The sequence below is a fragment of the Zootoca vivipara genome, chromosome 7 (genome assembly GCF_963506605.1).
Source record: "Zootoca vivipara chromosome 7, rZooViv1.1, whole genome shotgun sequence".
Taxonomy (NCBI): domain Eukaryota; kingdom Metazoa; phylum Chordata; class Lepidosauria; order Squamata; family Lacertidae; genus Zootoca; species Zootoca vivipara.
In genome coordinates this window covers 66,856,617-67,000,795 of record NC_083282.1, presented here as the reverse complement: position 1 = coordinate 67,000,795, position 144,179 = coordinate 66,856,617, and the positions used below count along the sequence as shown (strand labels likewise).

At 43.0% G+C, this 144,179-nt stretch overlaps 3 protein-coding genes across 3 annotated transcripts; 2 read left to right on the top strand and 1 right to left on the bottom strand.

Moving 5' to 3' along the window:
* Positions 1–30,080: 30,080 nt before the first annotated feature.
* On the top strand, positions 30,081–46,480 carry EDEM2 (ER degradation enhancing alpha-mannosidase like protein 2). Its single transcript, XM_035123449.2, has 11 exons — positions 30,081–30,276; positions 31,971–32,081; positions 32,979–33,018; positions 33,861–33,966; positions 37,196–37,321; positions 38,920–39,131; positions 40,382–40,523; positions 41,337–41,461; positions 42,228–42,372; positions 45,489–45,610; positions 45,927–46,480. The coding sequence occupies exons 1-11, from the start codon at positions 30,161–30,163 to the stop codon at positions 46,425–46,427; spliced, it is 1,746 nt and encodes a 581-aa protein (XP_034979340.1). The 5' UTR covers positions 30,081–30,160; the 3' UTR covers positions 46,428–46,480.
* A 2,267-nt stretch (positions 46,481–48,747) lies between these two features.
* Positions 48,748–77,169, top strand: TRPC4AP (transient receptor potential cation channel subfamily C member 4 associated protein). Its single transcript, XM_035124251.2, has 19 exons — positions 48,748–48,950; positions 53,778–53,906; positions 54,394–54,510; positions 58,689–58,746; positions 60,597–60,652; positions 61,487–61,615; positions 64,285–64,486; positions 64,648–64,836; positions 65,140–65,282; positions 66,016–66,147; positions 66,430–66,488; positions 67,383–67,484; positions 69,166–69,249; positions 70,114–70,204; positions 70,545–70,685; positions 70,775–70,883; positions 71,414–71,526; positions 71,705–71,911; positions 73,174–77,169. Exons 1-19 carry the CDS (start codon positions 48,786–48,788, stop codon positions 73,309–73,311), a joined length of 2,364 nt encoding a protein of 787 aa, XP_034980142.1. The 5' UTR covers positions 48,748–48,785; the 3' UTR covers positions 73,312–77,169.
* A 53-nt stretch (positions 77,170–77,222) lies between these two features.
* On the bottom strand, positions 77,223–131,407 carry MYH7B (myosin heavy chain 7B). Its single transcript, XM_035124249.1, has 43 exons — positions 131,281–131,407; positions 129,767–129,918; positions 127,300–127,403; positions 121,776–121,919; positions 121,072–121,228; positions 118,976–119,003; positions 115,781–115,877; positions 114,980–115,003; positions 112,379–112,471; positions 111,211–111,274; positions 111,000–111,098; positions 108,996–109,099; positions 108,032–108,170; positions 106,678–106,796; positions 106,043–106,192; positions 103,423–103,593; positions 102,203–102,382; positions 101,977–102,109; positions 101,619–101,695; positions 100,181–100,268; positions 98,411–98,528; positions 97,824–97,947; positions 96,120–96,256; positions 95,041–95,296; positions 93,999–94,241; positions 93,402–93,578; positions 92,123–92,268; positions 91,064–91,154; positions 90,327–90,716; positions 89,512–89,638; positions 88,230–88,348; positions 87,170–87,366; positions 86,158–86,507; positions 85,074–85,198; positions 83,394–83,509; positions 82,989–83,181; positions 82,063–82,266; positions 81,244–81,369; positions 79,931–80,101; positions 79,483–79,587; positions 78,713–78,808; positions 77,963–78,100; positions 77,223–77,339 (listed from the first exon to the last, which is right to left on the bottom strand). Exons 2-43 carry the CDS (start codon positions 129,861–129,863, stop codon positions 77,328–77,330), a joined length of 5,829 nt encoding a protein of 1,942 aa, XP_034980140.1. The 5' UTR covers positions 129,864–129,918; positions 131,281–131,407; the 3' UTR covers positions 77,223–77,327.
* Positions 131,408–144,179: the final 12,772 nt, after the last annotated feature.

The following is a 144,179-nucleotide window of genomic DNA, read 5'->3' as shown; positions in this document are numbered from 1 at the left end:
ACAGACAGCAAAACGAGCCCTGCTCAGAGTGAATTCCAAACATAATGAACTAGGAGAGCTAATAAAAACAACAAGAAGGGACAAACAGATAGTGAAATGGCAACCGGCAGATATAAATGAGATGAGATTTTAATATAGATAGGCTTGACAAAGACAGACCAGGGGAGCTTGCATCCTGATCAGAGAAGATCACCGAGGGTGCTTCCAGACAAGAGCTTAATATTGCAAACAGGTCATTGGCAACAAAAATTTTAATGTCAGATTTTCCATGGGAAGGGAAATTCCAGATTAAATGGGGTGGGGGGTTGGCATTTTGCGTCATGTGATGTCGTGTGGATGCCACGAAAAACCTGCATGGCTCCAGAGCACTTTTCACATAATAAACACCCACCTGGAAGCATTACTAGTCACATGGGAGAAGAAAATTCTATCAGGGAATTCACAGTTTGTTACAGAAAGGGGAAAAACAGAGTAGCGGTTTCTAGAACAACGTGGTTTGTTTTGCAGAAGCAACAATCTCCCCCATGTTGTCTTTGGGTGTACTGTATCTTGACTAGAAAGCATAAACAAGCCACTATACAGGGCATTTTCCTCCTTCAAATACGCAATTGATTTTCTGATTTATGCATTGTACAATTGTTCATTCATTTACTTCAGAAAGGAAAAGCAGGTAAGTGGCCAAATTCATTTGCGTGTGTAGACCCTTTAACCACCCCCAAATAAATTCAGAGAAGATTCCAATTTTGGTTTGGTTTTTGGCACAATTTAGGCCACAACTTTATTGATTACAATCAAGTGAGTGGTTGTATAGACTCTGGTTCGACTAGCTCCCTGCACCGTTGCAGGTAGCGCTGACCCAGGTCACACCATAGGTCAGCCTTGGGTGAAACACCTGCCACAGTGGAAAGTGGGGTTAAGCCAGTCCACCAGCCAGGAGTCTCCCTCTCCCTCTCAGGGTTGACCAACCATGAGTCCTTGGATTCCTTTTACAGGAATATCCATGCATCCAGTGAGTCTCTGGATTCCACCTTTTTGCCTGCTGTGCACATATATTTCCCGCCCACGTGCCTGCCACCGACAGTGGGGTCTTAATAGGACTGAGGATGTGGGTAGGAGAGAGTGAGGCCTCTGAGTCTGAAGTTCCCTACCCCTGCCATAGGCAGGCAGTGGAAACCACAGGCCCAAAGCCATCTGATATGCAGCATCCACAATAAAGATATAAGGAACTGTATGATTAGTAATAAGTGGGCAATCACAGTGGGTTATCCCAGAGCATCTTATTTATATACTTACTTTTTTAATAAAAAAAATCATTCACACATATGACTGGCAATTGCTCCACAATTAGCAGCTTCCCCAGGTCACAAATTGAGCAGGAGAAAAGTATTTCTGTGGAGCTGCTTTTGTGAGGTATCGAAGTATCCATAATGTATGTGTGGCCTGCAGCTAAGTTTCCATCCACGGTGAAGGATTTACTTTGGCATCAATTTCTTGTTGAAAATAAAACTGTACTAAGGGCAGGATGTTGCTTTTAACTAGCCTGAGATGACTAATTATTAAACTCATTTTCTAAAGGTTAGCATATACAGAAAAGCAATTATATGGAGATTAAAACAAGTTCAGAAACTTGATTCATTCTGAAAGTATGGTAAACCTAAGTCTTGTACTATTTCTGAGTTTTAATGACCTCGGGAACATTTTATTTAACTTAGATGTCAAATGCAATTTCGAAATGAGAGATGAAATATATTTCATGGGTTTTCTTTCTTTTTCTTTTTTTACATAGTACAGAGCACAAATTTCACAGGCTGGGTTTTTTTTCCTGAATTTCTGCAGCTTGGCACAGATGCCATGCATGAAGTTTAACCCTTTAGATTGGTACTCTCAGAAGTATGAAACTGGAACTTGGAACCTAGATAACACAGGATTTTCTTGCTTTTGACTATACCTCAGTTAAAATAAATCAAAGCTTAAGCCCCATCAGGTTAACCTAGTAAAGAGATTTATAATCTTAGCTGGGTTGGTAAGTTAACATTCCACAGACTGAGTCTTCCCCCGCACCCAACAATAGATTTCCAATCACTTTTCAAAATATTGATCAATATGTAATAAACACATTCACTCACAGTTTCAGTTGCAAGACAAAGGAAGACAAACCATGCTTTAATGTTGTATCTCTTTGCAGGGTTGGGGGAGGTTGTATGTAATATCTCAAGCATGTCTGATTGTGTGTTCGGTTACTATGAAAGCCTTTATTGCTAGGTGGCTCCAACTTCATGACAGAACCAGATCACGTGACTATAGGAAGTTCCATTTGTATGACAAAATAAAAAAATTCTTCATATCTGAAGAAGTGTGCATGCACACGAAAGCTGATACCAAAATAAAAACTTAGTTGGTCTTTAAGGTGCTACTGAATGATTTTTTTTATTTTGTTTCGACTCAGACCAACACGGCTACCTACCTGTAACTAGAACATTTGTATGACAGTTAGACTACAGTTCACCGTATCCCCAAATCGTTGACTGGAGAAACAGTGTCCACAGAAAAGGCGGGACACAAAGGAGCGTGCTATTAATAGTGTGCTATTAAGCCACAATATAGACTCCATTTAAGTTCATCTCTTGGTCTGTCACACTGAAGAAGAAGAAGAAGAAGAAGAAGAAGAAGAAGAAGAAGAAGAAGAAGAAGAAGAAGAAGAAGAAGAAGAAGAAGAAGAAGAAGAAGAAGAAGAGGAGGAGGAGGAGGAGGAGGAGGAGGAGGAGGAGGAGGAGGAGGAGGAGGAGAAGAAGAAGAAGAAGAAGAAGAAGAAGAAGAAGAAGAAGAAGAAGAAGAAGAAGAAGAAGAAGAGGAGGAGGAGGAGTAGTTTGGATTTGATATCCCGCTTTATCACTACCCGAAGGAGTCTCAAAGCGGCTAACATTCTCCTTTCCCTTCCTCCCCCACAACAAACACTCTGTGAGGTGAGTGGGGCTGAGAGACTTCAGAGAAGTGTGACTAGCCCAAGGTGACTAGCAGTGGAGTAGCGGAGACACGAACCCGGTTCCCCAGATTAAGAGTCTACTGCTCTTAACCACTACACCACACTGATGAAGACCTATAGCCCTCCAGATGTTGTTAGAATGCAGTTCCCACCATCCCTGACCATGCTGGCTGGGGCTGATGGAAGTTCAAGAACATCTGAAAGGCCACAGGCTCCCCATTCTTGATCTATTCAGTGCCCACTTACATCTCAGCATACTCAAAAGAGACATCAAATAGTTAAGTGTCTAAGCCCTACAGTGGCTGAACATGTCTTCCGAAAACACTGAGAAGCCACAGCATTTTCTGTGCGACAGACAAATCTGCTATTCCTGTTCTCATTTAACACAGTGCAAATTTCACTGAAACACCAATTTCAAAGGGGCTTACCTGCCCCCGCCCCCGGTAAGTGTGCGTGGATTGCAACCCAAGCCTTCAAGATTGCTTTCAGTATCAAAATATTTATTGCTCCTCAAACAGTTGTTGCTTACAGAAGGTGGCGCTGTCTGTGTATCCAAGACACTTCAGATTCCACTAAAATAATGCCAAAAATGCCCATACCTTAAAGAGAAAGAATCCATTACTGGGAAGTCTTCACAGATGATGTTCATCTGCCAGGGTGGGGTTGGAGCCTATGTGTTGTTGTCAAGTACTGTACAGGGGAATCTAAGCCCTCCCCACAGTGAAGCAATGGATGTAGGATTTATTAGATCTGGCCAATAAGGAAATAATTATTTATAGTAGAAGAGGCACTCCAGGGAAGCTTGATTCCATTTGGCAGCTGATCCTAGAGATGCTTAGCAATTAGAATAACTCACTACTCTTTTTTAGCGTCCATCACCCCCGAGTGTTTTTAATATTATGGGCTGGAGGACTGAGGAACTGAGATGGACGTGCTTGAAGAGGGCATTGTTGATATTATTCTCTGCCTTGCATACTTCCAGCTTCTGAAATTTCCATATAACTTTAAACACAAACACAAGAAAACCTTTAATATTATTAAATTACAGATTTACAAGTTATGTATTTCCCTTGTGGAAAGTAACAAAGGGTGAGCTGAGGGGGAGGCAAAATTACAAGTAATGAATTTAAATTCTTTCAGCTGAATTAATTATTTCAGTTAAGATCATCAATATAAATGTCTACATATTGAGGAACCAAATTTTAAAATCCTTTTAGAATCTCATGGCACTTAAAATACCATTAAATCTTTGTGGCAGAGGTTTTCTCCCACTAGAATCTCTTAATCGAAAACATGAAGCCCAAGGCACAATAACAACATAAAAGACTTAACCACAAATGTACTTTCTGTTGCCTTTTGTAGAGGGCCACCAAGTCACCCCAGAGTTGTTGTTGTTGTTTAGTCGTTTAGTCGTGTCCGACTGTTCGTGACCCCATGGACCAGAGCACAGCAGGCACTCCTGTCTTGCACTGCCTCCCGCAGTTTGGTCAAACTCAGGTTCGTAGCTTTGAGAACACTGTCCAACCATCTCGTCCTCTGTCGTCCCCTTCTCCTAGTGCCCTCAATCTTTCCCAACATCAGGGTCTTTTCCAAGGATTCTTCTCTTCTCATGAGGTGGCCAAAGTATTGGAGCCTCAGCTTCACGATCTGTCCTTCCAGTGAGCACTCAGGGCTGATTTCCTTAAGAATGGATAGGTTTGATCTTCTTGCAGTCCATGGGACTCTCAAGAGTCTCCTCCAGCACCATAATTCACCCAGAGACTGTGCCTAAACCCATTGTGCCTCCAGTCTCATTTCTCCAATCAGGCCCAGCACCAAGGAGGGTCAGGTGGGGCACTGGCTGAGGGTTTGGACCCTCTGAGAAGCCCACCAACCCAGTGGTCACCTTCCCCTTCAGGACCCCAAATGTATGAGACATTTTAGTAGACTGTTGTTGCTTTTATTCCATGGCTTTTTATCCTCTCAAATCACATATCTTGTTGTTGTTCTTTAGTCGTTTAGTCGTGTCCGACTCTTCGTGACCCCATGGACCATAGCACGCCAGGCACGCCTTTCTGTGACATATCTTAGAAGCAGTCTATTCTATAAACATGTGAAGCTGCCTTATATCTAACCAGCCCACACAGAATCCCTTTTAAAAAGACCTGGAGATGCAAGGGATTGAAGCTCAGATCCTCCACCTGCAAAGCATGTGCCCTGCAGCTACTTTACGGCCTCTCTCAAAGGCTTCCGAATCATTCTGGAAACTGAGTTTTATTTTGCTCTGGATGCCTTTGTCATATATGTTCTCATTTGCTCTATATGAGCCAAGGAGACAGAAGAAGAGACAGAAGAAATGTACCAACTCCTTCCCTTTGGGCTGCCAGATTGCAGCTAAGGTTGTCCATTCCACAGCAGTGAAAGAGGAGGCAGGTGCATCTTCTCCAACGACACTCTTCCCGTGGTCCCTTTCCACAACCTCAGCTCTCACCTTTGCTTGGACTAGGCTTGCTTTTACATCCAACACTACCCTGGAAGCCAAGCTGTATCAACATTACTTAGGCTGTACTGGGGAGAAAGACCCACTGAGGATAGTAGGACTTCCTTCTGCAGAAACACGCAGAAGATTTTGCTGTTAGCAGCTGTTTGGCGAAGGTTTAATTTACCTTTACCTTATTTATTCATCACTGATATAAAATATTTAAATAAAGGGGAGAGGCCATTATAGAGGACAAATTAGTGAAATAAAGGACAGTGATTCACCCTACCGAAGACAAAGTACATACTATTGATGTTTGAGTGTACATCCTTAATTAGTGTATTTATTAAGATCTCTTTATTTAGGGTATGCTATGACCTCTAGTGGTTAGATAAAAGTCATTGTCGGCTTTAGTACAGGAAACTCTGTTTTGTGCGCAATTTACAAACAAACCTAAGGATACACACCCTTTCTGTCTCTGTTTGGCCCCACAAATTCATGCTGTCGCCACTGCTCTCAGATACCTTCATGCATTTAGTGATGCTGCACCATTCCAACACACATTTCAACTGGGGCACCAGTTCTGTGCCTTTTTTATACAGTGGCAGATTTTTGTAAGTGGGGAAGCCAGGAAAACCCCAGAACAGCACAAGGGGTAAGGAGAAGAATTGCTCCATCTGGTGAGCTACAATGTTTGCAGACAGAACGTCTGTCATAGCATGATGTTGAATTCCACCTGCTATCTTGAATAGGGCTCGCTCCTTTGTAAGTGAGACACAGAGACCCCAAAGAGCAAAATAAAATATCTATAATTTAAATAGCTCTTGACTACATTGGGAAATTTCTACAGGAGGGAACCTAAATGTCCAGTCCAGCCCCTGGAGGCAGCTTTCCCCAACCTAGTATCCTCCAGATGTTTTGGACCGCAACTCTCATCATCCCACACCACGGATGATGCAGGCTGGTGAAGGTTGGGGTGCAGAAAATAGCTGGAGGATACCTGTCTTGGTCAGCTGCTCTGAGGCAATAAGATAGGAAGGAGGGGAAAATGTGTCCCCTTGTCTTTGTTCAGCAGGTGGGGACCGCAATGGGGGGAAATGCTGAGGGAGGAAGACAGCTGCCTCTGCCATCCTCCTGATCCCTGCATACTAAAAGGTGTTGAGGCAGCAAAATAATGTCAGGAAACCTTGATCAAGCCCCAGCCACTAGACCACATTGTATTACCATCAAATAGCCTTGGCTCATCTAAACATGAGATTAAATGTGGGTCTGCAATAGGGAGAACTGTGGTCTGAGCTTAAAATGGTGGGGTGTTATAAGCAGTGTGCTCTTAGCTCATTGGATTCTGGGAACTGACAATGATTCTGCTTAGGGAACAGTGTGTTGTACACAGGCTGATTGCTGCTTCCCTGTAATTCTTTCAGAATACATCAATGTGCAGTAAGAAACAGATTCTCGGATAAACTAAAGCACATTGCTCTCTCCTCTGAAGAAAATCCTGGAATGTCTGCCCTGTACTTGCCACCTTGCAGGAAAGGGCGAGCTAAGCAAAGCATTCATCTTTTTATTGTTCACTGGTTCATGAACAAAACTAGGTTATTCTGCTGTTAGCTTCTGTGTATGACAGTTCACTGGAAACACTTGAATCAGATAATTGGAATCCAACTCTCCTGTTGACAACAGTAGTATGAAAAAACGGAATTGAATATGTAGAAGGAAATGATCTGATGGCTTTCATCTGCTCTTCATCGCTAGGGAGAGAGCTTTTCCATTTGTCTCCGTCGGAGGCAGCCCCATTCCTCATCATGGAGAGGCTCTTGCCATCATGGAGGAACCACAGAAAAATAATGACCATGCAGAAAAGGAAATAATATTACAAGCCATTCTGTTGTCAGAGTCAATCATGTGACTGCGCCAAGACAGGTTAGGATCACATCTCACTATATCTTTGAAATCTATGAAAAGCAGTTTTTGGACTTGTTTTATGGCTATAGGAAGTGATGTGTGATTCCTGCACCAAAATAGTTAGAAACACCAAGTATACTATGTCAGTTGAGTATATTTGCTGGGCTTTGTAAGTCATTCCAGATCTAGGATTTAGAGGGTGAAGTGAAAATTTCTTCAGGGAACTTAGGCACTGTCTCATTCTTGGAATCCTAACCAGGAGTGTTTGGGTGTCCTAGAGCCACAGGGCCACATGTGTTGTGCCCTGAGTCTCATAATAACTTAAGAAAAGCCCTCCTGGATTAGGCCAGACACCCATCTAGTCCAGCTTCCTGTTTTCACAGTGGCCAAATGGATCCCTATGGGAAGCCTGCAAGCATCTATCAATTTTGTGAAAGTTGTTCAGACTGGAGAGGCACAACTGTTTTTCGGATTTTTAAGATTAATCTCAAGAGCATCTTGGCTCTTCAGCAGTGGTGAAGAACCTGGAGGTGAAGCTGCCCAGATGTTGTTGGACCACAAGTCCCATCATCCCTGACCATTCACCATGCAAGCTGGGGCTGATGGAAGTTGGAGTCAAACAACTTGTTGATGTTGTTATATTTATAGATTTATAAAGTTCAAAGTATGCCCATAACAGCTTATTCTTGAGCAAACTGTCATGAAAATAGCATAAAAGTATAAGTGAAGACAGGTATAGTATTTTAAGAGCAATGTTTGCATTCAAAAAAATGTACCTTTTTCTCTTCCCAGGGTAAGATCTGACACTTGGTTTAACAAGTTTTTTAACAGTTATTTATGAGCCAGAAAAAATGAGCTGGGGAAGGAACCTATTGGTTTGTGTCTATGCCATCTACAACATACCTCTCACCCAACTATCCCAACTATTGGCAACTATTTCTAAATATTTGAAATTAAAAATAAATGAGGTGAAGGACAAAGTAGATACATATAAACATGTAGGTCACTTTAAGGATTTTTTTGGGGGGGGGTTAAAAAAAGATTTATGCAGACATGGGAGGGAGGAAGTCTGACATCCAAATCAAAATTTAACTTGCTGAAATGTGTTTGTGTAAGGCATGTTGCAAAGCTGGGATCAAACCATGGATGAAGAATCTTCTGTGTCCTCTGTTAAAATGTTATCTCTCTGTGTGTCCCCTAAGACAAGAAGCAAAGCTGCAGACACCCTCTTGATTCTGTAAGGTTCTAAGCACTGTGATTCAGTCAATTTAAGCTCATGGTTGTCCCAGAAATTGCTGAAATACTACTCATTTTTCTAAACTAAGCTCACTAAATTGTTACAATTTCCTTTCGCAGCCCAAGAGGATAAATGAATGCACACTGATAATCATTTAATTGCCTTATAAACAACAAGCAATTAGCACTACTTAAATGCTCCAGTGGCACAAATGGCCTTCTAGGAAGACACAATAACAGGTCATTAGATTGTGGGGTTATATACTAGGGATTGTATATAATACAATTGAGTCTGAATACGCTTCTTTTCCTCCCTGTGCTACCATGCGCCATGCAAATAGAAGCCACTAGTGTCATAGGCTCTATAACCAAATTATGCTGGACTGAATATCACTAGTGGTGTTATAGCTCACATATTTCCAGATGGAATGCTAGGAAAGAATGGGAGCCTGTAGTGGAAGATCCATCTATGTGCCCGCCCCCAAATTTGTATAGTAGGCAAAAGTGCACAAAGACATGTATATCAGAAGAAATCTGCACTAAATTGCTCATGAATTTTCAAGAGTATTTTCCCCAAAAAAATGGCAAACTGATGTGGAAATGTGTAGAACTGAGCTTATGACTGGAAAAATAAGTACAGTAACGGATATTGACAGATATACCCATGTGACCTCGTTGCCTCAGTTTTCTGTCTGTGTTGGTCATTGCAGACAGAGGGGGAAATTGTGCCTAAATAGCTGCGCTGATTCAACCATTAGCCTTGTTTTGTGAGGCTATTATTGAATTCAGGCTACCAGTACAACCCTCAATAATCAAAACTAAGTGTACTTCTAACTGTCTTTGCATTGTAAGGAGCTCTCGTGTCTTCTGAATCTACAGCCAGCTGAAAGCACAGTGCTTTTAGCTAAAATAAGCATGCAATTCAAATTCCCCTCATCAAATATAGATGAGACACTTCAAAACCGAAAAAGCCACCCTTCCCATTGATCCACAAGAAAGACAGAGGTCCATTTTCTTCCAAAGAGTGGCTCTGCTTTTATTTTGCTGTTATCACACAAGTATGTTTCTGAAAGCATTGAGCTGATCTCAAATGGGATGGTTACAAGGCATTTTTGAAAAATGAATCGGGTAGCCCAGCCTTTCTGGGCAGCTACCGTGTTTCTCCTAAAATAAGACACGTCTTATATTTATTTTTCCTATAAAAAACAACACATCACGGCTTATTTTCAGGGGATGTCTTATTTTTTTATTAAGTATGGTACAGCATTATTAAGTATGGTACGGTGCTTTCTTACACCACCCGCTGAGCCTGCTGCCAGGTCCCAGGGCTTCACGCGGCGCGGCTGAGGCTGCTGCCGGCTCCTGCCAGGTCCTGCAGCTTCGCGCGCCGCCCACTGAGCCCGCTGCTGGGTCCTGGGGCTTCACGCAGCGCGGCGCGGCTGAGGCTGCTGCCAGCTCCTGCCGGGTCCTGTGACTTCGCGCGCTGCCCGCTCAGCCCACTGCTGGGTCCTGGGGCTTCACACGGTGCGGCTGAGGCTGCTGCCGGCTCCTGCGGCTTCACGCGGTGCGGCTGAGGCTGCTGTGGCTTCGCGCGCCGCCCGCTGCCGGCTCCTGCGGCTTCACGCGACACAACGCGGCGCGGCTGAGGCTGCTGCCGGCTCCTGCGGCTTCGCGTGCCGCCCACTGAGCCTGCTGCCGGGTCCTTCCAGGTCCTGCGGCTTCGCACAGCGCGTGCCAAAGCTCCTGCTGGGGCTTCGCGTGGCGCGCGTTGAGGCTCCTGCCGGGTCCCAGGGCTTCACCTCTCTCTGGGTCCTGCTGGGTCGGGGCTTCGTGCTGCACCGACAGGCATCTTCCTTTTCCTCTTACTAATGGAAGCGTCATCCAGACCTGCTCCCACCACTACCCGGTACGGCTTATTTTCGGGGTATGTCTTATATTTTTTAAACTCAAAAAAATCCTGCCATGACTTATTTTGTAGGCACGTCTTATTTTAGGAGAAACACGGTATATAGCCAATAAACGGGTCCACACAGCAGAGTTGCTATACACTTAATTACAATCCCTATAATCTACAATCCCTGTGGTAACTTTTCTGGTGCCTCTTTTTGATCCTTTCACGTTTAGTTGTCCTATCACTGTGAAATGGAAGCTGTAAAGCACCGTTTTTGGATGCTACGCAAGAATGCCTTTTGAACTTTTGATGTCTTCTCTTTCTATCACGGTAAAGCAGAAGCAGGGCTGATCCAAGACAATTTGCTGCTTGAGGCAAAGGACATGATGACACTTCCCCTAATCCAGATACAAAAGCTGACCAGTCTGGCAGTTAAAGTTAACTTCAGCACTGGCGAAAGGGCAGCAAGCTAGCTTAGTGCCTGCATGGCACACAAAACTCCCTGCCCCTTAGCATCTGTCGCCTGAGGCACCTACCTCATTCTCCCTATTGGTAGGGACAGCCCTAAGCAGAAGTATACAATCCAACCGTGAGCATAATTCAGACAGCATTAAACACCTTGAAATCTCATTGATTTCAGTGGGAGTGGGATACACTGATGTTTAGCTTCCCCACTGAAATAATTACAACTTATTGCACAATCCTGTATATGTCTGCTCAGAAGCAAGCTCCATTGAATTCAATGGGCCTTATTTTCAAGTACATAAGAATATGAGAAGAGCTTGCTGGATCAGGCCAATTGCCCATCTAGCCCAGCATCCTCTTCTCACACTGATCACCTGGATCTCTGTGGGAAATTAGCAAGTAGGACCCGGGCACAAGAGCTCTGGCACACTGTGGTTTCCAACAACTGGAATTCTGAAGCATGACTGCCTCTGAGTAGCACCTCTGTATTGTTTTTCCCACATGTATCTACTCACAGAGGTGGCAAAATGTTTGGTGATAATATCAAAAGTCACACATGTCTGAAGAGTACAAGGTTTGTTTAAGCTCTATAAGCAAGAGTCTGATCCAACCAATGTTAATAGCATTTAAGGTTTCAATGTTACATTAACTTATCATATTATAGGAACTGAAATAAATGCTTTTTCAGACTGGGCATAGTTGGCCCTTGGGTTCCATGATCACTGCAGATGGTGACAGCAGTCACGAAATTAAAAGACGCCTGCTTATTGGGAGAAAAGCAATGACAAACCTAGACAGCATCTTAAAAAGCAGAGACATCACCTTGCCAACAAAGGTCCATATAGTTAAAGCTATGGTTTTCCCAGTAGTGATGTATGGAAGTGAGAGCTGGACCATAAAGAAGGCTGATCGCCGAAGAATTGATGCTTTTGAATTATGGTGCTGGAGGAGACTCTTGAGAGTCCCATGGACTGCAAGAAGATCAAACCTATCCATTCTTAAGGAAATCAGCCCTGAGTGCTCCCTGGAAGGACAGATCGTGAAGCTGAGGCTCCAATACTTTGGTCACCTCATGAGAAGAGAAGAATCCTTGGAAAAGACCCTGTTGTTGGGAAAGATGGAGGGCACAAGGAGAAGGGAACGACAGAGGACTAGATGGTTGGACAACATTCTCGAAGGCACCAACATGAGTCTGACCAAACTGCGGGAGGCAGTGGAAGACAGGAGTGCTTGGCGTGCTCTGGTCCATGGGGTCATAAAGAGTCGGACACGACTAAACGACTTAACAACAACAACAATCTACTCACATGTGCTACTACTTGGATAAATGATTTAGCTGTAGATATTTGGATCCAGAAACCCAGGATTTAAACTCAAGCCCTAGATCTTGTCGGGGTGAAGAGGCAGGAACATTGTCCACAACCCAATAGATAAAGCATGGCATGAAAATTTCCAGTGGTTTGTGTGCAGCCCATAGCCAAACTTGTGTGTGTTTGTGTGTGTTCAAATGTGTATGTTTCTCTTGAAACAGAACTTTGTGAATTCTAATAAGAAATTATATTAGCACTGAAACAAAATTTGTTCCTCATCTTTAAAGAAAGATCTAAAGATAAAGCTTTCATTTCCTTTACTACTGCAAATCCAACCAACCTTTTCTGTAAATAATGAAATCACCATTAGACTATGAATGCATGTCAACTATTAGTGTCAGCAGCTCTGATTTCCTTGATCTAAACAGCTGCCACATGAACATAGAGACTTTGCTGTCTCCACTGCTTTCTGAATAGGTGCACCCAAGGTTTCCAGAGGTTCAGAGTCTGCTCCACTGCAACTACCACCATCCCAGAAGCAGCTGAGTAAAGAGCAATTGGCAACTCCCCAAAATTGCTAAAAGCTTTTCTCCCTCTCTCATAATACTAGAACTCAGTTCAGCTGCATGTTGGAAGATACAGGAAAGACAGAATGCAGTATACAAGTGCATACTGTACTTAAATTATGGAGTTCACTCTCACAGGATGTATTGATGGCCACCAGTTTCAATGGCTATAAAGGAGGTGAAGATTGCTTCAAGAAGGATGAGGGTATCAATGACTACTAGTATGATGGCTATGCTCTGCCTTCACTAACAGAGGCAGTATGATTCTGAATACCAGTTGCTGGAAACCACAAGGAGAGAGTGCTATTGTGCTCAGGTCCTGCTTATGAGCAAATGGTTGGCCACTGTGAGAACAGGATGGTGGACTAGATGGGCCACTGCACTGATCCTGAAGGGCTCTTCTTCTGTTCTTAACCCTGGCTCTGATCCCTACTCCAACTGCAGTGGAGTGGTCCAAATAGCACAGAGCCCCTGGCTGTGAAAGAGTTAGGAAAAATACAAAAGGGACAGGTTCAGAAAATTCCCTTTAAACTGTGCACTGATTAAGAACGAACAGTTATTATTGTAGTTCATCATTAGTATCTTAGTGCTTAATTACAATGCAGTGTTCTATTCCAGATGATGCGATTTAATTAAGCTCTAAGCTGAGCAAACTAAATAAAATTTAATTAATGTGACTCCTAAAGGTCCCTTGTTGTGTCTCCTAAATGTACAACATATTGCAGGTGCAAGTGCCATTTCCCTCGGGAGACCTCATTGAGCTATTTTGCTTCTTCGGTATCTCGCAGGCTCAAACACAAATGCACAAGCACCCCTGTTACTGGAGGGAAGAGTGTTTTCAGTATGCACATCATGGAAAAACAACAGCACTGGCTCTGTATGTACAAACTGTGTCAAAGCAGTCAAACTGACAGCTTTGTTTAGTAGCAATCCATTAATTGACAACTGGATTTACGTGGCTTCGGAAACCACTGAGGGCTCATTTGCCTTATCACTAACAAAGCAAATGTCTCCAGTCTGAACAAAATGCTCAGATGAGCCACTTTAAGCTAAACAACCTCAAATGAGCTGTGACATATTTAGGAAGAACTCATTGAACACAATTTTATAATAAGGGGGATGGCTTTCATGCGCTGCTAGATTTGTTATGCAAGCAGCCGAAAAATCAAACAGGAAGAAGGCTGCATTTGCCAGAACACTCCTTATGCTGTTCTTCCTATGCTACATTCATTGATGGCAATATTCATTGATGTTGTTTTGAAAAGAACAACACCTTCTTCTTACTCTATTCCTATGGTTATAACCATTCAGTGGTTAAAAACAAAAACATCAGCCCTTTGCAATACAGTATGAGCAATTTGATGCATGGTTAAAGTCGGGGAAGGTATATAGCTCAGTGGCAGAGCATCCACCTTGCTGCAGAAGGTCATAGAATTATAGAATTGTACAGCTGGAGGGACACCAAGGGCCATCTAGTCCAACCCCCTGTAATGCAAGAACCACAGCTCAAGAATCCCTGGTGGATAGCCATGCAAACTTTGTTTAAAAACTTCCAATGAAGGAGCAACCACCACCTTCCAAGGTCCCAGGTTCATTTCCCAGCATCTCCAGGTAGGGCTAGGAAGGGCTCCTGTTTGAAACCCTGGCCAATTGCTACCAGTCAGTTTAGACACTACTGACCTAGATGGATCAATGGTCTGACTCTGGGTGTCGGGGACTGGACCTCAGAAGAGGAATGGTGGAGACCGCCACCCCCTCCTCCTGAACCTTCCAGAGAAGGGGAAGACAATATAGATGTGCAACAGTGATTTGTGGGAGGTCATAGCCCAGAGGCTGAAGAGGGGAAACGCTGGGAAATAATGGGAGAGGAGCAGGAAGAAGCAGCAGCAGGAGAGAGACAGCTGACAGACTGTGTCTTTAGAAAGTATGCCAGACACCCCCCCCAATAACCCAGCAGGCATTGAAAGTAGGAGAGCAGAAAGCTCAGAGGCAGAAAGCACAGATCAGCCACCATAGGGATGACGTATAACGGAAGAGATGGAGGGTGTGGGGTTTCACTCGGAGCAAAGCCATTACTACAAGAGGCAGCTTTTCTAAGCCTCTCTTTGTGAATATTGAATAAAAGACTTCAGTAAGAACTCTACTTGTTTATCTACAGTATTCCTGACAGCCTACCATTGGGGAGGGGGGCAGATTGGATTTCCTGGCACCTGACACTGGGCTTACCCACACTTATCTTTTGCCCCACTCTTTCCAGGTACAGGTTAATTGGGGGGGGAGGGATGGAACCAAAAGCTTCTGATCTCATTCTTGCAGCCATGGCAAAAATGGAAAGAAGAGCAGGGAGTATGTATGTGAGCCTCAGGCTCACCTAGGCTCATTCCCATGATGATAAACCCTTTTATTTATAGTACAGTGGTACCTTGCAAGAAAAATGCCCTGCAAGACGAATTTTTCGCAAGACGAATGCGTCTTGAGATCTGATGGTGACTCGCAAGATGAATCCGTTTTGCGAAAAATTTGTCTTGTGAATTGCGGTTTCTCATAGGAATGCATTGAAATTTAATTAATGTGTTCCTATGGGCAAAAAAGAAAAAAGAAATTTCAATGCATTCCTATGGGAAACCGCGATTCGCAAGATGAATTTTTCGCAAAACGAATTGAATCACGGATCGAATCAAATTCATCTTGCGAGGCATCACTGTATTGCAATTGTACTATTTTACTGTTTTAGCATTTTAACATGTACGCTGCCTTGAGACAGATCATAATAGGCAGTATATAAATAAGTAAATAACTTATATTCCACAATCAGGGTGCAGCCCCAGAAAAAGTCCTATCCAAATCCCATCAGCCCCAGCCATGCTCCAGATTGTAATCCACAACATCTGGAGGAAATCACATTGGGGAAGCCTGGAGGCTTGTTTGTTTTTGTTGAGTACCAGCTGCTTTTTGCTACTCCCTCCCTCTCTCCTATATGAAAGGAGTGGCATGTATTCTGCTGGATGAGCATTGCGTGGGGCCAGATACAGCAACGCCATGGCATTTAACTTGTTTTTTAAGAAAATAACAAACTATTGACCTAATACAAATCTCATCTTAGAAACTGTGGGTTGGACACACACCCCTGTATTGCAACGAGCTACTGATGTATCGGCTCAGACAGGCATTTAAGAAAACCCACTTGTACTGTTTTCACAGCAATCTTCATGTCAGAAAATCAACAATTATTTAGTAGCCCAGTGATTTTCCTAGAAGATAACATTTATTTGCTTTGGGCAGATTATTATTCTGAGCAAAACCTGTGAAACAACAGCATCCCAGGAAAACGTACTATTTACAACTGTCAAAAATAAGTATAAAGGACATACCAAAACAAACAAGGTGTGTTCTGATTGCCTTTAATATGACAGTCTTCCTCTATAGTCAATCAAGTAATACTAGGTATTAGTAGAGTTACTGAGAGAAAAATGGAGGGTATGCTGACCTAGTGAATAAAAATCCAGAGCATATTTTATCCCTACCAATTTTAATATTTGCTTACTAGTCTAGTGTGTGCTGGACAAGTGGATCAGCAAGGCAGCTATGGCAATGGCTCTCCACTCCAAAAGGGTGTGGGAGAATGTTATATTAATAACCAATACCAAGATGAAGGTATACCAGGCTTGTGTGTTGAGCTTGTTATGGAAGTGAGTTGTGGGCAACTTACAACCACCAGGAGTGACGCATCAACACTTTCCACATGCGCTGTGTCAGGAAGATTTTGGGCAGCATGTGGCAGGACAGTCTCAAACAAAGATGTGCTCTCCCAAGCCCACATTCCCAGCATGTTCACCACTCCTGTCTCAGCAACATCTCTGCTGGCTTGGTCATGTCCACAGAATGGAAGATGGTAGGATCCCCAAGGACAAGCTGGCTTCAGGCACCAGGCCTGTGGGCAGACCAACTTTGCATTACAAAGATGTCTGCAAACATGACATGAAGGTTGGCAACATCAAGCCTGCCATGTGGGATGTGGGAATCCCTTGCTGACAACCTCAGCGCTTGGAGAAAGGAATGACCACTGAGAGGAGCACAGAGAGAAGAAACACTAGGGTGCATCTGCTGCAGCAGCCAGCCCCTTCACATCTGGGCTTCTAGAGCAGGCTTCCTCAACCTCGGCCCTCCAGATGTTTTGAGACTACAGTTCCCATCATCCCTGATCACTGGTCCCGCTGGGAGTTGTAGGTCAAAAACATTTGGAGGGCCGAGGTTGAGGAAGCCTGTTCTAGAGGATGTACAGATCTTGCCTTTGGGTATTGTGCCAAAGAAGACCCCTGGTGAGTTCTGTTTAATTTGGGGGGCTGTTAATAGTGCCATCCTACAGGAGCTTTGCTTGGTGCACTATGCATCCTTTGACCATACAGTAAGGCTGCTCAGAGACTGTGGCTTTCTTGGCAAAGTGCAACATTGAATCGGCTTCCCACCCAGTGCACCCAGATGATCTCAACCTTCTCGGCTTCAAATTTAATGACTGCTAGTACAGTGGTACCTCGACATCCAAATGCCTCGACTTCCGAAGGTTTCGACTTACGAAGTTGGCAAACCTGGAAGTATTTTCGCCGCACGTGTGGTCTGTGCCTGCGCAGAAGCGGCACACGCAGTCTGCGCATGCACAAAGCGCAAAATCGCGCTTCGCGCATGTGCAAAATAGACTCTTCGACATCTGAAGATTTCAACTTACGAAGAGCACCGCGGAACGGATCGCCTTCGTAAGTCGAGGTACCACTGTATATAGAACATGGATAGGCAAACTAAGGCCCGGGGGCCGGATTCCGCCCAATCACCATCTCAATCCGGCCCGCAGACGGTCCGGGAATCAGCGTGTTTTTACATGAGTAGAATGTGTGCTTTTATTTAAAATGCATCTCTGGGTTATTTGTGGGGCACAGGAATTCGTTCATTTCCCCCCAAAAAATATAGTCCGGCCCCCCACAAGGTCTGAGGGACAGTGGACCGCCCCCCTGCTGAAAACGTTTGCTGACCCCTGGAATAGATACATGGGAATTATAGCTCTGGAAGGGGAATAGGGGTCTCCTAACAACTCTCAGCACCCTTAGCAAACTACAACTCCCAGAATACTTAGCAAACTACAACTCCCAGAATACTTAGCAAACTACAACTCCCAGAATACTTGTGATATCATAGTGTTTTTAATATATGGTATGAATGTGGCCTATGTTTAGCTAGTGTGCACCTGCAGCAGTAAAGTTGTTACAAACACAGGCCTTTCATAGTGCATTATTACTTAATTTAAACAGTGTGCCAGTGTGGTGTAGTGGCGAAGAGATGGACTCGTAAACTGAGGAACCGGGTTCGCGTCTCCGCTCCTCCACATGCAGCTGCTGGGTGACCTTGGGCTAGTCACACTTCTTTGAAGTCTCTCAGCCCCACTCACCTCACAGAGTGTTTGTTGTGGGGGAGGAAGGGAAAGGAGAATGTTAGCTGCTTTGAGACTCCTTCGGGTAGTGATAAAGTGGGATATCAAATCCAAACTACTACTCCTCCTCCTCCTCCTCTTCTTCTTCCTCTTCTTCTTCTTCTTCTTCCTCTTCTTCTTCTTCTTCTTCTTCTTCTTCTTCTTCTTCTTCTTCTTCTTCTTCTTCTTCTTCTTCTTCTTGTTGTTTTCAGACAAGCCCAAAAGTTTTGTATGCTTTACATATAGCTTTTTGTATCTGTCTGAATTAGGAGCAGGGAACTTCTGGCCCTTCAGTGGTTGTAGGACTACACCTCCCATCTTTCCTGAGCATTGGCCATGCAGGATAGAGATGATGGGAGCTGGAGCCCAACAATATCTGGAGGGCCACAGGTTCCCCATCCCTAATCTAAATTATGTGGAATCTCTACACAAAGAAAATGAAGCGTGTTGTCCCTTCTTTTCATCTTGGTATTTAACAAGGTCTCATCTTCACAGGCTCTGAAGACCTTAAGCCCTGCTTGGATACAGAAGATTACAGCTGCAACACCTATAAGAAGAAAGACTGAACATAAAGGCTAAAGAGAATGAAATCTCATTTCCATAAGTTTCACAGCTCAGGGAATTACAGCCAACATTCATGCCATGAAACAATCATAAATGCCTACACTAAAAATAATAATTAAAAAATCATGCCCTGGTTTCTTTTCTTTCCTTTTCTTTTTCTTTTTTTGCCTAAAACCTACTACAGTAATACCTCGGGTTACGAACGCGATCCGTTCCGGATCGCAGTTCGTAACCCGAATAGTTCGCAAACCGAGCGCGATGGGCGCCGCCATTTTGCGCATGTTGTTGTTATTAGTTACTTTTATAGCTGACCCAGAAGGTGCTAAGGTGGAATAGGGGGTTCCCCCTCCTTTTATCCCCACAACAATCCTGTGAGGTAGGCGAGGTTGAGGCTATGTAACCCATGACCAGCCTAAAACACAACTAGGTTCTTCTTTTACCCCCATTTGGATCATAGCAGGTAGGGGCAGGGGTGTATCAGAAACGGCTCAGGACCGCAGTATCTCAAGGACCGCCTCTTTCCATATGATCCTACCCGGACCATGAGATCATCTCCTGGGGCCCTTCTTCATGTGCCTCCTCCTCGAGAGGTCCGGAGGGTGAACACATGAGAATGGGCCTTCTCTATAGTGGCTCCCTGTCTGTGGAATGCTCTCCCCAGGGAAGTTCGCCTGGTGCCTTCATTATACACCTTTAGGCACCAGGCAAAAATGTTCCTTTTTAACCAGGCCTTTGGTTGATCTGATAGACATCCTATACCCTTTTAAAATGTGTTTTTTTGGGGGGGGCTATTGGGTTGTTTTTTTGTGGTTTTATATCTTGATTTAATTCTGTGAACTGCCCTGGGACCCCCAGATATAGGGTGGTATATAAATTCTAACAAAACAACAACAAACAACAACACAGTATTTCATAGGCAACAACAGGCTAGGTATGGATTATGGCTCACATGTCTGTACACTTCTCTAGTACACTGGGAGTGTACTAGATGCGGAGTAAACACAAGCGTGTACAAGTCCAAGAGTGATTGACCTAAGATCACCCAGTGAGCTTCACGGCTGAGCAAGGTCTTCCCACTTAGTCTGATCCTCTAACCACTATACCTCTCTTCATTTTAATTCAGGGGTCGGCAAACTTTTTCAGCAGAGGGCTGGTCCACTGTCCCTCAGACCTTGTGGGGGGCCGGACTATATTGGGGGGGGTGAATGAATTCCTATGCCCCACAAATAACCCAGAGATGCATTTTAAATAAAAGCACACATTCTACTCATGTAAAAACATGCTGATTCCCGGACCATCCGCGAGCTGGATTGAGAAGGCGATTGGGCTAGATCCGGCCCCCGGGCCTTAGTTTACCTACCCATGTTTTAAATACTCTAATTTGTTTGCAGTATGCCTGCTTTTTCTCTGTGTTGAGACTAACACTGCCTGATTTAACAGGAAACTGTAGGGTGCTCTGTCATTTGTTTACAAATAGCTGTGTAATGTTCTGCGCCCCACCCCCCTAATCTACATTGACATAATTTCCAAAACTGCATTTTTTTTTAAAAAAAAAAACTGTCTACCTTGGCATTTGGCTGTATTTGTTTCTCTTTCGTTACGATAGTCAGGTGCTAAGCAAATAAAATCAATTCTGAAGTTATAAAAAGCAATTGAAAATGTCTAGTCTTTTATAGCAAAGACTCTGTTGTGGCAGCCCACAATGCTTCGGAAAAAATCAATCATCATTTCATCCTGCTACGTGTGCTACTAAAATTAAGGATTTATGTTAGGCTACTAGGGGAAATTATTTTTAGAGAACTACCTTTGCAAGATTTTTTTTTCTCTGCTCATAAAACTCCTGTTTATGGTTTCCTCCCATAACAAGCGATCGCCTCCGTTCCAGCATGAATTATAGATATTAATGGATGATCCCGATTTACATAAAGTTTCCATCTTAATGGGCACCAAAATTGCAACCAGGGCAACAAAACCACTTACGATCAATGGCACATAGTAAACAAGTCATCACCGCCTTAAAAAATATCATGAAGCGAAAGGCTGATAATATAATAATTACATATTATCCTCACCACAATTCTCACTGCTCAGAGAAATTTGCACTACTTTACAGTGGTGCATTCGTAAGAGAAGAAAGCCTGAGCTGGATAGCAAGATGGCTGGAAAAGCACTTAAATTCAATATAGCCTAAATATTTTAGTGAAGTATCATGCCCGCTGGAAAGGAGCAGATTCAGCATCCATGTTTGCATATGCTGCGTTAAGGCCTTTGTCATGTATCATATATTTCCAGCAGGAAGCCATAGGTCGTATGGCTTCTTGCTGGTAATATAGGATGCACAATAACAGGCATGATTCAGCAGAAATTACTGGTATGCATTTTTAAAGCTGAACACTGACCGGGAAGTAAGACCTCAGTGAAGTCAATGGTGCTTCTTGATATATATATATATATGCACAGACTCTGGCTGCACATCCAATTGATTTTGATGGCAGGGTTAAGCAAGTATAATAAATTGCTTCCAATAGAATCAGTGGGACTTTAAAAAGTTTGCAACTTTGGCCACTTCCAGACAGTATGTTTATGAAGCATTCACCCCGTTTTGTTTGTAGAAAGTTTGCAGCTATTCCTTGAGCATTGTTCTGGATTGTTTGTGGGGAGGTTAGAATTAGATCATATTGCATCAAGCAAGCATTATCCCACACTTTCCAGCACGTTTCGCTATCACTTTCCTTATCCCAAAAAGTCTGATTTTGGGTGGGGGTTGGGGGAACAAGGGGGTGGGCCATTTGTGCAAGAGCACCAAATCCACTTTTATTGTGCAACCTAAATTTTCTGGCATGTGATTTAAATCCACCCAAAGATAGGAACAGTCTGGAAGCGTCATCTGACTTTCAATGACTCATGCCTAGTGATCCTGTTCTATAAAGGATGCTACCATGTCACAACATCAGAAGTGCTCCCTTATTCAAACTCTGCATTCAATGTCAGTGTTGAGGTGCTGGCTGTTCAGCTACCAGAACTGTCCTGTTACTTCAAAAGAGAATCATTATGTAAAGAGCAGAAATTTAATTTGCTATAACTTTCAGTTATACTCTTATCTGGATTAGATCTAGCTCTGAGAGTAAGCGCTATGCCATGCCACGTTCATCCCCCAACAACAAGCCCACCAGCCCATTCCAGACAATTTGTAGTGAAGAATATGATTGCGACACAAGTGCAGTGTTGCCAACTGACAAGAAAAAACACCCTAGCCTAGCCTGCTCCTGGGTCCTTTCACAGAGGTTTAGACAAAGCTTTGAAGACATAATAAACAGGAATGTATGGATATTTGGAAGTAAACTAACCCTTTGCTGCTTACTTTTCTGTTTTTTGAACGTTTTAGTACTGTGGTGCCTCGCTTAACGAACGCCCTGTAAGGCGAAATTTTCGCTTAACGAAAGGATTTTTCGAGCGGAGGTTGCCTCGCTAGACGAAATTCGTTTTACGAAAAATTCGTCTAGCGAATCGCGGTTTCCCATAGGAATGCATTGAAATTCAATTAATGCGTTCCTATAGGTAATTTTTTTAAAAAAAAATTCAATGCATTCCTATGGGATTCGCTAGACGAATTTTTCGTTATAAGAATTGACCCGTGGAACGAATTAAATTCGTCTAGGGAGGCACCACTGTATAATAATGTTACTTTCTAATTTTGTGTTTATATTCTTATTCTCCACTGTCCAGAAAGGCATCCTATAAATATTTAAAATAATTAGATATAAATTTATTTTTGCAGATGGGAATGCTGTTAAAGACTCCAGCCAACAGTTCAAAAGTGGGCCATTCTCCCCTTGTGGCCAATATAGATGTAACTTAGCACAGTACAGTATCTAAGTATCCAACATGAATGAAACACAGGAGTTCAAATGCAAAGGAGTCCTAAACAGCCTTCAGGAAATGCATAAAGGTTGAGTGTCAGGAATAAGTTACGGTACTTCAGCTCACTCAAAGCATATTTGAACACAACATAATAAGAGGCCTGCTGAGTCTGATGGAAGGCCCTTCTAGTCTAGCATATACTCCTCAGAATGGCCAACCAGGAGCCTATGGGAAGCCCGCTTAATTCCTTTAAGCCTCCATCATGATCCCTCACTTACTCACCATTAAACAAAACCCTCAAACGCAATAAATTTTTATCCTTCCTTTTTCAGAAATGCATCACCATTTTGTGAATCTTAAAAATAAAATAAAAAATCCAGTTCTTAGGAAGCTGTGTGTTTTTCTTCTCCAGTGCTGGAGTACATAGCTTTGATCCCAGTTTGCGAGAAGCAGTACCTTAGTAAAACGTTCGTGTGTCACTGATCCCAGCCCAAATTTGTGTCCCTCATGCTCCTACAAACAGGACCCAGAGGATCACTGTACCTTTCAGAGTGGCTTTCTGAGGATGCAAGTACTTGCAGGTGTGAGGGAAGAAGTGATACATACAGGGCTTGGCAGGGGGTTGGACTGGATGGCCCTTATGGTCTCTTCCAACTCTATGATTCTATGATTCTACATGCATGCATCTATATCACACAAACAGCAGGATATGCAGATCAAATGATGTTTTCTTCTGGTTACATGAAAGAGCAAATGTAGACATGACTCTCTTCAAGAGCCCAGCTATTCCAGTGATTGGGATGAACTAGTTTGGTTTAATGAAGTTCCCTAAATTAGTTTTTGATAATCTATTTAGTTCCCATAAATCCTGAGTGAACAGAACACGAATTAAGTTTGTTTTGGGCAATTTCTAGTTCATTATCTTACGTGTGTGTGTGTGTGTGGTGTGTTTTATAACTCTTGACTCTTCGGGCCTTTAAGTTTAAAGGTAATAGTTGTTGGGAATAAGCTGTTTACATTCTCCTGTGTCTGCGTTTTGATGTTTAAGTATTTTATGTACTTCAGCACAGCAGCTTATAACATTGTGAATACTTGTTTTTGATTTTTGATTTTGCTCTGAATGATTTGGGTAATTCCCATCTCCCTAAACCCATTTAATGAGAGCATACAGCTGCCCAAGTAAGGGAGAAATCCAATTTTGATTACCAGGACAAGCCCTAAGTCTCCTAGTAAAATAAAATGAGCATGCTCTATTGGTGTGCAATGTATGGGTTGTAGCCACCATCGCCATGATTTTCTGCTCTCACATGTGCTTGGTTCTCTTTGCTAGGAGACTTATGCCTTTGAGCCATTGCCCTGCTTGCTTCAACATCCAGAGCTCCCCAGTAAACCAGAATGCCTTTTGGACTCCACGGTGCCAGAAAGGCTTCTGGGGAGTGATCATATTGATAGCCATCTCACCATTCCATAATGAGGCCAAGAGTGCCAACTTTACCAGCCATAAAGTCCCTCAAAGTATTCAGGTACAGGGGGAGGTTATCTTAAGAAGTCCTCACCCCTGCAGGAGAACTGCCACCAACAGCTTACACCTAACCAGGAAGTGGTTTGCTTATGAAAACAAGGTTTTATAGACATTCAACCCAGTTCAGTACCAGACCAATCGCAGCCAGCATAGCTAGTGGTCAGGAATGATGGGAGTTGTAGTCCATTAACATTTGGAGGGCTACAAGTTATCTACTGTATTCCTGACAAAAATACCATGGTCTTCGCCTCCTGAACCTTCTCTAGTCAACAGAGCAGTACTTTCTGCTTGCTTGTTGACATTAGGCAGGCTCCATCACTGTATTCTTTTAGACATCTGCTAAAAAGGCTTTCTGCTTGGGCAAGCCTATTCAGACACATGTGGTTATATGTTTTGTTGTGTTTCATTGCTTTTAGATGTTTTTCACAGTTTTGTATCGTTTAAAATATGTTATTATTTTATTTTTAATTGTATTTTTATTGCAGAGATGTTTGCAACCTGGACTCTGTTGAGAGAAGGAGAGAATATACATTTGATAAATCAATACAAACTTCAGGGCCCAGCCCAAACCGGGGTTCTAGTACATATGCTCCAGTCTGAATTAGAATATGGCCACTGACAATCCCAGATTGGCGCTGAGAGATTATTGATACCAAACTTATTTTCCATATTACCAGAGACATTTCTCTCTCTCATGCAGTTCTGTACATGACTATTCAGAAATAACCCTGTTTGAGTTCAGTGGGATTTACTCCCAGGTAAGTATAAACGGCGTTTCCGTGTGCTGCTCTGGTTTGCCAGAAGCGGCCTTGTCATGCTGGCCACATGACCTGGAAGCTGTACGCCGGCTCCCTCGGCCAATAATGTGAGATGAGCGTGCAACCCCAGAGTCGGTCACGACTGGACCTAATGGTCAGGGGTCCCTTTACCTTTACCTTTAAGTATAAGATTGCAGCTTAAAATACCGGTATGTAATATGCCATATCTAATTCATTCATGGCTTGATGAAATGTTTGCGTATATTTCCTCTTTTAAGTATCTGCTTCTTTTCTGCATCTCCTGCTCAATATATTCCCGGCTTGAAAGAAATAAGAGTCCTTTGCTTTCAAAGGTATCTGGTCTTGCTATTTAGCTTTCTAGTCACATACCTCATGTGTTTCAAAAATACTTTAGTCAACTTTTAGAATTCAATAACTGACTTTGATAGAGAAATTACTGTTCCAGTGTATGGCAAATGACAATGGTCTAGAACACTGTTAAATTTAAGTCTTGAAAATGAACTTTAATAAAATGTGCTCCAATAATGTACTGTGACAGCTTTTAGAGAAATCAGCTTCAATACTCTGATTCTCCCAGGAATGCAGTGAGATATACTCAAGCAGCCTTGAGCCATGGAATAAGCAAGCAGACAGCTTTATGATAAATGGTCCTAGAAACCTAAATTACAACTGCACCAAATGAACAATATGTCCAAATTATTTGGTGGCTTTTTTTGTTGCAGAGACAGCTGGCATGAATACAGTGCGCTACCACCGTTGTCTACAAACCTACAGTGTCACCTAGTGGGCAAACATCCCATCAGGATACCAGATCCTGGCTTGAAGGCCGCTGCAGGCTAAATGTCTCCCGTCTAAACAACAGAGTGGGTACATGAAAGAACGGCAAAATGTCAGGTTACCTACCAGAAAGGGAACACTAGACTGAGCCAGTATTTGGAAGGTATATTGCATGACACACAGCAAATGGAGCTGCAGAAGATGGCAATGAGTGGCAGGTTTAATCCTGGACTAATTTACACTCATAGGTGTAAACCTTGTTTAATTCTGATGCCAGTTGCAAGAAGCTCCACAGGGGTAAATTGCTGGATTATTATTTTTTTTAACCTGGCTTGCATCACATTAACAGTGAGCATTTCTGACTATCTAGCCAGCCATCAGTTTCTGGCCTTTCTATCATTTACTATATTTGCAAATAATAATTGATGTTAAATTGACTCTAAAATGTTATTTCTCCCTCTCCTTGAAATCCATGAAAAAAATATTATAAAAAAATTAAATTATAATCAGTGCAATAAATTGAGTAGCTCAGCATCATTAAAATGTAGAATTCATAGTTTGTAGTGCTGAAGGTACCATGAAGCAAAATATTAGCAGTCAGTTGTTACTAGATCTGCCTATGTGCCTGTCTATACTTACACAAGCCTGTATATTACATGCTTCATGGAAGCGTCACTTTGGGAATCTTCTCTGGAGGCCAGTGCATGCCAGAGATTATAGTGTTTGACAGAATTACATTAGAAATACCCAGTGCTTCTTTTCTGGGGTTACGCAGGGGTACGCTAAACATTTTAAGTGTGGCCTCATTGAGGGGCACGCTTCAATATGAGTAGGAAAATGAGTGTTTCCCTAAACATTTTTTTAGAAAGAAAAGCACTGGAAATACTAATGCAGCCCTGCTTATTTTGGGGACTAGAACAAGAGCCCAAAGTGCCAAAACAAAACATACAAGTATTTCTGTACACACAAAATGGCAGACAATATTTAAATAGAATTGTGGATTGAAGCTCCAGAAGAGAAAAACAAAATGGCAAGTTGGTTAGTTGTTATAAATTACACAGGCTACCCAAATGTATACAGTAAATCCCCTTAAAAAACTGTATGTATAGTATTTATGTGGCGATTGGTTTACTTGATTCCTTACCTGCCCTTTACCATAAGGTCCCAATGCAGGTTACAACAATTCAATATACAATTATAAAACAAACAATTCATCTGCAACCATCAAGCAAACCATTAAAAAAACACTTTAAAACATTTCTCCGTATAAAAACAGTTGAAAGTAATTCGGGTACAGACACAGGCTGGGATGAAGATTTCCACTTATAAGGCTTGTTGAAAGAGAAATGTATGGTGCTGAAAAGACAACAGAGATTATGCCTAAATGTAAGGGGAGGGAATTCCAAAGGGTACCGGTAGGTGCCACAATGCTAAAGGCCCAGTTTCTGTATTGTGCAGAATGGGCTTCTTGATAAGATAGTATCTGCAGGAGGCCTCTTCTGCAGAGCACAGTGATCAATTAGGTATTTAAGGTGGGAAACAATCTCTTAGATATCCTGGCCCCTGCTGTATAGGCCTTTGTACAGCAGTACAAGTAAGCCCAAGAGCTGCAGGCAAAAACTGGGGGCAGGCAAGTTTTTTCTGCACAATTCCCCCATACAAATCCTATTAAAGCAATGGGACATTAACAAGTCACCGCACACTTTGAATGCTGCAGCAAGGAGCTCTAGCCACGGCTGGCTGAATTATATATTTTTCAAAAAAATAATAAGGCAAGAAATACGTTTTATAGGAATAGAAGCAGTGGTGCACCCCCTGACCACCTGATAAAGGGATCCACCTCACAATGGCAAGGTTGGGTTTTTTTCACTGTCCAGGAAGACTGACCACCTCAGGTGCGAGGCCTTTAGGACAGTGTTTCCCAACCTTGTGCCTCCAGCTGTTTTCGGACTACAATTCCCATCATTCCTGACCACTGGTCTTGCTAGCTAGGGATGATGGGAGTTGTAGTCCCAAAACATCTGGAGGCACAAGGTTGGGAAACACTACTTTAGGAAGCCTTGCTGTTCAGCTTTCAGGCAAAGATGTTCAGCCAGACAGGCCAAACTGGGATCCAGAAGAGTACACTGAGTCAGCCTGTCTAGATGCACTGGATACGTTTTATATGCACTGTCTAGATGCACTTGCCGACAAAGGTCCGTATAGTTAAAGCTATGGTTTTCCCAGTAGTGATGTATGGAAGTGAGAGCTGGACCATAAAGAAGGCTGATCGCCGAAGAATTGATGCTTTTGAATTATGGTGCTGGAGGAGACTCTTGAGAGTCCCATGGACTGCTAGAAGATCAAACCTATCCATTCTTAAGGAAATCAGCCCTGAGTGCTCCCTGGAAGGACAGATCGTGAAGCTGAGGCTCCAATACTTTGGCCACCTCATGAGAAGAGAAGAATCCTTGGAAAAGACCCTGATGTTGGGAAAGATTGAGGGTACTAGGAGAAGGGGACGACAGAGGACGAGATGGTTGGACAGTGTTCTCGAAACTACGAACATGAGTTTGACCAAACTGCGGGAGGCAGTGCAAGACAGGAGTGCCTGGCGTGCTATGGTCCATGGGGTCACGAAGAGTCGGACACGACTAAACGACTAAACAACAAAAGATGCACTGGAAGATGCCTCAGTGGAATAATTGCCAAGCTGTATTCGTCCAACAACCATGGCCAGCTTGGCCAAAGTAAGGCGACAGCACCACTACAGTGTGTTCTTCCCATATCTTCTTCACGATCTACCTATGATAGTAGCGGTATTGATGGAAAGGCAAACAGGAAAGCTGAAAGCTATGGTGAGTGTAGAGCAGTGGTGCCTGTTTAGAGAATTTATGGAATTTGTGGTGCTGTTTGTTTTTCTTTATAAATTATTGGATTTTATGTAATGCTCACATGTTTATAGTTCCCATTTACACTTTTCCTTAATTGTTTTAATTTTTATGAATACTTTTTAATCCTGCACTTTGAAGGAAACTAAACTGAGCTTTCCTTTTCTTTCTTTGAAACCAATTAAAAATGCTTTAAAAAGCAAATGCCGACATTCATACACACAGAAAAAATCTATTCAAAACGCAAATCACAAGCCTGAGAAGCAGGCAGTTGGGGACCGTGCACACACACATATATACACACATATGTGTACTCTGCTTGTGACCAAGACAGGAAGCCAACTACTGTAGTCAAGAGGAGGAGGGGAGAAAATAATGGACAGAAAATTGTGCTTCCTATTTTGGGGCACAAGACGGCAGCATGACCTACTCTCTCTGCTGCTCTGACTTGATTTAAAAAATTGTAAGCTTTTCTGGTAAGAGACCTGTCCTGTTATACTTTGTAAAACACCATGAATAAACAAACACACATAAAGAAAATAGCTAATAAAACACAATTGAAATACACAGTGAAAATAATTAATGTCAATCACTATATTTAGAGAGGGTATGTTTAGCCTGGAAAAGAAGTGACAGAGATCTGATAGCCATCTTCAAATATCTAGACCAGGGGTTGTCAACCTGGTCCCTACCGCCCACTAGTGGGCGTTTCAGCATTCTAGGGGGGGTAGGGGGGTTCTATGGCACAACAAGCGGAATCCTCCTTCCATCGAGCACTGGTGGGCAGTAAAGAAATTTTACCATCAAGAAAGATGCATTAGTGGGCGGTAGGTATAAATCTTAGACGACTGTCACAGGAAGATGGAGCAAGCTTCTGCTCTGGAGGCTAGCACCCAACCAATGCCTTCAAGTTGCAAGAAAGGAGATTCCCGCTAAACATCAGGAAGAACTTTCGGACAGTCACAGCTGTTTGACAGTGGAAGGAAGGAGAGGCAGTGGACTCTCCTTCCTTGGAAGTTTTGAAGCAGAGGTTGGATGGCCATCTGTCAATGGATGCTTTAGCAGAGATTCCTCCATTGCAGGGGGGTAGGACTAGATGAGTCTTTGGGGTCTCTTCTAACTATAATTCTGATTTCAATGATTCAACACAGGGCTATTCGGAAAGCCAGACGTATTTTCTCCTCTCCCCTTTCTCCCTCCCTTCTGCGATAGCAAGAGCATCAACCAATAGCCAGAACCGGCGCACCGCAGCGGCCTCTACCGGCCACGCCGTTTAGAACACGTCGATACTCCCCTCCGCGCAGGCGCCCTCTGAGCTCACCAACCCTTTCATCTCGCGTCATCCCTACTGCAGGGGCGGGAGGGGCAGGCGGTTCTAATTGGCGCTTGGAGGAGACGGGGTGGGCGGGGCTACAGGAGGGGGCGTGTCCCGGAAGGGAGGCTGCCGGATGGCCGCGGAAGCGGGGAGAGGGAGGCAAGGGCGCCCGGGTTGCCCTCGCTGCGCGCGGCTGATAGATGCTGCTGTCGCCGCCGCCCCTGCACCGGCTGGGCTGGCTCTGGCTGTGGGTGCTGCACTCGCTGGGGCAGCCCCCTCCGGCCGCCGGGAAGGAGGTCGACATCGCCCGCTACAGGTGAGCCCGGACCAGGATGCTCACAGCTCCCTCGTCACCTGGGCTCCTTTGCCTTCCCTTTTTAAAAGGCTTTGTGGTGCGAGGCGGGTTTTCAACAGGTTACGCCTCCCCTTTCAATGGCGTGCCTCTCTGGCTGGCCACGTTGAATTTCACCTGCCATCCAGTCTCGCGCAGGGACAACGGGAGAAAAAAGGGTGGTGTCAGCCCTGCTATCAGATCGAAAAACCGAGGGTGGGAGAGGGCGGAAATCCTAGTCTAATACTTACTTGCAGCTATATTTATCAGTTTGCTTTGAAAACAAAGTGCTTGTTGTCTAATGGTGAGGATGGCACAGAAATTAAAAAGTCAGGGGATGAGGATTAGACTTTAGATGGCAAGTTCTACCCTTGTAGAAGGCGGTAAGAAAGGACAATCGTTTTATTCATGTGTTTGTTTAAATATCTTAGGGATGTGGCTTCGTGGAAAAGTAAACAAGATATCATAGCCATGTGTGTGGGGGAAATCATAAAAATAACTGAGGGCATGCTGCTCTTGACATATGCAGGTCTTTGTGGTCATGGTTAAAAGCAGCTGTGAAGAACCTTGAAGCAACACCCCCCCCCCAAAAAAAGTAGATCCTACAAACCTGAAATGCTTCCTTTGAGAGAGATGGGAAAGTGCAGTGGATTCTTGAAAATTATTTATAAGGGAATCTTGAAGACATTGGTTTGGTGTGAAGACATGATCAGAGGCCTTTTTCTCTCCCCCCCCCCCTCTCCTGCCTTCCACTGCATTCTGTGTATATCAAGCAGTCAGCAAGAAAGTTGGAAGGAAGAGAATTGCTGAGGTGCCCATCACAGCCCTGGTATAGGAACTGCCAAAGATGCATATTTATTCTGCATGGTGGCATTCCATGTGGAGGCTGTAATATTTATAAGGATTTCATTGTGTAAATCCTAGATGAAGAAAGTTTATTTTGCTTTTCGGACCAAAATTGTTTCCCAGAGTGGCTCATTGTGATCAAAAAGTCCATTCAGTCCTGGTGTCAGGAATTGTACATAAAGGAAATTGACACAGAAGCCTTGTCCTCAGGTTTACAGACTAAAAAGACCAAAAGGAATGGGAGCAGAGAGAGATCCTCTCAAATGGAGATCAGTTTGACAGTGTCAGAATTACGTGATTAATTCTGAGTTGGCATTTAACCAGTTGTGGTCCTACTGACCTTCCCTTGCTATTGGTCTTGCTGGCCCTAGAAGTGATACAACTACCCATTATTACTCCAATTAGTGCTTTCCCCTTCACTCTTGCAGTTTCAGGGCAACTGGAACAGAGCTCTTTCTGACTGGAAGGTGGAAAGCAAACTTATTGCAGCTGCTCCATTTCTGGAAGAAGGCTGCTGTCATCCTTGCTGTGGTCTTCATGCGGGTGGGGTTTCAGCCTCCTGGCCACTCTCAAAACTTCTAATTTTGAAGAGAACATACTTTGTTTTTAGATGATATTGCACATGTATTGCTTCATACCCCTTTTTAGAAGAAGCATTCTCTGCTCTGTGAGAGAAAGGAGAATGCTTCTTCTGTGATGGCAAGCGTGATCCACTGCTTTCAAAATTATGGCAGTGCTATGCTCACCTTTGTAGAGTTCACCTTTTTTGCTGTTGTCCACTTTTCTGTAACACTGTAAGTTTCTGAAACGTCTTTTTTTTTCCCTCCCTTTAGAGAGAGAGTCAAGTCCATGTTTTATCATGCTTACGATAATTACCTGGAAAACGCCTTCCCGTATGATGAACTGCGCCCTCTGACATGTGATGGGCAGGACACTTGGGGAAGGTACTGGGGAAACTGAATGTTCTTTCTTTGGTTGCTTGTGGAATTTTGAAATAACACCTTCTTAGAGGATGTCCCTATTTACTAGAGCAGGTGTCGTCGTCCCCCCACCTGCCATGCTGAGTGAAGCTGATGGGAATTGCAGTCCAACTTCTGGAGGGCCCCATGTGGGGAAGGCCATGTTAGAGGACATGTCACACTAAATTTGTCTGATTCTTGCTCAGATATCCCAGAGAATCTAGACCGGGCATCCCCAAACTCGGCCCTCCAGATGTTTTGGGACCACAACTCCCATCCTCCCTAGCTAACAGGAACAGTGGTCAGGGATAATGGGAATTGTAGTCCCAAAACATCTGGAGGGCCGAGTTTGAGGATGCCTGATCTAGTCCCAAGAAACAGGTTAAACAATAAAAAACCAGATGTCCATTTTATAACTTCAGTTGTTGAATGCAAAAGCAGCATGGGAAGCTTACAGCACATACTAGTGGTCCTGGAACAGCATAGTTTTAACCTTTTCACCGCCTTTGGAAAGACTGAGGTGCACATGATGAAACTGTTCTGATATCTGAAGTGCTGTCACATAGAAGAGGCCAAGTTCTCTGCAGAACTTGATGTAATGGGCTCAAGTTACAGGAGGATGGATTTCAGTAGAACAGTGGGAGAAACCTCTTAATGGTAGGAGCAGTTTAGCTATGGAACTAATTACCTACAGTGGAGTTGGGCTCTCCCTCACTAGATATTTTCCAACAGAGACTGGACAGCCATCTCTTGTAGCTGCTCCAGCTCTGGTTTTTCAGAGGACAAAGCCCACTGGCTAAATGCCAACATGTGCATCTTTCTATGTATTTTGTGGTTGATGCCACATTTGCCTCACCAGCATTGCCTTCCTTTCTTTTTCAGTTTTTCTCTCACACTGATTGATGCACTGGACACTCTGCTAGTAAGTACCGTTTGTCAGTAATATCATCTTCCCTAGTTTTCTCAGGTCCTGCTTATTCTCAGGCATATTGCATATTGGTAGAAAACAATTTCTGTTCCTCAGACTTTCAGTTTTTCACTACTTTCAACTTCTTTACAAACAAGAAAAATGACAACATTACTAAAACTAAGCACAAAATGGATTCACAAATTTGAAAACAATGGGTTATATCTAACACTATTGTTTCACTTACACAACACGTTTCCATAAGCAATGGACCATGCTCCCCTTTCTTGCCTGCAGCTTCCCCAAATCTTCTCCAGAGGGTTGAGGGACCTTTCAGAACAGATTTGGGGGTGCACAGAGAGAGAAGAGGACAGTGTGAGACTGGATCTCCATGTGTGCAGTGCAGGATACAACCAAAATGTAGAACTAAAATTGTCCATTGTCTCCCAAGACAGATAGATGCCAGCTAGTTCCAGACTTCATCCATAGGAACATAGAAAGCTGCTTTATACCGAATCAGACTCACTGGTCCATCTACCTCAGTATTGTCTACACTGACTGGCAGCAGCTCTCCAGGGTTTCAGGCAGCGAGTGTCTCCCAGACCTATCTGGAAATGCTAAGGATGGGACCTGGGACCTCCTGTACACAAGGCCAACTTCTGTTGTTGATGCAATGCCAACATTCCAAGTTCTTGCACATTTTCTTCATTAGAACAACTTCAAGGGCAAAGCTATATTGCGCCAGTGTAAAATTCTGTAATATATCTTTCCTACTGATTTCTACCCTGCCTGCCCCCATATTTAGATGTTTGCAGTCTCATGAATTGTGTGCTTTCAGTTAAATTTATTTCTTCTAGATTTTGGGGAACGTCTCTGAATTCCAGAGAGTTGTCAGCGTGTTGCAGGAGGGTGTGAATTTTGATATTGATGTAAATGCTTCTGTCTTTGAAACCAACATCAGAGGTGAGCGGAACTCAAAAAGGTCACTGTCTTGGAAGTATTTTGCATAACAAATTAGTCTAGGGTTGCAGCACAGAGGAAAGATGAGTGTGTAATATAGTAACAGGATTTGGAAGGGTAGCCATGTATAGCCAGTTGTAGCAAAAACAACAAAGAGTCAGTTGTAGCAGCCTTTTAAGGACTGACAATTTATTATAGCATAATCTTTCACGGAGCAGAGTCCGTAATCCTAAATTGGCAGGCATTACATTAAAAGCACTTGGGGTTGGAAGAATGGAAAATTGGCAGGCATTATATTAAAAGCACTTGGGGTTGGAAGAATGGAACATGGAGAGAGAAATAAAAGTTATAGAAATACCTTGTTCAGAGGCAATATAGTTGAATACCAGATTAGAGCAAGGGTGGATTAACTAGATATTGCTGAACGCCAGTTCTCATTATTCCTGACCTTTGGCCTTGCTCTCTGGGGCTAATGAGAGTTGGCAGCTTCTAGAGCAGGCATGTCAAACCTGCGGCCCTCCAGATGTTTGGGCCTACAACTCCCATGATCCCTAGCTAGCAGGACCAGTGGTTGGGGAAGATGGAAATTGTAGTCCAAAACATCTGGAGGGCCGCAGGTTTGACATGCCTGTTCTAGAGGGTCCCCACATCCCCACCCCTGTACCAAAGAGAGAAAGCAGGCAGAGAACTATGGCCATATATCCCCTGCCTGTAGGGGTCCTGGAAGCAGTCAGCTGGCAACTGTTAGAAACAGAGAGCTGAGCTACATGGGCTGTTTGTCTTATCCAGCTGAGCTGCTGTTAACATTCTTGTGATGATTCTAATGCAAGTTTTTGCTCTGATGCTTTTCTGTATTCATTACTAAGGCGAAAAGTTGAATATTTCATGACTTACGTAGTATATTCTTTGCAATAATCATGGAAAAGATGTTGCTGGGATAAGAACAATTAATGTGTCCCCCCCTGAGAAGCTTAACCAAATGGCTGGCTCCTCTGTAGCCACTGAAAAGGAAGTCGGTTCTGCCCAGGAATTTGGTATACAACATGTTCTGGAAGGAGTTGCACTCCCCTCTTAAGGAAAAGGCTTGTAGTCTAGGAGTATTCCCGGATCCCAACTTGCCACTGGAGTCTCAAATTGCTTCTGTGGCTAGGAGTGCTTAAATCTAGCATAGGCTGATTCACCAGCTGCAGCTGTTCCGAGGTCAGAGTAGCCTGGCCTCAGTTGTCGGTTCTTGGTGGCCTCCCTTCTGGACTACTGTAGTATGTTGTATGTGGGGCTGCCCTTGAAGACAGTCCGGAGACTGATGATAGTGCAGAATGTGGCTGTTAGGCTGGTAAGTGGAGCAACCAGATAGGGCCATGTGTCCTGAAAGCACTGCACTGGCTGCCAGTGAAATACCGGGCCAAAACAATCAGTACTAGCACTTAAAGTCCTAAATATCAGCTATGGGTTACTTCCGGGTTTGCCACTCGTGCAGAACGGATCCCGGACTCAAAACAAGGTACCACTGTACAGTTGTACCTCGGAAGTTGAACGGAAACTGTTCCAGAAGTCCGTTTGACTTCCAGAATGTTCGGAAACCAAAGCAGAGCTTCTGGTTGGCTGCAAGAAGCTCCTGCAACCAATCAGGAGCCGCAGAAGCCCAGTCAGACATTCGGCTTCCAAAAATAGTTTGCAAACTGGAACACCCAGGTTTGCAGCATTCAGGAGCCAAAACATTCAAGAACTAAGCTGTTTGAAAACCAAGGTACAGCTGAACTGACTTCTTAATCCAGGAATTGATTGTCTAATTAGTCTGTTTGCTCCTCCTTTTAAACATACTGTGATTGCAAGTAAAGGAGCTGGGCGTGGTCATCAAGAGGATGGTGGCTAGTCGGCTGTAGATATGCCTGGAGGAAGTGGATTTTCTAGATCAGTTCCAGTCTGGTTTCCGGCTTGCTTTTGGCTCTGAAACACCCTTGGTCGCCCTGATTGACAGCCTCCATTGGGAAAGAGATGGAGGAATGCAACTCTGCTGGTTCTCCTTGATCCTCTCAGTGACTTTTGACACCATTGACCATGGTGCTCTGATGGAATGACTCAGGAAGGTTGGAGTTAGAAGTACTGTATTACAGTGGTTCCACTCCTGCCTGCAGGATCACTACCATAAAGTATTACTAGGAGATTACTGCTTAGCTTTTGGGCTATTGGGTCCCACAAGGGTTCATTCTGTCTCCTAAGCTATTTAAAATATATGTGAAACTGTTGGGAGCTGTTATCTGGGGATTTGGAGCATGGTACTCAGCTCTCTCTCCATTCCATAGAAATCGGAGTCCGTGAAGGTGTTAAGACAGATGTTTTGGAGGCACCAGTGGACTAGATGGGGGCCAATAAATTGAGGCTGTATCCTGATAAGACAGAAGTACTGTGGATGGGTACTTCCCGTGCCCAGGAATTTGGTATACAACATGTTCTGGAAGGAGTTGCACTCCCCTCTTAAGGAAAAGGCTTGTAGTCTAGGAGTATTCCCGGATCCCAACTTGCCACTGGAGTCTCAAATTGCTTCTGTGGCTAGGAGTGCTTAAATCTAGCATAGGCTGATTCACCAGCTGCAGCTGTTCCGAGGTCAGAGTAGCCTGGCCTCAGTTGTCGGTTCTTGGTGGCCTCCCTTCTGGACTACTGTAGTATGTTGTATGTGGGGCTGCCCTTGAAGACAGTCCGGAGACTGATGATAGTGCAGAATGTGGCTGTTAGGCTGGTAAGTGGAGCAACCAGATAGGGCCATGTGTCCTGAAAGCACTGCACTGGCTGCCAGTGAAGTACCGGGCCAAAACAATCAGTACTAGCACTTAAAGTCCTAAATATCAGCTATCTCTGATCCTGTGATTGGCAGGTGAGGCCTTGTTGGGGTGAATCTGGATGGTGTTGCCCGCTTGTGGAGAGTGCCTTGTCCCCACTTGTGGAACGCTCTCCTCACTTGTGGAATGCCTTCCCTAGTGAGGTACATTCCTGTTTTTGTGATTGCAAGGCATTTGATGGCTGAAAGAGACTCTGAGATCACTAGCTGAGATAATGTTCTTACCTGTTTTTAGATTTTTGTTTTGTTTTGTTTTGTCGTTGCTATGTCTGCTGCCGTGGGCTCCTTTGGGAGGAAGCGCAAGATACAAATCAAATGAATAATAACATATTCACCCTTTGCCATTGAGACAGCACTACTTTGCTTTTTAAATAAGCTGTGCATTCCCATTTTCAGTGGTTGGTGGACTCCTGTCTGCTCACTTGTTGTCAAAGAAGGCCGGTGTTGAAGTGGAAGCGGGATGGCCCTGCTCTGGGCCCCTCTTGAGGATGGCAGAGGATGCAGCTCGAAAACTTTTGCCAGGTGAGCACTGTTGCAAAATCTTGAGAACTCATTTCCTCCCTTTCTGTGTTGCTGCCTTATAGGCTAAACTAGATTATAAGTAATACGTAGGTACCAGGAACTGCAGGGGGACAAATTCTTGCAAATTGCTAGAAGCAGAAGAGATGTAGTTGGATATCTCAAGTGCGTTGAAAATAAATATTTATGCTCCTAATGCAGCCTTCCCCAACCTTGGGTTCCCAGATGTTGTTGGATCCCAGTTCCCATCATCCTTGACCACTGGACCTGCTAGCTAGGAATGATGGGAGTTGTAGTCCAACAACATCTGGGGACCACATGGTTGGGAAAGGCTGCCCTAATGTATACTGGGCTGAATGTTGCTAAAATCTGAAGTAATGAAAATGGACTCAAGTGTCTGCTTTTTTTTTATCAATGAGTATACCACAACAGCAAAAATAGTAATATGGCTAAGTAGTGGATAATGTGGGACACAGGTGGCGCTGTGGTCTAAACCACAGAGCCTAGGGCTTGCCGATCAGAAGGTCGCTGGTTCAATTCCCAGCGACGGGGTGAGCTCCCGTTGCTCGGTCCATGCTCCTGCCAACCTAGCAGTTTGAAAGCACGTCAAAGTGCAAGTAGATACAGCTCTGGTAGTGCAAATAGATATAGCTCTGGCGGGAAGATAAATAGCGTTTCCGTGTGCTGCTCTGGTTCTCCAGAAGTGGCTTTGTCATGCTGACCACAAGACCCGGAAGCTGTACGCCGGCTCCCTCAGCCAGTAAAGTGAGATGAGCGCCGCAACCCCAGAGTCATCCAAGACTGGACCTAACAGTCAGGGGTCCCTTTACCTTTACCTAGTGGGTAATGTAATGGCTCTGATAAATATCTAAGATGTGAAATAATGCAGCTAATGCAGTGTTTACTTTGTGGAAGTACGGTAGAAAGGCACTTACAGTGCTGTATATGACATATATTTGTCACTAAGCATTCATTGCACACTTGAGCTAAAGCAGAACATACAGTCTTTGCTGTCTATTTGAATAGCGATGATCATTTTAACTTGTGGTTACTCGGATTCGCATTTTGTTCCCCTGTGAATGGGCTATTGTTAAACTGGAATATAAATCCCAATCTATACAACAGAAACCTCTTTGAGCAAAGTAGTTCTTCAGTATACAGCTGTGTTCTTATGTTTGTGTGTTTTGGAAAATCTTTAAATTATTGTCATAAACTTAGGAAATCTATTGGTTGCCAAGCCCGTTGAGCTTGATTGGACAGTGTATCAGGGTTGCTCACCAGAAGCAGGTAACAATTCCTTATGGGTAAATACCTTGCTTACCAGACCTGCTGTTCAAATTGAGCTGTGCGCTATAGGATGACGAGGCAGACAGACCTACATTTCCCAATGCATTGAATTAGGCAATCTTCCCAGTAGTTGTCCTGACTTGTTTGCCCACTGTTTAGATTGTGCTGGGTTGTCACATGACTTGCTGTTAAAACTAGAAACCCGCCTGATAGGAGACTTGCAGGAGTATTTGTGGAACCAACCTTGGGAGAATCTACAGTTTGAACTGTATTACCTACACTGGGCCCCCAGTTATGATAGTTTTGTTTTGAAGCCTTTCAGACTCCAACTGGAATGCCATATGGGACGGTGAACTTACTACACGGAGTAAACCCTGGAGAGACACCAATTACTTGTACTGCTGGAATTGGTACATTTATAGTGGAATTTGCTACATTAAGTCATCTTACAGGTGACCCAGTATTTGAGGATGTTGCCAGAAAGGCTCTTAAGACCCTCTGGAAAAATCGTTCTGATATTGGCTTGGTGAGTGGAAAAACCATGTGTCACACTTTCCAACTACATAGTTCATAGTTCGATTTCTGTTGAAAGTATGGTCGAATTCTTTTAAAACGCTGCCACTGAAACACATTGATTGCAAGAATATAGCTGTACTGGGTCCACCATGTACCATAAACGTACACAGGCTGGAATAAGCTGACTCCTATTCCCAAACCTCCATTGTTTGTCTACATCAAGGATGACCATGATGAGCATCGCCATTGTTCAATAGCTTGTGGTCCAGATACCTTGAGCTTTTTTCAAGAATACAATGGGTTCTAATACAATATTAGAAGACGGCTTGTTGAAGTTCCAATACTTGTAGAAACCTGCATTGCTTGCTACCAGTCACTTCCTACCTCCACATTCTTACAAATCTTTTTTTAAAAAAAGATTTGCTCTTACATTTTCTCAGTTATACAAATCAGTTCAGGAATATCCTCATTGGTCATTTCACATCATCATCATCATCTTAAATTAATCTCTTCTGTCATGGAACCCAATAGAGCATACATGACCCATCCAGACAATGACCAGACTTAGACCTGCTTAGGTCCAGCAAGGTGGTGGCCTCATGTGCCTTCAGACCCTCCCACTCCCATCCACCACCCATTAGCCATTGGTCCTTGTTTTCACTGAAAAATGGTATGATCCACAAAGTGACTGCCACAGGATTTAATGTGGAAGTGAAATTCACTCTGGGGGAAATCCAGTGTACTGTATTCAGTTGCGTTCTAGGCTTCTAGTATGTTCTTGGGCAAATCCAAGAAATTGGAACCGAAAAACAGCTGGGATTTTAAATAAAGGTCAGAACAGTTGATGCCATGATGAGCATTCTGGTTTAAAAGGCTGTGTTAATGAATCATTAATGTCGCATGTTAGAGATGCCTGGTCCTGTGTTAGTTCTCCTAATCAGAGTAGACTCATTGAAGTTAATGAACATGGATAACTTAATGTCCATTAATTTCAATGGGCCTATTCTGAGTAAAAATTAGTTGACTACCACCTTTAGTGTTGTTTTTAAAAGAATTGGTACAGTAACACACATTGTTGATACTAATTGCATGTTAGAGGTGCTGCAGAAATTAAGATTTTTTTGTTACATCTTTGTGCTTTTTGGAAGCTTGTACCGATAACAAACCAAGGATCTATTGTTCGCTGAAATGTATAGAATGTAAACCTATGCTAATCTCAATCCATAGCTTTTAATAAATGAAGGTTGCTTTTTTCTTCAGGTGGGTAATCATGTTGATGTGGTAACCGCCAAATGGGTAGCCCAGGATGCTGGCATTGGAGCCGGAGTAGATTCCTATTTTGAGTATCTTGTTAAAGGAGCCATCCTGTTGCAGGACGAGGAGCTGATGTCAATGTTTCTAGGTGAGTTCAGAAAGGGCCATAGCTCAGTTGCAGGGCATCTTCTTTGCATGTCAAAGGCCCCTGGTTCCATCCCTGGCATCTCCAGGTAGGGTCAGGAAATACCTCCACCTGACATCTCGGAGAGTCGTTGCCAGCCATGGTGGACAATGCTCATTGGCTTCCTTCCTTCATCACATTAGAGAAGGACTGTAGCTCAGGGATATAACATCTGCTTTGCATGCAAGAGGTCCCAGGGTTTGGGGATCTCTCTTCTCTGCAGCCCTAGAGAGCTGCTTATAGTCAGTGTGGACAAAACTGAGCTAGATGGGCCAAGGATCTGACTCAGTCTAAGGCAGTGACATGTGATGGTCTTGTTCAATGGTGGTGAGCACAGTCGGGAGAATCACACTTTAAAGCTTCTGATTATGCATTGGCAGCCCTGTCTCTGCCTGCCCCTGTCAAGTGTGGGACAGGTGCACATGGTTTGGGGAAACTGTCTTGCAGCCAAATTGGAACAGGTGCCGGGCCAAATTAGGACACATGTCCAGGCCATGGCCCCGGAGGCTCCTTGCCCCTGCTTTAATGATACCTTATGTCCCGTTTTCCCTCTTTCCCTCCTTAACAGCAACTGCTCTGTACAAGCTCATGTGCTGTGAGCAGAGTTCCTTTTTAAAATATTTTTGTATTGTCATCCCTTTAAGCATAAAAGGAAAGTCTGATGATAAATGCGTTCTTTGAAACAGATGCAAACAGAATATATGAAAGCCGGTTTGTTTTCAGGTGCTCTGAAATTCTTCTTCCAGTGTTTATCGTTCATTTTGACTTTTTCTGTAGACTACAACAAAGCTATAAGCAACTACACAAAATTTGATGATTGGTACCTCTGGGTTCAGATGTATAAAGGAACAGTCTCGATGCCTGTTTTTCAGTCCCTTGAGGCCTACTGGCCTGGCTTGCAGGTAAGGGCTGGTGAAGAACAGCTGTGTTTTAACTAAGGGATAGCTAAAGAACTTGTGGCTCTTCATGTGTTGTTGGAAGCTGTGGTCAAGCAATACTTGGTGGCCACAGGTTCCATCCCTGTTTTAATTGCTTGTGTTCTTTGTAATTCCATTTGTACAGTAAAACTGATAGCCTGCATCTGACTAGGCTTCCAATGCAGTATAACATGAATCCAGACTTTTTGCCTGTGATGGATAGTCCTGTACTTAAATCAGAAGTGTAAAAGCAGATGAGGACAAATATCTGCACGGGGGAAACCAGCTGTGGCTTTTTCTTGCCAAGAAAACAGTTAGCAATAATCCACTTTTCGTTGTCTCTCTGATCCCGTGTGAACTGTAATTCCGCTGAGAATCTGACAAAGGCTGTTTTAGTATCTAGGAATGAAAATGAATGATTTCCTAAAACAGAGTAGCCCTATTAAACTTGAACATGTTATTTCTAGTAGATTTCTTTCCAGACTTAAAAAACAAAACAAAAAAACCTGGTTGCCACTGAGGTGTCTGTCCTATGGTTATTTTATAACCCAAGCCTTCTTACAGACATCCTTTCAGTACATAATTGATCATGCTATTACGGTTCTCCCCCCCCCCTTTTCCTTTTTTAAAAACAGATTAAGTACTATTTGAGGGTTCTAGTTGTACACTGTGCTTGGGTTGATTATGTCTGCTATGCTCTATTCTTTCTGTTACCTCACTGGGTTTTTTCTGGTTTTGTTCTTCCTCCCAGAGCCTCATTGGAGACATAGATAGTGCAATGCGAACATTCCTCAATTATTACACTGTTTGGAAGCAGTTTGGTGGGTTGCCCGAGTTCTACAATATTCCCCAGGGCTATACAGTGGAAAAGCGTGAAGGGTATCCACTTAGACCTGGTAAATGAGAAATAAGTATTTTGTATGTGGCATCTTTCATTTGCTGTTTACAAGGCATATAAATACTGCAGAAGTATGTTTAAATAAAATAATTTACATACCGCTTAACTACAGTGATCTCCAAGCAGTTTTCAGGGATGAAATACTGAAAGTAAATATTGGTTAGAACTATAAAATCAAACTCCAGTTAAAATGCCTGCTGGAACAACAACAACAAATGTCTTCAGTAAGCGCTGGAAGTTCAGAAGGGAGGGAGGGAGTCTTCATGACATTCCTCCTAGGGGTGCAACAATAAATCTGCTAGCACATTTGCAAAACTAAGCATGGTTTCAAAGCAGATGAGGAGAATGTGTGTTAAGATTCCTGCCTTGCAGGTGGTTGGAGATGACCATCAAGACCCCTTCCAATTCTATGATTCTATTATGTCATCTGGAAGCAAGTGCCATAAAATTGGGCCCACAATACTAAACACAACGGCTCCTGGTGAATATGAGCCATGCATGCAAGCCACGGGAGACTACTAACAGTAACTCCCCCCCAAAGACCTCAGTGATTAAGAAGAGATGCAAGGGATTAAGCAGATATCCTGGACCCAAATTGTTAAGGGCATGACTTGAGCATGGCTTAGTATCAATATCAATATCAATATACTTTATTCGACCGATAGTCAGAACAAAAACATTTCTCAATACAAAGATAAACATATAAAACTGAAGGCATCAGGGGGATACATAAAAATATCAAAATATAAAACTGAAGACATCAGCGGGATACATAAAAATATAAAAATATAAAACTGAGGGCATCAGCGGGATACATAAATGGGGTATGACCGCACTACTAAACCTCCTACAGGTAACCCACATCAAGACATTCGATTATACGTTTCCGACACTTGAGCGCCAGGAAGAGGAATTTAGCCACAGGGAAGGTTATTTTCCCAGTGGGCTTGTTTAGCAAATATGCTGCCTGCTGTTCTCTTAGTCGGGAACTAAACTGAGATAAATACGGGGCTATAAGACATTGCCTTAAATCATTATAAAAGGGACAACTCAGTAGAATGTGTTCTGTGGACTCTACCTCACCCAAGGCACAATGGCACATTCTCTGACCGTATGGGACTCCTCCAAATCTACCCCTCAAAACCGCCGAATCAAGGACATTCAGTCTAGCCGCAGTAAGTAGTCTGCGGTATTCCACATAGTGGATATCCGCCAGGTAACGGGCTGGTGCAGACCGATACACCTGCTCCCCTAAAAACATCCCAGATTTCACACGGGCTATGTCCTCCTGTCTGGCGATATCCCCCAATCTCTGAGCGATCATCGCTTTAGCGCGACTGTACGTCATGGACTCAATATAAAGGGAGGACAGACCGCACTTTTGCACTTCCTCTACCACTTCCCTTTCCCATGGAGACTTAAAATTATCCCTCAGAATCAGGGGGGCCAAACCCATTGGTCTGAAACATAGTTTGAGCCATAGCCATAATTTCGCTTTCAGGGCCACATACGTAAAGGCTTGGCAACCGGTCTCCAATCTCATGATCGCACCCGCAACAGAAGGGGGATCCTGAGAATGGCCCTGAGGAATTGTGATTGGATAGATTCCAATCTTACAAAGTCCCTACGCGTACCCAAGGCAATGCCCACCAAAAGTAGTGGGAGAACTTTCATTTTGAAGAGTCGCAGGGCAACATCCACTGTTTGTGCCTGTTTCTTGGAGTACAGGGATCTAATCAACAGAGCTGCTTTAGAAGCATTTGCGGCTATATATTCTCTGTGTGCCAAGAAGGACCTGTTTGATTGAACTATCTGACCCAGGTATTTGAAGCAACTAACCTGCTCTATGGGAATACCATTAATTGACCACAAATTAGGTTTTGGTCGAGCAGCAAAGACCATTATTTTGGTCTTGGCATAATTAAGATGGAGCTCGTGTTGGGTCACGTATTCATGAAGAGCTTGAAGCATCCTCCTTAACCCAATGGGGGAGGTAGCTAAAAGGGCGGCGTCATCCGCATACAGGAGGACATTCAAGGCTCTACCTGCTAATTTTGGCGGGTGGAAAACAGCATTGGTCATATGGGCCACTAGTGAGTTAATATAGAAATTAAATAGGGCAGGGGCAAGCAAGCAGCCCTGTCTTACCCCTCTAGTGGTGGCAACCGGATTAGAGACTAGCCCCTTGCCATCTAGCCTAATTCTCAGGAAGGTATTTGTATGCAGATTCATAATCAGCAAAAGGAGGCGGCGGTCAATAGACGTCGCTGCCAGTTTTGTCCATAGCTGGTTCCTGGGGATTAGATCAAAGGCCTGCTTAAAGTCAATAAAGGCGACATGGAGGGCTTTTAGGCCTTTGCCAGCATATTTGTCGGCCAGATGGTTCAGGATTAGAATTTGGTCTGTTGTCGATCTTCCAGGGCGGAAACCCGCCTGTTCCTCTACATGGCTTAGTAGCGTATGGGCAGTCAGTGAAAACTTTTGAACACTGCAGTTGTGTGCTGGTGGTAATCTGCCTCCACCGACAGTCTAGCCCACAGCATTTTGCATCAGCTGGAACCTCTGGACCAGGCCCAAATGCAACCCCACATAGAGCAGACTGCAATAGTAGTCTTGAGGTTACTAATGCATGGATCACCGTCCAGTAATGGCCATAGTCAGCTGTAGCTAGTAAAAGGCACTCTTCATCACCAAGGCCTCCTTAGCCTCCAGCAACAAAGATAGATACAGGAGACACCCTCCCCCCCCCCCAAAAAAAGGTCCAAGCCTCTTCTTTCAGAGGGAGCACAACTCCACCCAGAACAGGCAACTGTCCAATCTCCCAAACACATGAACCAGCATCCCAAAGGGCTTACGTCCTCCCACGGTTCATGCTTAGTTTACTGGTCCTCATCCAGATCACCCCTCCACCTAGGCAAGTGTTCAGATCATGCATAGCAGCCCCTGACTCAATGTTATGGAGAAGTAGAGCTGTGTGTTGACAGCCTATTGAGTACAGGACGGGGGAGGGGAGATAATTCCGTCTGGAAAGCAGATAATCTTGTGCGTACAGAAAATTTGTAATAGCGCAGCATTGATTTCCACCCAAGCTTTTTCTTTTTTGTATTTTTGCAGAACTGATAGAGAGTGCAATGTACCTATATCGTGCTACCCAAGATCCCACCCTTTTGGAACTGGGCAGAGATGTTGTAGAGGCCATAGAAAAAATCAGCAAGGTTGATTGTGGCTTTGCAACAGTTAAGTATTTCTCCTGAACTCTCTTCCCCTGCCCTTTCCTTTTTAGTAATGGGCTAGTGTGTTCCTCTCAAGCATCCTTTTCTCACTAGCAAAAGTTAACCTAACAGAATGTGTCATCTTGGTTGGTGTGTGTGTTTGTTTTATTCTATGACACAAATATGGCACTGATTCTAAGTTCTGCTTATTTCAACAGTAGACTTGAACAGATCTCCTGATTTGTGCCACTGTATATTTCTCCAGGATGTTGCTGAAACAATTGTACGACAGATTCTGGTATCTGCACTGTAACCACTTTTCACTCCCTTTATTTTAAAGATCAAAGACCTGCGAGATCACAAACTAGATAACCGCATGGAGTCCTTCTTCCTGGCTGAAACAGTGAAATATTTGTATCTACTGTTTGATCCTGACAACTTCATTCATAACAATGGGTCATCCTTTGACGTCGTACTGACACCCTATGGAGAATGTGTTCTTGGTGCTGGTGGATACATCTTCAATACTGAAGCTCATCCTATAGACCCTGCTGCACTGCACTGTTGCAGGAAACAAAAGGAAGAGCAGTGGGAGGTAGAAGATCTAGTGAGAGAGTTCTATTCTCTGAAAAGAAGCAAGAAGTTCACTTTGACAAGAACTTCTGTTGGAAGAGAAGCAGAGAGGCACAAAGACTCTGCAGATACTTCTTCAGAAGGCCGCAAAGAGCAAATGAACACTAAACAGAAAGAGAAAAGGAAAATCCCACTCCTGAGCTGCCCTAGTCAACCCTTTAACTCCAAACTGGCTGTTCTAGGGCAGGTCTTCTTAGATAATACTTGATTCCTTTGCTCTGATTCAGAGTTGTTGAATTCAATAAATATGTATTTTATTTGCACTTTTCTGTTGCTGTTTCCTTAGTGGGATATCTATCTACATCTTCAAACGGGAGTAAATTCTGTTTTGGCATACATCCACTTTGGAAAGCAGAAGTATTTTGAGAGCAATAAAAAGCAATTGTATGACACTTAGTATAGCTTTAGTTCCCAGATTGTGCCAGCCCCCTGCATGCCTTATTTGTTAACTTTTCTCTATCTATCTCTCTTTCAGAGAGTGTTCATACTCTTTAACCACAGGCAGCAAGGCAAGTTTGATCTGATATTAAATAGTCATGTTGGCCTCATGCAATAAGAAATATTGCAAGCAAGTTTTTGAACTGCATAATCTTTAGGCATATGTGTTTAGAAGACAGAAATAGGTTACATGCCCAGGTTGTGGGGACCTTGATGCAACACCATTACCTGGGTGAGACTCGTTCAAGTAATGTACAACTTAAGCAGCTGCACCTAAATAAGGTGTAGTTTGAAAACTTGCCACACACTGTTCCAATAAAATGTTGTCTTGGTCTGTAGTCAACAAGATGTTTGTTTACAGCATGGTGACAGGGAGGATATTGCAGATACGCTGTACTGTGGTAGCTCTGTCCTGCAAAGTACCTGATTCAGATTTCACTCTTACCAAGAGTTTGCTACATGGCCCTTAGTCAAACAGCTGTGCAATCCACTTTGCCTGCTATCTGCAAGATGGAGATAACATACAACACTAACCTACAGAGTTGCCATAAAGATCGCTGAGATAATTATGCTGAGTGCTTTGAATTCTGACATCCTGTATACATGTTAAGTTGATGGCTGTAAGAATAGATGGATCCACACATTTCTATCATGGACATTAAAGAGAAGGATGATTATTTGTAGTCTTGGGGCTTTCCAACTGGGACACGATGGTGGCTTCTGATTCATATGTGATTGTTCTGGAAAGACATCTCCATCTATCTTACTCTATAGTTGGGAGTACTTTTTGTCTAAAGCAGGGTTTTTTAAAAGGGGATTTAAAGGTATATAATGCAGCTTCCATTTTAAGATGCATTGCTTTTCTTTGTTTTTAGAGAGAAGCAAACCATGAGTGCTGGCTTGCAAGTAACACGAAGCCAACCTTTGTTCCCCAGTGTGGCAACAGCAAGTGAAAAATAAATGAAGCAAGCAAAAAGAAAAGGGGAAGAAACCTCTTGCAGGCAGACACTTGCATTTCTATTTTTATAATGCAATGCCTATTTACATACATCTTATAAATAATAAATGGTGATAAGTGAGCTAGTAGGAAGGCTGTAAATCCTGGAACACGTAGAGATGGGACTGGTATAAATTCCATGTTGGCTATTTCTAGGATTTCTGCCAGATTCTAAACAGACACTGTGTCTGGAAAAGCTATTTTGTGATTATAGGTCAGCATAATTGCATAGAAGCGACTTGCATTTACTTTTTCTTTCCACTTATATATTATCATGTCCCATTTAAGGACAAAACCTTGTGATTTCACCTGAGCCAACCTCCCAGCTTCGTTTTACTATCTACCCTGTTGAACTTATGGAGAGGAACTTGAAAGCTTGTATGCTACTTTGTTCCAAGTTAGTTGGCCTAATTAAGGTATTGTGCTACTATGGATTATGGAATCTACTGGAAGGATTTTTTTATTTTGTAGAATCTTTCTTGTGGGCCAATATAGCGTCCCTAAACTTTTGTGTTCACAGGGTTGCTTAGAAAATGCACATGAAGTGCTTCAAACATTCTAACATGCAGTAGTAATATAATTATTACTAATTATTATTAGTAATAATTATTACCTTATATATGCAAATAATATGCTCATGCCGATTATAAAAAAATAATTGTTGGTGCTTTGGTTGTTAGTAATATTTCGTACACAACTGAATTGAAGAAAGGCTTTACATGTAGCTATCTAACGAAGCAAAATGTGGGGGGAGGGGCGTTTAAAAAGAACCTCACGTGCCTTTGTGCCTGAGGAAGGCGTCGCACAAAATACCGGAAGTCCTGGCTTTGACTGAAGGGAGGAGATGACAGCTTCGCCTCTCCGCTCCTTTCGTGCTTCCCTCACCCACATCCCTTTCTGTGAGTAAAGCTGCTCGCAGTTTACGCCCAAAGACTACGTTTCCCATCAGCCCCTGGGGAGTGGGGGAAACGGGAAGAGACGGGCGCGTAGTCCTCTCTCCACCAATCAGGAGGCGGCCGCTGAGCGCGCGGTCGGGCCTGCTGGGGTCGCTGCGGCGCAGCCCGGGAGACGTTCCGTTCAAAGCGCCTGAGAGGAGGGGCGCTTCCTGTTTAGCCAGAAGCAGGAGCGGCTATGGCGGCGGCGGCGAAAGGAGCAGGAGCGGCTCCCCCGCTCGCGGCATCGGGCCCGGATCCCGGAGCGCCGGGTCGGACGGGAGCCTGCAGAAGGCCGGCCAACATCCTGGCCCAGCTCCGGCATGCGCAACTCAGTGGCCGGGGCCTGTCGCGGGGGCCGCAGGTACCGCGGGGCTAAGGCGGGCTTTGTGGGAAGGCCGAGTCTGAGGCGACGCCGACACGCCACCTCCCTCAGAAGAGGTTGCGCTCGGCTCCGCTCGCCACGTCCCATTCCAGCCTTGCCTTTTGCAGCTCGCTCTGGGGTGGGAAGTGGGGGGCGGTTTTCGCCACTGGCGAAGTGGGAACTGTCCCTCCCTCGCGTGTGATGACGCCCCTTTGTCTCTCCCCACCCCCATACCCGCATCCAGGAGGCGGCCCTTCTTGGCACCCGTTAAGGCGAGCTCGGGCAATTTTATCCCATCTCCCCCACCCTCGGAAATAGGGGAGTCAGAGGCTTTTGGGGCTCCCAGGGAATCCTGGAGTTGCTGCTACTGCGAGGCCTGCTTGGCTTCTTGGTTTGCAACTCTCAAAGGCTTCTCTGTTAATAAGGCCGTTGCCTCTTTGGCGTTTGCTGAAGTCCGGTACCTTCCCCAGTAGCATGCAGTCCAGTTTACTTCGTTGGAAAGGTGTCGTCTTGCCTTGCTCGCCAGAGTTTTTTTGCGCGGGTCTTGCACAACCCCATGACAAGGTATGACTCCTAAGCAGGAGTCAGTTGGCAGAATATAAGAGGACCGTGTTCTCCATCGCTGAGTCAACGTGTGGCAATTTTGTTGTGTTCCGAGAGGCAATCTTAAAAGTGTGATCTTTATGTAGCAGACACAAAGTCTGGCTGTTGAATATTTCACCCTTTCCTGCCACGTTTAGGAGCATTAGAAAATAATAGAGTCCAAGGACACGTATCAAATACATTTTCTTTACTAAGTAGAACTTAAGCATTGCAGATAAAAAGACATATGAAGTTAATAGCATAAAAACCTGAAGTACCAGCATTGCAAATCTACAATGTTGATTATTGATACTGAGGTGTGAAACCCTAATTAAATCATAATTACCTGAATAAGCAAGGCTAAAATTGGGCATCAGGCAAAAGGTGATATTGGCCTCAGAAATAGAAGAATGGGAGATGTTCAAAGGAATGGATATTTATACCCATTTTTTCCTTTGAAAGAGATAATTTTTTCTAACCTTTTTCAATTATTTGAAGACTACAGTCCACAAAATACCCAACTTCAATAGAGGGCTATATTTTTGCTTTTATAAGTGTCTTTGTTGTTGATGATGAAGTTCTCCCTCCTTTTTTTTCTGTATCCCTTTATTTCTTTTAACTGAAATCACCTTAATAAAACATAAGTATTAAATTAAAAAATGGAAAGGATTAAATAAATCATGTCCTCAAAATACATTCATTTCAGCTTTGGCAATGGTTTTGATCAAACGTAATTTACTGTCATCAAAGCATAATAATTTTAGTAGCATCTAATAAAACTACATTAAATACAAACAATTGCTATTTTTAAAAAGTATCTGGATAAGAATTACATGCATATTAAAACCTAAATTTTAGGTTTGACTCATATTGGAGCATACTAAAATTATCAATGTTAAAAATAGCATTTGCTGTGAACACAGCTTGCTTAACCAATACATAAAGGTGGATTAATTAAACCAGGCCAATCAAGGTTGTTGTTTTTTTTAATAATGGGAGACATAATGGTATTGGTTCAAGATAGGGAATGGGAAATAGTGATCTAACATTCTGGTATGCAAGTCTGCCCTGTCTCTGAAGGGTGTTACAAAAATAGAAATATGCCTTTTATTCCCATTTCTGTAAGTTTAGTTGGATTGCATCGGAATAAGGAAAATCAACCATAGGGCCTATTGCAGTGTCCTGGAACCAGCCAAAATGAAAATATTTGCCACAAATATATGTGAAGTTTTTTGAAGAAATATTCCTTTGTATGTGATACCTCACAATGCACAATATAATTTAATGCTGCAATCCAGCACTGAGCTGGGTTACCGAAGCCTGCTGTTTTCAGTGATTTAAAGGAGTTTTAACACTGTTGGATTATGATCAAAATGCACAATGTAAATGTTAAAAAATATATTCCTTCCTTTGAGGCAAGTTTCTAGCTGCCTAAAGTGGTTCTTTTCTAACTTGAAAATAGAATTTACTTACTAGGATAACCTAACTTGCTCAGTTCTTTTTTTGTCCTTCGGTGAAATATGTTGTGCCTATCCTACTTAAGTCATTTCCTTTAGTCATTTCCCCCGAATACTATAAGAGTTCTGGTTTGATGACTAGTGGAAAAGGTGACATTGATCTTGTAAATTCCTAGTTGGGTTTCTTCAATGAGTTTTGAACCTTTGAAACTGTGCTGTTTTGCTTGTATATATTTCATGCTTGATCAGCATTCCTTTCTCTTTTAGCACAATAAACTAAATTATATGGAAATTTACATCCAGAATTTTTAAAAACTCTTCTCTGAAAATAGTGGAGCCAGAAGCTTTGTTAAGTGTGAATGCTGAGATGTAAAATACTGTTTTGTTCCGCTCACAGGGACTTCTTAAAATAGAAGTCCCTGTGAGTTGGGGGAGGGGGGAGCTGCAATGGCCCAAAGTTACCTATCTCTGCTACAACACTTTAGCATGGAGTTGCTAGTCAAAACTTTTTGTGCAGAAGGTTCTTGTCACTGCTTTGTTGCAAGATTGGGAATGAAAAGAGAACTTGAAGCATTGATTCTTTTCCACAGTAATGGAATCTGAATTTCAATAGCATTTTCACGGGGAGGGGAGAATTCATCACTGTGTCATGCACAATGCATTTTCTACATGGGCATCAGCACTACTGCACATTACAACCACACACATCTTTTCTGGTGCAAGTGTTCACAGAACAGAAACTGGTTTTCCAGCTCAGGTATGCATAACAAAATATACTTGTAAATCTAGTTTGTGTGTTTTTCTTATAGTGAAAGCTGATTTCAAAAATCATGTTTTAGCGGCTGTACATTGGCTTGACATGTTCATCAAACTATCCACCACAAACTCAAGTCCTCATTCCTATTCAGTCACCACCACCACCAATTCAGATTCCTTATGTGAAATTTAGAGAAAAAAGTGGCCCAGTTTGCATCAGTTTATAGGGATGCAGGTGGCGGTGTGGGTTAAACCACAGAGCCTAGGGCTTGCTGATCAGAAGGTCGGCAGTTTGAATCCCTGCGACGGGGTGAGCTCCCGTTGCTTGGTCCCAGCTCCTGCCAACCTAGCAGTTCGAAAGCACGTCAAAATGCAAGTAGATCAGTAGGAAACGCTACATCGGGAAGGTAAACGGCATTTCCGTGTGCTGCTCTGGTTCGCCAGAAGTGGCTTTGTCATGCTGGCCACATGACCTGGAAGCTGTACGCCGGCTCCCTCGGCCAATAATGCGAGATGAGCGCTGCAACCCCAGAGTCGGTCACGACTGGACCTAATAGTCAGGGGTCCCTTTACCCTTTACCTTTACCTTACTTGACTACATAGTGTTACATTTGCCATTTTACTGCTCGTTCACCCAGTTTAGATAGATCCTTTCAAAGCTCTTCCTCATTTTTGTTTTAACTATCCAGATCAATTTGGTATCATCAACTCTAAATCATTTATGAACAAGTTAAAAAGGACAGGTCCCAATATCAGTCGTTGGGGAATTTGCAGAAATCTGCTTTGGCAGGTGTTAGGACAATTGGAACACCCAGCTCCCAGTACATTTCCGAGCACAATTCAAAGTGTTGGTGCTGACCTTTAAAGCCCTAAACGGCCTTGGTTCAGTATACCTGAAGGAGCGTCTTCACCCCCATCGTTCTGCCCGGACATTGAGGTCCAGGCAGAGGGCCTTCTCGGTAGTGGCACCCGCCCTGTGGAACACCCACCAGATGTCAAAGAGAAAAACAGCTACCAGATTTTTAGAAGACATCTGAAGGCAGCGCTGTTTAGGGAAGCTTTTAATGTTTAATAGATTATTGCATTTTAATGTTCTGTTGGAAGCCGCCCAGAGTGGCTGGGGAAACTCAGCCAGATGGGCGGGGTATAAGTAATAAATTATTATTAGTAGTAGTAGTATAAGTTTTTCTTACACATGTGGATTTAATACATTAACAAAAGTACAATTTTCAGTGAGTAAACCATACTAGTCCTGTTATGAGTATCAGAGTATTTGACTAAACATCACTGGCCCCATTCTTCAAAATGTTACAGTCTGCTTGGCACTAAAGATCTGTTGTAATTAAGGTCACACAGTGTTGCCTGTATCAGAATACAGAACCCTCTTTGTATCCAGATTTTCACGTGAATGACAACTGAATTTCCAAATCTCACTTACAATGAAAGAACTTAAATTCTTGTGGAAGCATTGTTAACACCCATACCTGATATTTAGAATGCTTGCTGGGGAGATGAGGACAGTGTTTAATTTCTAAAGAAAGACATCCAGGGACTCATACTTATACCATGAGTTTAATAAGCCCTTCTCAACAGTGTGTGGGAAGGGTGAGGAAACTTGCTTAGTGGAAAGGAAAGGACACTGTAAGCTCAGGGGTACTTTTAATGTATTCTAGTGGGTCAGTAGAATTAACTGTTGGCTTCTATGTTTGAAGGCAATTTGTTGTCCCTTCTATATCAAGAAAAAGAAGTTTCTGCATGATTGGGGATGCCTGATCATACCTAGTGTAATACATAGCTGCCAAGTTCTCCCTTTTTTTAAGGGAACTTCCCTTATGCTGAATAGGCTTCCTCGCGAGAAAAGGGAAAACTTGGCAGCTATGGTGTAATAGTGAATATCAGATACAATGAGCTCACAATTTGGGTATAGTGACCAATTTCCAAGATACCAAGTAGCATGATCCATGCTCTGGGGCAGCATAAAATACCTTATATCTAAGAAATGTGTCAGTCTCATCTTTATCTTGTCTTGTAGCTCACAGAAGCTTTGTTGAAGGAAAGAGATAAACAAGCAAAGTGGAATGGAATTCCCTTGCTCTTACAGAAGCTGTATGAGAACAGTCATCCCAACAGTGATTTATCCCAGTGCCAAGGCATCTTAAAGGTAATGTTTCTTACTGGCAGACTGATGCATGGAGCAGAATCCATTCTCAGTTTCCTCTGATATTTTAAGTCAATTCATAAGTTATGAGTTAGTCACAGATTCTCTCAGTGGCCCAGAAGAGTAAAAAGGAATTGAGAATTGGTTCAGGTTCTGCTTATATAAAGTGAATTTCAACAAATGTGTTTCACATATTTACTTAGAAATCATTTTCTTTCCTAATCTTGCACATTTGGAAGCTTGGCATTTCAGACTACATTGATAGAATAATTATGTTTGTTCTGTTTTCTGATATCACATTTAGCTGTTGATGCAGTAAATTAATTTGTATTTTTATATTTTTGGGTGAAATCGGCTACCTGGTGCTGCAAATTGATGTTTTGAAAATCTCATAAGTACCCTCAGTAACCTTCTGCAACGACTTTGAATAATATGCTTTGATATGAAGTATCTCTCAGTACTTGCAACTTTAACTTTTGTTCCCTGCCAGGAGATTTCCCCCCTTCTTTCAATGGAAGCTATGGCATTTGTCACAGAAGAGAGAAAGTCTGCTCAAGAATCCACTTTTCCAAATACATACACATTTGACTTATTTGGAGGAGTTGATGTAAGTGGTTTCTACTTTAAAAATAATAATGCTGTAGCATATTGTCAAATACAGTAACTAACGCATCGAGTGAGGCATTGGTAGTAGGAAAAAATAAATACTAATACTCTTGTTCAAGACAATAGTACAGCCATAGGAAGGTTTGGTTACCCAAGAAAGCAAAATTTAAAATGTAAGGAAGGGATTTTTCATTAGAATAGGAATATTGTGTTTTTGGAGACTAAAGTAACTTGGCCTTTTGGCTTAGAAAATGGTGGCTTAAGAGAAAACACAATTTCACTCTACAAGTTGAATAAACAGTCACAGGGTGCAACTTTAAGCAAGGTTAAAGTTATATGATCTTGGTGTATTTCTTCCATTCTTTTGGGTTAGTGGGGTGTAAAGCAGCATGAATTTGCATCACTTTATTGGATGCTAGGAAGGAATCTTCCTCAATCAGATTGAGTATCACGAGGAAGGGGAATGTTTTCTCTCTAGCAGGAATGACTGGCTGGCAGTCCATGGGGTACTTGTAGCATCAAGAGAGGTAAGGATGGAGGGCACCAATACAGAAAATCAGAAGAAACTTCTAGGGTGCAGAACCTTGGCCTCTGGGGTTTTTCAGACTACAACTCCACAGTGTTAGAAACTGAGATATGAAAGCTAAATGACACCTTAAACCTAGATTTTGGGTGCAACAATGGAATGTCTAGGTGTGTTTTTTAATAACAAGAATTCTGAAGCTGAAAATGAATGAACTGCAGCTAAAATATTATGTTCATTTTTTACATGGTCTCCTGCTCTCCCCCATATATTCTTAAGAGGGTCTTTTCTCCAGTCTTCAGTGAGTAGCTGGAAGTGGGGAGGCAGAAAAATGTCCTCCTTTCCTTCCACTGCAGTTTTAATCTGAAATCTTAAGTTTCTTCTGCGCCCAGAGCTCAGAAACTGCTCACACTAATGAAATTCCCTATCACAAAATGCGCCTAGAACAATGGGAGTTTCGAACACTGCAGCTCCAACAATTCTTGATCATGCTTATAATCTGGAGTGGCACTAGAAGTGTGCTGTAAGTGGCACTAGAAGTGTGTGGCTTATTTCACCCAGTATGTTTTGAAGTAAGACTCTTCATCAGAGGCACTGCGCATTTTTTGTGTTGGAAGGTAAAAGCATTCTATATTAGGCCTCTCATAACCTGACTGGCCAACTGTCCTTCAGCATTTGAAAACATTTATGGGACACCCATAATTTCAGTGCTAAGAAAGTTGAGGGTTGTCATGGCTCAGAAGTGATATTCAATCTTCTTGAGAGTCATAGGATCCTGACGTATATAATTAATACTTAGCCTCTTGAATCCAGTATATTAAGTACAAAGTGTCTAGTTTCCTTTTGCATATTTCATAACCAAATCTTTAATCTTAATAAAGCTTCAATTTAGTGGGAGGCTGGCTCTGGCAATGGAACCCCTTGTCAATATATGAGTGGCCGTAATGAATAGGTCTGTGAGAGAGCTAAGTAAAAGTTGTCTATAAATTAAACACAAGGTCATAGTTAAAAGCTTGGAGAGCAACATGTCTGTATCTTAAAGATAAATTTAGAAAAGCACGTTCTTTTATTACTACAGAATCTTAATAGCTAGCTTGAACTAATATTGAAACTAGTCTATTTCACACTAAAATATGGACCTGCCTACTACATCAAAATCTTTTAAATCCTCTTCATAGTTCAATGGGAAGTTACAAAAACCTTTTGTCTGTATAAGCTACAATTTTACAACTAATATGCACAAAGACTGAGTAGTGATGCAGGTTGATATAACGTCTTGATCAGATAAGCTACAGGCAGCGTAGATTTTGCTTTTAATTAGCCTAAAGCTTTTAAAAGTGGCAATGTATTTGACTTCTATGCAGCCTTTACAAGGAGAGGACACAGGCATATATTATAGAGTCCTGTCCTCCTTAGTGATTAGCGACTAATCATTGTCCAGTACTGTATGTTGGGCTATACGATTGCATCCTGGGCCACTACTGAAATAATAGGCTGGATGCCAGCCCTGCTTCTTGCTCTGGGAAAGCACCAGCTATTGGTGCTACTGTGTCAACTGATAAGGGAGGACAGGGTGACTTCCATAAGGTGCAGGAATGTGCAAAGGCCATTTTCAAGGGCAGGAGGTGTCCCATAGTCCCATAGATAACTTTGTTACAATTGTCTGGAATGTTTTCTGGGTGACATTGTTTCCTTTTACAATAGTTGCTTCCGTCATTTTTAACCCCTTATCAGTCTTATCCCAAGTCTTTCTTTGAAATGGAAAAGAAGGGTCATATAAAAGGGTGTGTGGGGTGAATAAGGGTATCCATTCTTTTTAACTCACTTCACTTATATTTATGTAAGTGTGTACAGTATTGAGTTTTCCCAGTGTGTATATTCAGTAAATATTAGTAAGTATATGTGTATATTTAAAATATTAATACATGGCGGGGGAAAGCTTGCCCTGCAAATGTAAAGATCAGTAGACTCCATGTCCTCTGCAAATGGCATTGCCTCAGTAAAGTTTGGAATATCTGTTTCCCCAGTGATTTTGTTTTGAATATAAATATAAATTTAAACTGTAGCCTGATTTTCATACAACACTGAAGTATAGTTACAGTGGTACCTCGACAACCGAACGACTCGACTTCCGAAGGTTTCGACTTCCGAAGTCGACAACCCTGGAAGTCTATCCGCCGCACGCGCGTTCTGCACAGAAGCGGTGCACGCAGTTGGCGCATGCGCAGAACGGGCGCTTTAAGAACCGAAGACTTCGACTTACGAAGACGGCCGCGGAACGGATCATCTTCGTAAGTCGAGGTACCACTGTAAGTCTTTTGCTTATGTGCTTTCCCCCGGAATAGCTGCATCATAGAGGCCAGAAGTTTACACCCCTAATTTCAATATAACATCTTTTCATTATGGTTGAAGCACAGCAAACCTATGTTAATGTTTACTGTAGTGCAGGCATCCACAAACTTCGGCCCTCCAGATGTTTTGAACTACAATTCCCATCATCCCTGACCACTGGTCCAGTTAGCTAGGGATCATGGGAGTTGTAGGCAAAACATCTGGAGGGCCGCAGTTTGGGGGTGCCTGCTGCAGTGCATTGAAGGAAGCTAGGGCAATCAATCATGATTTAAAGGTGGTTTGTTTCACTAGGCGCTAACCGTAGTTTGTCTGTGCTTGGAGATAACAGGTAACAGCACTTCATTGGAAGTGGAAGCAGATGCTTCCAAGCTCTTCTTCAGCCACACAAGAGAGGGGATCACATGGACCCAAAGCTTATACACAATACTAAATTATGGTTTAGTTGCCTAAACTGAATTCAACCATTGGCCCAGTTCACCTGTATCCCATTAAACCATATTATTGTCTAAACTCAACAAGCAGTGTGCACATTGTTCAATAGTTCCTGCAGTGTTCTTCCTCCAGTCTTGTTGCTGCCACACCACAGATTAAATAAATTAAAGTCTGGGTTGTTGTATCATCTGAATCCAGGTTCATGATTCATTTCTTTCCAAACCATGAGATGTAAGCAATCTCTTTTTTTTGCTTGCCTCTTACAGTAGTACCTTGAGTTACAAACGCTTCAGGTTACAAACTCCGCTAACCAGAAGAGTTACCTTGAGTTGAGAACTTTGCCCCAGGATGAGAACGGAAATCCGTGTGCCAGCGGCAGCAAGAGGCCCCATTAGCGAAAGCACGCCTCTAGTTAAGAACAGTTTCAGGTTAAGAACGGACTTCCAGAACAAATTAAGTTCGTAACTAGAGTTATCACTGTATTTAGGAGAAACCACAAGTCTGTGTTCAGATCACACAAACAGCCAGATTCAGACTAATTTTTGTTTGCAGCATGGCAGCAGAAGGGGAGAAATGTTGTGGGAACTTTGCACCAACTTTGCAGCATGCACAAGTGTACTTCTCATTCACATTAAAACTATAGTTTCTTTTAAAATGCAAACAATGTCATTGCATTGCTCTTGAAATATAAGTATTGTTTTGAAGAGAAGCATAGTAAAGGAGCACACTGGGTGTTCTGTGCAGTACAATAGAGGGGAATTGTTTTTTAAAGTAGTTTGCTTTAAATTTCAATATAGCCCAACAATGAGATGCATTTTAATAATAATAAAAACAGCATCTATATAAAGTTATTATGTATCTAATTTTCACAGCTTCTAGTAGAAATACTTATGAGACCAACTCTTATTACACAAAAGAAGAAGCAGAAAAGTAAGTAAATAATATATTTCCTTCACCAAACCTTGTTTTGTTTCCTTCTCTTCTCCTTGTATCCTGATAGAATAATCAGTCACTAAACCAAGTACTGGTAGCGATACAGTTTGCTAACATCGTGTGTGTGTTTTAATGATATATGAAAATGAAGTTTTATCACAGTTTCTTAACTTTTATGGTTCCAGAGGTGATAAATGCTGGTAAACCATGTTTGTTTATAGGATTAAATACTGCACAATAAACAAAGTATATGGGCAGTGAACATAGCACATCTATAAAACAGCATTAGACTACTTAGTAACATCTGGATAGTGATGCACAATAACCAGTGTGTTAGAGGACCTGTTCTCCAAACCCTGGAGGCAAGCCCAAGTATTGTTGGGTAGCAGAAGCCAAATGACCAGAGTTAAACACCAACCACTGCCCTCACTCCTATGAGTCCACCAGTTTCGGCTAGGAGAATAGCAGAGCCTTACAGAACGTCACCTAAGATTTGAGAAACAAAATACAAAGAACCAGACTTTCTGTTCCAACAATACATAAGCCTCCAGGAGGTTATTCAGTAGCAGTTTGTCTGAGCAGCCAAGTCCATGGATTTGCTTCTAGAAATCTTACTCAGAAGAACGAACAGGAAATAGGTGAAGTAGATTTCTTAAAAATTAAATTGAAAATAGTTTTTTTTTAATAAAAAAATATACTTTCACTGGGATATTGGAGTCTAAGAAAAAAGCATTGTTAAGACTAGTTGTGAATTATAAGACAGGATACAAAGCAACAAAAGCTAGCTTTCTTAGGCTAATACAAACAATATCAGCAAATGGACCAGTGCTGCTTACTTATAATAATAGGCACCGAGTTTCACAATCCAGACAAGCTAAATGCCCTTTCATTTAGAAGCAAGGCTAGAATCATGTGGCATATATATAGGCTCATAAGTTAATAAAAGGAAGTCAAAGTCTCGCAGTTTCTTGTTTCATGTGGTATTCAGAACAGGAATATCACAAGATATCTGCAGTATTTCTGTCAGCCACATCACAACTTGATGTGAACGGATTGCCTACCTGCCCTAATAATAGTTGTCATTCCTCTGTGTGTTCAACTTCGATCAGATCTCATTTTTATTGGATTTTAGCAGCTGAGATACTTGCTGGATTTTTTCATTTATTCATTTGGGTTGTTAAATAGTGTGGTGATGTATGTGTTCTGCCAAGGGCAGGGTTCTTTCTGGATCTGGAGCTAATAAGCACACCGGTGGGTGAAGAAAAAGAAAGGTTTTATTTGCATAAGGTCAACAAATAACAGCAGGCATACAAAACACAAATTGTTGCATACCAGACAGGAGTTACACACAATCTCCCCTTCAGCTGCCCGGAGCCCCAGGTAGAGCAGCAAGAGAAACCCCAGCTGACACTCTCACGACATCAGGTACCTCAATCTGTGAAGAAGCTCACTGAGCCCCTTCAGCCTACAGCTTTTATAGCCAACTTTGATGTAACTGAGTGCACCTGGTTAGCAGGCATCACTCATGGTCAGCCCAGGACACCGGGTGCGACTAATGCGGAGCAGCTGAGAGTCTCCAACCCCACTCACTGCAACTGGGTATCCTCCCCACTAACCAATCAGCACTTAGAACACAGGAGACCCAGGAAACTCCTGACATGTCCTGACACAGGTGTGTGAAAGACAAATTATACATCATAAATCAGCAAACCTTAAACCAGGGATGTAAAAGGGAAAGAGACATGTCACCTAACTCCTCGAAATTACAATGGTCTTCTGTGTTTCCTCTACAGTATGTCTTTTTGGCTGATTGTTCAGGAAGCATTAATCAGTTTTTTCTATTGCAGTAAGCGATGACCTCATCAAGGATTGTTTAAGCATATTGTACAACACTTGCATATGTGTAAGTTATATTTTCTGTTCTGTCAATAATTTTTGTTTTGTGGTACAGCTAGGTTTAGGGGATTCTTGGTCTGACAGAAAAGCATTCAAAGCATTAATTGTTAATTAATTAATTAATGTTGCATGCTGCAATATTCTTGATGCTAAAATTTCTAATGCATTTCACAAATTGCAGTGTAGCAAAACTGTTGCTGCTTGCATTTTGTCTAAACATCTTTTTAATAAGGACTCATTGCTATTTATTGCTGAAGTGTTTTAAGCCTTAATGCAGTGGCTTGCTGTGGGAATCTTGGTTAGCACTCCCTGTTTAAGACTCATACAGTTATGTTTGCTTTTTAAATTTTATTCTGCAATTGTATGAGTCATTTTATGTTGTTGGTAGTATTTGGACTGTTGTTGTTTTTTAATAAAAAATAGGAACTTTTTATCAATGTAAAATTAGTGTTGAAAACTTAGAGTTGAGTTCATGACATTAAATGTTGTATGAAAACAAACCAATTATTCCTGTCATTCACATTACATTTGTATGCATTGACAAGACTATTGGATAATTTTCTTAGCTGGTATGCACTTTTATACTCATGTCATTTGAGCAGCCTAGTTTTCCCTGTTGAGAATTTATTGCTCTTCTACTTAAAGGCAAAGAAAGCTGGAAAGGTTCAGAATCCTACGTGGAATAACAAGGAATGAACTTTTCTCCATTCCTTTTTAATTTCCACTTTGCTGCCCCCTGGGAGAGCTCTGTTTTTCTAGATTATTTTTAAATTATATGTGATGTTTGTCTCAGCAGTGTTAGCTTTTGCTCATGTGTATATGTGGTTTCTCATTATTGTAGACTGAAGGAGTCACTAAACGATTGGCAGAGAGAAATGATTTTGTATTGTTCTTGTTTACATTGATGACAAATAAAAAGACATTCCTGCAAACAGCCACCCTTATAGAAGACATCCTGGGAGTAAAAAAGGTTTGTTGATAATCTAGCCTATACCGTCACGTTCTCATTTAATCTTGAAAACTCTTTAACAGCTTGTAAGTAGAAGTCCATTCACAGTTCAGAAACTGATTTAAAAAAATCTTGTATCCTAAATAGAAAAGGCCATATTACTTGCTCCTAGCCTGTCTTCCCTTTGTAAGGTTTAAGCGTAGCTTGGCAGCACCTCTCCTAACTCTAAAATGGAATTTTGGAAAGGCTGGGTACCTTTTATTGAGCCTGCTGCAGTGAGTCCCTGTTATACATCTCTGCATGCACTACTTTGATTACCCCATTCACGCCTTAGCTTTCTGGTCTCAAATAAAGTAATGTTGTGGGTGGCACTATGCCCAGTTCTGGATACTGGAATTTACAAACATGGCGAACATGGTGAAGCGAGTGTGTCCAGAGAATGGTGACTAGGGTGGTGTACGGGGTCTGGAGGGACAGTTGGAAATTGGGTAGGTTTGGTGTGGATAAGAGAAGGTTAAGGGGAGACATGTCTGCTGCCTTCAAATACCTGAAGGGCTATTGCACGCAAGAGAGAGCAGACGTGTATTCTGTTGTTTCAGAGCTAAGAGCTGTTGGACAGTGGAATGGACTGGCTTGGGTGGTGGTGGGCTCACCTTCATTGGAAATATTTAAGCAGAAGCTGGGCAACCAGTTGTCGGGGATGCTGCATTTAAGTTCTACATTGTAGATCCTTCTTTGATTAGGAAGTTGGATTAGATGATCTCCAAGATCTCTTCTGTTTCTGAAATTCTGTGATTCAATTTTTTTAACATGAGCGTGGAAATGCATTTATTTAGCACTTAGGTTTTATCAGCAGATTTAATTAGATCTCCCTTTTCCCAGTTAAAATAATAGCTGAGGCTTTCCAGAGGGGGGGAGAGTTTTTTAAGATGAGACATTATTTCCTGACCCCCGTTATGTTTACTATTTAAACCTTGTTTGGGTTTGCATAGAGACAAATAGAGGATAAACATAAATGCTATTATTTATTTGTAGTACACAAGCTAAAAGCTTTGGATGTAATGTTTCATGAAACATGTACACTTTCAGGAATCTGAGGAGTTTCCTTATGTTCTCTAACTTGTGAGATTATTTGTCAGTTGCTGTCAGTACTTTTCAGCATTGTGTCATTTAAAAAAATTGCTTAGCAAAGAGTAACTTACCAATTATAATTTTCAAATATGTTCCCAAAGGTATAATTCATTCAAATTAAAATGAGATCCAAGAAATAGAAGGAAAACCAAGAAGCAGGGGACTGCAGCCAGTCTCATTTTATACCCTACACTCTCATAAATGGTGCACAGATGTCCTTAAGACTCTCAGTTTCATTATAAGATAACTGCAAAATGTTTAAGCTAGAAGCATATTGCAATCATGTTCTTTTCAGTATTCAGTATTATTTTAGCTGCTAGTGCTAAAAGAAGGAAATCCTTTTAGTTTTCTAGAAGTCTAGACAGTGGGAAGGTAGCTTCATACCCCCATCTAATTAAATAAAAATAATAAATTATTCCTGCATTTAATAATTTCCAGCCAATCAGCATGGAACAATATGCAATTTTGTGGTGAAGTACAGTATAATTTGTGGACTGTTTATTAATGTTAATGTATCAGAAGTAAGTGTTGATAACTGCTAAGAGGGCCTCCCTTTGCTGTTGTGCAGCATGGCCTCTCAAGGTTGTTGTATGGCTCAGCTAATACATTACTTAGATAGAATAGGAGCCCCTGGAAAACTGTTCTCCTATGATAGGCTTCCATGTTGCCTAGGTAAAGTATGCTGTTCCCACTCCCAACTTGTCAAAGAGCAATGTGACAGCAACAGCCTCACATGATCAGAACTTCTGTACTTTGCTGGGGTGACCCTTTTGTACAGACGTATACAAAACATTAGATCTATTTTAAGTACTTGCTATACAGAATCTAATGAGCCACATAGCAAGTAATATAAAAAGTAAAACAGTTACAGTAAGCCTACAACTTGCATGCAATTTACTTGTGCCCATTCAATTTTACATGCTGGGCAGAAAAAAAATATTTTTCAATAGAAAAGGGGTGGGTGTCTGGGAAATCCCAGCTGCCATTGAGCTCAATGTGTTTTTGACTAGATGTGATTTTGGCTGTAGGCATGATTCCTGTAACATTGCCCCCACATAAATTGCAGACTTACTGTAGTTTAAATTATGTTGATGTTCTTCAGAGTGGTAAATTAAGAGATTCCTATCTCTATATAATGCCCTATCTAGGAGTTTGCCAAAAAGTGTTAAGTGAGGTGAGGACAGAGGTGCACACCAGCTACTTTTCAGACCTTCAGCTGAGTGCATGTTAGGTTCCTGACTGCATATGCACTTTGAATTGAATATTAATGCAGTTAGACTCCTCCTTGTAAATGGGAACCCTGGTTTCCCTATCAGTATTCTAAGCACATTCAGCTGAATATGTTCAGTATCCCCCTTTGTCTTAGTCAGGGACAAAATGAAGGGCAAGTTAGCATGTTTAGGGACATTGAGATCAGTGTTGCCTTTCTTCACTTCTAGCTAGTGGTTTCAGATGGAGATTAGAATAGGGTTTTAATCTGCAAGAATCTTGGAAATAATATCTTTGCTGTTTTTTTAAATAAAAATCATCTATGGAGCATATCGCTTGTCATGTTTTAGGAAATGATTCAGTTGGAGGATATTCCAAACCTCTCCAGTCTAGTCTCTAGCTTTGACCAACAGCAGCTTGCAAACTTCTGCAGGATCCTTGCAGTTACAATTTCAGAACTGGACACAGGCAGTGATGACAAACATACACTTCTTGCAAAAAATGCTCAACAGAAAAAGAACTTGGGTCCTTCTCGGGCGGAAATTAATCAAGGTAAAGCATCCTGTTTCTGAAATTAATATGTACTCAAATTAATATGTACTCAGTTACTGTATTTTAAGATGGAAGTAAACTTGATTTCATTTGGATTTCTAATAATAGCTGTTCCATCGATTTAACATTTGTTAATCAAACCTATTTGCTTCTTGTCATAGCTGCACTCCTCAATATACCAGGCTTCATTGAAAGACTGTGTAAACTAGCAACCAGAAAAGTTTCAGAAACAACAGGAACTTCAAGTTTCCTTCAAGAATTGGAGGAATGGTACACCTGGCTTGATAATGCACTTGTACTTGATGCACTAATGCGTGTGGCAGGTGAAGAGACAGAGCAAAGCAGCACAGGTACCTGCTTTTAAATTTGCTAGAACAGCCATTTAATAACCTGGTAGCTTTATCACCTGTAGATCTGCGTGTGGCCTTGTCTTGCACTGTACTCTTGCCTTGACATTTTCATACTGGAATGGAAGCATGTGTGCAGCAGTCCCTAAAAAGACTGGAAAGACTTGTGCAAATACCTCAGGATGGTGTATTCAGTTTCTGCTGCATTGAAGAAACTTAACATCTTCTCATTTCCTACATTTTTGTTGCATTGATACGGTAACTATTATATAACTACCTCCTTGCCCATTTTTTTTTGTCTTTTAGAATCTTCAGATGAGAGTGGATTTGCCTCTACTTCACCAAGGAATCAACTTCCACAGACCATGAAGATTATGCATGAGATTATGTATAAACTGGAAGTTTTGTATGTCCTCTGTGTGCTTTTAATGGGCAGGCAAAGGAATCAGGTGAGATTCTGCATCAGAAGTGTATAGTGAACTGCAAGCAGCAGCTCTGAAAATTCAAATGGGGGTCCAGCTACTTAAAATCCTACAATCTTTTCAAACGCTAGACCACTGATAATCTTATCTTGTAGGAAATGGATGCCTATTGATTTATGTATCTTGCACAGTGATCAGCTATAAGGTTTTTGGTTGGTGATCTAGTAAGAATTTAATTTGTATGTGCCTTTATGTACCGTACTTTTCCATTTGGCAAGTACTTTGCATTAAGTTAGGCAGCAGTTTAGGCACCCTGCTTTATGCAAATACTTTGAAATGAGGCTTTTGGCTAAGAAAGTCCATGCCATGTTTTATGCCAGTCTATTTTTGGATCAACAAACTCACACTAAAAAGTTTCACTTTAAATTTTGAAATTTGGTGCATTATTGAAAACAAGTAGATTGAAATGAAGGGTGCAGCCACTGCAGAAACACTCTTGAAACAACATTTTCTTCATTCCTATTCATTCTTGTGGGATGTGCAGAATAGAAAACTCTAATGGATATTGCTGGATATTAAAATATATATTTTTCAGAGTTAATTTTGTGTGTGTGTGTGTGTGTAGATTATGATATATATATATATACGGGCTATATTTTGTGGAGAGGTGGGGGAGCTTAAAAGAATAAACACACAATTTATGTAAGATCTTAAAACAATATACCTCTAGTGAATATACCTGATCATTCTTCTTGCCTAGGTTCACAAGATGATTGCAGAATTCAGATTGATCCCTGGCCTTAATAATTTGTTTGATAAATTGATCTGGCGGAAGCATTCAGCATCAGCCCTTGTTCTGCATGGGCATAATCAAAACTGTGACTGTAGCCCGGTGAGTATTAGGTTTAAGCTGCTGCATAGGGTATGTTCTTTTGAAATGACCCTTAAGAGCTCGTATGTAATAGCTGTTAATAATGTTGATAGCTAGCCTCTTCAGTTGTTTTTGATACTAGTACCTTTTTCTGATTGCAATGGTAACATCACCACTCTCTAAAATGGCTTAAATATTTTTTTTAAACCTGGAAGTCGAGACTTGATGTTTCTACCAGTCTGCTGGTAAGAATATTCTGTAATGTTTCTTATAAAATAAATTCTCAACTTCTTTCTTCTGTAGGATATTACATTGAAGATTCAGTTTTTGAGGCTACTTCAGAGTTTTAGTGATCACCATGAGTGAGTATAGAATATGTTTGTCATAAACTTTGTGGTGGCACATCATGTATTGCTGAACTGATGGAACATCATATTTGAAGTAACTCAGATAATGTAGAACCTCCTTAAAAGTAACATACAAAGAATATGTAATAGTTTTGATCGTGTTTTGCTGTTACACTTCCAAGAAGTGAGCGCAAAGATATTGGGAGGTATTTGTAAAGCACATTTTGGGAGAGACTATGCATGCAAGGGACCAAAAAATGGAATACAGCTGTTGAGACTAGTTTTGTCAGAGGACACATTCAAAGGCACTATGGGCATGAATTCTGAGATCTTAAACAGATTGCCCCAAATCTAAACTTATATTTAGGGCACTCTTTATCAAAAAGTTCAGGGGAAAAGGAACTGGAATTGTGAAACTTGGCCTTCTGCTATTTTAGGAGTTTCTTTTTCACAATTTCCTTTAATATGACAGTATTCAGCTAAATAATTACGCAAGCAGAATGATTCCTGCTTGCACAACAGACGTTTGGCCTATACACCATCCCCAAATGTGCTCTAAAGGGTTGGGGGGAAACCCCAGAACAGGGGGAGATGGGGGAAGGGGAGACTTTCTGTTGCACAAGCGGAAGTCATTCTGCTTGTGCAAGGAACTAACTAATGCTACTTTGAACACAACCTGATGTTTATTCTGCGGGTGCATTCTACGGGTTCTCAGGGCTCAAACCCAAATTGTGAGATTATTTGTCCAATATAGAGTTACGTTTTGGCTCTGTTTCTGTAAAACTGAATAGAACCTTGATACCACAGAAGACCCAGCATAGTTGTGTGCATTTTTGCAAAGGTAATATACATGATGCATTAAATAATTAGTGTTTGTAATCACTCCTTCTGTCCTGATTTTTATCTTAGGAACAAGTATCTGCTTCTAAACAGCCAAGAGCTTAATGAACTGAGTGCAATATCCCTCAAAGCCAACATCCCTGAAGTAGAGGCAGTTGTCAACACAGACAGGTAGAGAGAAGTGCATGTATGTTTGTCTGTATCATTTGTTCTTTCTGAAAGTATGGCAAGTATCCTGTTTTACTAGGCCTGCCCCTTGAACCCCTGCAATAAGTTGGGTTATCTCTAACTTTGTTAGTATGTTGAACTAACATAAACAAGAATCACTCACACAATGTGATGGCATCTTTCTGAAGTGTATATTGGACAGCTGGGTGGGGCCACATATGCCCTTTAGGGATTGCTTGCAGTCCTTTACAATCTGTTTCTATCTCTAAAGCCAACTCTGTCCCTTTTGAGGCACAACTTGGTTCTGTTTATTCAGACCTGTGAACACTTAGCAGCCAGTGTTGGCTGGAGAGTGTGAATGCATAAGCGATGGATTTTGAAAGTGGAGGTTGCAAATCATAGGAAATTTTGATAACTGATGTGAACTTGAATGGGAAGCAGGGAAAGGATCACATAGTACTTCATGAGGAATTTAATTAACGTTTATATAATGCCCTTTATACCTATATTTCTGTTTAAATATGTATTACATCCAAATTCCACATTGGGTCACACTGACTTCCTAGTGAATTGCTGCACATTCTGTTTATGAATGTAGCTTGTGCAATGCTCTGTGTTGCCCCGTTTGAGGCATGGGACATTCTTTCCATCTAAGAGGAAACAGGTTTCACAGCTTCACACTTTTCATAGAAACAACAGATTGAGTTTGTGGGCAATAGTGGCGTGTATTCTTTTAAAAACAAAACAAAACAAGTAGTAGCAAGGTGTGGTCCTTACTGCCCCCTTTCCAAGCTATTTGGCCTGGGAAATAATGTTTCTGTAGATGTCAGTTTGGAGGACAAAGGTGCAAGCAAATGGACTTCAACCCTCAGATTCCTAACATTTGAGGATTCATGGGACTGATTATCATTCGTTTGCCTAGCAGAGAGTTCAGTTGATATGGAATGATAAACCGGGTAAGGTGGCCTCTGTGTTTTAGCCACAGGCCAACACCATTCTGCTTTTGCTTATTTTCATAATTTCCCTCTAATTACACATGTAATCTTGTACATTTAGAGACATCTGGAACATACAAGTATTTCCATATTGGCTACCAAAAAAAACCTGGGTGTAAAACGTTTTTTAAAAATTGAACTAACATCTGTTGAGTTAGAATATGCAAGTTCTGAGTTTGTACAGTTCTGAATGGTGTGTAATGGAAAAGTAACAACCCATTGTTGTGCATGTAAGCTCAGAAATGTCCCAAGTTCAGTGAGGCTTAGATTTAGACTGTAGTCATGTTTTATTTTATTCATAAAATTTATACACCACTTGAGTGCAAAAACGAAACCTCAAAGTGGTTTACAAAAAGCTAAAACAATAAAATTTGTAGTATCTTGTTTGTGTGAGAGAGCACAAGGTTTTTACAAATGCAGGTTTTCTTCTTGGGCACTTAAGATTCAAGCCCATTTAAAAGGTTTTTAGAATTACAACAGAAAATTCATTCACCAGCAGGGGGTGTTACACTATAATGTTCCATGAAGTCACAGTATGTTCAAAATACACCATCCATTTTGAAATGGTTGTAGCATTGCAAAAGCTTGGCATAGTTTCTCGGGTATTGCTTTATAGAACTAGATATTTTCTTAATAGATTCCCCTTCAACCAACTGGTTTGTTCATTGCAATTTCTCCCCATGTTTTAGGAATTTAGTCTGTGATGGGAAAAGAGGCTTGCTGACCAGACTTCTTCAGGTAATGAAGAAAGAGCCAGCGGAATCATCATTCAGGTGGGCTCTGTTATTACTACATTGAGCATAGTGTTCTGTTGTAGGAAAACTTGATCTTCAGAATCCAGAAAGTGGATCCTTGCAAACTATTTTAAAACTTGAGTTTTGATCAGTTTTGTCCTTGAATTGGCAAAAATTGAGGCCAGCAGTGTTCAGGGACAGGAGACTTTCTCTCAGCATTGTTTCTACCCTGCCCATGACCTTAAAGTTGCCTAGTCTCCAAAGATGTCTTAGTTCAGGGGTCCCCAGACTTTCTGCGCGGCGGGCCGGTGCCCGCCGCGCCGACCGCGCGGTGGGCCGGAGGGCAGGGGAGTGCGCGCGCAGCGGGCCGGAGGGCGGGGGAGTGCGCGCCCGTGCGCATGCGCACACGCACACGGGCGGGAAAAAAATCGCCAAAAATCGCTTGTGCGCATGCGTATGGGCCTCCCCCGACCCGGAAGTGCACCAGAAATGACCTCTTCCGGGTCGGGAGAGGCCCATACGCATGCGCACAAAGGATTTTCGGCGATTTTTTGCCGATTTTTTAGATCGTCGCTGCGCCGCGCGCCGTGAGAGCGGGCGGCGGCAGCGGGCGGCGGGAGTCGTCGCGGGCCGGATTGGAAGGCCGATTGGGCCGCATCCGGCCCGGGGGCCGTAGTTTGGGGACCCCTGTCTTAGTTGTTTAAACTTTGAATTCTGACTAGTGATACACATGAGGAAGATCCACATATACAGCCAGAGTTTTGCTTTGCTTGCTTTGCTTTCCCTGCAACAGTTCTCACTATCAAAAGAGCATGTCACATAAAACTGTTTCCACTTTTTATTTACAATTAATCAGATGTTTCTTTCTTGATATTAAGATGTTAATTTTATTTTATGCACCAGGTTTTGGCAAGCCAGGGCAGTTGAAAGTTTCTTACGAGGCGCTACTTCTTATGCAGATCAGATGTTCCTGCTAAAGAGAGGGCTCCTAGAGGTATTATAAATGTTTACTAAATACAAATGTTTTGTGAAACATGCTTCTAAACCCTTAAACCATTGATTTCTTAGAGAACATGGAGTCTTTACTAAGAGTTAATAAACTTGTTAGACACAGTGTCATAATCTAAGGTTCAGTCTAATTAACTAGGAAGTTTGTCACTTTATTGTGCTCTGTGTCTCTGAAACCACAGTTACAAATTATCAGGCTTAATCCCCTAGCAAGTCCAAACACCTTCCCGTAACAAGTATAGGAAGTCAAAGCCGTTTTATTTCTGCCTGCGGAAAACAAAATGTGAAGCTTATTGTCTTTATTGTAATATTTTTCTCCTTGCCAGCATATTCTCTACTGCATTGTAGACAGTGAATGCAAGTCACAAGATGTGCTTCAGAGTTACTTTGATCTTCTGGGAGAACTGATGAAATTCAACATAGATGCTTTCAAGAGGTTTAATAAGTACATCAATACGGATGAAAAGGTAAATCTAAACCCCCCATAGTCCCAAATGAATCCTCAGCCTTATAATATATTGGATGCTGGCAAAGCCTAATCACTCTACTTTTTTAGTTTCAGATATTTTTGAATCAGATCAACAGCTCACTGGTTGATTCCAACATGCTGGTTCGTTGTATTACTTTGTCTCTAGATCGATTTGAGAGCCAGTCAGATATTAAAGGTAACTTTGTGGTCTATTCTGAAACCAAGAAATTGTTTTTAAAATATGGGCAACTGTATTTTTAAGGCTGACACAACCATCAGGGATGTGGTGGCTTCTGAAAATCCTTTTGGAATTACTGGGTGCAATGATTGGTTCCTTGTCCATGGTGAGCAGGTACATACAGGGTCAGGCTTTTTTCCCATGCTGCACAGCCAGCAACTTCAGAAAGATTTTCAGCAGCCACTAAGGCTTGGATTAATTGATGGTAACAAACAGGTAAAACTCCTAGTATCTGTTCACAATAGATAAGCAACCATTGTTGTTGCTACTACTTCTGTTTTTGTCTGAGTTTCTTTGAAGTTCAAAAAGTGTTGATTTTAATGGGCACTTCATGTGGTTGCTTTTCTCAATTAACAAACAGTTATCTGTCAATTGAATCTTAACCTCACTGTGGATAGAAACAAATATTGGCAAAGCCATTAGTCCTTTCAGAAATGATTCTTGGCTCAGCTCTTTCAACCTAACAAATGGCTTGTCTCCTACTACAGTGGCAGAAGTCCTGTCTGAGTGCCGCCTGTTGTCCTACATGTCACAGATGTCCATGAGGATGTCCTTCCTTTTCCGGCTCATTAATATTATTCATGTACAGACGCTCACACAGGTAAAAAGCTGGCACTGATCTTCCATGGAGCATATGTAAATAGATTTTGTATTGAATGTGATGTTTTCCTTTAAGTTCCTAACCTGTTGGACTCTTGTGTTCCATAAATGCATTCTGGGAATATCTGTTAGTTTGGGCCTTTTTATCCTTATTTTTATCCTTACTTTCGTTACTGTAGGAAAATGTAAGTTGTCTAAACACAAGTCTAGTTATCTTAATGCTGGCCCGAAGGAAGGACAAACTCCCCTTCTATCTTCAGACACTGCAAGAGATGGAATACACCAAGAAATACCCTGGATTTATCCTGAATAATTTTCACAGTCTTCTGCGTTTCTGGCAACAGCATTACCTCAATAAGGACAAGGACAGCACCTGCTTAGAAAATGTATGTCTGTTCCAGTTGCTTTGGAATATGCTCTTTATATTTTGTAATTGTGGCCCAGTGGGGAAAGAGTAAAAGAGAGAGATGATCTAATGATAGTGCCAAGGCAGTGTAATGCAACAGCAACATGAGTGTCAGGGTGTATTTTAAGAATATGAGAGAATTGAAAACTCTTAGGTGGCTGTGTTGGGCTCTCAACAAAACTAAAGCATTTTTTTTGTTTTTGTAACAGTCACAGTTTCTTGGTAAGCCAGAACAGACTGTGCGCTGCCACAGAAACATTCTGCTTACTCAGATGCAGGCTACATCTGCATTGAAAAAGTGAAAACCCATATTTTGTGTAGGTGGATCTAAACTGGACTGGATTTCCTAGCTAGAGTAAAGCAGTGCTTTCCATGTACCTATACATTTGGTCCATGTTAATTTGAAGCAATAGCCCAGCATTGTCTAGTACTTTATATAGTAACTAACACACACATACACCCCCCACACCATGATTAGCATGGAAATGCTTATGCTGGGTTCTTGGCCAGTTGTGGCATAACACATTTCCACTGGAAGGCAGTTTTAATAACTTTTTATAGTAAAATGCATATGGAAAACATTATCATTTTGGTCTTCCTGGAGACATCTGGCTGATTACTGGATGTGGGGTGTCCTGGTTTAGGCCAGAAAGATTGTTGTGCTACTGGGCCAAATTTAAAGTTTGACTTGTTGGCATATAAAGCCCAAAACAACTAGGAACCAGGCTGTCTGAAAGATCGCCTTTGCTGCCTGTCCACTGCAGTTGTCTGTGGTGCCATATGTGCTGGAGGTTTGTTTCATGGTAACTCAGAAGTCCTTCAGCACAGGGGCACCTGCCTCGTGGAATACAGCATCCGTCGAAATTAGGCAGGCTTCAACAATTTGCTATATGCTAAAAAAAACTACTTCAGTGGGCTTTCCCAGATTTGATTCACAGGCAGTATCAGATTTTTTTTGTTGGGGGGATTATCTTTCTTATTTATTATACATTACTATGATATTTGTTAATATTCAGCAGCCTATTTATTAGGAAAATTTGTAAAATGGTCATCAAGATTGAATACTGAGTGCAGAATTTCTGCATTCTAAGAAAATTTGCTTTCCTTTCAAAAGAAAGGCAGTTTCCTGTAACTGCCTTTGTTTAACATGCTCCTCAAAGAAGACTGGGCTAGATACAGCTGCATTTTATTGGCACTTGCTGTTGTGCTGTAGCATAAACTTTTTTTCTACCTCCTTTACAGAGTTCGTGTATTAGTTTTTCCTACTGGAAAGAGACTGTATCTATACTGCTTAGTCCAGACCGGACATCACCTTGTGCCATAGTTAGCTACATTGACGAGGCATACATGGACATGGACAGAGATTTCACCGAGGAGTAATTCTTCAGGCTCTGGCTTCCAATGGACTGTGCTTCAGAGGGAATCTTGCAGACAATGGATTTTCAGGGATATGCTGTGTGCACAAACTTGGAACTATGGAATGTTACCATGTTAAAGTTTTCTCTCTCCATCCCCTGCTCTCAGCACTGTTTTGAAGAGCAAGACATCACCAACTTCCTAGTCAACATATTCAGGGAATGCTTGTGTTCTGTCCGAAACTGTCTGCAAAAAGCCCAGTCTTTTCTGCTCACTGTGGCTAGAACCCTTTGAGTTTGATAGATGGGATCTTTCAGATGTGCAGTTGCTAGCTGTGGCTTTTTATCCTGGCTACCAAAATTAGGTGTTAAAAGTGCAGGCAATTTTTTAGGCCATCCAAACAAGCTGATTTTTATGGGCACGCCAGATACACACCAGCCACATTTAAGCCACTTTTAAAGTTTCTATTTTTATTGCTTTTTCCTTTGCATTGGGATATAGAACTGATTGTGTGTGTATTTTGTTTTTAAATTCTTGGAGATAATAGCTCTCTTCACTTCTTTGCAAATTCTTTTGGGATTGTCTCCTACAAAACTTGTGTCCAAACACCTTATTTTATCTTGCTGTGGTATTGCATCCAGAAGTATCTCTCTCCGTTCTGTAGAAATCTCTTGTCTTCAGCTGATTTTACAGTGTGCTCTAGAACAGGCATACATTGTGGTGATGGGGTTAGTCTTGGGAGCCTAGCTTTGACTAGGCACTCATGAATTGAAATTAACTGATCTCCCCCCCCCTTCCTAAATATTGCAGCCTGACCATTTTGTCAATAAATAACCAACTCAAGTTAAAAATTTATTCTGCAGTCCTGCTTTGGCTGACCATAAAATCCGCTCTTGAACTATTGCTATTTGGAAACCTAACACCAAAAGCTAAAATGGCAAAATTAACACCTTTATTCCAATTGTGTATATATATATATTTATTTATTGTTCCTGAAGTGTAATTGTTACTGGAATTGGCTGATCTTCTCCTAATGATACATGTATTAAATGCTGCCCAGTGATTTTGGTTTGGGACAAATTGCTCAACAATATCTGAGCTTGCTGTTGTAACTGCTGGCATTTAAACAAGTCACTTGGAATATAGCTAATATTTGAAGCCAGAAACTTTCTGAACATTCTTTTGCATTACTGTGCTAAAGCACTTTAAGAAGCATTAGAAGCCCTTCATCTCCCTCAGTTTAAAATTACTTTGATTGTCCCTAAATGTGTAAATGTATACTTCTGGGACATATCCATATAGCACAAAACCCCTGAAAAGTCTTGTGTTAGAATGCCATGGTTATGTGGTATTTTCCTCTGTGAAGGAAAACCTTAAATATCAGAACCAATCTTGGTTCAGAAAGGTAATTTCCAGACATGGAACTTAACAGTAGCTGGGAAAGCGGAGTGCTTGACTATTATCATCTTTACCCTGCACTTTTTGCTGCACCTTATTTTCAGATAAAGTCATGGAAAGAACAGCTAGACTGCAGCAGGTTTGTTTACAGATACTATTTTAATATATATTTGCCTCATAAAAAAACAAAGGTACTTGCTTCCAGAATAAAAAAAAGTATAGTACTGTTCTATCTCACAGTCCTAGTTGCTCTTTGGTTTAAATCAGGCTTCCTCAAACTCTGCCCTCCAGAATTTTTTGGCCTACAACTCCCATGATGCAGGACCAGTGGTCAGGGATGATGGGAATTGTAGTCTCAAAACATCTGGAGGGCCGAGTTTGAGGAAGCCTAGTTTAAATAATCTAATTGGTTGGGCATCTATTGAAGGAACAGCACAGCATTTTAAGACTGACCCAATCTGTGTTATCCTTTGTGGTATGTTAGAAATTAAAATATGGAAATATGGGAGCAAATTATGTATCTGCTGTGCAGGAGCAACCAGCCCACATCCTTTTTGATTTTGATTTTTTTAAGGATATGTTAAAATTTTCATCCCGAGGCACTATTAAACTGGCTTTACCCAACCCCACATGCCTTTGACAGTTATCAAATGAGTCCAAGTGTTAACTTTTTATAGCAGACATTTGCTTCTTGGGTTTTAACCTGTTCCTTCATCCTTTTCCCCCTTCCCCAAATTTTAGGTTAGATTTATGCGCTGATTCTATAAATGTAGTAACCCTACACTTCAAATAAAACGCTATGTATTAAAAGGCTCAAATGAGACTGGATGCCTTTTGAGTCATTTTAATTATTGTGTCCAGTCTGCAAAGAACTTAACAATATTCATCCCGTATATGTGACATATTTCCTTGTCATTGAATGGTCAGGCTGCTTTGTTCCTTTTATGCATTTGACTCGGGTGAGACTGATCCTTAGCTACTCCTGGGAGTGGCTTGGTATCGCCCACCATGCTCCTATTTGTTTCCAGTTTATTGGTATAGGTCCAGGGGTAAGGAACTTGCAGCCCCACAGATGTTGCTACACTACAGCTTCCATCAGCCTTGGCCATAGTGGTTAGACCTGATGGGAGTTGGAGTCCACCAACAATTAGAAGATCGCCCGTGTTCCTTATCCCTGTTACAAGGTGACTGCAAGGAGTTGAGCTGGGTTTTTTGACTCAGGCTGCACCATTTGCCTTTTAGTTCTTACAGGGAACTTGTATGCCTAAGAGATCTCCCGCCACAGCTTCTCTCGTAGAATCTTCTTTGCAAATGTTTAGAAACTGCAATGGTAGGCTTGGATTTAAATGCAAACTGCTTCAAGGAGTGATACCGATGAGTGACACTTAAATGTGGCTGAAAAATGGAAGAGGTCACTGTTGGCTGTGTTGGCTTTGGTTTGGATTTTTAATCACTAAAGGAATGGAACTGCTGTGTGGCAAGAGGGTGGGCCTCACCAGGCCAACAAATGTTCCTGGAAATTTTAAGTATCTCAAGTGGATTAATGTTCATGCTGCCCAGATTAATGCTGATTTACTAACAGCACATAAATGTATTAAATGGAAACTATTAAAATAATTTTATTTTAAAAAAAATATGCTAGTGAAGGTCTTTACTTTTTCTGCACCAATTCTCATAGTCATGGAGCTCTTCCTATAAATAGCATGGATTGGGTATAAGCAAGTGGACTTCACAGCTGTAATGCTCAGGTGGAGGTTTGAGAGTTGATGGGTTAACAATAGACACTGAAATTATCAATGGGTCTATTCTTTGTATGGCTGGAAGTGATTACCACCCTTTTTCAGCAAGTCTTATGGACTCTTATGGTTGGTGCCAATTCTACTTTAGATCTGCTGGCATACTTGTGTGATTGTGCATAATTCTGCATACTTCAGGAACAAGAACCATTAATGTAAGCTTGCAATCTGAAAATGCTTTGAGAAGGGATAGTTAAGTGGAATTTAGCTGCCTCCTAACCATCTTCAGTAGGGATATATATGTCTGCTGTAGAACCTAGCAGGATATCTTTGCAGCCCTGGGTCAACTGTATTATTATTGTTGCATAGCTATCATTAGATGTCGTATGTCTAATAATTAAAAACATTGGCTTCACAATGGCTGCTCTTTGTCAGGTAGAACAATACATCTCCCCTTTATGTGGGTTCTTGAGTTATTTTTTCAAAAAGACCTTAGAGTGGGTGTCAGACCTCCTATCCCCTTTTCTGACTTTGATCTATACATACTCCATGATTGAAGTTTTCACACCTGACCATGTTTCCTTACCTGTAGTGCTTGAGAAAACACATCACCACTGGAAGTCAAGTCTCTACAAGGCCTTCCTTCACTAAGTAGATGGGGAAAGTTGCCTATTGATGGAATTCTTAGAAAAGGACTTTGAAAGTTCTACCTGCCATCTTTCCATTTTAAATAGAGGAATTGTCATAGTAAGAACAATAATCCACCCACCCTGCTTCGATACTTATAAATAGGTCACAGTCTTCTCATGAATGCTAGGCTTTATTCACTACAGAGACAATGATGGCTGTTGCAGCCATCTACACATGACATACATGGTGAGAGAAGGGATGTTGCACTGCAGCTTCTTATTCTTCAAACTATTAATGAAAAAACAGAAAGTATGTTTCAGAGTAGATTGCAGGAACTTTGTGGAGTCCCAACCGCTCCCTCAGTCTTTTCCTTCCGAGTTGCAACCCAAGGATGCAGCCACTGCTCTTGAGTGCTGCCTTGTCCTATTTTCCTGGACTGGTAGAGCTTGGTCATCTTCCAAATAATATTTGGTACTCTAGCCTGGTTCACACATAACATTAAACCGTAGCTTAGCACTATGAGTCAACCCTGCCCTGCACCTTAACTATGAATTGTTTACTGCTAACAAACCATGATCCAAAACCATGGTGGTTTGTTGGCTTATGAATCCTGGTTTGAATTAACTGGCTTGGTAATATGTAAACCCAGTAGCTTAACGCTGGCTGGTTTGTCTACCCCATCCCAAAAGCTCTCCAGACTACAGAGGCATAAGGAAAGAGCAGCTGCAAAATAAAATAAACCAGATAAACAAGTTATGGCTTATCGTCTGGCTTAGTGTGGTCCAAGCTGTCTAGACACCACTAGATTTAGCTGGCTCGGTTATTCTCTATCACTAGCATTCAAAACAAAAAGATTTGCATCCCACTCCAGTAAGCCATCCTCACAAGCTTTGTGGTAGCTTAGCCTTTACCTTCAGAGGTACAACTTCCCTAGTGCGAATCCGCAGTTTGTTCACTTGTGTCTCTGCGATATCTGCCCGCTCTTCAGCATCATCCAGCTCGTGCTGCACCTTGCGGTATTTCACAAGGTTGGAGTTGGCTTGCTGCTCCTAAGAAGGGAAGACAGGAATGGATGTACACAGCAAATCTGGTAGTGGCCCTGTGATTAGATACCCCTGTGGCAAGTATGGTCTGCTTAGACACATGGAAAGAGGTTTGCAGGCAGGTGTGAGTGTGAATTTGCCCTTGTGCCTTCAGAGCCTATAGCATGGGTGGGGAATCTTTTTTAGCCTTATGGACATCCTGCCACAGGCCATATGCTAGTGGTGGTAAAGGCTACTTTCCAGCCATGCAAAACACTTGGGGAAGGCTTGGAGCAGGATTGGTGAGGGGTGTGGCATGCTTAGAGTTCCAAGGGCCATATACTAAGGCATGGGAGCCACATTTCCCCCCTGGGCCAGAGGTTTCTCATATATGAGCCCAATAAGAGCAATAAAGTGCAGGGGCAATGAAGGTTGATTTGCGCTAACCACATGAGAATGACATTTTAAGGTGTCAGAGCTCCTGTTGTGTCACTTTTTGAATATGCTTCTTTGAATTAACTGCAGCAACACATGGGGAATGTAGACACTAGGGTTCCCACAAGACCAGAGGGAGCTGTGAGTAAAGACAGCACATTTTCTGCTGCCTGTACGTCTCTGCCCATGCAGAGTCATACTTACTGCCTCCTCAAACTGGCGCTTGTAACTCTTGACTTTGCTCTGCAGCTTGTCAATCAGTTCCTGCATCCGTGCCAGGTTCTTCCTGTCCTCTTCAGTCTGAAAAGCAATGGCAAAGCATGGGATAGCTCAGCTCTTCCTTGTCAGTGATTCTCTCCCACACTATGCCCAGAGATTTTGCCCTTCTGCTCCCTGGGAGCTTCACCTTTCCTAGATTAATCCAGCCCCTCCTCGAACTCCACATAGAGGGGGGGGGAAGTATTTGATCCCCTGCTAAATTTGCCCATTTGCCCTCTGACAAAGAAATGACCAGTCCATAATTTTAATGGTAGGTTTGTTGTAGCTGTGAGAGACAGAATAACAACAGGAAAAACCCCAGAAACCCAGAAGACAAAAGTCAGAGATTGGTGTGCATTATAATGAGTGAAATAAGTATTTGATCCCCTATCAACCAGCCAGATGTCAGGCTACCTGGTATCTTCACTGTATGTAACGAGCTGAGATTAGAAGCACCTGCTGTAATCCCAGCTCATTACAGTACCTGTACAAAAGGCACCTGTCGACAGAAGCAATCAATCCAGCAGATTCCAAAGTATATCCAGTAGCATGTGGTCCTCCATATGTTGGAACTTGCTGCATTTTTCAGGCCCCCTTGCATTATTGTTAGGATGAGGGAATACATTCCTCCCCCCCACACACACACTTATGGTTCAGCTCCACTGATAATAAAACAAGGGGCTGGGAAATTGGTGTGAAGATGCGGAGGCTCGTACCTGATAGGTCAGTTCTTTGATCCTGCGCTCATACTTGCGAATACCCTTCTGAGTCTCTGCATACTTCTTCTGTTCTACATCCAATTCACCCTCCAGTTCACGCACCTGAAAAGAACAAAGTGGGTGGCTTAGATTGCTTTACACCTCTCTTTACTTGACTCAGAGAAGAGACCTAGAATGAAGGATGTAACTGTCACACTTGGCAAGGCGGTAGGAATTCATATAGATGTTTGTATGTCACACTCGGAAGAAGTTAGAGGGGATTTGCCTATACTTCCACATTCTAGATCCCTGCAGGAACCTTGTAGCTGAGATTTTGTCAACTCTGGGCTGAGTACCCTGAGCATCTTGTCTTCCTATAACAGGATATATTAATCCCTCCTCCTCCTTGCCTTGTGGATCATAGATGGCTGTTGCAAGAAAAATGTCACATTCCCCTTGTTCTCACCCTGGCTTCCAGTTTTTGGATCTGCTTCTTGCCTCCTTTCAGGGCAATCTGCTCAGCCTCATCCAGCCGCATCTGCAGGTCCTTGATGGTCTGTTCCATATTCTTCTTCATCCGTTCCAAATGGGCACTTGTGTCTTGCTCCTTCTTCAGTTCCTCTGCCATCATGGCTGCCTGGTGGAACAAAGGGCAAAGAGTCCATGTAGCATCTGGAGGTCTGGAACAGATGCATATAACTACGCTCTCTTGCACACCTGCAGGGTGAGATAGTCCAGCACACATACTAGCACAGCTTAGGCCTACCCAGACACAAGTTAAAGTGAACCCCTCTATATTATCCACAGCTGTGTTTCAGACTCCACTACCCATTCAACCAATCAGGTACTGGGTCTAATTTAGAAGTTTCACCCACTAAGTTGCAATCATCAGCCTTATAGTAAATCCCTCCTCCACAATATCTCTCCATGTTCATCAAGTTCTTCACTTACGTTAACAGCCACTGTCTATCCCCAACTGGGAGTTCCCCCTGGTTTATCTCCTCCCCTCCACCAAAATTACCAAAGCTCAGTCCCTTAGCTTCTAAAGCAGAGATAGGTAATAGAGTGCCCTCCAGATGTTGTGGGCTAAAACTCCCATCAGCCCCAGCCAGCCTGGTCAGGGATGATGGGAGTTGTAGTCTACAAGACCTGGAGGACATCACTTTGGCTATCCCTGTCCAAAGGTGCTGCAAATCACTCACCTTCTCTTACCCCCAGGTGTCCTGCCTCTTTTGTCCTGCCACTTCAATAACACCTTACCACTGGCCAGGCCAGGCCCTCCTCAGGTCATCTACCGTACTTCAGCTGCTGTTTCCTAAGTGCTGTGGCAGCATCAAGAATGTCATCTACAAAAGGGGATGCTGTAGGCAACCACCTATTAACACAGAGGTATTGCCAGCTCTAGCCAGTCATTACACAGAGAGCATGGAGATGCTCTGGTATGTGATAGTCAAGCTGTTGGCTTTGTAGGTAATTTCGTGTAATGAGTCAAAGCCTCTGTTAACTACCGGTATGAGAGCTGAAACAAACATTTTATTGAGTGGACAGCTGTCAAAATGTGGACATTTTAAAATGTACATTTCACAATTTAGATTGGTATCCAAAAGCCAACATCGGACTTTCAGAGAATCAGCATTTGAAAATGGGCTGCTTTTTGTTTGTTTGTTTGTTTGTTTGTTTGCCAGTTCAAAGAGTGTTTCTGGCTTAATATATACTAAACAAGCATTATTGTAACAGGAACAGTGCAAGATTCCCTCTCAAGGGCTTCCAATCTCTTACATCAGTGATGGCTTTCTTGGCCTTCTCTTCCGCATTCCGGCATTCCTGCACTGCCTCCTCCACCTCAGTGCTCAACTGGGAAATGTCTGCCTCCATCTTCTTCTTTTGGTTAATCAGACCTGTGTTCTGGGAGATAAAGGGACCGTGGAAATGAACTCGCCATGACATTAGGAACAAAGGGTGCTAACAAATACTCCATCTAACTATGGGTTGTCTGGTCTGACGGAGAAGCAGCTCTCCAGACTCGCAAGCAGAGAGTCTTTCCTGACCCTTGTTCCTTTTGACCCTTTTAACTGGAGATATCAGGAGGAGAGTCTGCATGCAAATTGGTTCACTTGAAGTTCCATGTTGGAAAAACAGGAGGATATAAATGGAGTAAATACAAAATTCAAATAAATATAACTCTCCCCGGGCTTTTAAAAAACCAACTAAATCAAGTTACAGGTAGGTAGCCGTGTTGGTCTGAGTCGAAGCAAAATAAAAAAATTCCTTCAGTAGCACCTTATAAAATCTTAGTTGGTCTCTAAGGTCCAACTAAATCAAGTTTATCTTCCCCAGTTCCTTGAGATAACATCCCCTTTATGAGTAAACAAGAAAATACAGGGTCTTCTAGCCATATCCCCTTCTCTCTACATGGGGCTATTCATAGGACACAGTTTCCCATGAGCTCAAGCGAGAAATTATCCCCAGAAGCAGTGGCAGTTCAAGAACCCTCCCTGCATTTTTCCAGGGCTGATTTGAAACAGTTCATTTCAACCATCGATTCAGCACTGAGTCCAGCAGTTGGTATTTCACATGGGAACTCAGCCTCTGCCTCACCTGCGAGTGTAGCAGATTGACTCTTTCTGTGGCCTCCAGCAGCTCCTGCTCAGCCAGCTTCCTTCCACGCTCAGCTTGCTCCAGGGCTGCACGCAGCTCCTCCACCTCGGCCAGCAGCAGGTTGTTGCGCCTCTCCATGGCAGCAGCCTGCTCCTTCAGGTCATCGTTATGGCGCAAGGTGTCATCCAGTTCTATCTGCAAGTCCTGTCAGGCACAACAAGGAAAAAAAGGGGGGTCTGATTAATATGAGAGAGAAGCAAGAGCTAGAAGTCTTCTGAGGTCTGCAGAGAACCTTTAAGGGTCTTCAGATACCAGGCCCAAACTCTCTCCTGTCAAAGATTGGGTGTGGCCTGTCTATAAGGAAAGAGGAGTGGGGAACCTGTAGCCCAACAACTGCATGGGGCCTTTGGTCAAATTTCATGGAGGTGGCAAGATGTGGGGGGAAAGGGTGTGGCAGAGAGAGAGAGAGAGATGGCGTACTGTGGCCCTACCTACATCTGGATTTGGCCCACCTACCATCAGTAGCTTGCCCCCGCAGGGCCAATCCAATACACTTTCTGCCTAAGGCAAAGGGCAAGATGGCACCCCCCAGTTCCACATACAGAAGTCAACTAGACTCACAGTCTAATCTTACTTTAATATTGGTAATGGAGTAGCATCTTCCATGGCACTTGAGGGTAGCAGGCTAGTTAAGAGGACACAGGACAGGCAGCATGGCAGCCACAGCTCTGTCCTTCAAGGAAATGCTGTCCATCGACAACCGCCACCTGAGGGGCCTAGTGGTAGAGCTGGGCCTGGGGGAATGTGATACCCGGGGGGGGGGGGAGAGGGAGAGAGGTGGTAGGTGTGGAGTGGCCATGGAGAGAGGCAGAAATACAGGAGACCACCAGGAGGCTCAGTGAGGACATGTTCCCAACATGGCTGACCTTCATTTGGGCTTGGAGCTGCCGCACCAGTTTCTGAGATTCGGCGGCCTGGCGGTTTGCATGGCTCAGCTGTATCTCCATCTCATTCAGGTCTCCCTCCATCTTCTTGCGCAGCCTGATGGCCTCATTTCTGGCTTTGGCTTCTGCATCCAGTGAAGCCTGCATGGAGTCCATGGCTCTCTGGTGGTTGCGCCTGGGAGAGTATAGAAAGATGCTTAAGAAAAGAGACACTTTATACCCACAAATGCACCACCGGTGAACCTTCCGTCACAACTTTTGTTTTCTCAACGATGCCTCTTTGTGTAGATTTGCTCGGTGTTGGTTATGAAGGCTTCAGAAGGCCCAAACCTATGAAAACCTAACCAGTTTCATAGAACAGCCTGTCACAGTACGTTCTGTTCCTACCTGAGGTTCTCAAATTCTTCATCCTTCTCTGCCAGTTTCCTGTCGACATCAGCCTTGATCTGAGACAACTCCAGCTGGATGCGCAGAGTCTTGCTCTCCTCGTGCTCCAGGGCTCCCTAGGAGCAGAAGGAAAGATAAGTACTTCATGAAAAGGCTCACCAGAATCCCGGTCCCCTCAGTCTGCTTCAGCTTATTTTTGAAAAGGTATCAGGGGTGCTGAATTGCCTGAAGCTCATTAAGATATCTAATATTTATGAGAGACTAGGGCAGCCATCGCCAACCCTCTCTCCCTCATTAACAACTGTTATAACGAACTTTGAACTCCTGTTTACCCAGGTGTTTGGTTGCTGTAAGACAGGCACCCCCAAACTGCGGCCCTCCAAATGTTCTGGCCTACAACTCCCATGATCCCTAGCTAACAGGACCAGTGGTCAGGGATGATCGGAATTGTAGTCCAAAACATCTAGAGGGCCGAAGTTTGGGGATGCCTGCTGTAAGATAACACCCTGTTTCTCCGAAAATAAGGTGTAGCCATAAAATAAGCCATAGCAGGATTTTTAAGCATTCAAGGAATATAAGCCATACCCCGAAAATAAGACATAGTGATACCGCAGCAGCAATGCTGGCCACGGCAGGAGGAGGGGGGAAAATAAGACATCCCCTGAAAATAAGCCATAGTGTGTGTGTGTTTTGAGGAAAAACAAATATAAGACAGTGTCTTATTTTCGGAGAAACACAGCAATTAGTTGTTTCTAGGAGCCTTGAACCTTATTAGCTGTGGAGCAATGAGATTGTTCCTAAATGTTGTGTTTTTAATTTAATCATGTTAACATTTTAATATTTTGGTGTTTGCCACCTTGGGCATCTCTAGGAGGAAAGCTGATGTAGAGATTTAATAATAAATAAAATAAAATAAATAAACCTGGCACCATGTCGGCAAAGGCCAGAAGTGTACTTTTCTGGCCACTAGATGCCACCATGGAGCCAGGTAAATGGTCAGCTTCTATGCCTCTAGTAAAGTTGTTCCACCTGCTAGGATTCAGCACCAAGACAAGGCCAGGAAAAAAAATCAACAGCAACAAGTGATGGATGAGAGGCAAATGTGGGAAAGAGAAAGACTACTTGTCAAAGGCCTGCATGGTAAAAGGATACTGTTTCTAAATGCCACAGTTCTAACATCTAGGTGACTCTACCTAACAGGATCCTTCATGAACACTGTAGGACTTGGGCAATACTTCCGACATTTGTATTTTCCCATAAGAACATGCACAGACACACTGACATATTTCTCAAATTAAGCAAGGCACTCCTTTTACTGCGCCAAATCTTTGTGGTCCAGTGTCCCTTGGGTCCCTAGATGATGGATTACAACTCCCACGTGGCAAAGCTCTCTGGTCAAAATCCAGAATGAGGAGCAGCACAATGAGCTAGAGCAGGGATTGGGAATCTGTGGCCCTCCAGATGTTGGTGGATTCCAGTCCCCATCAGCCGCTGCTAGCACAGCCCACATTCAGGAATGATGGCAGCAGGAGCCCAACAACTTCTGGGACCCAAGGTTTAAGGACATTGCTATAGCCCCCAGTTCAATTGGGATATGGCTTGGATTTCACATAATGTGGCCTGACATTGTGCACGGCTACAACGTGAGGCTCTCCCTCTGCTCACAAGCTGGGGGCTCACCTCAGCCTCCTCCAGGGCAGCCTGGATATCATTTTTCTCACTCTCCAGACCTTTCTTCAGCTTCTCCAGCTCATGGATGGTTTTGCCACTCATGCCAATCTGATCAGTCAAGTCAGTGATCTCCTCTGGTAAGGAAGACAGGAATTATAGGCCTGCATGTAGCTGTAGTTGTTTTTAATAAAATAACAACAACAACAACAACAACAACAACAACAACAACAACAACAACAACAACAACAACAACAACAACGTAGCTGGTATTCAGGTACTCCACTCATTCAAAATTCCTGGGTGGAATTCAATACCAGTTCTACTCAGAGTAGACCCACTGGAATTAATGGACATAACTAAGGTTCATTCATTTCAATAGGTCCACTCTAAGTAGGATTTGGTTGAATTCCACCCTCTATCTCCAAGTGACTGGGGGAAAGGGCGACCAAAATCATACCCAGAATGGAAGACAAGACAGGACAGAATGTCTAACCTAAAGCTCTGGACCTTTGCTGAGTTCGCCGCATGGGTATGGCTTATGCCATCCTTCGCCAATCTGGTGCTCTTCAGATGTTTTGGTCTAAAATGCCCATCAGCCCCAGCTAACATCTGGAGAACACAAGACTGGTGAAGGCTGGCTTATGTACTTGGACCACACACAAATACAAGAGGCTATCAACCCACCAGCACCACCCTTCACCCAAGGTGCTCAAAACCAGCCTTGCAAATTGGTCCACAGATGAGCCCACAGATTCATTTGGCTACTGGTCTTAAGTGGAAGGATAGAGACCCACAAGTAGGGCATGCTTTGACCTTATGTGGGTCACATAAACAGAATCATTATTTTATTTCTGTTAATGAGGAGAAGGGCAAAATCATTCCCTGAACACTGGTGATCCTGCTCAGATTCTCTACCCTGCTTCCACCCCCAGGCCATTACTCCCACACTTTCAAGCATTCTCTTCCCATCATAAGGGCTAGATAGAAGCTACCTTTACAGAAGAAAAAGAATAAACGACACCTGTGCCTGCCCAGCAGCAGCTCCTTGGATTGCAAAGTACACTCTTGGATTACCCCACAGCCCTGGCAATACCTTGCAGGTTCTTGTTTTCGCGTTTGAGAGTCTCTAGATTGTCCAAGGACTCCTCATAGGCGTTCTTGAGTTTGAAGAGCTCTGTGCTGAGGCTGCGGGACTCCTTCTGGGAGGACTCCAGCTCCGACTGCGTCTCCTCATACTTCTGCTTCCACTCTGCAATGATCCTGTCAAAATTGCGCTGCTTCTTGTCCAAAGCGGCAGCGGCTGAGTTTGCTCTCTCCAGGTCGATCGAAAGGTCCTCGATCTCTGTCTGCAGACGGTGCTTGGTCTTCTCCAGAGAGGAGCACTTGGCATGGGCTGCTTCCACAGCTTCCTCTGCCTCCTGCAGCCGTATGGCCAGCTTCTTCCTGCAAATTATCATGGTTAGCTAGGGAAATAGCTGCTCCTACACGAGCCGGAGATGGCGCTCTTAGAAGCAGTACAGATCTCATCCACCTGGTGCAATGCTTTCCACCTTTCTGTTGAGAAGGCTCTTCAAGGGGAGACGGAAGCAACTAACTGGGAAATGAAACAAACTTGAAGAGGCAGCTAGAGCTCATTATGGCCTGCTTGCTCTCTCTTCCTGCAATATATCCCTAACATGGACTTTTCCTGCCTCCTGCTATTGGGTGGCCATTTGCACACCATCAAATTTGCACACCATCAAATTCACATAATTTATATTTTAGAAAGAATTGCTGCAATTTATATGGAATACATAAAGGGAAAGAATGAGCAGGTGACCTGCTGTCTTCTTTCTTTCTAGGTGGCAACTGGCGACAGGCAACTTCAAGGTGCTACTTCTCCCTTCTTACACTTTTTAAAAATCTGGACCGGCCAGCCTTTCAGATAGAGAACACCTCCAAACAGAGAACTGTCCTCTGTGAAGTTGGACACATGGCCATCCTACCTGTTACACCTAATTGCAAAGGTTCCTGTTTGGGCAACACTGTAATTCCAAAGCTGCTTCATTTCTGAATTAGGACAGCACAAAATTTATTTTGCATGAATGGTAACCTCTAGGACTTACTTGGCTTCCTCTAATTCTTCTGTCCTCTGGATGGCGTCTGTCTCGTACTTGGTCCTCCACTGGGCCACTTCTGCGTTGGCCTTTGACAGGGACCGCTGGAGCTCTCCCTTGGCCTCCACTTCCTCCTCATACTGCTCCCGCAGAAGGTCACAGTCGTGGCGGGAAGCTTGCAAAGCGTGAGCCAGAGCATTCTTGGACTGGAAGGTTGGAATCGCACGCATTAAAATGGAAACAAGGCCTCTCTCTCTTGCGTGTGTCCATTTATCAAGGAGTAGATAGTTCTAACTCCCCAGAGTGTCAAATGAAGGCTGGGGTTCAATACATTCTGACAGATTATTCATTAATAAGTTAGGAGCAACTGTTTGTGAAGATGGTTGCCTTCAATGCAAAAAAATATTCACAGTATGCAGGGTAGGAGGAGCTGGGCTCTTTATGGACACTCACCAAGGGGCCTGTGACAGCCATTGGAGCAGATACTCTTGAGAGCTCAAGGTGGATGAGTCAACAAGGAAAACAGTCCACTGTCAATCACCCAACATAATCACCACACCTGCCCTGTCCTGGCTGAACCTGAAGCCATGGCTTTTCTTATTTACAGTCTTTATGGAATGTAGAAGAATCAAGGCTACTGTTGTCTCCCTTTCAAAAAACATCTTTCCCATCAGAGACATTTGTTAACATACTGAAAATATTGCTGCAGCTATGGGAGTATAATTTACTGTCTTATTCACTCTCCCCATGGAAACACAATATTATCTACATTAAAGGGTTCCCTTTATAGCATTATAGCCAAAAAGGTGGGGATGGATTCCAAACATGCCCATGACAGTCCTGTTCCTGAATCCTAAAAATATTCAGACTGTGGTTATTCAGTGGTATAGAAAAGCACTCTGCACGTACTCAGAGGCACTTCTCCTTACTATTATTTGATATATTCCAGGATATGTATTGAAAAATAGTTTCAGGCCCCAAGTAAGCCTCTCCGCAGTACAAATTAAGTCCTGGTTCCCTGTTACCAGCTCTTGACTGCAGGTGTAACCCCAGATGTATAAATGGTCACCTTAGTCTCTTCTTCTAGCTGTCGCTTGAGTTCATCAATGGTTTGCGTAAAGGAAGTCTTGCCACGACTCAGCTGATTTATAAAGGACTCCTTCTCTTCAAGAAGCCGGCTAAGTTCTCCTAATTTTGTAAAAAGACAGATATCCCATTGACATTTCATTAGAGAACTCATCATTTTCCAGTCCTTTGAAATCCAAAATAGCCACACTGCAGTTTTCAGGACTGATCCAACCCTGAACACAACCCATTTGAAGGTTATCAGCATGGGCAGGATGCAGACATTGGGTGGTATTCAGTTTGTCAGATGGAACAATCCCCTTCCCCTCCTTTGCATGCTGTTCTAGCAATTTTCCTGACTTTCTTGAGCTGTTTTTTTTTGGGGGGGGGAGGTGAAGGGGAAGGAAAGTCCCAGTGCACAAGTGAAAGTCCTTGTTCAGGCTTCCATTGATGGGACTCATTAGCCCAACAGATTTTATGAACCCACCCCAATCCCCATAGGATATATGTTATGGGATCTCGGTCTAATGTTCACCTCAAAAGACTGTAGCCGCATCAATCAAAATAGATTCAGTGCTTTCTCTTGGTGGCTCTAAAATCTAACTTGTTAGAAAGCCGAACCCAATGAATGTAATTAGCTCTGTATTTTCTGAAGCATACATAGCGTAATTGCTACCAATTGGCATGAGCTTTATAAAGCTCCAAAGTGGTTAATAATGCTAATCTCAATTATTTATCATTACAAGAGTGGCATCTTTGGGCAATTGCCAGGGCCTCGGTACCAGGCAGGGCCCTTTAATGATGCCTGCCATGTTCCTCTTCTATTAGTTTCTGGCTCAGCACTATAAGCAGGGCCAACGTTGTAATGTCCCACAATGGCCCTGACGTAGCAACAGTCACCATAGCTAGATAAAGCCACCAAGCCACTGACGGGAGAGTGGCCCATGAGAGGGCATTTTGGCCAGGGCCCCCCTCAAGCCTGGAACAACACTGTGGAGTATGTAGACAGACAGTGACTTTCCCAGGGACATTTAATTAGCCTCCTCATGGCCGAGCGAGAATCAAAGCCTTCATGCCTCAAGTTCAAACTCAACATGCCAAGAACCCTAAGGCCAATTGTCCAGCATGGATATTCTGCAGCTCTTCGTAGGCAATTTATCTGACATAAGAATATCTTGCATCATCAAGGCTGCTTATCCAGACTGCTCTCTTCCTGGGGAGATCCAGCATGCATGCAATCAAGCAAGGTCTCTAACAGAGGAAGCGACTTTGAAAGCAAAACATACCATTTTCAGTCTGCAGTCTCCCACGCTGGGTGCTCACTTCAGCTAGTTGACGCTGGAGTTCATCCAGCTTTGATTTGGTTTCACTCAGCTGATCCTCGTATGTTCGGCAGAGCTTTTCAGCATTTGCCTACAACAGGGATGAAAACTTTGTCTAGATGTCTCAATTGTCAATGCATTAAACAACTGGCTCAAGGCAGAGCCTAAGGGCTGGATCATGGCCAGTGAAGAGCTCCAGTGCCCTCGGGGTCTGCTCCCTGCGCCAGACTTGGCGCTTACATGTAGATCACTGTTCTCATCATGCACAGTATACACGGTGCTTCCTTTAAAAAAAGCAGCTACCTTCTTCCCACCCTGACCAGTCAGAAAGTCAACGGTGCAACTTGCATGGCAGTGCTGGTCCTTGTCAACTGAGCAAACCAGCAGGGGACCTGTCAAGGTGAGGAATGCTTCAGATCCAGAGAAAGGGCACTGAAGTGCTGAAAAAGTGCAGCTGATCCACTCCATCTGAACAACCGAGCACTGTAATTGACTTCTGAGCTAAAATACACCTTAGCTGATTCATTGGGCTTATGGTGATTTTTTGAAGTCAGGAGGAAAATGAAAAATCAAGCTTCTTGAGATGCTGACTTCTGCCTCAGGACCAAATTACTGCTGTATGTGATACCTTCCTCCCTCAAGCCACCTTCAGGCTTAGAGCTGCAGCACTAAACTAGCCCATTCACATTCATGCACAAAAAGCTCTACCTCTGCTTACAACATCTCCTCCTCCTTTCAACACATTAGTGCACAAGGAAGCACCAGCATATGGCATTCACCTTGTTCTTGGTGAGGTAGTCAATGTTGGATGACAGGTCATCCACCTCCATCTTCAACTCACTCTTCTCCTTCTCCAGCTTCTGCTTCACACGCTGCAGGTTGTCGATCTGCTCCCCCAGTTCTGCCACAGAATCTGCATGCTTTTTGCGCAGGGCAGCAGCGGTTGACTCATGCTGCAATGTGGCCTCCTCCAGGTCCCTGCGCAGCTTCAAGAATTCCGCTTCGCGCTTCTTGTTCAGCTCTATCTGGCAAGCCGTGGCACCACCCGCCTCCTCTAGCCGCTCACTCAGCTCCTCCAGTTCATGCGCCACCTCTGCCCGCTGCTTCTCCACCTTGGCCCTGGCAGCTCGCTCGGCCTCAAGCTCCTCTTCTAGCTCCTCAATGCGGGCCTGAAAGTAGACAAAAGATGGCAGAAACCACCAGGTAACTCTGCCCAGAATGGAAGGGGGAGGAGAACCCAATGACTCTGATCAGGGTCAAGGGGCTCATAACGCTTCCACCTGGGCTTCCAGGTAGAACACGTGGATCATTGTGGTACCAAATGGCCAAGAGCATCTACATTGCAGTGGACTACAGGAAACTCTGCAAAGGCGCTGGACCAAATGCTTTCCCCTTTCGACACAAATGTTGGGCTTGCTCCCCACTTACTCCCCAAAATGTTGAAACCCAGTCCTGCTGCTGTAATAAAATTATATTTTTGTGCCTGTTAACATCCAGCACTCCCTCTTAGATTTACCTGGAGCTCTTTAATTTTCTTCTGCAGCTGAATTGCAAGGACTTGCTCATCTTCAATTCTTGAATTTAACTGGTTCATTTCAAAGTCTTTCCTATGAAAGAAAATAAGAACAAGTTGTGCTTATATCAGGACTGAGATAGATGGGATGCTCTGCCATTGTCACTGCTAGGAGACTGAGGGAGGGTTGTTTCTATACTGATGGTTTGAAAATGTAAATGGTTTATTTAAAAAATCATGTTTTTTGCATTGTGGGACAAGACCATCTTGCTGAAAATATCATTTAAGGGGGTGTTCACATATTACACACAAGTAGTACACAATCTGTGTACCTGTGTAACAACAGCTGAGCTGCACACTTGCACAGTTATTCACAAGTTCAACAAGTGTTCAGTCTGTGTACACAATTAGTTCAGCCGCACAAACCAACAAGTGTATACTCTTTGACACAAACACTTGCTCATGTGCAGAGACAGCTTGTACTTGTGGTTCAGTGCAACATATGAATAAGCCTATAAAGCAGCTTAATTCTTTGAACCATGTAGCAATTCACCAATTCACTTGAGTTGAGAGCTGGGGCACAGATGAAGGCAGATTCACCTGCTGCCCCTGCTTTTCTTCACTGAGGGCAGTGATCTGAAGCCGTAATGAGCATCTTAGTGGGTTGCACTGTGCAGCTCATGCCCTTTCTCTGTTTTCTCACTCCGGTAACTGAAGCTTCCAGGAGGACATGGGAAAAAGCAGGAGGGATAAATCCTAAGTACGTGTGCTTAAGTCCCACAGACACACGAATCAGACACCAAGCCCACCATTTCTATTTTCACTTGCATCTTCAACAATCCTTCCTACAGCAGAGACTCCTACTCAAATTTGCCTTCCGATACTGCGTGAAAATAGAGAACCCTTTTCAATCTGTAATTATTGTTCCAAAATTCCAGTGCAGAAACAATTCAGCATCTGTTGTGAGCTATTATCTCACATCTGTTGTTAGGCTGATATCAAGCAGCCTGCTTAACCTGGTTTGGTTTGATTGGGTGGTATTTCCATCAATTGCATGCTCACTTCTTGAGTTTCTCTTCCAGCTGCTGCTTATCATTCTCCAGATCCATCACAGATTCCTGAGTGAGCTTCAAATCGCCTTCCAGCTTCCGTTTTGCTCTTTCCAGGTCCATCCGTATCTTCTTCTCTTGTTCTAAAGCACTTTCCAGCTGGAGAGCACAAAGAATAGTGAAGGAAAATGAGAAAGTCACAGAACATGCTTTGCTCACCCAATTTAGCCTTTCTCTCAAAATGGTGCCTCCGTGCAACGATGTCAGAGATAGAGAACCCATGTCCTTCCAAATGTTGTTGGACTCCGACTCCCAACAACCCCAGCCAGCACTGCCAATGGACAGGGATTGTGGCAGTTGTAGTCCAACACCCCCTGGTGGGCCACAGGTTCCCCAACATTGGATAATTAGCTCAGCCAGCTGGAAACATAAGAAGAAGAAGAAGAAGAAGAAGAAGAAGAAGAAGAAGAAGAAGAAGAAGAAGAAGAAGAAGAAGAAGAAGAAGAAGAAGAAGAAGAAGAAGAAGAAGAGGAAGAAGAAGAAGAAGAAGAAGAGTAGTTTGGATTTGATATCCCACTTTATCACTACCCGAAGGAGTCTCAAAGCGACTAACATTCTCCTTTCCCTTCCTCACCCACAACAAACACTCTGTGAGGTGAGTGGGGCTGGGAGACTTCAAAGAAGTATGACTAGGCCGAGGTCAACCAGCAGCTGCATGTGGAGGAGCAGAGACGCACACCCGGTTCCCCAGATTACGAGTCTAGCGCTCTTAACCACTACACCACACTGGCGTAGCATCTACCCCAAAAAGCACATTGTTATGGGGCTAGACATTTTGCTGTCTGAGGCCCCCTCCCGCCCCTTCTACACACAGAAGGTGACTAGACCAGTAGACGAATCTCACTTCAACACTGGCAATGTTAGTGGCACAGTATCCTCCAAGGCACCTGAGGGCAGCAGGTTAGTTTAAGGGAGTTAACACACACACAGGTCTGTCCTCTAATAGAGGGGGAAGCTGTCCCTCACCACAAGCATCTGTTGACACACTCTGCCTAATGGTAGGGCCAGTTCTGGACTGGAACATATGAAAGGCAGATATTGCTGGGCAGACATTTCAAAGATATTGTCAAAGTTTCTGAGACTGTTAATTTTCCAGCAAAGCATTTATGGTTGCACAATCTAGTGAGCTTTTAGTCAGATATCTGGACAAAATGGGTTTCGCAGATCCTCTACCACCCTGGAAGCCTCAATTTTTACACCACCACAGACATTTTTCATGTGCCTTGACTCACGTCATCCACTTGTTGCTCCAGCTTGACTTTAGCCTTGGTCAGGGTGTTGACTTTGTCCTCCTCAGCCTGAAGGTCATCCAAAGCTTGCTGGTGGGCCTCCTGCAATGCCTTCTTCTCCTTGGTCAGCTTAGCAATGACCTCATCCAAAGCCGCCATTTCTTCAATCAGGTTTTTCACCTACGATGATGCGAGAAAAGCTTAGAGGGTTATATGAATAATATGGAAGAGTGAAAGGACGCACAAATGTAAAACTGGGCAGGCCTTTGGTGAAGCATAACAACATTCGTCACAGAAGATGGTGTTTTTTAAATACCCATCAACTACAAAAGAAAAGTGGTGTAAATTCATGCTTTCACCCCACCCCTTATGCCACTGCCCCAATAAACCAAATGTGTTATTTCTGCTAAAAGAGAAGACAACTTTTTTTCCCCTTTTTGTGCTGTTTTTAAATTGCACAACACGAATCTTCTGTTAAACTAGTGGCACTTTCAGACATCACAAAACCAGCAGTAGTTTTTGTACTCTGTTTTTCTTTATTTATTTTTGTGCTTCCATTACCTGATTTTTTATTTTTATTTTTATCCTAATGATGCTCACCTTGTTTTCTGTGGCATGCTTCTCCTTCTCCACCTTGGCCAGGGTGATCTCCAAGTCATCAATGTCTTTCTTCAGTTCAGCACATTCATCCTCCAGCTTTCGCTTCTTAGAGGTCAGGTCTGAGTTCATCTCCTCCTCGTCCTCCAGGCGCTCCATCATTTCCTTCACCTTGGCTTCCAGCTGAATCTTGGTCTTGATCAAGAGGTCGCAACGCTCCTCTGCATCAGCCAAGTTGTCCTGCTCCTGTTGAAGAATATCCAAGAGGAGGGAGCACTTTACCACACTGGGAGATGCTATTGCTCCACTCTTAAGTGTACTGTATATGAAATGTGCATGGTGGTTAAGGTGCTGTTTTGTCAACTGTCTACAATAAGAGTCTCACTTTGACTGCCTTCAATTCTCCAGCTGAGAAAAACACTGAACCCATCAATTTGTTGAAGTTTGTCAGATCCACAGTTCTATCACATGTATAGAACCATGTAACAGGGCACAGAATCAAACATCTCAAGTATCTTATTTTTCGTTTTAAAAGCCCCCGACACACCACAAGTTTCTAGTTCTCATGGTTGCATGCTACAAAGGGAAAACTAGTGTGTGCTGCTTGATGAAGGCTCAGAAACTGCAAAAGAATTCCAAGACTGATTAGACAAAGTTGACTAAGCCGGGCAAGGGCACTTGTGGCCGCCAATGGAAAATGCAAGGCGTACCCCAAATGGCATACCTGATTCTTCAAGGGGACTATTCCCCCATCCAAATCAGGCTAAATTCTTACAGTATGCCACTGCCATGTTTCCATCAACAAGACTTCAGTGCCTTGTCTCTGTAGACTTCAGTATTCATCTTTTACCTTCTTAGTATATAATAGTCAGGGGGCCACATGGAGGAAGGCCGAGGGCCACATGTGACCTGCAGGTTGCTCACCTGTGACTTATAGAAATGTTTGAAAGGAAAATGTCAAGGCCAGATTCACCGTCAGCTTCCTAAACTACATACAACAACGCCTACCCTTCATTTGGAAAGCTCAGCTGGACAGATTACTCACTGCTTGAAGCTGCAGTGACAGATCATTCTTCTCCTGGGTGATGCTGACTTGCTTCTCTTCCAGCTCCTTCCGTTTAGCCTCTGACTTCTCCAGAGCTTCCTTCAGCTTCTGGAACTCCTCTTTGAGGGTGGCCATTTCCTTCTCAGTCTGAGCTGACTTGAGGAGAGGTTTGATCTTGAAGAAAAGCTTCATCCAGGACCAATTCTTGACCGCATTAAAAGCACGGATGTTCCACTGAATGGTGTAGAGAGCGTCCCTGAGGGGAATAAGTAACTCATGTTGCAATGTGATTTGGTGGACACTCTTGCTGCCTGATCACTGCCCATTATAAAGGAGGCAGATTCTTGCTCCCTCCTCAAACTATGAGCAATAAGGTACAGATTCCTAGAGGAAGAGATGCACAGAGGAACTCAGTATACTAGGTATACAGTATATCAGCTTGTGTGCAGGTCTTTGCTGAAAATCAGATCTTTTCTGAAACTTAAAAATCACTGTATTAACATAGTGAGGGGTAGGGGGGAAGAGGCGGAGTGGGGGCATGCCCACTAGCCCAAAGTGGTCTGCCCATCTGGTCACTGAAAATCAGAAACAAATGTATGAAGGGTCTATTGGCCATGGCCAAGCAAGCAAATACTGATATTTTAAAGAAAATAGAGAAGAACTTGTTCAAGGAAATACTTCATATACCTAAATGTTAATAGCTTTGCACTGCAATATTTTATAATGTAACCCTCCCATGTGTCTTGAATAGAAGATAGGAACAAAGTGGTTCTCTCTGTGAGTGAATGTAGCAGTGGCTGGTATAGGTGCTGCATTGATGGAGCATTGATGGGGCGTGCCAGCACCATTCCTGTCTCTTTTTCTGCTCTTTGAGGGCATGGCAGCCATTTTGTGTTATGCCATACCCCCCATAGCAGCCATTTAGTGGCTGCCATCCACAGTGCTTTCTCAAAATAATTCCAAACATGCCCACTAGCCCAAATTGTCTGCCCATCTGGTCACTGAAAGTGATAGTTTGAGAACATTTCAGCTGACAACATGCAAGGAATTCCTGTGATCAGGCTTGTGTGTTGCTATACCTTCTGCCAATGATCCACCCATACTCAATGCGCATCAGCCGTCCACGCATCCTGGCCTGCAGAAGGGTGATAATCTTGGCCAGACGTTGATCTCGCATCTCCTCCAGAAGACCCAGCAAGCCTGCTTTGAAAAACACCTGCAAACAAGGAAAGGGGGAAAGTTGGAACAGGGGAGACACCAGTGTCATGTCACATCCTCTGAAGGACATTCTCCTTGTGCCAATTCCTTGCCCCCAAATTATAGAATACGGAAAAGGTGTCGTATATTTAATATATCAAATCACACAAGTCCACTCACCTCTCTTGGTGCGGCGGCATTACCCACTGGGATAATTGGCTCTTACCCGGTGGTTTTGCCTACCTCATAGCAATTTGTCACAACTGGTTGGGCATTGGGGCAAAGCTTTGTTTTGGATGGAGGGGAGGTTGTAGTCTCCGCCTGCCCCTCCAAACACTGGGGTATCCCGGTAAAGGGATCTGGGGGAGTGGCCATGTCCACATACCCAGGGGGGCCAGAGTCAAAGACACTCCCCCAGATGGTGGTCCCTACAGGGGTCACCCTATTTGATATAGGTCTTAGGAACCCTCGCCTGGATTGACCGTGCATCCCTTCCGATGGATGGGCTGGAAGTATTTAGAATGTCTCATGCCCAAGCCAAACAAATTCATCTGTATTCAATAAAGTTGTGGCCTGCTTTTACCCCAAAACCCAGTCTTATTGGTCTCTTATTTATATGGGTTGGGGTATGGGAAGTCCGGTGCCTTGTCGTGCAATACCACTTACATTCAAATCCTAAAATAATTCTATTAGGCTATCTAAGCAGGAAGTATAGCTACCACATTAACTCATACAACTGGAAGTTGTAAGAATATGCATTGGTACATTAACTCTTAGTTTACCAGTAGTTGTAAGAATATGTGTTGCTAAACAATAGAAAACATTTACTCCACTGATTTCAGACTGGGTTCAAGAAGTATGGCTTTATTAAGTAGCTTTACAGTGGAACCTCGGTTTATGAACACCTCGGTTTACGAATTTTCAGTTTACGAACGCCGCGGACCCATCTGGGACAGATTAATTCACTTTCCATTACTTTCAATGGGAAAGTTCACTTCAGTTTATGAACGCTTCAGTTTATGAACAGACTTCCGGAACCAATTACACCCATGCTTCGGGTTAAGTACGCTTCAGGTTGAGTACTCCGCGGACCCGTCTGGAACGGATGAATCCACTTTCCATTACTTTCAATGGAAAAGTTCGCTTCAGTTTATGAACGCTTCGGTTTAAGAACTCCACGGACCATCTGGAACAGATTAATCCACTTTCCATTACTTTCAATGGGGAAGTTCACTTCAGTTTATGAACGCTTCAGTTTATGAACAGACTTCCAGAACCAATTGTGTCCATAAAGCGAGGTACCACTGTACTCATAAAAGTCATAAAAGGTTCTATAGGTTGATGCTACAGAAAGTAAGCACTGAACAAACAGGAAAGTATGCTAGTAAATCAGATGTCCTTAGCAAAACAATACGGTAGACACTGAACAAGAAGTTTGAAACAGGGAGAATAAAATATAGTGGATTTACTACCAGCAAGGGAAGTGTATGTAAAATTACACATGCACATTCTGACCATTCTCAAGGCTTTAGTTTTATGGCACAGCAAATCACTTAATCGGCCCATTCAATTTGCGCACCATGTACCTTTGTGTGTCCAAACTTATATTGGGAGTGGTCAAGCTCCAAGGAAAGAAGCAGCTTCTCTGTGGCCTTCCTGCTATCCACAAATTTGTCATCAGGAATGGCAGCAGGATTCAAGATACGGTAGCTGCAAAGATACAAGAGATGACGTCGGCACACTCAGGAAGAGATGAGGAGAATCAAGAACTCTTCTTCAACTAAGGCCTACCCACGGAGGTCATTTTGGCAGAGGAGGGTTCTCTGCACATCTTTCCCAGCATGGGACAGATGCAGAGTGTGCTCCAGACACCAGGTTTTGTATTTATTGTTCTATTTTATTTTATTACTCCCTCTGGAGTAGGTATGGGAAACCTTTGGCCTTCCAGATGTTACTGAACTGCAACTCCCAGCCATTGGCCATGCTTGCTGCGGCTGATGTCACTTATAGTTCAGCAACATCTAGAGGGCCAAAGGGCCCCCCGTCTTGCTCTAGAGATTAGACTGGGACATATGTTTTTATTCGTCAGTGTGTGTTCATTGCATGTTGTCCAGGTCTTGCACAGCTGATAGCATCGGTGATCAGCAAAGTTGAACAGAAAAAACTTAATTACCGCTGCTTAAAGTCAGCATAGAGGATTCTGTTTGGAAAGCCCTTCCGACAGATGCGGATGCCTTCTAGCACACCGTTACACCGTAACTGATGCAGCACCATGAAAGGGTCCATGACTCCTGCATGGGAAAGAAGGGAAGAAGAGATCCTAAAACATCTCCTCAGCAATGAGTGCTCATACTTTTAAAATAATAATAATAATAATTTACATTAGTGGTCAAAATTGTGGGAAAGCATATTTCCAATATTTGATGGCACAGAACACCTGTGGCACATAAACACTCATGCTCATTGGCTACATCCAAATGAAGGAAAGCTACTTTATATCCAGAAAAGGGAAGCAAAGTATGCTTCCTTTTTCTGGTTATTTGGCTATAACTTTTGATAGAATGCAGCTAATTGAACAAACTTTGTTGCATTAGGTAAAGGTAAAGGGACCCCTGACCATTAGGTCCAGTCGTGACCGACTCTAGGGTTGCACGCTCATCTCGCATTATTGGCCGAGGGAGCCGGCGTATAGCTTCCAATTCTTCATTAAATTATCTTTCCATTCGTATATAATTTTATGGCATTACTCCAAAAAAGTGGTGTTATGAGCCATCAAACCTCAGAAACACACTTTTTCAAAAAGCTTTCCACAATTTTGGCCACTAGTGTAGGCGTATTTGCATCCACGCAAGGCTAGAGAAATGAGAAAAAAAACAAACACATCTGCTACAAAGCTAAACCGTAGTAGTAGAAAGAATGCAAAAAAAGGAACAAAGCAAAGGGAAAGGGATACCTTTACAGCCCAATTCTAAGCATATTTAATCAGAGCAAAGTCACAATATATGTTAGATCCAGACATGAACTTCCATGAATGGAAGGGCTCTTTCCATTTGCAGGAAGGGCTCCTGTCCACCCAAGGCTCCCTGTGGAGCGAGGGGCATAGCTGCCAAGTCCGGATCGTAAAGATCCGGGATCGGCAGCGCGCGCATAACCGGAAGTTGCGTGACGCAACTTCCGGTGGCGCTTCGCCCTTCTATGGGCACCAGAAAATGGCGGCGCCAGCGCCGGAAGTCGCTTCCGCGCATGACCGGAAACACGTAAAAGCGACTTCCGACGCCGGCGCCGCCATTTTCTGATGCCCATAGAAGGGCAAACTGCAACCGGAAGTCGCGTCACGCAACTTCCGGTCATGCGCGGAAGCGACTTCCGACGCCGGCGCCGCCATTTTCTGGTGCCCATAGAAGGGCAAAGCGGCACCAGAAAAATGGCCGCCGGGAAGAAGCAAATTAAAGGGACAATGCCGGGATTTTCCGCCAAACGGGAGACCGCCGGGAAACGGTAAGAAAAAAGGGGTTTTCCCGGTGGATACGGGATACTTGGCAGCTATGGCGAGGGGGGAGGGGAGGCTGATTCTGCCGTCCCCCAGCAGCCCTCAGCACCACTTCCCATGCTGTTTCAGAAGGTATCCCAACCTCCACAGCAACTCCTTCGGGGCCACAGGAGGAAGGAGGAATCAGCAAAAATAACCCTCCCCACACAGCATCACAAGAGCACAACTTCCTCCTCCAGCATGGCATCACAAGAGCACAACTCTACTCTGGATCCAATGCTAGAATTTGAGCCATAGTACTAGTGTTTTTAACCTGTATGAGGCTTGATGCATTGTTTACAGCAGATAAGCTGCAGAGATATGTCAAACAAATAATAAAGAGTGTTGTCTGTAGACTTCCCCCTGGTCATTCTCATCCCTCACAGACAGAGCGTACTCTTTGCAGTTGTGTACCTGGGGTCTTTGTTTCATTGGGGATGATGCAGCGGACAAAATGAGGCTGGGTAGCACGCAAATTGGTCATCAGTTTGTTCAAGTTCTCCTATAAGGCAGACATACAGGGTTAAGTCACTTCACAGGCTCCCAAGTCCATGTCTGAGCAAAATTCAAGGAGCTCGTTTTAACCTTTAAAGCCCTCTGCATCTTAGGATGCAGATATCTGAAGGGCCGCCTCCTCTCACATAAGTCTGTCCCATTATGATGATTTGCGTTTTGAGGCCTGACTTTGGGTATCCCTGTCACCCAAAGCTGGCAGCTGCTTTTTAGGGCCTTGGGGACAGATTATTATTTCCTGCCCAACCCTGCTCCCTTATATCCCTTTATCTGGAGATTCTGGGAAGTGATTCTGGGACCCTGTGTGTATAAAGCATGTAACTGCTACTGAACAGCAATTAAAATCCATGCAAAGGTTAAGTGGTGGGCCTGGGGGAGGTTCAACTACCCTCTAAGGGACTTTGAAAATTGGACCGCTCCCTCCCTCCCTCCTGCCCACAGCCCTCTACCCCCACCCCCCTCAGCACTCCCACTTTTTATGTGAATAGGGCAGGTCTGCTTTAAGCAAACAGAACTGGCACATTTAGTTTGGCCATCCAATCTATATATAAAAAAAACCCTCTATGCTGCTAAATAACATGTTGCTGCTTCTGTTCTCTCCACATGCCCCGTTTACTTTGCAATCTAAAACCATTCCTAACCCTCTTTGCTTTTAACCTTGTGGTTTCTGGATCATTCTTTTTTTCACTTGCGAAGCAATGTCTCTCAGTCAGATGGATGCTGCGCTGCTAAGTGGCTCCGTGTGTGGAGTGTTATGTCCAGCTAACTCCCTCTCCCAACACGGGAAAGGCCAAGGGCATGTTGCTCCGACCCTTGTAAGATCCACATTTGTTTTCTTCTTCCCAAGGGTTCTCCTTCCCGCAGTCAAGAGTGAGGAGGAGAGAAGTAGCACAGACTTAAAGTGATGTTCATGTAATAAATTATCTAAACATCACTGCAAGTCTTAACTGCCTCTCCCTCAGCAACGGAGAAGCAGCCAGGAACCAGACATCAAAGGGGCGGAAATAAGCATTACTCTACTACAAATAGAACCTGACTCCTCCCCATTCTAGCATTATTCCTGTTCAAATGCTGATACGATGATCACCAAGATCTGGCAATACAGGGATAGTTACCGCTGTTATTCCTGAGCAATAATATTCTCAAAAAAAGGAGAGCGCTCTGGGCCAACTGAGGGAAGAATAGCCAAGCCCCAAAAGTCCTTAGTGTCTGCCTGGTGTTCCAAGACTTCACGTTCAGGTTATTTGCCTGGAAGACGTGCCATGCATATACACAGAGAGAGCCAAGTGAAATTCTAGCCAGCAGTTCTGCTTACCATGGCGAGTGGGCAAACACTTACCTTATGCAGCTGGGACACAGTTTGGAACGAAGCTGCCTTCTTGCGCTTCTCTTTGCCACCTGTCCTGGTTGCATCATCTGCCCAACAAAATGTCAGTTTATTGTCTTAATGGTGTTCATTTGGTTCAGGTCCTTGGTTGGTTCCCAAGAGCTGCGAGACCAACCCTATTGCTCAAGTTATAGGACAATTAATTCTCCAGCTATATTGAATACCCAGGCCCAGAGAATGGTCTGAACTCTACACGTCTCTGAAGCTAAGCAGGGGGTCAGCCTGGCATCTTTCTGGCTTTTTTGATATTCTTACACGTTCTGTATATAGTGCTTCTATAAAATTTGGCACAGACGGGAATGCTGCTCACCTGAAGAGGAGGGCATATAGTTCTCATATAAAGCAGCCAGCAGCTTATTTTGTGATTTTTGGAAGATGGTTACCACTGTCTCGTTCAACGGGTCTTTGTTCTTGTCTAGCCAGCCAACAATGTTATAGGGCACCTGTCAAAGAGCAAAACCAGCTGCAACAGAGACAGAAAACAGAAAAGCAACACTAAAAACACAGAATATGGGAGCTGGGAAATGAAGACTTACCACTCCAGCATAGTGCACCAGCTCAAAGTGGGCTTCATATTTGCGCTTCTTATCTGGCCGTGGCTTTTGGAAGTTGGGTGATTTCCCAATGTGGTTGTCATACAGTTTGGCCTTGAATGACGTATCAGAGGCTTTGGGGAACATGCATTCTTCCTCCAAAATGGAGAGGATTCCCATTGGCTGCAAGGAAAGGATACTGATCAACAAACTGGAGCCAAGTTCACTTGGTGTTAATATTAGTCTGATGTGAGAGGAGGATAGTCTATGCAATAACCACCTCCATGTGATGAATGTTATAAAAATGCTTCTAAAGTTATCATGCAGAGCATAAGAAAAACCATATTCAATCCATTCATAGAGTGGGGAGCGGGAAAAAGTACTTCCATGAAGTGGGAAAGTCACCACAAAAGAATGCTTCCCCTCAAAATTGATATAGTACTGTTCATGTGAAAGCAAGCTTGTGCAGTAGGATGACAAACAACTATGCCATGGGGGAAATGCTTTTGTTCTACCATGAAAGTGATTTTAATTTTTCAGGCCACTGTATTATGTGCACATTGAATAGTGATTTGATCAGACTTTCTTTCAGCTCAAAATGGTTGCTTGCCTCTGTCCTAGTTCTAAAGGTGCTCTATTTACCATGTTTGCAGTAGAAGAATGCAGCACCCTGCAGCTGTAGAACATAATTTTATGAGGATGGTTCCTTTTTGTCTCATGGAAAAAAGCAGTACAGTATAAACATTATTTCCAGCCTAATTTTACTTCATGTTGTTCCTCCCAAAGAGAACTGGAGAACAAGGAGCCATGAGAAGTTTTCAGAAGCTGAAATGAGTCAGTTGCCAGTGGGAGTTAAATGTTTAAATTGCTCCTTTGCTACTGGAAATCACTTTTTAAATTCACACTGTAGCTTGCAAGTACGGTAAGTGTCTCTTGCAGCGAGGCCATTTTCAGCAAGCAGGAAATGCTAGCTAGAATGAATGGAACCAGGTTTCAGTAAAAAATATGTAAAAACCTTGTTACAACAGAAAGGAAATTAATTTTTACTTTGCTCTGTTGTGAAAGTATTGGCCTGCCAGACTCATCTGGCAAATTGGCTACCGTAGAAACAAGAGGACGTTAGAACCGATGTAGCCACATTTCCATTATCACTCAGCTTTTTCAATGACATATATGTACATAAACCCAGTCATATTAGTTGTAAAATCATGCCCCAATCTTACCTTTTCAATCAGGTCAATACAAGCCTGCAGGTCCAGGCCAAAGTCAATGAAAACCCACTCAATTCCTTCTTTCTTGTATTCTTCTTGTTCCAGGATAAACATGTGGTGGTTGAAAAACTGTTGCAGCTTCTCGTTGGTGAAGTTGATGCATAGCTGTTCAAAGCTGTTATACTGCAGGCAGAAAGTGAACGCCTAAGAGCCTGGAGACTTCACTGTCCAACTCAAGATATGCCACTACCAGTAGCCTCGGAAGAGTAAAAACCACCCATCACTTCCCAGCTGTTGATCAGATCAGGTGACAATTGGCCAGCATGTTTGTACCCCACACATAAATTCCTGGTTGATAAAACAGACTGCATTGAATAAATAGGAATGCCATCGTTAACTGAATGAAAATGGCTACGCACCGCAACCAGGTTACCTGGAGCTCCAAGCATGCCAAGTGTATTGAAACATACAAACAAACAGCAGTGTTCAACTAAATAGTTGTGCTAGCACAAGGAATTAGTGCTAGCACAACAGGATTTGCCCCTCCTCTCCTCTTCCCAGTGGCGGAGCTTGGCTGACACACTTCCTGGGGGCATGGCGCCCAGCGCAGGCAAAGAGGGCAGCCACAATGGCACCCCACCAGGATCGCACTGCCAAGGGCGGTGCACTCCCCTGGCCCCCCTCTTCCTCCGCCAGTGCCTCTTCCCCCACATGCCTTATACCATCCCCCAGAACAGACTTAAGTGGGGGGCGCAGGGGGAGGAGAAGGGGAGAACATTCAGCTGAGCAAGGAGAAAATATTGTACTGATAGAATATTTTGCATAGTCCTATGTTGAGTAAAACCCAAAACCTTAATGTAGCTTCTCTTCTACACCATATGCTATGATTCTGCCTGTCTAGGTTAAATACTTTCGCTTGTCCCATGCCCAGAAAGAAATGGTCTGAGTGGTTTTATGCATCTCCTGTGCTTTCTAGGCATGGGTCTCTACGGTTTTGCCTTTGCCCTGTTGCTTTCCCCTGGAAAACCTCCTCTTTAGTGCTAAATTGGAACAAACAACCCAGCTGCCTTTTGTTCTAATTCAGAGCTAAACTACAGGTTTCCCGGGGGGGGGCAGGGAGGGAAGTAGCAGGCCAAATGGAAGTGTGGATGAGCCCACAGTTCTTGAGATATTAAAAAAGGGAAGTGGCCTACATATAGAGATCTATTGAGAGAACACGAAGAAAAAATGGAAAATAAAAGAGTACGACGAAATTAAAGAGGATTTTCAGAGTTGGGTCAAATACATGTTGGAAATGTAAAGAAAAAGAAGGTACTTTATATCATATGTGGTGGGAATGTAGAGAAGTCAAAAAGTTTTGGGAGATGATTTACAATGAATTGAAAAAAATGTTTTAGATTACGGTACATTTGTAAAAAAAATCCAGAAGCATTTCTGTTAGGGGTCTTAGGACAAGACCTGCCAAGGAAAACAAAGAACTTATTTGTGTATGCTATAATAGCGGCAAGAGTCTTGTTAGTACAAAGATGGAAGACTGACGAAATCCCAATGAAAAAACAATGGTAAGAAAGACTGATGAGTTATGTGGAACTGGCAAAGTTAACATACAAACTACATGCGAAGGACAACTGTGACTTCAAGGAAGAATGGGAACTTTTTACAAATTATTTTAAAAGACAACAAAGATTTAGACTCCTTGGCAGGTTTTGAATAAACATCCACAATTTTATTAGTAGAACAGATGATAGATAAGGTAATGATATGTACAATTTAATAACATGCAGAGAACAATATGTATAAACAAACCAGGGGGGGGAGCTGAGGGAAGTCCTTGGAGTCCTTGGAATGTAATTGGGTATACAGTGGTACCTCGGTTTACAAACAGTCCTGTTTACGAACGCCTCTGTTTACGAACGCAGCAGACTCGGAAGTGTTTACACCCGGGTTCCGCAGCGTCGGATGCGCAGATGCGATCTGCGCACTCGCAGAAGCGTTCCTTCGAGGAGTGAATGCCTCCGTTTATGAACGCCTCCATGGAACGGATCACGTTCGTAAACCGAGGTTCCACTGTATTGATTGTTAAATTATTTTGGTAAAATTTGGTAAATTTGTTTATATATATATATATATATATATATATATATATATATATATATATATATATATATATATATATAGTTTCAGGTAGGTAGCCGTGTTGGTCTGACACAGTCAAAAAAATTTTTAGAAGTTGTCCAGTAGTACCTTAGAGACCAACTAAGTTTGTTCTGGGTATAAGCTTTTGTGTGCATGCACACTTCTTCAGATACACTCTAAGGTCTCTAAGGTGCTATTGGACAATTTTTTAATTCTTTTTTTATTTTGACTGGGTTTAAAGTTGTTCTTTATCCCAGAAGAACCGATTCCCTAAGGAGATCTATTGATCTCTAACGCAGAATTCTCAACAACCTCATCAAACTGGATCCAATTCTATAACTTGGTTGAGTTCTGAATTTTCACAATGTCTCTTTCAACATGCCAACAACTTTCTTTGGGCAAGGAAGTCAGCAGCAGTTCGGCCTGTGTATTTCATTCTTAGCAACACTTCCCCTCCATTACACAGTGCAAAATGAGGGCCAGTTTTGAAACCCACCTCAAAGATCTCAAATCCAGCAATGTCCAGAACTCCGATGAAGAACTGCCTGGCTAGCTTGGTGTCCAAGGTTTTGTTGATACGAAAAACCAGCCACTTGAACATGCGATCATAGGTAGCTTTGGCCAAGGCTCCCACTGCATACACAACCTGCAAATAATTATGTAACGATAATTGGTCAGAATTTATATTTCTTCGTTTCTGATGGTGTTACATAGCAATGATGATGATGGTGGTGGTGGTAATAATAAAAAAAATATTATTTATACGCCACCCATCTGACTGTGCTTGGTGACATAGTCAAGCACAGAAAAGGGAGGGAGGGAGGCTATTTATAAAATAGAATCAGTACGTTTCAACTGATACTTAATGAAATAGTTTCTGGATAACTAAATGCACGATCGTGAGCATATGCACACTGAACTCAGTTGGGCTTTATTCTGAGTAAACATATTTGATAATTTAAGCACAGGCAATTTTAGTGACCACCACTCTTTTGCTTGAAATATATATTTCCCACAAGTGACACGAGATTAAAATGCACAATCATTCTCCCAGGTGCATCACTAAGAGTTCCTAAGGGAAACTGGAGGCAGGGAGACATAAACCCAAGCCGTACAGTCCAAGAAGCTTACCTGCTCCACATTCTGGCCTTTGGTCACATACTCATTTCCAACTTTCACCCGAGGATGGAGCAGCCCCTTGATCAGGTCACCTGAGCTGATTCCCATGAGATAAGATGCTTTATCAGCACCTGCAGTGCAATTAAAAAAAATCATAAATAAGAAAGTGGTCTTGATGAGAAAGAAATGTGGGTTCCTGTAATTTAGAACTCCTTCATTAAGAGCCATCACCCAGCAGGAACTGCTTATATTTCAAGCCTTTTAAAAGTAGACCAATTTGGGCTCCACCAGGTAGTAATAATAAGGTCAGAGATTTATAAACCCTAACACATGTGCATTCTGGTCCATAAAAGCTGATGATTCCACAATAAATTTGTATGACTGCTTCCAGACTGGCATTATACTGGTGGGGCTCAATTGCCTACTGGCAGGTTCAGGTTGTGCCACTGAAGTGGATTATACCACTCTTGTACAACCGCCCCGCCCCCCAATGGACTGTTTCCTGTAAGGAAAGGGACAGGAAAATGCACTGGAAAGTGTGGGATAACAATTACTTGCCCATAACATAGTTTAAGCTTCCCGCAAGCAAATAAGAAAGATTGCTCATAAACAGTGGATTTTGTAAAACTCCCCAGAAAATTTGTACAGACAAATAAGGATGAATTCTCAAAGAAACAGGTTGTCTGGAAGCGACCTTAGTCTTTTCAGCAAGGTCCAGTGAGCACCCATGCAATTGTGCCCTCCCCACACCCGGTTCATAAGGATCCTGGGGAAATTTATCTTGGTAGCTCCAGAGAACAGCCATTCCCTCATTCACAAATGCTCCCATAGCTGAGTTGACAAAAAGCTAAGTAACGGGGGAGGACAGGGTAGACACCAGCAGTGGGTCCCAAATGCCACTGGGCTTGGCAGCTGCTTGAGCTTGTCAGGTGCTATCGCTGGCTCTGCTTCCAAGTACAGTGGAACCTCGGTTTATGAACACCTCGGTTTACGAATTTTCGGTTTACGAACGCTGCGGACCCATCTGGAACGGATAAATTCACTTTCCATTACTTTCAATGGGTAAGTTCGCTTCAGTTTATGAACGCTTCAGTTTATGAACAGACTTCCGGAACCAATTACACCCATACTTCGGGTTAAGTACGCTTCAGGTTGAGTACTCCGCGGACCCGTCTGGAACGGATTAATCCACTTTCCATTACTTTCAATGGGAAAGTTCGCTTCAGTTTATGAACAGACTTCCGGAACCAATTGTGTTCATAAACCGAGGTACCACTGTATCACCAGACTGTTAGTTTTGCTGCAACAGACTGATCTGGCAGCCACAATGGGATTTGTAGGCAGCAATGTAGGCAAACTCCCTTACTTTCAGTGCCTTCAGCCTCTGCCTGTTCTTCGCGTTGTTTCTGCTTGAATTTCATGTTGCCAAAGTGCATGATGGCTCCTACTATCTTATAGCAGCCATATTTCTCCTCGTTGCTGAAGCCCAGGATGTCCATCGCATGCTGCGGAAGGAATCAGACAAGGTGTGGTCACGCCGCCGCCATCATTCCACTAACAAACAGAAAAGGACGAACTCAGGATGTACTGGCCTCAGTCCAGAAGGACTGCTGCACCCTTCTGGTGATGCAAATGCTAAGCAAATGACAAACGCACTATCCTGGCTTGTCTAGCTGGCATTTCTTTCATGCTTCTAAAATATACCTCATTAAAATTAAGTAATAACTCTCAACTGCCTATATATGCAGGCTTTTTCTATTTTCCATTTACTGTACACCTGAGTTGAGTTCATAGAGTTTTCCAAGGTGCCCATGGTGCACCCTCCAGACCCCTGCCATAAAATTTTCTAGCATGCAGATAATCTAAAACAGACAAATCCAGAAGCCCATGGACTTCTTGTTAGGAGGCTGGTTGGCAGAACCAATGTGGAGAGGGTAGAAGAGGGTGAGGAGAGAGAGAGAGAGAGAGAGAGAGAGATCCCACAGAGAGTGCTGTGAGCCAGACTGAGAATCTTGGGAATACGCAGCCTCCCCACCCCTTAAATAAGCAAAGGATGCATTATTCACATCAAAACAAGTGCCATTTTAAATGGCTAGCTATGTAGCAACAAATGGGAACTGTAGCTTGTTAAGGGTGCTGGGAATTCTAGTTCATTTTGGGGGGGGAATACAATTTCCAGGGTTCTTTGTGGGAAACAATTGTGCTTATTATATTTATTTTCTCTCCCCTTTAAAAATAATAGGTCTCAGAAGCAGTTTATAAGGCTGTGTCCATGCGTCATGAAGAGACTTTGACACCCCCAGTTGATTTCACAGTGGATTAACACATACATCTGTAGCCAAGAGTTCCTCTCCATCATCCAGGTTGTCTACGGTTGTTACACCTTGTGAGCAGAAATGGTAGTCATAGGGGTTGGAAGACAGCAGCAGCATATCTGGGGGGAAACAGACAGAAGATGCATTCTTTGTTTCATAGCATATTGTGGGCACAAGCCCAATTTGAACTATAAAGCAAGTGGCTATGAATCAAGGATCAGCTTGGAAGTTTCAACCTCGGAGGCCACATAGTCTCCATTACGCGGCTACCAGAAAGGCATGTGCATTGTATAGTTGCATCTCCCGCCAGCTATCTTAGGAACACCCTTGGGCTGCTGACTGATTTAGAAGTGGTCAGCCTTGGCCTTGTGAGCACCAGATAAGATTACTGCTCAGTAGAGCTCTCCAGACCTGCCTAATAAGGTATTGTTTGTCACCGAGCAGGAAAGGCAGCAGGCAGTAGCCCAGATTCCTTACTGCCATGGCAGGACACTATGCTAAAAATCCCTGTCCGGTCGGAAAAGGGTTTCGCCTACATTTCCTATTTCACCGCATCTGGTTCCATATTGGAAAGATGCCCTGAGTGCAGATCATAGCATGACTGGGAGGGATCATTATTGGACAAGCTTGCCATCCTCTCAGAGAGAGGTCCTACATGGATATGTCTGAAGGACCTCTCTGCTCACAGTGCTCTTATTTGTGTGAGGTTTGCAGAAGCAAACAGGGAGAGAAAGATGGAAAGGGAGCAAGTGCAAACATTCTCCGTGATCCAATTCTGGTCAAGCACAGTAACCCGTTCCATCAATATGTGGATAAGGGATGCCCAATAAAATGGGCATGCTGTTGACAGTAATGACATGCGGATGAATGGCATTTGCATAAATGACAACTGTATTCAAATGCACATCTGAATAATCCCCTGTAGGTTCTGATCCAGAGGGTGATAAGTGTGTGAGTCTGCTCACACAAACATCTATGTTTCTATGATCTATCTCTTGATCTGGCTCAGAGGTACAGCTTCTGAATCAATTATGTTAAACACCCGACTGATATGCAATTAAACTAACTTCCAGTGTGCTCAGAATCATGGACCCAAGAACAAAGGGTGCTTAAGAGTAAACGGAATTTTGAGCAAATTCCAAAAAAATTGATAAAATGTTCAAAATTTGAATTGTACTTTTAAATATGCTCAATTTTCACTTTTGAAATTGAAATTTGAGGACGACTTAAAACATTCTTAAAACTTAATTCCTGTTTGTAACTTGCCAAATTCAATATTCTACATCCAACCGTGATGGTCATTGGGCAGGTTGCCTTGAGGTCCTTGGAGGGAAGGCAAGTTATAAATGTATTTACATAAATAAATCTCAGAAACAAGGTTCACTTTAAGTGCACTGATAAGCACAAGCCTTTTCAAAGCACTGGTGCCAATGTCACAAGCCTAAATTTCAAAAGCACTGAGCAGATATAAGGTGTGTTGACATTGGTGGCATCTAGGAATGTTCAGCAGGAAGGATGGACAAATTTGTCAGAGTCGGTTTCTTATGTTTCGAGTTTTATTTGAGTTATCCAGTCTGAGATTTTTTAAAAAGAAGATCCTCATGAAAATTCATCAGCATTTTTGTGCAAATTTCTCCTAATATACACATTTTTGTATGATTTTTGCATAACATGCACATTTTTGCAAAGCAGTTTCCCCTAATATAATGCACTTTTGTATGTTACTTTTCACTAATATTTGCATTTTTATGCATACTTGACCCTACTATATGCATTTTGTGACACATTTCTTGGCTTGCAAAATTCAGAGAAGTGTGAATTATTTCAAAGGATAGCTGTGTTTTTGGGCCATGCATTGTGCACATTTGCTTTTAAATATGCATGGAATTGAATTTATTCCCAATCCCTACTCAGTAGCCCGGAATATCATACCGAGCACAGCTCTTTTGTGATCATCTGCATTGTGTTTTCCAAACTTGATTGTCAAATTTCTTTGTATATTATTTTAGTGCCTCTCACCTTGGAGTTCTGGCTTCTTTCCGGAAAGGATTTGATAGTAGATGTGGTAGCTCCTCTCTCCTGGCTGCTGGAAAATCACTCTCGATTTTTCCAACAAATCTAGAAACAACAGGTAAGAAATCAGATTGTGGGGCTACTACTTCAAGGGTTTATCGAACTGCTCAAATAAAAAACAACATGGGGTGTCATGTGACAGCAGCCATTTACTCACAGATGTCAATGTCAGCGGAAGCCAGCTTCCCTGAAGGACCAAAATGGATGCGAATGAACTTGCCCTGTTTTGATATGAAGGAAGGTGGCAAATGAATAGAAGTACTCACTATGACCTGCTGGCTCTTAAAGAGGAAACCTGCTGTATTCAAGGTAAGATTATTTGTGCATCTAGGCCAGTATTGTCTACTCTGACAGACAACAGACAACACCTCTGACAGACAACACCTCTGAAGAAGTGTGCATGCACACGAAAGCTCATACCAAAATATAAACTTAGTTGGTCTTTAAGGTGCTACTGAAGGAATTTTTTTATTTTGCAAACAGCCAGATAGTAATAATAATAATAATAATTTATTATTTATACCCCGCCCATCTGGCCGGGTTCCCCCAGCCACTCTGGGCGGCTTCCAACAAAACAGAAATTCTAAAATACAGAAATCCAAGATAGAGGAATAAAGTGCTATCTGATTATAGTCTCTGAAGTTGCTATTCAAGGGGAACTCCTATTGGCACCAATGGAGTTGCCCCTTTGCATGCAAATAGCAGCTTCAGATTTTTGCTGGGATTGTGACAGGTAAGGAAGAAGTTAAACTTCCTGTCCCCACCTGTCTTCACACAGCCCAAAGGCTCCTCATGCTTTCCCATACTTGCTATTTCCATAACATAAATGTGCAGCTTTAATTGCATTCACATTAAAATCATATTGTGTTTGGTCATAACCCCCCTTCCTCAGAGGCTGATTTCTCTGTTCCAAATATCAAAACGTCACTATAATCTGCTAAGCTAATGAATAAGAGAATTGTGTGCACTCCGGCGAACAGGGAGGTAAAGAGGCCGAGTTCCCGCCTGCCGGGAGCTTTAAATTGCCGAGCCCCGCCCCCGACCGACCTTATTGGTTGGGCCGGGGGTGACGCAGGCGGGAACCCTCCACCGCGCAGGGGCTGAGCTCGAAGCCCCTACGCGATGGTACAGTCGGGAGGCCCACAACCCCACCTCCGTTGAATGCGGAAGTGGCTTTTATAGATATGGAAAGAGTTTGTTCCATACGCTTCATTGTGTCATAAACATTTCTATAGGCTTACAAAAAAAACCCCACATATGCATACTGCCTGTATAAATGCTCTGTACTGTACTGTATTTTTGTTTTTTAAAAAACAAATACTTACAAATCGTGAGGAATTGTCATTTCTCAGGGTTTTGGCGTTGCCAAAGGATTCCATAGCAGGGTTAGCCTCAATGATTTGATCTTCAAGGGTACCCTAGGTCACATAAACATAGAATAGTTCAAATACCCAGTGTTGCAAGCCAGATTTATCTGAATACTGATGACAGCAAGACGAGGACCACAGCGTAGAGGATGCCATTACTTTCTTAAACCTTGACCAATATCAGCAGTTGCCTCCTGAATCACTGATATGTGGCCCTTGGAAGGCTGCCCAGAAGAGAAAGCAGCCCTTAGGCTGAAAAGGGTTCTCTAACCCTCAATCAAGGGTAGCCTCCAAATGTTGTCAAAGTACAAACCCTATCATCCTTGACCACTAGCCATACCGGCTGGAGCTCAGGGGAGCTGCACTCCGAAAACATCTCTAGGGCAGTATGTTGGCTACCCATATCTAGAAGAGTCGACTCATATTTTGGATGCAGCTTGAGCCACATACATTCTAGAATCTAGAGCACTGAGTTTGAGAGATGTTCAGAGACTACATATAAGCAATGCAATGAGAGGGAACAATGTTTCTTACTGGAGAATGGAGAGAGAACATACAATGGAAGCATCGGGGTTCTTCCAGATGGGTGTTTATTGTGGGATCAGCACTCCTCAAGTATGGAAGTTGTTGGGTTTTTTTTTTTTTACAGTGTCCACGTGACGTCATTGTCATCAAAATACCAGCTCATATCTCCCTGCCTTCCCTTTAATCTGGATTTGCCCTTTCCAGAGAAAATCCAGTAATAATAATAAAAAATCCCAGCAACAACTGATGCCAAAGACTCATGTGCAACATCCCAGTTTACAGTATTATGCCTCCATCTGGAGGCACCCTCAGGCTACTTATGAAGGTGTCAGTATGTCAGAAATGAACAGATGGACATAGGAGCCTGAACCACAAACATGGGGTGTAAATTCAGTTTTGGATAGTGACAGAGGATTTGTTTGCTTCTAATTCTGCCTCTTGTGTTGGCTTGGAATGCAACACCATTGAAATGATGCGTTCTGAAAAGTGGAGATTTACATTTTATATTACCGCCACTCATTCAAAAGGAAAGGAAAGGCGCCTCTTCTTTTTCATGCCTTTAAAGCTTAAAAGATGAAGGGAAACTTAGAAAGCACTAAGTATGCCAGGGGTAGGCAACCTAAGGCCCATGGGCTGGATGCGGCCCATTCTCCTTCTCAATCCGGCCTGCAAATGGTCCGGGAATCAGCATGTTTTTACATGAGTAGAATGTGTGCTTTTACTTAAAATGCATCTCTGGGTTATTTGTGGGGCATAGGAATTCGTTCATCCCCCCCCCAAAAAAAATTATAGTCTGCCGCACCACATGGTCTGAGGGAAGGTAGACCGGCCCACGGCTGAAAAAGGTTGCTGACCCCTGAAGTATGCAATCCTATACCCATTTACCTGGGAGTAAGATCCACTACCCACTGTTAAGTAGGGTTGCTATACGTTCAGAATTTCCCGGATATATCCGGAATACTACAGCCACAAGCAGTGTCTGGGTGGAAATTGGTGAAAAGTCAGTGAGAATCCAGATGTATGGCAGCCCATGTCGGCAGTGTCATTTCCCCTCAAAAATGTCCAGCTTTTCACTTTTTGAAATATGACAACCCTACTGTTAAGACCATGTTCATGGAAGACAATCTAACTTGGCCACAAGTGATCGCCAAAGAAGAAAGAAGTTGATTAAGCTTAGACCCACTGAAACAATCAGGCCTCTGTTAGGTCCATTGATTTCAGTGGGTCTACTCTCAGTAAAACTTAGTTGACTACCACCCCACAGTACTGCATTATCAGAGAAGAGCAAAAGAACTAGAGTAAAATGAACAACTTCTAAATAACTAAACAACTTTTGAAATACACACACATTTTAATGTTTAGCAGATTAAAGGCAAAGAATGAAGAGTTGTTGCTTTTCTACAGATTTTTGGAAACACCCTATAATATTCCTTTGTTGAGATACTTTGTTGAGATGCTTTGTATATTATATAGGCTATATTTCTGGACACTAGAATGAAGCCAGAAATGCTGATTCACGCAATCATTCTGCTTGTAGTGGTCAGCTAAAATTGCCACATGTATCAGCTCTGCATCTGGTGCCAAGTGGTCAGATGCAGCCACTGTAGGCACTTTTGGATGATCTGCTTCTTGAATATGCATCCTGATTTGTTTGCAGGGAGGTTAGATGATGTTGGGTCAAGGCAAATATGACCTTACATAAAACTGATCTTTTGGAGAAGCTGGCTTGTTGCACGGGACCTCTCAATCAACTATAATGAAAGTCTAGAAATACTGTGCCATGCACAAGACCAAACCTTTCGCATGCTCAAATGGTCCAAAATGGAAGTCAGTGCACAAAAAGTTTAATCATATGCACAGCTGCTGCTTCATATGGCCAACTAGCCACAGGCAAGGACTAAAAAGAGCTGCCATGAATCTGATGATCATGTTGCCTGCTCCTCAAGTACCGTTTTCTTGGAACTAATAAGGTATTATTTTATCTCTCTGCCTTTGAACATGAAATCAGCTACAGTATTTCTTTTAAATACTTACCCCAGTTTTAGTGGCAGGAGCTTGCTATAACCAAAGATAAGAAAATAGCATTACAATTCCAGAAATATAAAAACAGTTTCACAGAAAATTCCATCCAAAGAGGAGGACATTTCAGATTTGTCCAGAATAATGTTTAAAAAGCTTAACTGTTTAAATTAAAAAACCCAACTTTTTTATTCAAAAAAACCCACTAAAATATGTTAAATAGATTAGATCAAGAACAAGAACAGCATCAAGAAGCAAGAGGGTTAAAATCAAAATCCAGGGAAGGAAAACAATGCTGGTGAATTTCTTTTGGCGTAACCCAAGTCCAAAAATAATCAAGAAGTAAGAAGAAGAAGAAAAGGAAAAGGAAAAAAAGGAGTGTGAGAAGAAGAAGAAGAAGAAAGAGAGTCAGAAAACATACAAAATGAAAAAAGAATCAAAGGGAACAGTATAGATAACGGAGGGAGGGAATCACAAAAAGCAAGGCTTAAAAGAAAGAGTTACAAGACTGCCTTGGGGAATTTCCCCCATTTTCAGAAAAGAAAAATTGTGGTGTGGAGGAAAAAGCCAGTGACTAAAAAATTCCGTAAAGCAGCCACTGCTTGGGTTTTTTTTAGCAGCGCCCACTTTATGAAACCTTTTCCCTCAAAGCAATTTTTTCAAGCCTTGCTTGTTTCAAAGTAAAAGGAAAAGTCACGTCCACCACGCACGCTGCCAAACACAAAAGAAGACCAAAACAAAACAAAACAAAAATGAACAAAAGAAAACAGCCAAAAAGAAAAAGGGGAAAAAAAGGTTTTCAAATGAGGGCCTTACTCCTTTCTTGCCCGGAGAGTCACCCAGGGCTGCGACAATGGCAAAGTACTGAATAACCCGCTTGGTGTTTACAGTCTTACCAGCACCAGATTCTCCGCTTAGAGTAATAGAAATACACAGATCAAGAACACGAAGCAGCTACTGTCAAAGGTTATTTCACAGGCACACAGAAACAGCTATCCAAAAAACCACCCACCCAGAAATATACAGTACAGCAGAGTTGTGGGGCATGCGGGGAGGGTACTGGAGCATCGGTTGTTTATTTGGGTATGGTTGCATCTGGCATGCAGGGGACATTTGTATGAGAATTGTTCAGGGTAGAAGAAGTTCCCCAAAAGAGCAAAGGTGATGTTGTGACATGGGGGGAGGCTGTCCTGACATTGCTGCTGAAATGGTGTGGGAAACTGATGTCCCTGCTGGATTGAAAATGTGTCCCCATCTGCAAGCTGAAAGACCTGTATCAGATTTGGCCCATGTGGGTTCCTTGTGCTGCAAGGCTGCCTTTGAGGGAGCAGCGAACATGTAGTTCAAGCATAAGGAAACCTGTGGCCTCATTGGACTACAACTCCCTTCATTCCTGACCATCGGTAATGCTGGCCGATGATGATGATGCCAGTGGGAGAATCACAGGTTCAAGCCCTTGCCCTGATGCAAATGCACCTACATTTTGCACCTAGAGCAACGGCAAAAAGTGCAGATTCTTAGTGTATATCTTGTAAGAGCTTTTACAAGGCACGCTTTAAACGGAAAAGGAAACAAGGCAGCTGAACTTGTTTTTTCCAATGGGCCATTTTACTATTGGGCAAAAATGAATTGGTGGTTAATAATCTTCCACTTTTATCTCAAGCAGAAAATGCATTTCTCATGAAGTTACTGGAAAGAAGAAGATAGATTTTCCTTTCTTTTCGATACAAATCCAGAGAAAATTTAGTTCATCCATGGAATAGAAGCAGGGCCTCCAAGTATTCCTGGCCCAAGTCCAGCAGGCTGGCTCCAGGGTCCAGGTTTCTTTATCACCCTCCCTCCTGCCCCTTTCTCTGCAAAGCCCTCTGGCACTGGCCTGGCATTGATTTCATGCCTATAGTTAGCTGTTCTTCCATTGTAATCCCAGCACACAAAGAGACATGCTCGGCAGTGGGGGGAGCGGGGCCTCTGTAGGACAAAAGCCAAACATTGCACGCTATCAACCCCTGCTTTACCTAATTAGGCCATGGCCAAAGCTTCAAGCGTCAGGGGCTTCTGGCAGTAGACTAGGCTTTATATAGCCTCCTCAACATGGCTGTTCGGTTATCATGTCTTCCTCCTTGCTCCTCTACAATTGGGCCTCAGCCACCCCAACATTCCTCTGCAGCTGTGAGGTAGCCATTTCAATATCCTCCCCTTATCCTATCAGCTGCCTTTTTCTCTACCTCTACTTAGCTAAACCTCATCTCCTTCCTTCAAGTCATTATCCTTCATTGGGCAACCACACCGTATCTCTATTCTCTCTTTTAATCCCTCCACTCCACTAGGGATGGAAGGATCTGTCAATTTTTTGTCCTAGTTTCTCATTTTTCCAATCTTGGCTCCACATTTTGCAGCAATTTGTGACTTTAAAAAAAAATCCTCATGAAAATCCACCAGCATTTTAGTGCAAATGTACCCCGATAAACACATTTCTGGATGCAGTTTTGACTAATGTGCACATTTTTGCAAGCAATTTTCCCTAGTAAAATGCGTTTTTTGTTCTTTTTCACATCCATTTTTGCACACTTTGCATATGTATGTATGTACAGTATGTATGAGAGAATTTCAAAGCATAGCTATGTTTCAGTTTGCATATTGTTTTGGAAAGTGTGGATTTGAAAGATTCAGCTTCAAATGAGAACCTGAATACAATCCCCGCCATCCTTACTCACAAATAGGCATTGCTCCCGAATTTCTTTGGATGTTGACTCCATGAGTTCTATGTGTTAAAAGTGAAATGGTGAAAATGATATGTGTCACTCTAACAGAGCAATATTTTGCTTGTGATAGGTGGCCTGCAACGCCTTGTGACCATCCAAGCTGCATACAACCTACCAGACACATCTGGGGGCCTATCAGGCAATGGAAGAAACCCATGTCTGATAGCAGCCACAATACCAGGTTATAGCTATGAAAACTAGGCAGGATGACTATACATTATCTGAACACCCATTGCTGGGAAACATGAGCAGGAGAATACTATTGCACCAATGTCCTGCTTGTGAGATTCCCAGAGGCATCAGAATGCATGGGGAAACATGATGGCTGGCTTTTGGTCTGCTCCAGAAGGGCTCATCTCATGTTCCAATATGATGTTCTTAGGGGAGCTGTTATGGAACACCTGGCAAGATGCAACACGCAATTGTTGAACAGTGTCATGTTCATGGGTCATTAATTGTGCAGGCTTGCTTTAGTTTCACTCTGCCATCCTGGGATATTTGCTATGGAAATGGATTGGTTGAACAGGGACCCCCACCCCACCCCAATTTTGTGCCCTAGTAATAACTAGTCACATTCAAAGAAGCAGACAGGAAATACAAATAAACAACATATGAGCAGCCACACAATGAGAGGAATTTTCTGCCCTACTTTTTGTTGGCAGTGTACTCTTGGAAGGGCTATGGCAGCTGTTAGCTGACATGTAAGAGCCAGAAATTCTGCGCGCTCTCTCTCTCTCTTAGGCAACAAACTGAAGGGAGTGTAAAGATCCTACAGCGCAGCCAAACCATTTGGATTTCTCAAACAGGGAGACAGGGGCGTTTCCTCTGCCTACAGTTTCTTTTCATGCATAACCAATATTGCGAGACCAGGAAAGAATATCAGACCTTGCATCTTAAGGGCACTCCCAGATGACCTGTTTATTTACATTCATCCTAATTTCTTTGCAGGGAGATTAAATGATGCTGGCTACTTAATTCTCTCTGAATTGTTTGCAGGGAGGATAGATGATGTTGCCTCAAAGGAAGGGTTATCCTACCCTTTCCACTGCATCCTGTCACTTTCTTTACAGCAAAAGGCCACAGCCTTTGTGGGGATGGGGACTTGTTGCACAAGAGCTCCCAGTCAACTATAATTGCACAACTTGCATTTGCCGGTATGTGATTGAATCCCACCGCAATATAGTTTGGAAGTTCCCTAGCTCGCAGGCAATACAAAACAGAAAAGAGGACTTATAAAGACAGAACTTACGTGATGAGCATAGACTGGTTCTCACGATCTGGAAGACAAGAAGCAGGACTGTTAGACTCAGTTACTTTCAGGCTCTGCCACTCGTTCTTCATATTATGCTTCCAGACAGGAAAGGTCCTAGCACAATCTGATCACTGCTTTGCTTTTTCAATGTTAAGCTATATGAAAAATTGCTGTTGACTGTCGACGTTGTCCATGGCATCATAGTTTTTGTGTGTGTGCACATTCCACTAAGGCCACATGCATACACTACATTTAAAGCACTAGGGTACCACATTTAAACAGTCATGGATTTCCTCCAAAGAATTCTGGGAGCTGTAGTTTGTTAAGCATGCTAACAGTTGTTAGAAGAGCCCTATCCCCTACTATAGAGCCAATTCCTAGTTGCCTGGGAAGAGAAATTGATGGTTAAACCACTCTTGAGGATTATATCTCTGTGAGGGGAACAGGAGGGGTCTCCCAACACTTCTTAGCACCCATAACAAACTACAGCTCCCATAATTCTTTAAAGGAAGCCAATGCTGTTTTAAAGTGGTATCATCGTGCTTTAAATGTATGGTGTGAATCTGAATACTTCATCATCCACCGTAATATATCTGGCCTTAGTTCCCTCCACTCCAGTATCATGGTGGGACTTAACCAGGATTCAACCTGACTATCCCTCCCTACATAGGAAGCCGCTTTATTCTTCTGAGTCACACCATTAGCCCATCTAGCTAAATACGGTCAACAGTGACTAGCTGCAGCTGCCCAGGATTTCAGACGAAATATTTCCCAGCCCTACCTGGAGATGCCAGGGATTGAACCTGGTGCCGTCTGCAGGCAAAACAGCTGTTCTGCTACTGAGCTTCAGCTCTTTTCTTCCAGTCTAGTTCTTCTTTACTGAACATGCCTGCAGCTGTAGATGACTGTACTCAAACTGGTAGCCAATCCCTGTTTTATCTCAGTGATTCCAGCTGAGAAGGAAATTAGGGCTAGCACTCAGCCACCCGTTCAGCTGCAACTCAAGTTTATAGCCCTATTTCCATTCTTATTCTCCTATACTCATAAGTACACCGCCCCGCCCCGGTGCTTCTATGGTGCCAAACTAGTTTTTGTGGCACTCCCAAGGTCCCCTAAAATTTGACCCTTTAAAAATTTAATTATTATTGTTTTCCTGTGCTCTTGTAGTCTTCAGCTTTGATTCTGTGATGCCAAAAAATGTGACGCGCACACGCACACCCTCCTGCCCCAAAATGTCCCTTAAAAAAAGACCACACACACTTTGACCACACACACTTTCACATAAGTGTGACCTGCAGTGGGTTGAACACAGGTCACAGGTCAATTAGCCACCCCTGCCATATAGCAATGCAAAAGAAATTCGCAACACATCAAAGAGAATGACCAATATGCAAGGCAGAAGCTCTGCTGATGCAATGGGTTTTGAAGCATACAACAGAATTTCTTCCTCTTCCTCTCCCCTCCAGCCTTCTGCATCAGCCCAAGGGAGTTGTGGGACCCTCCAAGGCAGATTTTGTGAGAGCACAGGGGAAGGAAACCATACTGGCGCAGCCCTAGAATCCCAGCCTAACCTTCTTACTTATTTGAATTCCATATGCACAGAGTTTCTGATGCAGGGGAACATTCAAACATGCCAACAGTGCTACAGTCCCTTCCTGAGTGCACATGCTTAGGAAGCGGGGTCACGAAGAGTCGGACAAGACTAAACGACTAAACAACAAAGTCTGCTAGCAGTGCAACATCTGAAGCAGGGAACACAGAAGATTACAGCAGTTTATTGACAGTAAAAACAACAACACAAGATGCATTTTGCTAATCGCCAAAATTTCTGCCATCTTCTGTCTCTTTCTCTCTGCTTCTTACATTAATTCTCACACACAGAAACAAACTGAAAGCATTTAGAAAATTAAGAGCTTCATTGCGTCTGCGACAAAGGACTGTTTTCCTCTCTGTGAATTTTGTATGCAAGAGAAGTATGAAGCTGATCAAATAAGAGTTGGGGCAATGCTAGGAATCTTTTAATGTAATGGCTAAGACTAGGCTAGTTTTGAACTTCCTTCCCACAACAATGAGACATTGGATAAGATACTTACTACGTAACATGTCGTTGTAGGCATTGTCTGCAATGGAATAAATGTGGGGCGGTGCCTCAGACCTCCGCTTGCCCTTATAGGCTGCTACCACAGGAGCAGTATAAACCGGAAGCCATTTATATGGGTTTATGGTGACACAGAACAAGCCTGAATAGGTCTGAGAGGAAAGAAAAAGTAAAAATACGTCACCATTTTGGAATGGGACAGAAGATGGCAGCCACCCCACCAACATATTTTGGACTTGTGTGTGATTATTCCTCAGGAACATCTTATTTTTGCTGCCATGAAGCCTAATATGAAGTAACTATAACAAATGCAGATTAAAAATGCACCCTATTAAATCTCTTTGCTTGCAACCCTGCTACTGAAACCTGAATTGGACCCCATGCTTGGGAACATATATTATTTAATCACTCTTCTGAGTCATGCAGTATCAACACTTGCATGTAGATATTCTCTCACACACATCTCTGGACATTTTATAAGTGAACATCTAATCAAAGGTACCAAGCAGCTACTTTCTATGTGTCTAGAACCAAAATTTGGGGAACATTTCTAATCTAATCGAAGTTAAAGCGGGGGGTGGGGTGGGATTTTGTGACACAAACCTTGCTATTTGGGATAGCAAAAGGGTGTGAATTTGGAGAAAGCTGTTCTGGGTCTTTTGATTCAGACATAGGACATGGTGCCCTTGTCTTACTTACGTAGATCATCCACTTGGCATAACGCCGTTTCAGGTTATGCAGCACAGAGGCCTCATTGAGATGAGTTAACATAGCCATGTCTTCAATCATGTCAAATTTAGGAGGATTCACTTGTTGAATGTCATCCTCCTTTACAACGACAGTCTGCAGGGATTAAACAGAAACATTTTGGTAAAGGGATTTCTTAAGAAATGTTTTCTTTTCTTAACAAGGATGTTGAACTGCAGTGGTGGAATGGTGCAATTTATTCTTGCTTATTATTAAATCCAATAAAAATGTATTTTGAAAAACGAGGTGCTGTTTGCGTCAGATTTTCATATTGCCATCCTTGGTTTGTTCGTGTTGTTTTCTCTGCTTTGGTTTTATCTTGTGAGTGTAATGAAAGTCTCTAATAATTACTACAAAAAGAAAAGCAAAGGAGGTGCTGCTGAAACCCATAAGCAGGAAATAAAAGTGATGGATTTCCCCTTCATTTGAAGACTTTTGTTTAAGAGGGCTTTTAAAAAGTTTGGCCTAAAGGCTGCACTGCCACCAGTCATCACGCATAACATTTGGACATTGTGTTTCATGGAACAGATGAGCCTCTGGTCCTTTGCAACTCTCTGTTCCTAGAATTTCAGTAATATCCTCCTATGAAACTTCCTTTGTGGTATTGGCCATACTCAAGGAGCACTTTAGAGTAATTCTCCAGCTCTTTCTCCTAGACTAGAAATATATGAAGACAGACTCTTGGTCGCAGCACTTTATTGGGCAAGGACTAGCAACCCAGCTCCACATATGGGACATGGAAGTAAATCCCATTGACTTTCAAGAGTGGAGCCTTAGGGATTTAATAGGGCTTAGTCACATCTTGCCGTGACTCCTGTAATTGCACTTCAAGTGCTCCTGTGGTGTAATGCAGCGGCTGCTGTCAAGGGTTTCTATGGATAAATATAACCTAAACAAAATAATATGCCACAGGGTTTTAATCAGGAAGGTTCGAGGTTATTTAGACAAACAGCTGAAGTATACAATTCATTACTTATAATAACTGGAATTAGTTTGATCCTATAAATCTAAGAACTGGAATAACTATCATATTACACATCTGTGCCTGATGAGAATGAATTGCATTTAACAAATGTTGCAGCTCATGTGAAAAGAAAGCCTTGCCAGTATCAGCTTAATTAGGCAGACATGACTAGTGATTAAAAACGTAACAAAAGAACCTGGAAGCTCATAGCTAGGCATTAGTGGAAGTCTGCTGAGAAGTAGATAGCTGGTCCCAAGGATTGAAAACAATATTAGTTATATATCTTATATCTGTTTGTTTGGTTATTAATAATTGGATTCTAAGCTATGCTGTCCCTAGAGATCATGATAGTTAACAATGATATTGGAGCCGAAGTATAACATATGCTAAAATATATTCTTAAAATTCCTATATCAACATAAAATGACCTGGAACAAACCTTGGTTATAGCTCATGGTTAGTGAGGAGAGAGCTAAACCATGAACCCAGACTAAGAAAACATGCTAAGTCAAACCATGGTTTGCTCAGCACTGTCCAGGTCTAAAAAAGACAAGGGAAGAGCTAAGGGGGAGTGAGCTCCCCTCCAGGACCCCACACATTCACAGCCTTAGTAAGCCCTACTTTAACTTTCTGTGTCATGGGACCCAGCCCAATAAGTCAGCTAGTGTGTTTGTAGTGGTGGTGGCCAACCACAGCATGCTCTCCCCAGGGTGATATGCCTAGCACCTGTTTTAATGACTTTTAGGCACCAGTTGAAGATCCCCCACGGTTTTAATAATACTGTTTTTATCAGTTTGTTGCTGGTTTGTTGCTGATGTTATTGTTGGGTGTCTCTTATTGCTGTTTTCCCATCATTTTTAACGCAGTATTTGGTTTTAAGTCAATTGCTTTAATTCTTGCTACTAGCAAATGGTAAAATAGAAATGTTAAATAAACATCATTGGCTTATTGAATTTGCCCCACAGAACAGTGGCTCTCCAGGGTCTCTGAGACAGGTCCTCCCTTGCCACACCAGGAGGTGCCAAGGAAGGAACGTGGGATATTATCCATGCATAATATGTGTTCAGCCTCTGAGCTCGTGGTTGCCATCTGGTGCATTTCCATTGGGAAGAAAATTCTAGATCTGGAGGAGCGTAACCCAAATTAGTGTATTGTCCTAAAAGGTAATGGGAAGTATGTGTAGAGCTGAATCTACAGATGCTTGGATCAACAAGATACAGGGATGTTGTTGTTGTTGTTTTATTCATCTTTATGCACAGTTCATCAACCAGAGCTGCAAGGAAAATCTCAGTACTACAGCTAGGTTGAAAGCAAAAGCTACCCAAAGCCTGAAGCGGGAAGCCATTAGCCATCTTGCTCTCACTCAGAAATAGAAGTTTGAAGATAAGAGTTATTAGATGTTGAATCAACATCAAGAGAAGGTTTTGATTAGGACTGCAACATATAAGTGATTCAGCAGTTTGATTAATGGGCTCAAATATTTTTAGTGACGATGTACCCCATCTAATTTGATGGACAGCTGATAATAATTTTTAATTCCTGTGCATAATAAACAAAAATGCAGGTGGCAAACACACCATCTTAAATTAGATATTTCTTTTTGTCTCTCACCAAGTAGGTCTATTTGGATGTTTGCCTGTTGAAGGTAAAGTGGGGTCCAATGTAGTAATCCCTGCCAGCTGCAGCCTCAGACCTTAATGTGCTGTGTGGAAGGGCGGAAGGAAGATTGTGAATTCTCCCTATAACCAGGAACATCAATCACAAGGGGTTTCCAATTGCAGTGAGGCATCTAAGTGCTCTCAGCCAAATGCACTTAGAATTTCTTTTTAGACTTTTCTTTCCTGAATAATGTGGGAAGGTTAGGGTGGTTTCCACAGGGCCAACATGTGTGGGAAAGTTGAAGACGGGGCCAGTCCTTGCTCCCCGGCACCTGCTGCACACTTTATCCTCCCCATAGAGGACATTAGCCCAGATAAGGCTAACAGGGAACATCTATTCTAAAAATGTCTGCTGCACCACACACAACCATCATCCTAAAAAAGGGATGATTTTTAATGCTTTTTCCTCACATGTCAATTTAATTGGGGACTGGTTAATTAATGGACTAACTAAATGGACTAATTATATTAATTGACTAAGATTAACTGAAAGACTGACCTAGTGGATTTTTTAGCAGCTGCTAGGTTATTAAAAACTATCGAGCATTCTGCCACCTTGGAGGGCAACTCAATAAAGGCAATAGAAATCAGAGTACAAACTTCATTCCCATTTAAATTAATGTAGCTACTGAGTACTGTGAATAGATATAGCACCATAGAAATCAAGCAAAGATATCAACATTGTGTTGCTTGCTTATCCACTTGCAGGAGCCCTTTTCAAGCATTCAGTCTAGAGATAATATAACAGAGGGCATTGCATGTCCATATGTCTGTGTATGAGATATGAAGATATGCGTGTTATGGGCAAAGCCTGTGACTGCAATGCCTGATTATCCTAGACTGAATGCCTGGTAAGGGTTAGTGTAAACTGTCATAAAATTGCTTTTTTAAAGCCTAATGGGTATTTATAGTACTAGCAGCAGCAGTAGCATCAGTTCAGAATAAATGTTAAAAAAATCATTTTCTACAGATATCTTGCTTGTTAAGTCAGTCAATTCCCTGAAAAAAATAATGACTGACAAGTCTACAATGAATACATCATTTACAAAAAAAAAAACAATTTAGGTGATTTCTATTTCTTATGTGTAGATTGATAGACCACAGCTTATCTGAGAAGAAAACCTAGCCTATTATTTTCCTATTATTTTCTGAACCAAGCTGGATAATCAAATCCATTGTAGCAACCAGATAAACAAAATAAGTCATTACGGCTATGGAATGTTGTCACAGCTGTCAGGTTGAGACAGTTGATTGCCTGAGGGTAAATTAGGGGACAAGGAAAGGTATTTCACTAATTCTTTCAACACTTTTCCTTAAAAGGAATCTTCTTGAAACTATATGCTTGTACTACAGTGGTACCTCAGTTTAAGTACCGGAAGTCTGTACTTAACCTGAAGCGTACTTAACCTGAAGCGAACTTTGCCATTGAAAGTAATGGAAAGTGGATTAATCCGTTCCAGACGGTCCACGGAGTACTTAAACTGAAAGTACTCAAACCGAAGCGTACTTAAACCGAGGTATGACTGTATTTGGAAAGATTGAGTTGTAAGGAAAATTCATGTCGAAGTCATAAATTTCATCGACAACCAAACTGTTTTTCATTGCTAAATTGAAACTATGTTGTTCTGCTGTTGAATTAATGTATGTGAAGTTCCTCTCATATTTAGGAAAAAAGCACTATAAAAATATATTAGGAGTAGGAGTACTGTTACTGTTACTACTGATATGAGTAGTAGTAGCAGTACTACTATTGTGAGAGGGAGGCAGGCAGGCAAGGATAGCATGTGCTCCTATTCCAGGAAAATAATTCCAGTATAAATAATTGAAATAAATAATAATTATTTCATTTGACTGTGTAGCAGGTGGTTCTTGCATACAGCAGTGGCATAGTTTCTGCTCTTTTGTGTCTTTGTCTCACAATATTCCAGGATTTTAGTTTATGTTTGTTTTTATTAAAAGATTTGTAAACAGCTGTTCAGGACATAAAAGCCATCACAGGGCAGTGTGCAGTTCTCAGGAAAGCATAATGGGCACTAAGGAAATACATGGCACTAAGGAAATAGTTCCATCAGTGCAAGCGTTTCCGCTTGCCTGACGGAACAAAATCTCCTCTCCTTGTGCTGTTCTGAGGAAACGTCTGGCCCTCCAGAGCAGATTTAGAGGAGGGCAGGGCAGTGAGGGGATAGGAGAGAAGGGGAGGGACTTTGTTATGCTAGTGGGTAGTTGAAAATCTATAATCAATCCTAAAAGAGATTCACCCTTTAAAATGAGTACAAATGAACCCTAGAGACAGCAGATTGAAATGTTAAAATCTTAACCCAGCTTTCAAAGTAATGATGAAGCCACACAAATTTCAAGCCTGGTCTTAACAGGGAGCACTACATGGGAGGGAATGATAATGAGGTTATTTCCCATGCTTGAGGAGTTGTTGTTTTTTTATAAGACATCTGAAAGCAGCCCTGCATAGGGGAGTTTTTGATGTTGTTTTATTGTGTTTTATATTTTCTTGGAAGCTGCCCAGAGTGGCTGGGCAACCCAGTCAGATGGACAGCATATACATAATAAAAATCATCATCATCATCAACCAAACAAAATCATTGCGCCTCTCCCGTGTGATCTGTCCCAGAAAAGTAGTGTGTGATGGAGCCCTGGGAAGCGCCTGTAACATAAGATTCTTATGATTCTTGATGATTGCAGAAGCATCAGTAAGAACTGTGGCCACTGTGACATGTTTTAGCATATTTCATCTCCCTCCTTTCCTCTGCCATATGCCCTCATGCAGGCTCTCTTTCCTTTTCAATTCCTCCCTGCCACATTTTGCACCCCCCACCCCATCAGTGTGGAATTCTTTTACCTTTTTGTCTTTAGTTTCCACGGTGACTTTGCCACCGGAGGATTCTTTGATTTCAACTTCAACATATGCTTCCTTTTCATCCGGGATCCAGGCCCTCTTCTTTCCTTTATGATCCCCGAAAGAGACAAGAGAAATGAGAGCACTCCGGAAAAGGGCCGAATAAGGGTTGCCATTCTTAGTAGATTCCATACCGTACATGCACATATAAAATTTAGCAGTACAATTGAACACAATAGCATTCTCCTCCTTTCGTTTTCCAGCCAATGGACCTGGAAATCCTGGGTATTGAAAGCTGATTTTGTGTAATTCTCAAAAAACAAAAAAAACAAAAAACCAGCCCATCTTGTTTTAGGATTGATTTGTGTATTTTGCTGCTACCTTATACAGTATGTGGTAAATCATGAATCAAGGGCTAGAGCAGGGATATTTAAGCAAGCCTTCCTAACTCAAATTTGTTGCACAATACTGAATAACCATGTTTCAAACTCAAATTTGTAATAATAGTATTCATATATATATATATTTGTTGAAAGCATTTTTACCCTGCCCTCCAGGTGAAAAAGGCTTCCAGAGTGACTTGCAAACACAACAAATAAGATGTTGGATTAGATTTTATGGCTTGCTTTTTTAAAAAAAAAAATACCATGGAAGTTATCCAGAAGTCTTAAGATTATAGAAGTACACCAACATTTATATGTTATAATGGCTTATAAATCTTTTAAAATATAGATAAAAAACACCAAGTATCCCTCATAATCAAAAGGGACGCAGGTGGCGCGGTGGGTTAAACCACTGAGCCTAGGGATTGCTGATCAGAAGGTTGGCGGTTCGAATCCCTGCGATGGGGTGAGCTCCCGTTGCTCGGTCCCAGCTCCTGCCAACCTAGCAGTTTGAGAGCACATCAAAGTACAAGTAGATGCTGATCAGAAGGTCGGTGGTTCGAATCCCTGCAACGGGGTCAGCTCCCGTTGCTCGGTCCCAGCTCCTGCCAACCTAGCAGTTCGAAAGCACATCAAAGTGGAAGTAGATAAATAGGGACCGCTACAGCAGGAAGGTAAACGGCGTTTCCGTGTGCTGCTCTGGTTCGCCAGAAGCGGCTTTGTCATGCTGGCCACATGACCCGGAAGCTGTACGCCAGCTCCCTCGGCCAATAACGCGAGATGAGCGCCACAACCCCAGAGTCGGTTACGACTGGACCTAATGGTCAGGGGTCCCTTCACCTTTTTATCCCTCATAATCAGGTGTGGTTTTTTTAAAAAAAAACTTCCAAAGATTGGACACAGATTTTTGAAATCCTGGCCAAATGCATAATTATTTCAGCTCTATCAAAGGCAAACTTGCATTTGTCAGATAAATGTTTGTGATTAAAAAAAAAATCCAAGGATGTGTAGAAGAGACAGTGGCTACAATTATGAGCATAGTTAGGCTGCCCATATCCCATTGACTTCAGTGGGATTTAGGTGGATTAACTATGTGCATGATTGCAGGCAGTGATTGGCTGCATACACATTATACCTTTAAAGCATTCTTTCCTACTGGAGTTTACCCCTCACAGAGTTACTATTCTCAGCAGCTCTTAACAAACTACAGTGCCCATAATTCTTTGAAGGGGGAAATGTGCTTCAAGTGTTCTTTAAAGGCATAGTGTTTGTGCAACCATTATCTCGAATGATTTCAGAAATGGACTAGGAATTTCTAGAATCAGACACATGGAAGTTTGCTTTGGGACGATCCAGAAATGCATTGTTTCAAGAGATGCTGAAATATAGCAGGCCTTTCTAGATTTTGTCTGGTGACATTTGTCCCTGTTTCTGGATTTGCCTGTGACCCCAATCAGAGGGAAAATGTATTTTAGGACAAAGAAAGCAATATTATGTTCCTGCATTCCTTGTGCATTAGCATTGGGGTATTTATTCTGAAACCAAACAGATCACTCCTGTAAATTGTAACAATGGCAGTGAATAGCCCACATGTAATATGATAATGGCAGAGGTGGAAAGAATGAGTATCCATTTCTGGATACTCCTGCAGTCAATTGTTTATCCCCAGTGTGACAGATGGTTAAGAAACAGCTTCCCAAACTAAATTCTCCACAGGTTTCTAGAAAGCAGATACCTCTGTCTCACCCAGTCCTTCCAGAAGTACTTTGTTCACGTGTCCAATTTACATATTACAGTAGTGGTGTAATTGTCAATCTCACTAAAGGTTTACCTGCAAATTGCAATATGGAGCTGTATGATTAGTAGAACTTCTATAGTTGCAATCAGATTTCATAAATGTTTGATTCAAATACTCTAAAATTAATGGGGTTTAATCTGCAGCAACACTGGGAAAACAAATGTTCTCCTAGGACGAACGCTTATAATCGCCCCAATACATATAAGCAAACGATAGCAACACTTGAGAAGAAAGTGAGAGAGGGGGTCATGGATACAAGATCCCTTGAGAACAGTAAAAGTTGCCTTACCATCAAATGGTAAATTGTGATATTTTAACATCTCCTCATAACTTTTCCGGAGGTACTCAGCCGCCTCCCCAAACTCAGCCATGTCCAACATAGACATCTTGCCTACTACAAGGAGTAGTGCTCAACAGCAGCAAACAGATAATCTGAACACTCTAGAACATTGAGAAGAGAGAACAGAAACAAAGCATTAGCCCACCAGCTAGCTAAATACATGCAGAAAAATGCTCTCCATTCACTTTCTATCCTACCTAAACATAGAAAAGATTCTTCCAATGTCAAAAGAAGAATTAGAACTTTCTTTCTTTCTTTCTTTCTTTCTTTCTTTCTTTCTTTCTTTCCTTTTTTCTTTCCTGGTATGTCCCTATAGGCTTCAGTCCATCAACTTGTACTACATCTAAACAGAATAAATACCTCACTCCAATGTATCAGCCTACTCCTTTTCTGCTGGGTGAACCAAAGCCAACTGTCTCTTGGCCAATGCATGCCTCATATATGGCAAACAACAGTTGTTTCAATATGTTCCTGGTACACTCCATCACACCTTTATTCCAAATCACTGACAAAGCAATTTGCTTAATTAATCTGGTGGCACAGTGATAGGATGACTTGCTTCTTGCCGAGACAATGACTTATTTTTACAAGATTCCCTTTGGTCCCTTTACGTGTATGTGTTTTAAATGAGAAAGCAAGAGTGCAAAAGATCTCTTAATATATATATATATATAGTAGGTGATCATGAATATGCATCCTTGCTGAAGAACATAAGAAGCAACTTGTTGGATCAAACCCAGCTCCAACTTACTCAACATTCTCTACAAAAATCCCAACAATCAGTAAGCACTGGTCAGTCAACTTGAAACTGGCTGGTGGTTCACTAGTGGATTGTGAGCTATCTACTGTCTGCTCCTTGCCAATTTACATCTCAGAGAGAGTTCTCTGCAGATGGTTCCTATACTTCTACTCTGATTGAGCTAATATCTTCAGACCTGTCCATGTATGAGTGGTAATCTGTATAGTTAGAAGCCTGGCTTTGCATGAACTCTCTATCAAATTAGTGAAGAAGTTTACTTGATGCATCCATTAATTTGACCAAATAAATGCCTAAGAAGACAAGGTTCCATTTAGAATTACAAAAGAGTGGTGAGTGCAGCTAGACCATTAACTCCTGCAGGACCACTCATTGTTTTATAAGTGGCTATTGTTGACAACATTCCAATAAAAAGTTGCTACAGCAAGAAATAGTTCTCATATTCAAGATCCATGCATGCTGAAACACAACATCAATAACACACACTGCTGCTACTGGCTTTACTGAACTCAAATCTTAATAAATGCACATTATTCTTTTATCTTTCCCTTTGAACTCACCAACCCTGCACCAGCATCATGAGTTAGCATTATAACCACAGACATCCTGTTCCTTATTCTCTTTTCCTTATGAAAAGTCATGCTAAGGAAGGTAAGGTAACAGCACAGAACAAACATGCAACACAGACATGCTTTTGATTACCAACCTTGGCTATGGGGCTGAGTGACTGTGTGTGTGTATGCTGTGAAGCCCCTTTTTATTGTGTCCCTCAAGGTCAGAGTAGGGAGAGATATGTCAGAAATTCCCATGTGTCATATCAGCTCCATTGGTGCTGCTGCCCTACTGCCCATAGAGACACAAAAGGCAAGAACTTTTATCTCTCTGCAAATGCGGGCTGGTTATTTTTACTCCTGTATTGTCAGGCGATTACAAAGGCAGAGAGTGGGGGCTCCAGCTTTGACAGGCAGCACAACCCTCTCTCGAGTCCCAGCCATTCTGTTCCAGAAGAGGAACACCACAAAATGCAATCGCTTAATTTGTTCTTTCAGCCCCTTCTGTTGCGATCGTTTCAACTTTCGACCACAGCCTTTGGCCTAGACTCATAACTTTAACGACCAAGAAGGTAATTGCTGAGCAGGATTGTTAACCATCCCTTATTCAGGGATGCCACCAGTGATCTCAAATTCCAGATTCAAAAACAGTGGTGGCACGGGGGACTTCAACTTCATTTAATCACAGAGTGTTCAATTCAAAATATATCAAACCTGATTTTCAGTGGGATAAAGAAATGAAAAGGAACAAGGTTCAGTTCCCCTTGTACTGTCTCCTGCTTTTTATTGCTTTATATTAATCAATAAGACCATTTAATATGACACTTATTTAAAAGCTCATGCAAAGGGAACACAAAATGAGGTGGGGAGAGGAAGGACATAAATAAGAAAGATTTTAAAGATTCCAGCCAGACTCCCTAGCAGCAGGCTGAGCAGGGCTGTCTTAAGCATATCTGGTGCCCTGGCGCTGTGGTGCGAAGATCCCTCCGGCGCCCCCCCCACCCTATTCCCCAGCGCCTGTTGGCGCCCCCCTGGCGGCCCGGTGCCCTGCACCACCCAGCCTTGCCGTAGGGCCGGCCCTGAGGCTGAGGCAGTCAAATCCTGAGGAACAGCACCCTCACCGACACGCCACCTGCCCCTGCCCCTGCTCCTGCTGCCACAGAAATGAGAAGTGGCAGTGGCAGCTTCTAGCAAGAACTCTTAGAACTCTTGTAAGATCTTGCTGCTGCTGCTGCCACCACATTTCCTTACGTCACATATGGTGAGTGTAAAGAAACATTATTGGTCACTTCTACACTGCTGCTAAACTCTCTCTTTAAAACTTGTCAAAGCCCAACATCTGAGCATCTTGTAGAAGCACCTCCAGTTGGATTCATGTGATTCTGTGCTTGCTTACTGCATAGCATAGGAATCAGCCACTGGAGGTCTCCTGGAGTGGTAGGAATGGGGGCGGGATTCAGTTTAGTTTGCATTTATAGGTGAACTTACTTAATTCCAAATTAATATGCAAACTGAAAACTGCAGCCGAAGTTTCCCTAAAATGCCGCTGAATTTTCACAGAAATGCAAAATGCAGTGGAAATAAGAATTATTATTATTATTATTATTATTATTATTATTATTATTATTACTGTATTCTGAACTTGAGAGTGGGAAAATGAGAAGTGAAGAGAAACTGAAACTGACAGGTTCATGCATTCCTGGGAGGTGGCTTCACAGCAGCAGTGAACCAAACTCCCAGCCCTTCCTTGCCCATGTATGGTGCAGCCATATGAATGACGCTAGCTGGTACATGTGCACCATGCAGGTCCAGAACTCTGCTTAATGCCAGTTTGCCAGCCGAGCCTCATCAACTGCAGTGACGGTGCTGGCAGTCTGACAACAGTGGTGGGTCCATGGCATTTGCAAGGTGCTGTCACTGAGCCTAAATCATGCTAAATAATCTGAATGGATCCCAGTAGGTTTCAGGTGTGTGGTGGTTAGCTGCTTGACACAGGACAATTGAGATGTCTTATGGAAGCCTAAGTGACTATGCAAAAGCCTTTGACTGTGTCGACCACAGCAAACTATGGCAAGTTCTTAAAGAAATGGGAGTGCCTGATCACCTCATCTGTCTCCTGAGAAATCTCTATATGGGACAAGAAGCTACAGTTAGAACTGGATATGGAACAACTGACTGGTTAAAAATTGGGAAAGGAGTACGACAAGGTTGTATATTGTCTCCCTGCTTATTTAACTTATATGCAGAATTCATCATGCGAAAGGCTGGACTAGATGAATCCCTAGCCGGAATTAAGATTGCCGGAAGAAATATCAACAACCTCAGATATGCAGATGACACAACCTTGATGGCAGAAAGCGAGGAGGAAATAAAGAACCTTTTAATGAGGGCGAAAGAGGAGAGCGCAAAATATGGTCTGAAGCTCAACATCAAAAAAACCAAGATCATGGCCACTGGTCCCATCACCTCCTGGCAAATAGAAGGGGAAGAAATGGAGGCAGTGAGAGATTTTACTTTCTTGGGCTCCTTGATCACTGCAGATGGTGACAGCAGTCACGAAATTAAAAGACGCCTGCTTCTTGGGAGAAAAGCAATGACAAACCTAGACAGCATCTTTAAAAGCAGAGACATCACCTTGCCGACAAAGGTCCATATAGTTAAAGCTATGGTTTTCCCAGTAGTGATGTATGGAAGTGAGAGCTGGACCATAAAGAAGGCTGATCGCCGAAGAATTGATGCTTTTGAATTATGGTGCTGGAGGAGACTCTTGAGAGTCCCATGGACTGCTAGAAGATCAAACCTATCCATTCTTAAGGAAATCAGCCCTGAGTGCTCCCTGGAAGGACAGGTCGTGAAGCTGAGGCTCCAATACTTTGGCCACCTCATGAGAAGAGAAGAATCCTTGGAAAAGACCCTGATGTTGGGAAAGATTGAGGGCACTAGGAGAAGGGGACGACAGAGGACAAGATGGTTGGACAGTGTTCTCGAAGCTACGAACATGAGTTTGACCAAACTGCGGGAGGCAGTGGAAGACAGGAGTGCCTGGCGTGCTATGGTCCATGGGGTCACGAAGAGTCGGACACGACTAAACGACTAAACAACAACATGGAAGCCTAAGAGCTGCTTGGTCCTTATAAACTTCTAACACGCATCTTCACAAGTGACATTTCCTGAGCCAGTGGGGGAGGGGGGGGAAATAGGACTCTCCGGAGTCTTGGGCATCACAGCTAGCTTTGCCACTGGGATGGAATTTGTAGTAAGGGTCTTGGCTGAGATGCTTAACTTGCTTGCTTGAATTTGGCAGAAGAGTCTAAATTAATGTTACGTTTCTTTAAAATGTGTTTTGGTTGGTGGCTTTAAGAAGGGCAGGACAGAAAAGCATATAAACCAATACATGTAGCTCATATTTAGGATCTTGAGTTATCTTTGCCAGGAGTACTCCATCACTTAAGGGGCTAATAAATATCTCCTCTTGGGATCATATATATATTTATGATCATCTCTTCATTTATTGCCTAGTCAGGGCCAGACTCTTCAACCTGCTCCTCCTCTTCAGCGTTGTAATCTACTTGTTTGTTCACCCAGAGAAAACAGGTAGCAAGGAGGAGGAATAGATGCTTCAGTGGTGCCCAGTGCCCATCAGGACTGGCAGAAAAGCAAGGAGGCAGCAGTAGATAAACCCCAAGCCAAGAGCAAGGCAGAGCCAACTGATTCTAGTCCCCATTCTCCTCCTCCCTGCTGAGACAAAGGAGGAGGCTGTTGACAGGCTGGACTGGATGCAAGTAAGAAAGCAACAAAGTGGGTATTGGCTCAGAGGTTGGTGGGGTAGTGCCCTGTTCACCCAAATGGGCCAGCCTCCACTGAAAGGCCTGTTTGCTCATTGGGTCTCCACCTGGCAAACAAGCAAGTGTTGGCAACAATGAGGAAGAGGAGGAGCAGGGGCTGGTGATAATGGCAGTGAAGTGGAAGACTCATTCAGGGAGAGGTGCCCACAGAGAATGTCTTGCCTGGAGCTAACACTGTGCTTGCTAGTGTTTGGATGTGTGCTTCCAAGGGCAAGCTCCTTACAGGCAATGACTTATACATTAGTAGAAGCTGGGCCCATGAAATGCTATGGGCACCCAGATGTAACAACCTTATTAAAGCTAAGGGAGGGTGCAAAATGACTGGGAGCCACATGCGAGAGCAAGCTGTATATTGTAAATCACTCCAGGAGGCCTCGTGATTTAAGTCATATTGGTTTCAATGGGAATTAAGTGCAGCTAATGCTGTGATCATTTTTTTAAAAGTATCTTTCTAAAGTACACCAGTGGCAAGCTCTTTCAAAGCATGCAACAAACCAGGTGGGATACCCAACCATGTACAAAGGCTTGCAAGGCTTTGGGGAATGTAGAATTCCGTCTCATGTTACACTGGCCTCTCTGAAATCCCAAGGGAGGCTGCTGTGCTATTGCTAATCACCAGAGTCCCCTCCAGAGAAATATTTCTCTGTTAAGAAGCTCTGATAAAAGGCAGGAAGTGAGACGACTGCAAGCTGTTTGGGTCTTTTGCTGATAGGTCCTACCCTCAACACATCACTCCCACCAGTTGCTGTGAGAAGCAACCAAAGCAAAGGAGCTAAATCACAGATTAGATAGGGACAATCTGCAGAGGAGCTATTTTGGGCATATTTCCATTTTGTAAGACTAGCCACTTATAGGGAAGTGTTCGGGGATATCACAGCCTTGTGCTGGTTCTCGCACCCAGGGCCACACTAGTGGCAACATCATCATTATCTACAACAACTTTGTTGAGCTTCCTATGCTCTTGAAGGATTGCACAGACATTCTACAAGTTGTGGCACATCAGAAGGTGTTTGATTTTCCTAGGCAAGGGTCACTAGTCACTAGCTTCTACTTTTAATATTAGATAAGAGAGTAGGAGGCACCTCCAAAGAAAAGGAAGATGAGGAGAACCTGAAGAGATCATTTTATTGCTCAGTGAAGTTGATAGCCCTGGCTATTGCATGTTGAAGCAGGTGGTTGAACGGACCAGCTGAATCACATGCTGGCAAAGGTAAAGGTGTTGTTGCTGACCTTTAAAGCCCTAAATGGCCTCATGCCAGTATACCTGAAGGAGCGTCTCCACCCCCATCGTTCTGCCCGGACACTGAGGTCCAGTGCCGAGGGCCTTCTGGTGGTTCCCTCGCTGCGAAAAGCCAAGTTACAGGGAACCAGGCAGAGGGCGTCCTCGGTAGTGACACCCGCCCTGTGGAACACCCTCCCATCAGATGTCAAAGAGAAAAACAACTACCAGATTTTTAGAAGACATCTGAAGGCAGCCCTGTTTAGGGAGGCTTTTAATGTTTAATAGATTTTTGTATTTTATTTTTCTGTTGGAAGCTGCCCAGAGTGGCTGGGGAAACCCAGCCAGATGGGTGGGGTATAAATTATTATTATTATTATTATTATTATTATTATTATTATTATTATTATTAACACAGGCGGTGAGAAGAAGACTAGCTGACCATTGTTGCAACAATTCACCTGCAAGCAGAACATTTGAAGAATGTACAGTATATCCGTATATTCTTGTAAGCAAGACTGAAAGGTATGGCATGGGTGCGAGACCTACCGGAGATGAGCTGCTGTGTCGATCGTCTTTTTGCCAATAAAGACTTAACTCCAACTTGCATGGTATGAATTACTGCTGGTTCGCTCCTGACATACAGCTACCAACATCTGCTGTTGCAATGATTAAACTAGGGACTCATCCACACTTTTTCCGAACCTGCATTTTGATAGTATTGTGTACCAATTTATTCCTCCAGGTCCAAGAGCTTTTCTAGTTGTTCTGCAGCTGTGCTTTGCAAAAATCCAATCTTACACGCTGAATCAGACCTTAGCTAATGTGCGGAAAGTCCGGAGAGAGATTTTGCTTAACCAAGCTTCAGTTCAGCAGGTAACATTGCATTTTCAAAAGGCAAAGCTGTGGAACAATGAGAAAAACTCTTGGACCCAGAGGAATTAATCGGTATGCAATACGACCAAATTACGGGGCAAGTGAAAGTGTGGATGAGCCCTAACCATAAAAGGGGAAATAAATTATTTGATATTAAAATTATCTCCATAGTGTTATCAGAGAATTCATTAGGTTCAAATAATACTAAAGCATGTATTTTATAAGCCTATCCGGTCTATGAAACTTTTAACATGCTGACTTTTCCTAAGACGATTTTTGAAGGCACAGGTGTTTTAAGATGCATCAATCTGTAATATGGGGAAATAAATGGAAGTATCTGTTTCACAGCAAGATCCTGCACATGTGTCTTAGAAAGTGTACACCTAACTGACATAAACAATGTCTCCTGTTCCACAGGGCCTCTGAACATTGGGGGGAAATAATGGACGCAGCACTTTGGATCTCACATTCTCCAGAGACATACCGTAGATAGAGACTCAACCAAAAGCTGAGTGGGCTTGGCTAATCAAGGCAATAAGGAATTCAATACAGTACAGGCATGGAAACAGACTGGTAAAGGGGGGATAGAGTACTCTGTTCCTTCTCTGGCCCAACTTAGAAACCAAATGGACTGCCAAAGCAAGAAATCCCATTCATCTTCACCCAGCATAGAAATACAGCAGGCTGTTGAAGTTGGAGTGGAGTAGGAGCTCTCTGTTCCCACTTCTGCCAACCCCCACCAGGCTAGAACTTTTTAGGTTTTTTTATTTTGACAGGCTATTAGCTTTTGTAGGGTCATTTACAATGCTGCAAGGGGTAAAGATTTCTTTATTGTTTTATGAATTAAATCCCACCCACCTTTCTGCCAAACAGCCAGTGTAGTGTAGTCAGTTAGAGTGTCAGATGAGAACCAGGGAGGTCAGGGTTCAAATGCCCACTAAGCCATGAGGAACCCACAGTTGGTGACCTTGGGCTAGTTGCAACCTCTCAACCTAACCCACCTCGCAGCGTTGCTGTGAATAAAAGTTGGGAAGGGTAACAACTTTTACCCCACCTTTAGTGCCTTAAAAGAAAGGTGGGGCATATCCTATATAATAATGTCCATGTTGTCCCTGCGTCCAGATGTCCCGTGTGTCCCTGGGGTACTGCGCATGTCCCCCAGAGACACAGGGATTGGACGGAGGGACAACCAGGGACACAGGGATTGGACCCGTGCTCTCGGGACACAGGGAACAGCCAACTGCCGCTCCGCCAACCGCCGCTCCGAAGCCCAGTCTCATGCTGGAGGTGCGCGGTGAGGCGGCGGGGGAGAGAAGCGCTCCCCCCCCCCCGGCAGCCTTGCCGCACACCTCCGGCATGGGACGGCGCTTCCTCGGGGAACCCGAGGAAGCCGAAGCGGCAGCGGGCGCGGAGGGAGGCCCGCTTTGGCTTGGCAGCGGCGGGAAGAAGGGGAGGAATTCCTCCCCTTTTTCCCGCCGCCGCCAAGCCAGTCCCGGAGCCGAATTGCGGCGCGGCGGGGTTTTTCGCCGTTTGCCTCCCCCTCGAGGGAAGGCAAACGGCGAAAAGCCCCCGCTGCGGACTGGCTTGGCGGTGGCGGGAAGACCCGCCACCGCCAAGCCAGTCCCGGAGCCGAATTGCGGCGCGGCGGGGTTTTTCGCCGTTTGCCTCCCCCAGGGGAAGGCAAACGGCGAAAAGCCCCCGCTGCGGACTGGCTTGGCGGTGGCGGGAACATCCCGCCACCGCCAAGCCAGTCCCGGAGCCGAATTGCGGCGCGGCGGGGTTTTTCGCTGTTTGCCTCCCCCAGGGGAAGGCAAACGGCGAAAACCCCCCGCTGCGGACTGGCTTGGCGGTGGCGGGAAGACCCGCCACCGCCAAGCCAGTCCCGGAGCCGATTTGCGGCGCGGCGGGGTTTTTCGCCGTTTGCCTCCCCCAGGGGAAGGCAAACGGCGAAAAAACCCCACTGCGGACTGGCTTGGCGGTGGCGGGAAGACCCGCCACCGCCAAGCCAGTCCCGGAGCCGAATTGCGGCGCGGCGGGGTTTTTCGCCGTTTGCCTCCCCCTCGAGGGAAGGCAAACGGCGAAAAGCCCCCGCTGCGGACTGGCTTGGCGGTGGCGGGAAGACCCGCCACCGCCAAGCCAGTCCCGGAGCCGAATTGCGGCGCGGCGAGGTTTTTCGCCGTTTGCCTCCCCCAGGGGAAGGCAAACGGCGAAAAGCCCCCGCTGCGGACTGGCTTGGCGGTGGCGGGAAGACCCGCCACCGCCAAGCCAGTCCCGGAGCCGAATTGCGGCGCGGCGGGGTTTTTCGCCGTTTGCCTCCCCCTCAGGGGAAGGCAAACGGCGAAAAGCCCCCGCTGCGAACTGGCTTGGTGGTGGCGGGAAGACCCGCCACCGCCAAGCCAGTCCCGGCAGGCCGCTTCCTCTAGCGCCCGTTTTTAAACGGGCTAAAATCCACTAGTATGCAATAAATAGGTATATATAATGGTGGAATACTGGTAGAAAACTGGGGGAGGCGGTTGAACCTGGGTCTCCTCAATCCTAGCCAGTCACTCTGTTACACTACAGTAGCTCACAAGGAGAAGATGGTTTGGCCTATGGGCCTTAAGTTCCTCACGGCTGTTTCTAGTTAATTCTTGTGACAGAGGACCCTTCCCCTTGGATTCTCAGTAACGTCCTCCATTGTCTTGCCCGAAGAACACAGTGCAAGTAGAAACATCAACAGGTGAAAGGGAATGCTTGAAAAATCACATGGAACTGCTTTCTAGAGGGATTCTACCACTTGGGTTTCCCTTACCCATTTCAAATCAGAGGACTGGGACCTGCTTCCTACATTCCCCCTGAGGATTCAATGGGCTGTGGGATTTTTTTATTTTATTTTTCATTTATCCCAAACGGGTGCATGGCATTTGCTTGCATTGTGCCCCAGAACAGCTGCAGCTTTGAACTGAAGAGGTGTCTGTATTTCATGTACGAGCAAAGTAATCCCCTACATTGTGCACATATCAGCGTGGCAGCTTTAGAAAGCATTGTGGTGAAATACTGCTTCATAAATTAGATTGTGAACTACTTCTGTCCATAACGTGCTTCCAGCATGGCTCCCGAGACTGAAAAGCCATGACTGTGCTTTGTAGTAACGATGAAATAAGATAGCTATGGGGTTTGGGGGGGGGATTTCATTTTGTATATAAATTTGAAAGCACAAATAACATTAAAAGATGCAAATAAAAAGGGCTCTTCCACACTTACCTTTTGCCCCATGCTTTCTAAGCAAAGGTCCATGTCTGAGCATGCTTTTTTGTCCCACCACTTTCCCCAGGAAAACCCACTCTTTAATGTGGAATCGGAATAAATGGCAATTCAGGTTTTCTGCAGATTGCTGTATGCTCTGATTCAGCAGTAAAGAGTGGGCCAAAAAAACCCTCCAAAAAAACAACCTAGCCTAGAAATGCAGCAAAAAGAAGTCTGGATGAGCCCTAACTCCCATGTTTCTGGAAAGTTTCCTAGAAAGTATCCTGGAAAATATATTGGCCACAGTCCATTCAAGGTAAGCTCATTTAAGTGCCATTGATTTAAATAGGATAGGAATATGCTTAAACCTCTCCAGTGGAAATCAATGGGATTTAAATGCATTTAAAAGCCAAACTAGACAAGACAACAGAGATTGCTTCAAAGTTTGGCACCTAGAGGTTTGTGTACACATTAACTCTTTCGTAATCGGGCAAATATAAGTTTTGGAATATTGGGGTATTGGTTTGGAAAATAATGCAGGGGGGAAGGGTGAATCCTGCCCCCACTCCAATGCCATGGTCATCGTCCAGATCATTGCTACTTGGCAAAAAATTAAAAAGAAAGGAAAGCTAATCCTGGAACTCCATTGTCTCATCTAGTTTGACCCTTAACTTGGCCATATCATGTTCACTTCAAAGAAACATGGTGCTTTTTGTGTTAGTTTGTATAGCCAATACAAAGGACTGCAGATGGTTTGGATGTTGACCACTGCTATCCATTCTGGTAGGCTGGCCCATAGCAGTCAAGTTTTCCCTTTTCTCGCGAGGAAGCCTATTCAGCATAAGGGAATTTCCCTTTAAAGAAAAGGGAGAACTTGACAGCTATGGCTGGCCAGATTTCATATATAAAGCCAAAAAGCAGAATAACTCATGTAATGTTTTCGTTTTTAACATCATGACAACACAGTTGGTCCAGCTATTCAATCCACCATTCCAAGGTTTGTAAGTCTCTCTCTAGAAATGAGGTAAAAAGGTGTATCATCTGCTGGTTAATGTACTACCCTTCCAAGACAGCCAGAAAACTGAACTTTAGCACACACGCATAGAGCAACACACATGCATACAGGGAAAGCCTGAAACTGCATTTCTGTAAATATTATAAAAAAGATAGGACATAAAATGTAATTTCTAATAGCGACTGGCATCCTGGCACAGAGAACAAGGCTAGGCAAGGGCATGGGATTGAATGTAGGGCCGTGGGGGTTGTTTCCTTTTAGGATTGAGAGGAGGGGTTACTTCTAGTTGCAGCCAGGACCATGTGTCAGATGCCTGCATTTACATGTAGCAGTGATGGGGGACTTGTGGTCCTCCAGGTGTTGCTGAACTGCAACTCCCATCTTCCCTGATCAATGGTCATGCTGGCTAGAGATGATGGCATTTGGAATCCAACAACATCTGGAGAACTACTGGTCCCCCACCCCAGATTTATAGCCTTAACTGAGTAAAACCCAGCATTGATACCACTTTGTATATGGTGGACAGCTTCACTGTGTTACTGAACTGAACTCAAAATTATGTAGAATCAAAGTGATGGATAATTCTCCCAAGTACATCCCTAACATTATCTGGGGCAGTCTTTGTGGCAATTTTCCTTGGAAATAAAGATTCTGTTGTATGAATGTTCATGTTTATTTTTAAAATTGGAATTGGGACTAACAGACCATTATTTAATGTGTTTATATACTGTTTTTCTATTAAAATATGTGGTGTTTACAATAAAAAGAAAACCAGTGCATAAACCACAGAACAACAGCACCAATGACAAGAGATATAGTCCAAAATAAAAGCATACCATCAGATGTCAAAGAGCTAAAGAACTACATAACTTTTAGAAGACATCTGAAGGCAGCACTGTATCAAGAAGTTTTTAATGTTTGATGTTTTGCTGCGTTTTTATATGTACTGTAAGCCGCCCAGAAAGGCTGGGGAAACCCAGCAAGGTAGGTGGGGTATAAATATGATGATGGTGGTGGTGGTGGTTATTGTTGTTGTTATTAGCAGCAGCAGCAGCAGCAAACACAAATTACCCATAAAAAGCCTCAGAGAATAAAAAGGGTTAGGATGAGAGATTTAAAAACAATAGTTTACTTTCAAATTTTACATGCTATTGTTAAAATGTGAGTCATAAACCTGTGCCGATTACTGCAAATCACCCAGAGATCTGCCAGTAGAGCCCAATCTATATTCTGCTGACGGAATTAATAAAAATGTTGATGCCTCCCAAACCCTCCTGGGGCTTCCCTCTCTTCAGTTCCCACTTATATAGCCTCCAAACAGAGAGGCACCAGGGTGCATTTCTGCATAGGGTGGAATTCTTAAATGTTGGACAGGTTCAAAAATAAAAGAAAATCTGAGGGGATGGGATAGCCCTACATAAATGGATGGTCCTACCCTGGAGTAAACCATGAATGGATTGTAGCTTCAAAGAGGATTAAGATAACAGGGGGGAAATCCATATGAAGCCAGCATTCATTTCTTGATCTCAAGAAATCTCTTGGAAGCAAATGAGCATCAGCCATCCCTGGCTTTTCTCCAGATTTTTGAGAAAGGCAATGCTATGTTTACTAGATGAGTTATCATCTTCATAGTGAGTGTAATTCAGACAGGCACACAGCAGGAGAAAAACTTTGAACCCGAACTATACCCTCGGGGATCACTGGGTTCCTGTTCAGGAGGGACAAGGGCACGGCGGACTTTATTTTAAGAATGTGATACAGAATGAAAGTTAGCCGCCAAAGCTTTTCACTCACTGATAGGGAGATGGCAGCTAAGCACCTTAAAGTCCTGTCTGGACAGTGTAATTAAGGCCTCTGTTGCAGACACTTGCGGCAAGGGCTACTGATTGTTCTGAGGAACCGCAGTTATTCTAAGGTCTTCTTTCTCAAGAGCTATTTTGAATAGCAGCACGTGTCAGATTCCATGAGGGCAGTCGGGTGTCGTTCATGCAAAACATACAGTTGTTGTAGATTATCATGCATGCAATGCCACACCATGACTTCTCTTTCTGAACTCAAGCACACACACCCAAATAAGCAACCTCATTGGATAGCGCACTGCCCAACTTTGACTACATTTGTTTTCAAAGAGAAACAGAGGATCTACAGTCCTCGATGGGACAGATAAACAAAGTCAAGAAAGGATCCCGATACCTTCACATCTTAAAGCTAATTGAGGCCTATAGATTTGAAGCTGAATTTAAAAATTCACTCTGTGTGATGTTAAGCCAGGGGATGGGGCATCTTTCTATAAATATTCTGTGATGTGGAACAGGAGTTCTCTCGCCTAATTGCAGATGTGAAGCAGCTGTTTGTGCTAGGCATTTGGTAAGAGAAATGCTCTCATGCATCCTCAAAGGAACACTTTTTGTTCTATTTAGAATATTATTATTTTTATTTTTATATGGCTCATCTTTTTACTACACCTGGATCTCAAAGCAGCTTCCATAAAGCATACAATATATAAAATATAAAACATCAGTAAAGAAAGCAAAGCTGTTCTCCAAGTGCAGGCAGGGTCAAGTGTTTACATTACAAGGTATGCCTTTGTTCCAGGGCCTTATTCTGTAGGAATTAAAGCTGCAGATCTTCTTTGGTCTACATACTGCACAGACTTTGGTGATTATGCTACATTTTCCCTGAAACACTACTGAATGAATTGATCAGCATCCCGTACAGCAAACAGGGTAAGATCAATAATTAAAATAAGCCATACTTTTAGTGCCATTGTCAGTAATCAGTAGTCGCCAAATAAATAAATGTATAAATATTAGATTAGTGAATGGCTTGCACTAACATAACCTTCATATTATTGTTGTTATTCTTGTTGAATTT

Bases quoted from the DNA above. Each gene is read 5' to 3' on its own strand.
- EDEM2 (XM_035123449.2), top strand. From the start codon at position 30,161: ATGCTGCTGTCGCCGCCGCCCCTGCACCGGCTGGGCTGGCTCTGGCTG. The intron at 41,462-42,227 runs GTAAGGGCTGGT...TCTTCCTCCCAG, and splicing joins CCTACTGGCCTGGCTTGCAG to AGCCTCATTGGAGACATAGA. The intron at 42,373-45,488 runs GTAAATGAGAAA...GTATTTTTGCAG, and splicing joins AGGGTATCCACTTAGACCTG to AACTGATAGAGAGTGCAATG.
- TRPC4AP (XM_035124251.2), top strand. From the start codon at position 48,786: ATGGCGGCGGCGGCGAAAGGAGCAGGAGCGGCTCCCCCGCTCGCGGCA. The intron at 53,907-54,393 runs GTAATGTTTCTT...GTTCCCTGCCAG, and splicing joins AGTGCCAAGGCATCTTAAAG to GAGATTTCCCCCCTTCTTTC. The intron at 70,884-71,413 runs GTAACTTTGTGG...CTCCTACTACAG, and splicing joins GAGCCAGTCAGATATTAAAG to TGGCAGAAGTCCTGTCTGAG.
- MYH7B (XM_035124249.1), bottom strand. From the start codon at position 129,863: ATGTCTATGTTGGACATGGCTGAGTTTGGGGAGGCGGCTGAGTACCTC. The intron at 98,529-100,180 runs GTACACAACTGC...TTTCCCATGCAG, and splicing joins CAATGAAACAAAGACCCCAG to GAGTCATGGACCCTTTCATG. The intron at 86,508-87,169 runs GTAAGTCCTAGA...GATAATTTGCAG, and splicing joins GAAGAATTAGAGGAAGCCAA to GAAGAAGCTGGCCATACGGC.